This window comes from Misgurnus anguillicaudatus, chromosome 8 (genome assembly GCF_027580225.2).
Source record: "Misgurnus anguillicaudatus chromosome 8, ASM2758022v2, whole genome shotgun sequence".
Lineage (NCBI taxonomy): Eukaryota > Metazoa > Chordata > Actinopteri > Cypriniformes > Cobitidae > Misgurnus > Misgurnus anguillicaudatus.
This window is the reverse complement of record NC_073344.2, coordinates 37,997,308-38,141,486: the sequence shown is the minus strand read 5'-3', so window position 1 is coordinate 38,141,486 and position 144,179 is coordinate 37,997,308. Positions and strand designations below refer to the sequence as shown.

Genomic DNA, 144,179 nt, shown 5'->3' with positions numbered 1-144,179 from the left:
CAAACTCCATGTCTTCTGACAGCATCTGCAAATCCTGGTATTGAACCGATGCAGAGGTTTTGGTGAGATCTGATTGGTGGTCTGCCTGATTTAAATTAAGCGGTGGCTCTAGAGGATCTTTGTTGTTATCACCATTCGTCTGATCTTTCTCAGGGTTATGACATTCATCTGATTTACTTTCTGCAATGTCTTGATCACAGCAAGGGTCTGCTGAGGCTATTGAATCTAATGCAACTGAGAAAAAAAAAATATTTAAAATGTTTTATCTGACTGCTTGATCGAGTTATTTAATGGCCACTTTATGTGGTTTATAACCAACCTCATTTTGTAAATTAGTATCAGGCTAAATCCAGAACAGCATATTAGCATGAAAATTATTTATCTAGGCAGAAAATTTTTATATTTACTCACATTTTTTGTCTGAAACTACAAACTTCATGTCTTCTGACAGCATCTGCAAATCCTGGTATTGAACTGATGCAACGGTTTTGGTGAGATCTGATTGGTGGTCTGCCTGATTTAAATTAAGCGGTGACTCTACAGGATCTTTGTTGTTATCATCATTCGTCTGATCTTTCTCAGGGTTATGACAATCATCTGATTTACTTTCTGCAATGTCTTGAGCATGCAATGTTTCCTGAGAATCACAGCCAGGGGTTGCTGATGCTATTGAATCTAATGCAACTGAGAAAAAAAATATTAAAAATGTTTTATCTGACTGCTTGAAGAGTTATTTAATGGCTATTTTATGTGGTTTATAACCAACCTATCTTTGTAAATTACTATTAGACTAAATTAAGAACAGTATATTAGCATTCAAATTATTTATATAGTGAAATGAGTAGCATACTGTATAATTTAAAATGGCGCATTTCCTTTATTGAATATTTAGATATTAACTCACATTTTTTGCACAAAACTTCATCACCCTGTTCCAACACACTCTGTCTCTTCCGAGTTTTCCGAGTTTGAACCGATGCAGAGGTTTTGGTGAGATCTGCTTGGTGCTCTGCCTGATTGGAATTAAACTGTGACTCTACAGGATCTTTGTTGTTATCATGATTCATCTCATCTTTCTCAGGGTTATCACATTCAACTGATTTTCTTTCTTCAATGTCTTGTGTATGCAATGTTACCTTAGAATGACAGCTAGGGTCTGCTAAATCTGTTGCAGCTGAAAAGAAAAATAACTTAAAATGTTTTTATCGGACTGCTTGAAGAGTTATTTAATAGTATTAATGTCCACTTTATGTCTTATGATTATTCATGTGGTTTATAACCCACCTATTTTTCTAAATTTAAATTAGACATAATCAAGAATATCATATTATTATTAAAATTATTTATATAGCAAAAAAGAGTAGTATTTTTTATTCAACCTTTGTTGAACATTTTACTATTAACTTACATTTTTTGTATAAAATTAAGTATGCTTCTTCACTAGACAAGTCTTTGTCCAAATGACACTGTAAAAGAATAAAACCCATAATGCATAAGACAAGGACATAAATATTTTAGGTGAATGTATTTATCAATGTAAACATATGCACAAGGTCATAATTATGTTTGACTATCAAAACATAATGGGGTGGTTTCCCAGACAGGTATTATACTAGTCCTAGACTAAAATAAATGTAAGAGCTGTTCAAACTAAAAACAACTTGCACTGACATATCTTTAAATACATCAGTGCCATTTGTTTTGCCTCAAAATGCACACAAGTAATGTTTTTAGTAATGCATGTTTGTGAAAACTAGTTATATTTCCGAATTAAACTAAGGTCTAGTCCTGGCTTAAGCTAATCCCTGTCCGGGAAACCACCCCAATGTGCAAAATCTTAATAATACTTTATCTATATTAGTATATATCTGTATTAATGATTACCAGAAATGACCTAAAAACAACCCTAAAAAACATGGAAAATGACAGCATGCTTAATAATACTTTATGCGGCTTAATCAAAATATCAAATAATCAAAATTGTTTTACCTTTATCTCGTTTACATCACTGTCATTAAACTCATACCACTTCTGATTTTCAAATGATTTGATGTGGGCATAGTAGTGTCCACCATTGAGAGAACCAAAATGGTTGACTATAGCATACAAATCATACATGTGATTTATACCAGTCTTATCCTAAAGACACAGATAATAAAACATTTAACTGTTTGTTTAGTTAATGACCAAAAAATTACTGATCTGGATGAATAAGTTCATGAACTAATTTGTCAACTCTCAACTCTCTTCCACAATGATCAGTTCTCAGTCTAAATGCTCACTTTAACAACTTGCTCTTCAATGCATAATTGTGCAGGAATTTGGACTATGGAGTAGTTCTTTATGCAGCACATGGTGTCATAATCCAGTTCAAACCTCTCCAAGTGCAAAACCAGAACTGAAGGGATTTTCTCCAAACTGCAGCTCTGAAAGGAACAACCATTATACAAAAATTGCTTATATAGATAGCTGCAATAAACATGACCTTAGCAGTATACTGTAAAAGTGCAATTTAAACCAATTACACTTTAAATAAAAAAATTTAAAGTTTTTTAAAGCAATGCTTTTTTGTTATTTTAGTTACGACTTATATATTGATGTACTTTTAAGTGTTCATTTTTGTAATAAATTTGGTTTAAAGGTCCAGTGTGTACAATTTAATTGACGAGATTACTCGTCAATGGTGGGAAAAGAGCTAAGTTTGTTATTAGATCCTATTAAAAAGGGGTGCCCTTTCAGTCGGTCACTATGATGTCACGTCGTGACCGACGTATTGTGCTGCTTGGGACCAATCAACTTCAAGAAACTTGTAAAACCCCAATAAAATTGGCATGCAGGTATTTGCATCTGCTGGCACTGCCCTGCCGCGCGAGTGTAGAATGAGCGGCAAGTGCAATACCAAATCAGCTTTTTTGCTTCGAAAGCCAGCAGATCAACTACTGTTGAGAAGCTCTCTACCTGCTCGGAAGTACGCCACTTGCTAAAGTTGGTTGGAGAGACAGTACCACATAGTGAAGGCTTGTGGATTACCACCTCTTTCATTTCTGTGTTTGAAGTGGTGTTGCTCTCCGAGAGAGACCCCCCGAGAATGCCCGATCAGCGTCGTGCTTTATTTCCTTCAGCATCGGTTGGAGAGAAGGCTGTCCCCCTCCACCATTAAGGTAGACATTGCTGCTTTCTCCACTCACCATGCCACGATAAACATCAGGTCAGTAGAACAACGCAACCTGGTCATTAGGATTTTAAGAGAAGCAATGAGACTAAATCCTCCTCGCCCTCCCTCTATCCCTCAATAGGACCTGTCCATGGTGCTGAAAACCTTTCAGGATGCTCCCTTCGAGCCTTTACAGTCAGAAAGTATCAAGTTTCTCTCTATAAAAACTCCTTTTATATAACCTAGTTGCATTGGCCTCTGTTAAAAGGTAAGGGGACCTCCATGCATTTTCGGTCAAATATTCGTGCCTCCAGTTTGAGCTTGCTGTCTCTAGCGTTACACTAAGACCCAGGTCAGGCCCAAGGTTCCCACCACTCCTTTCAGAGTAGTGGGATCAGATGGTGAGTCTGCAAGTGCTGCCTTTGGAGAAGGCAGACCCAGCCTTAGCTTTGTTATGTTCCGTACGCGCACTGCGGTTGTACGTAGAACAAACTCAAGACTTTAGGACCTCAGACCAGCTCTGTGTCTGTTACGGTTGTCAGCAGAAAGGGAAAGCTGTCACCAAGCAGAGGATGTCTCACTGCATAGTAGACACCGTCGCCCTTGCTTATCAAATGCAGGGCATCCCGTTTAAGTTGAGAGTAGGCTCTCAACGTTTAAGCCTACTCCATGAGAAGTTTTGCATCATCTTGTGCATTAGCTTGTGGTTCTTCGTTGACAGACATCTGTAGAGCTGCTGGCTGGTCGACACCTAACATGTTTACAAGATTCTATAGTTTTCATGTTGAGCCAGTTTCCTCTCGTGTTCTCTCCTCAAACCGTGCTACACTCGTAGTACCATTATGGAGCTAAATTAGTGCCATAAATGCTTACAAAAAGCTCATTTTATACTCACGTGGCGGGGCAGTGCCAGCACATGGAAATACCTGCATGACAATTTTAATGGCATTTTACAAGTTTCTCGAAGTTCATTGGTTCCGCACGTTCCCAATACGTCGGTCACAAAGTGACATCTCCGGTCCCTTCCTTGAGGGAATGAGGGTTACATATGTAACAAGATGTTTAAGGATTTGTTTTGTGTGTTTGTGATTGAGTCAACAATCACTTCTGCACAGACTCTGGCTCCAAACTATGTCATCTATGCATTTTTGAGATATTTAAGCTTCAGTTATTTATTTATTTTTTGGAATTCCATGGAGATGCATCTTCCATATTTTTTACAGTCTATGGTTCAAACCCCTTAGCAACAGCTGATAATGCAATTTATTAAACACAGCAAAAACACTACAGCTACTGTTCACTCTGACAGATGAAATACTTTAATTACTATATTTTTATATACTGTGCCAATATCTCAACAGCAAAGTGTCATGATCCTGCCAGTCTTTCATAATAGTTCACAGTTGTTCGTGGTCATGGGGCAGGATCGTGGCAGTACCCATGTTTTGGGTGGCAGCACATGGCCTTTTGTTTGGGTAGTGTGCTGCTGTGTCTCGTTTATTTCCCCGCCCCCTTGTCTCCTCATTAATAATTAATTATTGTTAAACTCCCCTCACCTGTCCATACTTTGTTATCTTGTTTAGTTTTCCTTATTTTATTCCCTCTTGTCTTTTGTCCTGTGCTGGATCTTTTGTATTGTTCCTGCATGTCAGTTGTGAGTCAAATAAAGTGTTCTGTTTACCCCCGTCATCGTCTGCGATTGGGTTCTTCTGTCTCAAATCCTGACAGAAGATCCAGCCAAAACTGAACCCAGCGACGATGTCAATGTCAGCGGGGTCCGACCCGCATCAGAGCTTACCTCAGCCACCGAGCAGCATACAGGACCTCCCGGTCTCCCGAAGCGTGTTCACAAGCCAGGAAGTTAGGGTATCACGCGCCCTGATCGATAGGCTGCTTGCTGAGTTGGGGAGATTGCCGTTCTCCCAGGCAGCCCAGCCAGAGCCGCCAGCGCAGCCTCTGCCGGAGCCAGCACAGCCAGCGGAGCCGGAGCAGCCAGCGCAGCCTCTGCCAGAGCAGCCAACGCAGCCGCCAGAGCTGCCTACACAGCCTCTGCCGGAGTCAGCGGAGCCGCAGCAGTCTGCGCAACCACCACAGCAGTCTGCGCAGCCACCTCAGCAGTCTGCGCAGCCACCTCAGCAGTCTGCGCAGCCACCTCAGCAGTCTGCGCAGCCACCTCAGCAGTCTGCGCAGCCACCTCAGGTTGCTCCATCTCTGCCCCTGCAGTCTGTGCAGCTGCCACAGCCATCTGCGCAGCCGTCAGCCCGACTACAACCGTCTGCATGGCCACTGCGGCCACAGTCGTCTGTGGCCCACAGCCCCTGCCATCTGCTTGACCGCCACAGTTGTCTGCCGTTTGCGCGGCCACCATTGCCACAGCTGGCTGCACAGCCGCAGCATAGACCATTGCCCAACCCTCCTTGGACTTCTCTTTGAACCTTCTTTATGCTCACTTTTGAACTTTAATTTCAGTATTTATTAGTTTTGCACATCATCCGTTGGACTTTATTTTTATTGTTATTTCATGTATTTGTCATGTCATGTGTCGTCAGTCAAGTCCATTGTCTTGTGTACCCCTTTGAGGAACGCCTGGAGGCGTCCCTTTAAGGAGGGGGTACTGTCATGATCCTGCCAGTCTTTCATAATAGTTCATAGTTGTTCATGGTCATGGGGCAGGATTGTGGCAGTACCCATGTTTTGTGTGGCAGCACATGGCCTTTTGTTTGGGTAGTGTGCTGCTGTGTCTCGTTTATATCCCCGCCCCCTTGTCTCCTCGTTAATAATTAATTATTGGTTAACTCCCTTCACCTGTCCATACCTTGTTATCTTGTTTAGTTTTCCTTATTTAATTCCCTCTTGTCTTTTGTCCTGTGCTGGATCTTTTTGTATTGTTCCTGCTTGTCAGTTGTGTGCTTTCCAGTTAAATATCTAGGTCTAGTCAAAGTAGTTTGTCTTAGTTTTATGTTGTTTGCCCCCACGAGGGTTTTGTTTTCTTGTGAGTCAAATAAAGTGTTCTGTTTACCCCCGTCATCGTCTGCGATTGGGTTCTTCTGTCTCAAACCCTGACACAAAGAAATGATCTGTATTGCTGGTATTGTATTCCAGCAATCTGATCATGTACAAGTTTACATAGAAATATGCTGCATGTAAAAAATAATTAGTGTTGTTTTTAAAATTACCTGCTACTCTATATCAATATGCCATTTGTAAAGAAAAACTCACCATATCTGTGTCCATCATCATCTTACAGTCTTTACAGTAAATTTGTTGGCCTTCCCCTCTCATGGAGATTGATTTGAAATATGAATTAAAACAGCTTTGCTGAAATACAAATCAAAATTTATTTAAACAATGCGTCTATAGCCATTTTTATACAGAGATTACGGTCAATATTGGTTCATTCACACAGCCAATAATTTTACGGAATCTGTGCGTGCATTCACACACATCCCGTAAAAGACACGTGACGTATTAAAACTCCTGCTTGGTTGTTTTTTTCCATAGCGTCCGAAGTTTGCTAATTATCCGTGATTTCTCTCAAGAGAAACCACACACATGCATTTTAGTTTATGACACTACAGCACCCCCATTACCGGACTGTTTCTGTGTCTTGTTCACACAGAAGGCTTTCTGTGAATTTTAACGCAATGTTACTAGGTCCTCTTTACGGAAGCGATCCCAGAACATTTACGGGACGTGTTTGTGTTCACACAGAAGCCTCTGCCAATTTTCTAAAAAAAATTCTGGGATCAAAGTACTGTGTGAATGGGGTTTATGTTAACCTTCTGGGCTTGACCAAAGCTAAACATGAATAAACAATTATGAACTTCTGTTTACCATTTATGAACTTCTGTTCACAACTTTTGTTTAGGCCCATCATTTTAACTAAAAAACAAATAGATGGATATGAGCTAAGTGCCTTTAGTGAAGTCGCCCCACTAGGCGGCCATCTTTACAATGCAGCCGAGCAGATATTACATCCATGCAAGCCGGGAAAACATAAACAACAAATTTCAACAATTAAACCTGACATTAACTACACCATAAGTTTTATTTCTGAAGGTAAATTGAGCTTTATTCAAAATCATTTTATCTACAAGCAAGCGTCGGCAAGTGCCAGGTTGGCAAGTGCCTCACGCAACTCTGTATACAGCCCCTCCACCAAAGTTAGTCTTTAATCAGTCTTTAACCATTTTAAATACTTACCAGGTTTATATTAGTGTCTGACTCCAGGGAAATTGATAGAATGAAAAAGGATTTAACTTGCTCCAGAGGTTTATGGTAATTTGGTGGGTTTATACAAGTAGTTGTGTCCACCTTTATTCCCTGAAATATCTATGAAGTTGACATAAAATACATTATGCAGTCATTTTTAAGAGAGTATGTCTTTAAAAACAAAAGCCATGTAATATCAAACAAATGGAAATCTCAAAACTCTGCAATTAGCATGTAAAACACTTGTAATAAAGAACGTTTAAGTTATTTGTAGGTACTAAACAGATATACAGTATTGTTCAAAATAATAACAGTACAATGTGACTAACCAGAATAATCAAGGTTTTTAGTATATTTTTTATTGCTACGTGGCAAACAAGTTACCAGTAGGTTCAGTAGATTCTCAGAAAACAAACGAGACCCAGCATTCATGACATGCACGCTCTTGGGGCTGTGCAATTGGGCAACTAGTTGAATTAGTTAAAAGGGGTGTGTTCAAAAAAATAGCAGTGTGGCATTCAATCACTGAGGTCATCAATTTTGTGAAGAAACAGGTGTGAATCAGGTGGCCCCTATTTAAGGATGAAGCCAACACTTGTTGAACATGCATTTGAAAGCTGAGGGAAATGGGTCGTTCAAGACATTGTTCAGAAGAACAGCGTACTTTGATTAAAAAGTTGATTGGAGAGGGGAAAACCTATAAAGAGGTGCAAAAAATGATAGGCTGTTCAGCTAAAATGATCTCCAATGCCTTAAAATGGAGAGCAAAACCAGAGAGACGTGGAAGAAAACGGAAGACAACCATCAAAATGGATAGAAGAATAACCAGAATGGCAAAGGCTCAGCCAATGATCACCTCCAGGATGATCAAAGACAGTCTGGAGTTACCTGTAAGTACTGTGACAGTTAGAAGACGTCTGTGTGAAGCTAATCTATTTTCAAGAATCCCCCGCAAAGTCCCTCTGTTAAAAAAAAGGCATGTGCAGAAGAGGTTACAATTTGCCAAAGAACACATCAACTGGCCTAAAGAGAAATGGAGGAACATTTTGTGGACTGATGAGAGTAAAATTGTTCTTTTTGGGTCCAAGGGCCACAGGCAGTTTGTGAGACGACCCCCAAACTCTGAATTCAAGCCACAGTACACAGTGAAGACAGTGAAGCATGGAGGTGCAAGCATCATGATATGGGCATGTTTCTCCTACTATGGTGTTGGGCCTACTGTATTTATCGCATACCAGGGATCATGGATCAGTTTGCATATGTTAAAATACTTGAAGAGGTCATGTTGCCCTATGCTGAAGAGGACATGCCCTTGAAATGGTTGTTTCAACAAGACAATGACCCAAAACACACTAGTAAATGGGCAAAGTCTTGGTTCCAAACCAACAAAATTAATGTTATGGAGCGGCCAGCCCAATCTCCAGACCTTAATCCAATTGAGAACTTGTGGGGTGATATTAAAAATGCTGTTTCTGAAGCAAAACCAAGAAATATGAATGAATTGTGGAATGTTGTTAAAGAATCATGGAGTGGAATAACAGCTGAGAGGTGCCACAAGTTGGTTGACTCCATGCCACACAGATGTCAAGCAGTTTTAAAAAACTGTGGTCATACAACTAAATATTAGTTTAGTGATTCACAGGATTGCTAAATCCCAGAAAAAAAATGTTTGTACAAAATAGTTTTGAGTTTGTACAGTCAAAGGTAGACACTGCTATTTTTTTGAACACACCCCTTTTAGCTAATTGCCCAATTGCACGGCCTTGGGAGCGTGCATATCATGAGTGCTGGGTCTTGTTTGTTTTCTGGGAGTCTGCTGGGCCTACTGGTGGCTTGTTTGCCACGTAGCAATAAAAAATATACTAAAAACCTTGATTATTCTGGTTAGTCACATTGTACTGCTATTATTTTGAACAATACTATATATGCAGCATTGAGTGCCTTGATCTGCTGTGATGGGTCAGGGGAGCTGCCATATTGGGAATAGCAAGACTGGCCTATAAACACAAACAAGTAGAAGAGGGGGCTGAATTTTTCGTGGATGAAAAGCAAAATAAAGTTTACATTTCTTAAATTTCAATGGTTTATTTGGTTTAATATGGTTTGGTTTAATATGTGTCAAGTATAATAGTATGATAGTATGATAGTACAAGTATTGCATATGAGCAAGCACTCAAAAAATACATCTTGCCGATGTAAATTCTGCAGTGAGGAGAGCCTTAAGATGATGAACAAGTAAGCCTACAGCTAAAACTACATCAGTTTATCCATCAAAGAGGGTTTTGAATCATGATGGTAACAGTCATGGCCGTAGCCAGGGTTCGAAAATTAGTGAGGTCCAGGCTGGGACCTTTTTCAATGCCATGCCAGGTGAAAAAAGTGCACTAAATTATGGGCATGTTACTTAGGAATTGTGGGAAATGTAGTTAAAAAATGACTTAATGCAGCAGGGATGCAAGTTTTAATCTGCAACTACAACTACCATGTATAATAAGAGTGTGCTGTCAATATCAAACACACACACACACACAAACAAGCACAAGAAATTCAGTTCACAAACTATTAAGCGGCTGTTATGAACATGCAAAAATGTACTTTCGCACGTGTGATACAGTGTGCTGTCAATATCAAACACACACACACACACAAACAAGCACAAGAAATTCAGTTCACAAACTATTAAGCGGCTGTTATGAACATGCAAAAATGTACTTTCGCACGTGTGATACAATGGAAAATGTATTCATCGCATACTTCTTAAGATTAACATGCATCTTTTATACCAAAATTTATTTTAAATGTATACAAAAACATAAGAACAACTTAGACCACATGTACCCAATAATCATGAACAAGGAAAAAAATATAACATAACACAGATATATATTATAGGGTTCTTGTACAAGATTATTGCGCATGTGTGGTCTAAGTTGTTCTTACGTTCTTGCAAACATTTAGAAGACATTTTAGTATGAAAGTTTTTGTTGAATCATGATTTATAAGTTAAAACGTCCGTACGAACAAATTTGTGCGTACGCATACTTAGTGAAGGAAACCCAATGTAGTGTGTACTTGAAAGGGTAGTGCAAATGTACCAGATCCATAACAGATTTCCTTTTTTCTTTGCAATAGTCTATTTTGGAGTACAACTGTATGCTTAATTGCTTTAAAACATAAGAAGGAGACTGACTCTGTGTCTTTTGATATGTGTGAACGAGCTTTGTTTTGGACCACAAGAAAATCTAAAATGAAGACAGAAAAAGCAGTTTCCGAAACTAAAAGATTATGCATTTACTTATCATCACCTTGGGGACTTCTTCATAATTTTTTACCAAAAAATTATGCAAATTGCTGCTCGAAAAGCATGAATTTTCACAATCCTTTCTGTCAATGAATCATTTTCCAAGTCTAGTTATCGACATTATAAGAAACTGAAGAATAAACATGTTAAAATGACGCAAATTAATTTGTACTGTATGTGTTTAATAGGTAGATTTGCCACAGCCAATAAGGAGGTGCCATTGACACCCGATTAAGCACTCGAAGCGCTATGTACATGTCTATGGTATTAAACATACCTCAGACATCTTAGGATCAACCACATTAAGTATCTTCTGAAGACATTTTGCAGCATCTTCCTGCTTGTGAACTGATGAAGTAACATAAAATATGGATGAGGCAAATGTGTGACAAGAACTATAGAAATAAAATTAAATTTAAATGAAAATGTTTACAAAAGGCGTTTTGTTTTCATTTTTTAAGGACATCTCGCTTCAGAATGCAAATCTAAATCATACCATTAATTTTAAGTTCAGCTGTGATTCCTTCAGTGGTGACAGTGTTTCTCTCTCCAGACTTTAAACGCTCAAATAACTGCGCAATGTGATTATTTATGGTGGAATTATTCATGAGGTACCTTTCTGCTGCTTCTCTGAATTCCTTTGTCATGAAAAGTATTTGCAGTACTGTGTTCAAATAGCATGTGGCTCCCTGATTTTGTAATCCAACATATCCTTGAAAATACATAAAGGTATTCATGTTATAATGTGACAATGAAATTTCACGTTTAATAAAAATAAAGAAAAGGTTAACAGTTACTCTTAGGTGTGGAGATTTCACAGACAGTTACAGCATGGGAATCTTCCTTTTCATTCTTTTCACAGCAACTGTCTTCAACATGAATATCTTTTTCACAGACTGCAAAAAATAAATTTGCACTTGAATTTTTAGATTATTTACTGTGCAAGTCATTTAAACGTATGATTGCCCCTATTTCGGGGTGTCTATTTACACTGAGTGCAAATAGCATCCTTGTTGGCAAATGCTATTTACACTAGCTCTGCCCACCAATGTCTGATTGAAGCACAAAAGTTAAAAAAATCAGGGTTCAGTGGTGCTGGCTGCAGAGCATTTGAGTCATAGATCTGGACTTTGAAGCAATCTACCTTTTGCCAACCTCGCTCTTCTCTTTTTCTATCATACTGCATATACATTGAAAAGTTTATTTTAAAAATAAACTGCATTTATTTGTAATAAAATAAATAAAAATTTACAAAAATACTGAGGTGCAAATCAGTGCCGGCCCTACCTAATAAGCAATATAAGCAGTTGCATATGGCCCCCATGGCCACTAGAGGGCCCTCTGCCGGGCGTGAAAATAAAATGTACTTGCTAGTTGTGTCTGCCAATTATGTGCATGATAGTGTTATGGGCGCTTCACACGGTACGCGCCAATTGGCCAAATTGCTAGGGGTGGTTTCCCGGACAGGGATTATCTTAAATCAGGACTAGATCTTAGTTTAATTAGGAAATATAACTAGTTTTAACAAACAAGCCTTACTAAAAACATTACTTGTGTGCATTTTGAGGGAAAACGTCTCGGTTACGTATCTATAAGGAAGGGAACGGAGACGTCACATCATGACCGACGAATTGGGAACGTGCCTCGCGGGACCAATCTACTTCAAGAAACTTCAAACACGCCAATGAATTTGGCATGCAGATATTTGCATCTGCCGGCGCCACGCCGCCCCGCCGGTCGGGTAGTTAACGAGAGGCAGGTGCAGAAATCAAATCAGCTGTATTTGCTGAGAAAGCTGAGCACGGTGCACGGCCTAATTCAGCAATGGAACAGAACTGTGGCGATGGGACGGGATGTCTCCTTTCCCTTCCTCCAGGGAACGAGGGTTACATACGTAACCGAGACGTTCCCTTTCAGTCGGTCACTACAACGTCACATCGTGACTGACGAATTGGGAAACCCTACCAAAGCGCCACAGAAGCTGAACCCTTCCAGTGCCTGCAAAAGCCCTCCGCCCTCCACGTAGGGGGCGGATGCTAAGGTTTACGGCAGAAGGCCAATCACTACTTGTCCCTTAACCCACGATAGTGAACTAGCAAACTGGGAAGCAAACTCGTCAGGCGGAACTAAGATTGTTGCAGAATCCCTCTGAGGGGGTCTACCACTTGGGTGACATCTTGAAGACTCAAAGTCATGACGTGAACCCTTAGTAATATCTCATACTAGGGGAACGCTAGGGGAAGTGGAAAAAGAATTTTCATGCACGCATAGAGACCCACAGGGGGTGCAATGCGGGTGCCTAACCTAACCCAGGTTCACATGGAAACATCTAGTGAGAGGCTGACAGCAGAAGCTCCACAACATCAGCTGTCAAGGCAGTGGAGGAGTGAAAAACGCTATTTTATGACGTTTTTGCTATAAAGGCCTTCCATAATGGTGAGGTTGTGGAGCACCAAAATAGAGGCTGCAAGCCGACAGGAGCCGGTCTCTAGTGGTCTTTACTGATTAGAAGAAAGAACCCGAGAGGAAACCGGTTCAATACGAACACTGTAAAACCTAGTGAACGTGTTATGTGTCGCCCAGCCAGCAGCTCTGCAGATGTCTGTTAGCGAGGAACCACGAGCCAATGCCCAAGATGATGCCACACTTCTTGTAGAATGTGCACGCAGATTAAATGGGCAAGGGATACCCTGCTTTTCATACGCAAGGGTAATAGTGTTCACATACAATGGGACATCCTCTGCTTGGTGACAGCATTCCCCTTCTGCTGACCACCGTAACAAACAAAGAGCTGTTCTGAGGTTCTAAAGCTTTGCGTCCGAGTTACATACACACATAGTGCACGCACCGGACATAATAAAGCCATGGCTGGGTCTGCCTTCTCCGGGGGCAGCGCTTGCAAGTTCACCACTTGGTCTCTGAATGAAGTAGTGGGAACTTTGGGCACGTAGCTGGGCCGGGGTCTCAGTGTTACGCTGGATTCAGCGGGCACGAACTGTAGGCACGAATCGTTGACCAAAAATGCATGAAGATCCCCTATCCTTTTTATCGAAGCCAAAGCAAGGAGTGTTAAAGTTTTCAAAGTTAGAAACTTTACACTCACAGAATGCAGAGGCTCAAAGGGGGGCGTCCTGTAAAGCTTTCAGCACCACGGACAGGTCCCAAGGAGGAATAGAGGGAGGACAAGAAGGATGCAGCCTTCGTGTGCCTCTTAAAAACAACCAGGTCGTGCTGACCCACTGTCCTACCGTTTATCGGAGCGTGGTGCGCGGATATCGCAGCAATATCTACTTTAATGGTAGAGGGAGACAGCCTTCTTTCCAAGCGATGTTGGAGATAAATGTGACCAGTCACGGAAAGTAGGGACACAAGTCGGATCTGGGCCATTTTGAGTTATTCACACATTTGAGATATTCTGAAAGTGCAGTTTCTAAGCTTTCCAACGATGTGTAACACATGGAAATCTGACAAGATTTGGAGAAGTTCTGGCCATTTGAATATAGGAACTCAAAAAAACACAAACCGAGAAAATCGAGACGAAAGGGACTCTTCTTTCCAGCTGGGAGAGACAATAGGGCTCATTTACATCTCATTTAGCTAAGCCATACCCCCTGTAAAGGCATTTTGAGATACAGATGTTCTAGCATCATATGTAGTATTTTGTGACAGAAGTCCGGATGACAACATGCAAAAAAAAAAACATGACTTTTTACCTTTTGTGTTGATCACAAGTCGAATCCAGTCTGTTTCAGAGTGAATCATCCAATGACCATTTTTGTCCACAAATGCGTATTATCCGTGAAATATAGATATATAGTGAACATCTGATAATAGAATAGAATATACAATCTGAGGACTATTTACATCGTTACATGTAAGGGTATATGAGATAACACTCCGGTAATTTACGTTTCGTTAAACATATGAACCCGCCTTTAAAGTTTGTATTTAAAATAGGGAGGCAGACAGTATAATAGATAATCCAAACAGCGCCGTCGAAAACGTGATGTCCTTTAGGGATGTAACCAATCTCTCGCTCGTTCCTCCATCAGCCAATGACTTCATGGAAAATATTGATAGGCAAAACATGTAGCCAATTAGATAATGAATTCAACGATCTTTGTGTTACTTATGTGTGTTTGACTTCATGCTGCGTTGCAAGAACTGACAGAGAGATGACGTCAAAGTACAGTGAGAGCGAGTCAAAATTAAACTACTCCGTAAGATTTCTTGAAGAGCTCTCGCGGTACTTTGACATCATCCGACTGTGCCGCTGCATAAAGTCAGTGATGTGTCTGACGTACGGCACGGCTGACTGTTCTTTGTTCCGCCCCAGCTTCTTTTATTTTTCTTTTGTTTTGTGCGCCCGAGCTTCGTTTACAGTCTGGGGAGACGCACGCTGTAAGTTTGAAAAAAAGAAACTTAGCAAACATGTCTGAGGAATAGGGCAGCTGTGGCGCTACAGTCACGTGACTTCATGCTCAAGCTGGAAGAGAAGACAATGCTGAATAAAGTCGTAATTCTTGCTATTTTTGGACCAAAATGTATTTTCGATGCTTCAACACATTCTAACTGACCCACTGATGTCACATGGACTACTTTGATGATGTTTTTATTACCTTTCTGGACATGAAAGTTGATGATTTGCACGTGTTTCAAAGGCTTGCAAATGTTCACACTTAAGTGATTTTAAACAATTTAACCGCAAAAAGGCGCTAAAGTGAGCAATTTTCTGTACGCACAGACGCACATGCGGTTGAATGTGTCCGGTCCGACTCCAATCAAACGTGATTATCCCTATGCCCTTCAAAGATCAGAACTATTGATGTATAAACTTGAGAGAGAGTCTCATACTGTAGTCCATTAAAATACATTTGGCGAATAAAGCACTGAAAAACAACGTAATTTTCACTTTATGTGGAGTGACTGTTTATGCTGCATCTTCTTCCCGAAGCGCCGTTTGGAATTCCTTCTCCATCTGTGTGTGTGTGCACGTGTTTAAGTGCATTCAACAAATGTAGGCATGTCAGAATTACAGTTATGCCACTTACATAATGTAGCCTTTTTTAATGTTCGATGACAAGATAGAGAATTAAGTAAAATTATGTAGACTAATCATTTAAGTTTAATGTCCTAATGATCAGCCTACTTATTTCTATGTCCCACAGTTGACATGGAACGTTGTTAACTGGTTCAGAAACTTATTTTTTTGTTCTAACCGGTTCAGGAACGACAACTTTAGGGTTAAACCAAAAACCGGAAACGTTAAAATACTGTTTCTGTTCGGAACGAACCAATTGGGAAAAAATTCTGGTTCAAAGCCCTGCCTAGAACCTCCGCGCCCCATCCAGAGACCACACATGGAGGTTCCACAGATCGGGGCGTGGGTGCCATAATGTGCCCCCTCCTTGAGAAAGAAGATCCTTCCTCAGGGTAATCCGCCAGGGAGGGGCTGTCGCGAGGAGGGTGAGCTCTGGAAACCAATTCCTGGTTGGCCAGTACGGCGCAACTAATAGAATGTGCTCCTTGCCTCCCTGACTTTGCACAGTGTCTGCGCAATAAGGCTTACTGAGGGAAATGCGTATTTGCGCAGACCCTTCGGCCAGCTGTGTGCCAGTGCATCTACGCCGAGTGTTCCCTCGGTCAATGAATAAAACAGGCGACAATGGGTTGTCTCTGGAGATGCAAACAGATCTATCTGCGCTCTGCCGAAATGTTTCCAAATCAGCTGAACCGAATCAGCTGTGTTCAGCGACCCCGAAAAGTGAATGGCAAGAAGAGACCTCAGATTCTTCTGACTCCAGAGGAGGACATGACGGGTGAGATGCGACAGGTGACGAGAGCGCAAACCGCCTTGCCGATTGATATACGCTACAGCCGTAGTGTTGTCGGTGCGCACTAAAACATCTCCTTCGCCAGCAGGACAGCGATCTCCGCACGCAGTACGTGCGCATCGGCAGCCTTCATCGTGGTGAAGTGAACGCCTGAGAATTTGTGAGGACGCCAGGCAAATTGAATTGTATAGCCGAGACGAATTGTGCGTAAAAGCCAACCGCGGCGAGCGGAGACGGGGTGCTCGTGCTAACGTGCGCAACGGCCACATCGTGTGACGTAACACTCACCGGGTTCCGCTGATGGATGATTAGGCAGGGGCTCTTTTGTAGATGTCCCGGGATGCTCGACACATCCGCTGGCGAATGAGGAAGAGAAGATCGTAGGGTTTTTAGCCCGTCTGAAACTCCTACATGCTTCTGGAGACCTTTAGGGGGAAAAGGAATACGCTCTTTTTGTGGTTTTGTGGGTGCCGACTGTAAAGTCAGCCAAACAGAAACAAAACTAAACAAAAGATTTCCCGACCGGTCCTCCTCCGGTGGGGGGGGTGGTGCTTTCACCATCTCCCGAAGAGCGATCCTCTCTACCTCCAGGTCGCCCGTCTCAGGGCCGCTTGGACTTTTTCTTTCCACCAGGCTTAGCGGGCTGAGCAGGCGGTGCGGGCTGCTGGCGACCGGATCCTCGTTTCCTAGAAGAGCCCCGGGGAGGAACGGAGGCGGCCGCCGCTGTAGGACGCCCTCGGCAAAGAGCAGGCTGAGGTGCCGACGTCGACGGGGCAGGCATTGGTTTCTTCCGATGCGGCATGATCTTAGCGAGAGCCTCAGTCTGCTTTTGGGTTGCCGAGAACTGCTGTGCAAAATTCGCGACTGTCTCGCCGAACAGGCCGGCCTGGGACACTGGAGCATTCAGGAGCCGGATTTTATTGGCATCCCTCATGTCTGCCAGACACAGCCAGAGGTGGCGCTCCTGGACCACCAAAGTGAACATAGCACGGCTGACGGCCCGTGCGGTGATCTTGGTCGCACAAAGCGGCAGATCTGTAGCCCACAAAGTTCTTCAAACATCGCCTGGTCGTGACCTCCCTCGTGCAGATCCTTCAGAGCCTTAGCCTGATGAACCTGCAGCAAAGCCATGGCATGCATGGCAGAAGCTGCCTCCCCACAAGCCCTGTAAGCAGACTCTGAGCGAGCATGGCCGCCATCTTGGGGTCGGACACGGGAGCCCCTACCCGAAGGTGGGAGTGGGTCCGTGTCGGCGTCCGAGGATGACAGCCCCCCCTCCGATGCTACGACAGACACAGAATCCCCGGGAGGACCGACAGAGGACGGAGGTTACGTAGAACACGTACATTCCATCTCCATCGGCACCTCAACTGGTCGTTGATCAGGGTGCTGGGGGCCGCTGGACGAACCAGCTGACTTACCCAGCACCGTGATGCGAAGGTCATCTCTCCGGAGCTTCACAGCTGCCTTCTTAGGGGCGCTAGGCACTGGAGGGTGACCATCCTGGAGGAACTCCACCCGACCCCGCAGATCAGCGAGAGTCATGCCCTCACAAGTGGGGCATGTTCCTCCCACGAACGCCGCCTCTGCGTGCTGTATGCCAAGGCACGAAACGCAAGGACCCATGTATTTGCCGCATCCTGAAGTCGAACACGGCCAGAAAGACATCTTTAAAAAGATGCTCCCGACTCAGGCAAGTGAATGCTGTCTTTAAAAAGACGCAAAACACTGCACAGTCTTTTAGAGGAAATCACTCTTTTATGTGCTTGGATGTTGATGCAGCACACAGGGATAGAGCTACACACACACTCCAAAAAAAGGAAAAAAGGTACAGAGGTGAAACACTCATAGGCTTCACTGAAGTGCCTTCGCTCAACCAACAAAGCACAGAGATCTATCATGCTGAGAGTATAGAGCGCTTCTCGTGAGCAGATTGCTGCCAGCTTTCGAAGCGTAAAAAGCTGATTTGATTTCTGCACCAGCCTCCTGCCAAATACCCGAGCAGCTGGGCGTCGCCGGCAGATGCAAACATCCGCATGCCAAGTTCATTCGCGTGCCTGAAGTCTCTCGAAGTAGACCGGTCCCGCGAGGCGCGTTCCCAATTCATCGGTCACGACGTGACGTCGTGGTGACCGACTGAAAGGGAACAAAGGGTACTAATGTATTTAAAGATATGTCAGTGCATGTTGTTTTCAGTTTGGACAGCTCTTACATTTACTTTAGTCTAGGACTAGTCTAATCCCTGTCCAGAAACCGCCCCTTAGTGTTTTGAGCAGCATTAGGGAACGGGGAAGCAAGACACAACCATGACAATGAACATTTCAAAATAAAAGACATGAACATTAAAGACAGAACTTCATAATAAAAGACTACAACAAAACACAACCCTTACACCTGCAGCCATGTTACGGCAGCAGTCCTTGATTATTACGCCAAAATGAGAGTATAGTTCCTATCTGCCTAGAAAATCCCAACTTTTAATTGTCTGTCGGTCTTAGTACATAATGTAACTACAGAACAGTCAAGTTTTAAATATAAAATCTCTTTGGTTATTTGTAGGGATGCACCGAATCCAGGATTCGGTTTTGGATTCGGCCGAATACTGGGCTTTTTGGCGGGGTTCGGGTTCGGCCGAATGCTAGATTTTTTTTTCCACCGAACCGAACCCTAGGCTTGCGCTACGCTGGTCGACGTCATGCAGCCATTGATTACACACATCGGGTGCTGACGTGGAGATGAGCTTTTTCTTTCGGTCAGCTGGACACACCAAAACTTTTAAACACCGCTGAAAACGCCTTGAGGACCCCAAATGCCAGCTGTTTTTCAGCCGAGCGCTTGGTAGCTGTGATGCTTCAGCTGTGAGCCGGTTGGTTGCTGTGGTAATGTCCTGCCCCTCCTCCACTGTAATTGGACGGCCGTGTGAAGACTGACATTGACGAGCGGAGCTTCTCACTCAAAGTTAAATATAGTTTTCAGCGCGGAGCTGCTTGCTTATTGGAAAAACGAGCGTGTCGCAACGCATCGCTTTCATTATGCATAGGCTTATGGTAATTGTCAAAATAGTTTTTCCAACTTGTCATCCTGGCATAATGTACAGTTGGACGTTTTTTACTTCATTAATGTGTTTTAGTGTGTTGGAATAAGGATGCGAGTAGGATTCGGTATTCGGTTTCGGATTCGGCCGAATCTTAAACGGTGGATTCGGGATTCGGCCGAACCTAAAAAATCTGGATTCGGTGCATCCCTAGTTATTGGTTTAGGCGCGATGCTAATGGACTAATCAGATTCTATGGATTGTGCTAAGCTATGCTAAAAGTGGTAGCGTCAGACCCGGAGATCAGCTGAATGGATTCCAAAATGAGTGTCCTTTTAAGACAGCAACTAGTAATGTTGTTATATTTCTTATATTTGCTAACAGCTCATCCCACAATTTTTAATATGACCTTTATTTGCAAAGTATATAAATTCTACCTTTATCATCAGGTTTTATGTCTCGGAACTCTTCATTATTGTGTCCAAACATCTTCAGCGCTGAGCCTCCAGACATGATCAGTGATGGGCATTTAGACATCATTACTGATAACCGTCCAGACATCATCATTGATAAGCGCCAATGCACTGTCGTTAATGAGCATCCAGACATCATCAGTAATGGGCCTGTAGGCATACTCACTGAGAAGCATTTAGACTTCATAACTGATAACCATATAGACATCATCACTGATGAGTGTCTAGACATCATTAATGATGGGCATTCAGTCATCATTGATAAGCTCCCAGACATCATCATTGATGGCCGTTTAGATGATATAATTTTATCTGTGTGCTTACATACCACTGTTTGGGCCAATATACCACAAGCAAAACTGTGTATCATCTTCCAGTTACACAGAGCCACGACTGCCATGTATGAAACTGAGTCTACCATGGCATTAGCCTCTGCAAATAAAAAATGTTTAACCGATTAACTTTAAAATGTAGGGGAGAACGGGGACAGTTGCAACACTTTCTGTATTTCCATCAGTTTCTCCGAGCCTGTTTGTATTGGAACATTTTAAAGCATTAAACCTTCATCTGTCAGATACCAACTGTATTGCTGTAGCATGTTTAAATATAAAAATATATATACAATTTACAATTGGATAGACCAAGACAAATGTTGCAACAGACCCCATATGATGGGACAGTTGCAACAGTGCACAGGTATATTTGCAACACAAGTTAAAATGTAATAAAAATTATTATTTAACAATTTTGTTTAATTTCATTATTTTATTTCTGTTCAAACAGGATCAAGTTAAACTGGCTGTGTAAACACAAAAACTACACTCTTAAAATGAATGTGTTAAATTAACACATCTTGTGTCTAGTTAAGGACAACACATCACTTTGTGTTGTTTTAACACATCTTGTGTTGTCCCTTTTATTTATATGAACTCCAAATCAGCACGAAATGACACATAATGTGTTAAAATTACACTGGAACCAGTTGCCTTCAGAAGTCACCTAATAAGTTAATAGAGTCCAATTCACCTTATTCCGCCACGCCCCTTTTTAATTCTTCGCTCTTCCGCATTTTGTCAACCGACTTCCGCTGCTAATATGGCACAGTGCATTCGGTGGTTAGTTTGGTGGTTAGAAGATTGTTTGTAGTTCACTATAACTTTAGCGAAATGACAAATATCGCTACTGCTGTAAATGTTTTAAATTAGGAGCACGGTTAAAACTTCATACGACGCTCGGATAGTCTTATATTGTCCCATCAATCGTCTCGTGGTTAGACGATATGAAGCGGCCGCGGCAAGTAACCTGCCATATTTAATTACCTCGTCCTGTCAGGAGTTGATGGAGCAGCATTGAAAATTATTAAAAGTATGTCTACCAATATTTACACAGTGATTTCGTCTTTTTTAAAGCAAATGTGCACCTTAGCCAGTCCAATAACTATTTCGTTTTTATGTGGTACCATGATAGAATTCATTTGCAAACTTGCCAACACTTATTCCTTCAAATCAGGAGACTTAAATCCTTTTAAGTGGAATCTACAAAGCTCACATATGGTTTAAGAAATTCCTTACAGATAATATCTGATCACACTGTAAAGGTTTATATAACTGCATGGCAGGTTACATCTGATCACATAGTAAATGTTTAATATAACTGCATGACATGTAACGTCTGATCACATTGTAAAGGTTTAATATAAATGCACAACATCTGATCACATAAAGGTTTAATATAACTGCACAACATCTGATCACATTGTAAAGGTTTAATATAATTGCACAACATCTGATCACATTGTGAAGGTTTAGTGTAGATGCACAGCATCTGATCACATTGTAAAGGTTTAATATAATTGCACAACATCTGATTACATTGTAAAGGTTTAATGTGGATGCACAGCATCTGATCACATTGTGGAGGTTTAATATAATTGCACAACATCTGATCACATTGTAAAGGTTTAATATAAATGCACAACATCTGATCACATTGTAAAGGTTTAATATAATTGCACAACATCTGATCACATTGTAAAGGTTTAATATAAATTCACAACATCTGATCACATTGTAAAGGTTTAATATAATTGCACAACATCTGATCACATTGTAAAGGTTTAATATAATTGCACAACATCTGATCACATTGTAAAGGTTTAATATAAATGCACAACATCTGATCACATTGTAAAGGTTTAATATAACTGCACAACATCTGATCACATTGTAAAGGTTTAATATAAATGCACAACATCTGATCACATTGTAAAAGTTTAATATATATGCACAACATCTGATCACACTGTAAATGTTTAATATCACTGCATGTAATCTGATCACATATGAAGGTTTAATGTAACTTTACATCAGGTAAAGCAAGACCACCCTGCAATAAATTAAGACGCAGCTTTATCGGAGTCATCAGGAGCTGATCCCAAGTGTTTTTCTGGAAGCTGTTGGTGTATGTACTGGTAAAGTGCTTGGCGACTGTGTAATGGATGCAATATCAACCCTGTGTAAAGCTGAACCAAAGATGGTTGTTTCTCAGTAGAGATTGTACATTTGTGCCAGCTCAACACATTGAAGCAGTTTCTCGGACAGGGTTTACAGGATTAGGATTTAATTATATTAGGACATTTTAGTTTTTACAAACAAACCCTACAAAAAAAACAAGACTGGTGCGCATCTTGTGACAAAACAATGGCACTCATATATGTTGAGGTATGTCAGTAAAAGGTGTTTTTAAATTATTGTAGCTCAAATATGCATTTTAGCTTGGGACCAGGATAAGCCCTGTCCGGGAAACCGCACCATTGTTTTCCCATATCAGATGTAGGTTGCTTCAGGTTGAGTTGTGATTTTAAAGTGTAGTTGTGGTCAGAGACGGATGGATCCTCTCATTGTGTTTCTGCATCACAGTTTAGGAACATGTTGATTTGTATCATCCTCACAGTTGTTCACTGCATCACTACACATCAATGCATCCGTGAAAACAATATAACCATAAACATTTTTATGTTAGTATTTAAAATAAACTTGCATCATGAGAATTAATATATAAATGGCACCCATACTTAAACAGAACAGTGTGTAAGAGAGAGATGCATTAAAAAGAGACAGTAACATTATACACACAACCTTTAACTTCAGTGTTAAATAATACGTTGTTTAATAGGTCATTATCAATATCTGAATGAGAAATGAACTGACATTCTAGCATCTGAAATCTCAGTAACTTGTAGGAATCACGTGGGCTACTGTAAGAATGCAATGTACTATAATATCTCGTTGTACTATCGTAAATATAAAAATATAGGTGGACAATTAAAACCATTCAAATAGTTGCATTTTATAAACTAACGTTACTGATCTTAAGTGTATTTGTAGAACGGACTTCACAAATCTAACTTTAGGCGAACGAGCACAAAGTTAGCTAAGATAGCTTACCTGAAACTGGCCACCTTTTCAACACCCGGCGTGGTTTAAAGTTACCGGAACATCGTAGTCGAACCTTGGGATAAGGGTATTCCTCAGTTGGCTTAAAATTGGTAAGAAAGAAACATAAAGGCGCTCGGGTGAGCTTTTTAAGCTTTAACGCGTCGCCTTCAGTCACTGCCTCAGCTGCTCATCGTCTATGCGGCCGGAAGAACGTTGACAAAATGAGCGAAATGGCGCTGCCCTTGTTGTCGTGAAAAATAAGGTGAATAGGATGTAAGTAATTTAATCTCTGTATAAATACAGCTGTTCTGTGAAATCTGACTGAGCTTGAGCTATTTTTCAAAGAAGAATGGGCAAAAATGTCACTTTCTAGATGTGCAAAGCTGGAAGAGACAAAAGACTTGAAGCTGCAATTGCAGTATTTGAAGTATTGACCCAGGGGGGCTGAATTTAAATGCATGCCACACTTTTCAGATATTTCAAAAAAATTGTAGACACCATTTTTATTTTCCTTCCACTTCGCAATTATGTTCCACTTTGTGTTACATTTGTTGTTTGTGATTGTAATGTGCAAAATGGGGGAAAGTTTAGTGGAAATACTATGAATAAGTTTTCCATGTATACACATTTACATGCCACTTTATTAGGTACACCTATTCAATTGCTTATAAATACATAGGCTACTGCTGTGCCATAGAATGAAAAAAATGTATTTACCTACATAGATGAATAATAAGAGTTCTGTACATAATGACATATCCTGAGCCTCAAACACTATTGTTTCCTTCTTATGGAAACCCTTATGCATGCAAAAGGCCTCTGAAAAAGAGGCCAATCTCAACATAATACTGACTGTGACGTTACAGCTGGGATGTATGCCCCAACAATAAATTACACATTCAATTAATTATAATGTTGTTACAATGCTAAAAACAAAGTTAATGCAAATTAAGTGGCTGCTTAGGGCCTTGCCGCCATTTGGGGCCCCCAAACTATGGTCCAACGACCATAGACCATGGGCCCTATTTTAACGATCTAACCGCAAAGTGCACAGCGCATGGTCAAAATGGACGTGTCCGAATCCACATTTGCTATTTAACTCTTTCACCGCCATTGACGAGATATCTCGTCAATTAAGAGAAAACGCTTCCCCGCCAATGACGAGATTTTCCGTCTTTCCGCAATACCGCTATTATCCACCAGGTGGCGCCCTTCCGCAACCTTTTAAACCCGGAAGTATTGCCCTATGGCAAGCAGCTGCATGTCCATGTCTGTTTTAAAGATCGCTCTGAATGGGATCTCTATGAAAAGTCCGTCACAAAAATGGAATTATCTCTGCTTTTTGCTCAAAATGTGGTGTTTTTGCAGAAACCTACACATATTCAAAAGCTGATTACAAAAGAACCTCTAAAGGTAGGATGAAACGTTTTTTTTTTGTTTGAAAGCAGAGGGTCTGTTCTTTCATTTGGTATATTGTATGTTTATATATTTAAAGAAGAACATTTTCTGGAAGGCATTAAACTTTGGTGAAAATCATGAAAAACGCTGGCGCTGGCTGGCATCTTTTTTTAAAAAACGCTGGTGGTGAAAGAGTTAACGGCGATAAAAATGGTTTGTGCGCAGAGCGCATGGTCGAAAAGGGTTGTTCCTATTCTTTTAATGAGTAATGGGAGTGTTTTGGGCGTAACGTGGAATAAACCAGTAAGAGTCTCAGCTCTGATCCCCTTTAAAAGCCAGTTGCGCTGGCGCTATGTCTAATCCCTATTTAGACAGTGTTGTATAAAGTACCAGAAAGCAATACTTGAGTAAAAGTACAAGTATTGTACTAGCAAAGGCTTTGGTAGAAGTGAAAGTTGTCTTTTAAAATATTACTCAAGTAAAAGTCTTAAAGTATCTGATATATACTGTACTTAAGTATACTGAACAGTTTTTTTTAAAGCAAGTGGTTAGAGCTTTGATTGTGAACTTTATTGTGGCTTTCTTATAGTAAAGCATATTCAGGGTTCCCATTATCTTCTTAATCTCAATCATCAAATAATTTGTTTTTTCCAGGACTTTTCAGGCACAATTCTCTTAAGTTCAAAGAGCAAACAGTATATTTTTAGAGCTGACATCAAATAAAAAAGCAAAAATTTCACTTTTGTATAAACTTCAGGTAAAAATGAAAAATAAATAATAACTTATTTCTATCAAAACATGAGCATATTTTTGAAAAAAGTGGAGTATCCCTTTAAGTTAGCTGCTTTACTAAGAAAAAAACGCCAACTCGTGTGGCAATGAAAGCACTGTGACTTTGATCAACAATGCAAGCGTACATTCACAATGTATAACATTAGCACAATATTATCCTATAACCACTGAGTTTTGAGTTAATTAACATAAAAGGAAATCTCCAGTTTGACAAAACGTATGATGTTTTTGAAGACGTGAATACAGTCCTTAACACCTTTCTAACCTGCCACTGATTAACATAGCAGTTTTTAAAAAATATTTCTTAATCTAACATTAGCCTACCGGAGGGAATATTCGGCCGTCAGTTATGCAATAATGTTACCATAAACAGTCAAGCGTGTTTCAGTTGAGAGTTCTCTGTGAATTAAATAAATCCATGGAAAATCAGCGGTGTAACGTTGACGTTTATTAAACATTTGCGCCTGGCCATCACATTAGACAGATAATTATCTAATACGGCTTATGATAACTAATGTTGAATCACATTGACATTGTGGCTTTACTTAATAACTATTATTTTAACGGATGTGATTCTTCAGGTTGGACGGGGAGTTTTTAAATGACAAAATGTAAGTGATTTTCGGTAGCATAAGAGGCACTTTATTCGGTAATCGGGAATGTTTAATTCCAATGTACAAAAACATTTCTTACAAATACGGCAACGGGTGTATAACGTTAGCTTTCTCACCCTGTTCATCGTCGGGGTGGTCGATTACGATAACGGGAGGTCCTCCAGTAGGTGCTTTCATTGCAGTTACAGTTGTGCTTCCTCTTCCTTTGGCAACACTATGCTAAAATAGAGTGTGCGTGAAATAGAGTGTGCGGAGCGTAATGCAATCTAGAAGCACTGATTCGCCAAAACCTCCCTTATTGAGGTCGCACACATTTCTTCTGATTTTATAGTAACGAGTAACGAATATGCTTAGTGGAAATATATCGGAGTAAAAGTATACATTTTATACATTTTTGGCGTTGCTGCAGGTCCACCAGGCCAAGGCACTGAGGGATCAGCACGAGGTGGGTGGTCACGATTCTGTAGCTTTTCAAGAACTGTGTGCGGCTACAGACCTGGCACTTAGAGCAACCAAGGTCACAGCACAAGCTGTCGGACGTGCAGTGTCCACCCTGGTGGTCCAGGAGCGCCATCTCTGGCTGTGCCTTGCCGACATGCGGGAGCAGGACAAAGTAAAACTCCTTAATGCTCCAGTGTCCCAGGCCGGCCTGTTCGGCGAGACCCCCGAGAACTTTGCCCAGCAGTTCTTGCTGGCTCAAAAACAGACTGAGGCGATTGCTCAGATCATGCCGCATCACAAAAACCAACACCTGGCCCCTCAACGCCGGCCCCTCAGTCTGCGTCTCACCGAGTGCGTCCTGTTGTGACCACCTCGGTTCCTCCCCGGGTGGGGAATCCTTGGTTTCGTTTTGTTTCTGTTCCGCCGGCTTTTCAGCCGGCACTCACTATTTCACAAAAAGAGCGAATTTCCCTTACTTCTCCAGGTCTCCAGAGGAACACATGGGCTACGGTCGGGCGCAAAACCCTTTGTGCTCCTTCTCCTCTATTGCCAGCGGGTGTGTTGCAATGGCCGGGACCCAAACAGCGGAGTCTCTCCAGCTCAGCCACCCATTTGCGGAGCTTGGTGAGTGTTTCACTACACAACACTTCTGTCAGTGTGCCCGACTCCAAGTGCCGACTCCACCCAAAGTCGGTTCAGCTGATTTGGAAACGTTTCGGCAGAGCGCAGATAGATCTGTTTGCCTTTCCAGAGATGACCCATTGTCGCCTGTTTTATTCATTGACTGAGGGAACGCTCAGCATGGACGCACTGGCGCACAGCTGGCCGCAGGGTATGCGCAAATATGCGTTCCCCCCAGTGAGCCTTATCGCACAGATGCTGTGCAAAGTCAGGAGATATGAGGAGAGCCCCTCCCTGAAAGATTCCCTTGAAGAAGGACCTTCTTTCTCAAGAAGGGGGCACATTATAGCACCCTCGTCCCAAACTCTGGAACATCCACGTGTGGTCACTGGATGGAACGAGGAAGTTCTAAGTGATTTACCACAAGCGTTATCTAACACTATTTTTGCAGCACGAGCACCGTCTACGAGACAGGCTTACGCGCTTAAAGCTGTAGTCTACAATGTTGAAAATCGGTCAAGAAAGCCTGAGACGGTTGGGAAGTTTTAAAAAACTCACCCGCCCCTCCACACACACACACACACCCCTCCCCTCTGTGCTACCTGATACCTCCCACCGGGAAAAGACCTGAACAACGTCACTTAGTCGAGCTGTGATCACCGGTAGTAAACATTGGAACAGAGATTTACAGAGATTTAGCTGAAAGCAGTGAACACAGAAAGCCTTGAAGGAATGAACACTTACAATTATGACTGATGGACATTATTTACTTTCACAACAACGTTTGGCATACGTTTCCCCTCCTGAGCCTCATTTCCTTTGGTCAAAAGTGCTACCTAGTGCACATTAATTGCACAATAATTATTAGTTAGTATTGCTAAGGTTTTGAGTAATTGTTATAGCAGCACACAGCGCATCTTGTTCAAATTTCGATCAGCTCGAACCCGCTAGGCCTATTGAAATATATTCAAGCACTTCAAGAAATAAAAATTACTTTGACCCGTGATAGGCGATGCTAAACGGCTAACATTCCAATGCCGACCGGCAGCTTAAGCATGTTGTCAGACTGAGCGTCAGGTGGAGTTTCAAGTGGAGCAGGGGATTGGATGAGAGCAGTTGCCGGCCGGACAGCTTACATTGGTCAACTTCTCTGCAGCTGTACACCCAACAGAGTGAATGTTTTTTTATTTTGTTTTCTCTTCATATTGTTAGGATTTTACAGTAGAACCATAACCAGCATCTATACGTTATAATAATGAACAATCTTTGAAATCGTAGACCATAGCTTTAAATGGAACCTGTTTGTTGACTGGTGTAATTCTCAATGAGAAGACCCCCGAGAATGCTCCATCATAGTCGTGCTGTTATATCTCCAGCACCGTTTGGAGAAAAGGTTGTTACATTCTACTATTAAAGTAGATATTGTGGCGATATCCGCTCACCACACAGCGATAAACGGTAGATCAGTGGGTCAGCACAATCTGGTCATAAGGTTTTTAAAAGGTGCACGAAGACTGAATCCTTCGCGCCCTCCCTCTATTCCTACTTGGGACCTGTCCGTGGTGCTTAAAGCCTTACAGGACGCTCCCTTTGAGCATCTGCACTTAACTCTTCTCGCATTGGCTTCTGTCAAAAGGATAGGGGACCTTCATGCATTTTCAGTCAACGATTTGTGCCTTCAACAAATAGCGCTATTATCCACCAGGTGGCGCACTTCCGCAACTTATACAACCCGGAAGTAATGCCTCACTTGAAAGAGAAACCTTGTATGTTATAAGGATCGCTCTGCATCTGATCTTTATCAAAAATCCTTTACAAAAATGGAATTATCTCAGCTTTTCAGAACCTACCCATATCTGAGAGGTGATAAAAAGGTTGGATGAAACGTCTGTTCTTTCATTTGATATATTGTATGTTTAGATATTTAAATTTTCTGGAACGCATTAAACTTTTGTGAAAATCATGAAAAATACTGGTGCTGGCTGGCAACTTTTTTTTAAAAAATGCTGGCGGGGAAAGAGTTAAAGATGCTCTGCCCCTGCAGGTTATTTATACTATTAATAATATATTAATCTCCTGTGATATGGAAGTCGTTGCATACTGTCAGCACTAAAAAAACCTTTTAACCAATTTACCAGTGCAGTAAATGTCTTGGCCTAAATCCAACTTGGTGGCCTATTTCACCACATTGCTAATGTCCATTACTGTTATGCATGCTGCTTTATTTGGATTGTGCTTTTTACAGAAACTGCAAAATGCTGTCATGTGTAACCTATTGATAAACAACACCATCCATGTAAAAATAAAATATCTGGATTATTTTTTAACTACAACAAGATGTATAAAGTTTTATTATCAAACATACCTGCAAATAAACAGGTAAATGTAGGAACCTCCATGTCCTCCCACTTGTCCTCTACAGGGTCACATGGGACTGGCGCCTATCCCAGCATCCTGAGCCACAAAATCTAGAAAAACAAACAATATAATTGTGACAACAATTAAAAACTCTACATAAAAATATTGTAAACAATAGCATTTCAATAAAAAAGGCTACGACAGTAAAAGGTAAAACACTATGAGAATCCAACAAATATGTCACTGACCCTTAAAGTACAGTACTGACAGTATTCCTTGCTTTAAGTAAACTGCAGTGTGTATAAAAACTAAAACAACGTAAGTTAATAATTATATTCTGCTTAAGAGTGATCAACGTACGACTATAAAACTGACATTAGTTAACAAGTGCAGGACATGCAAGGTTGTTTCTGTTCGACTGAATTCGTTTTTTTGCACGGTAACAGTTTAACAGGATTATTCTAATGCAAAATCGAATTATAGCACCAACCATGACAACGATGGTCGAATCCAGCTCCATTTCGCACCGAACGCTCGGAGACTTTATTGTAACTATCCCCAGAAGCCTTGTGATCATACAGCAATGTGAAAACTTCCGTGTATTGTGTCACTCTCGCGTACCGAAAGTGTAAGTGGATGGGACATCTGAGGCAAGCAAACGACCGGTTGACGCCGGTGAAAAAACGTCAGCAGGGAACTGATGAGGCTCGTGATTACAATTGTACGAAATTGACGTAGTTTAAAATGTCTGAAGCCATGAAGAAATTCACTCCATTCGATAAAGGCGTAAAACTGGTGTCAAAACCAAGCGATATCGGTAAGTTATATATCAATATTTGTGTTATGTATTTTTAGTTCATATACTTCCTTATAGCATAAAACAAAGCACTAGGTTTAATTGTGAAGGGCGGTGCGCTGTGTTTCCATAAAGCCATATGGCTATTGCAAGAAGAGCATTTAAGAAAAACTTCTTTATTAGCCCAACTGACACAATTGTAGGTACCATTTACGTTTACACTGTTGTTGTTTTTATGTATACATATCATGGTTTTGTTTAATGTTCTATAGTAAACAGGCTTTAATGCAAAGTGAAAGTGAATGTAAAACTAAAGAATAACAACACCCTGTACATACTGTATTATACTTTGAAAGTAAAGTCTAAATACATATAAAATTCTTTAAATTAAAGATTCAATTTTCGATTGGACTTCATGATAGAGAGGTGATACAGTAAAATTCACAATGCTTGCTCTTTTAGATGAATATGATAATGATCCGGGTGTTTTAAGGGCTCAGCTGTCCTGCGGACATGTCATCGATCCAGAGACACTGACTGATTGTTGCAGAGCTCAACTGGAAAATGTGAGACAGTGCAAATATTACTTTAATTTTTACTTAAACCTTAAAGTAGGCTAATTCTAATATCAGCGTTATATGCAATGCTGGATGCAATAAATACTTAGACTTCTGGTATGCAATTTTAGGGACAGACTAAATTCAGATGTCCTTTGTGCGAGAAAGAATGGCCATATGATGAAGTGCGTAAACTGGCTAAGCTTACAATTGATGAACAATTCAGTTTTGAGGAAAAGCTTGGGACAAACACCGTTAAGAAGTTACTGGACTTCAGGGATGTAAGTATATTTTTTGGATGTTGTATCAACCCTAAAAGTACAGTATCGGAAAAAAGATTTATTTAGATTTAAAGACTGGATGGAAGAGATCATGCAGATATTTAATAGACAAAGATTCAGAGAGTACTCAAAGTCTAGAGATGCTAGTGTGGCTAGACATTTTAAAACAATAATTATACGTTTTAATTTATAAGTTATATAAGTTAATGTTAGAGCTAATGTTAGAGATGGATCATGTGTGACACCTAGGACTCTGCATTTCTGTTTTTTATCCTTCCATATTTAGTGTCCTGGATGTGGTACTTTAATTGAAAGATCAGATGATTCCAATCTCTGCGTGCTGTGCTCAGTTTGCACAGTGAATACTGGACAAATCTTTGAATTCTGCTGGCAGTGTGAGAGAGAGTGGAAAGGGCCTCGACCTCATACTGATCATTGTGGTAACGTGGGATGTAAAAGTGCTGACCAGGATCTGCTGAGGACCTGTCCAATAATTACTTTAACATCAGTTGTATATAAGGGGTCCAATGCTCATGTCCAGTGTCCAGCAATTCGTGCCTGCCCATTTTGTGGTGTATTAATAGAACATAACAAGGGATGTAAAATTATGTCATGTCGTGAATGTATGAAGCAGTTTTGCTTTGCTTGTTTAAAATCTGCCAGTGACTGCCTTAAAACTTCTACTCATTTCATTGCATGCTCAGCAGGTGTGGCATCAAGACAAATTAAGTAAGATGTCCAACAAAGTTGACATTTAAAGCAGTGGTGTTTGCCTTGAGTCTACATTCGATTTGCCTTAAATATAATAAAAAACCTGTCAATGGGATATTGCAAATACATCTTTACCATTTCACTATATTAATTTAGCAGACATATCCAAAGCAACTTACAAAAATTAAAGAATTTATTAATAAAAATAATTTAAAAAAATGTGTCTTTGTTTATGTGGACTTGTTAAAGTGTTTGCGAAGTGTATGTTTTCAGCTGTTTTTGGTAGTTTTTCATAAGGTGAGAAATTGAGGTTCATCATAAAGAACGCATTTATATTTTCTGACATTATAAAGTACAATCTAAGTTTATATCATTTATTTACTTTTTATTCATTTTTGTATTTACACATCAACATAATATATATATAAAAAAACATAAAATACAATTGTTTTGTGATGTCCACACACTCGGTACAAGTTAAAATGTTGCTGTTGCAAATAAAGGTAAGAATTGGTGATTTTCGCTTAAAAAAAAAAAAATCCCATGCAATTTTTTTTTCCATTCAATTTTCATTCTCCCTCTCACTCTACCATAAAAGATTATGTGTAAGCGCCATGTTTAGGTACAATGCAGGAACCAGCCTGCTAATTTCTGTACATATTTTTTTATTTCTACAGCTTGTACATTACCTTTTTCCGTAGCACAATTGTTCCCAAACGATTTGAAGCAGGGCTATTCAAATCTTACCCTGGAGGGTCAGAGCACTGCAGAGTTTAGCTCCAACCCTGAATAGAATACTTTCATACTTTAATTAAAAGTACTTCATATTATCATTTTATATCATTTATATTTATGGCCAGATTTTTCTAAACGGGGCAAATTGGCGTGAGAGTGCATTTCCAAACAAGCGCTGGTGGGAGTGGAAATATCTGCGGGTGAATTACTACAAAGGCGCAAATAAATAAATAAAAAACACTGGCACAATAATGACACTGGCACATTTCCATAATGACCAACGCAAAATTAAAAGCGCGTAAAATACAGGGTCCAAATAAGCAGAGCTGATAATTATGAGTTGCAGATGATCTTCTAATGCCTGATGCGCTCCAGTTCAGCAACACGGACATCGCAGATCGCAGAACCGGAAGACAAAAGATGAAGGATTAGGCTACAAGAAGTTTTGAAACACCTGATGTGACTTCTTCTCGCGACTCCTCTTTTCTTCAGCAAATAAACAGCATGACTTTAAAAACTATATATATTTTTAATATATGTTCCTCTGCAAAATAAATGTAAATACTCTCCCCCCATTAATGTTGCGTCTGAAAGGAATACTACTACAAATGCATATGAAATAAGGTCAGTCGCAAAAATAAGCTAATTATCTACTGCGTCATTAGAAAGTCCCGTCGCTATTTAACTCCAAAATGATGCTTTACGCAGGCGTAAGCTGTTAGTAAATCTGACACTTAATGTTTTGATAGTGTGACAAGTTTTAGTGATAAAAGATTTGCTTATTTGCAGATCAATGTATATAAATGTCTGAATCCACTAATCTTTTCAAATGACAATTCATAATAATGAGCTCTGTTTTCAACCTCAAGATGCTTCATCAGTCAGTGCTTTTTACTTGTTTAATGTTTAATTAATGAATTAATTAATTCATATTTCTAATTATTGTCTTAAAAAGTTTAAAACACAACTCTAGTTTAGTTTCGATGAAGGTGTAGCCTACAGGGCTGTGAGGGTGGCTAAAAAGGTTGGGAATCACTGCCATGTCATGTCCTCTGTTTTGCATACATGTTTTGCATTCAATAAAAATATGTTTAAAATGCCTATGCATATTTGTGTTTACGTCCATGGACGTCATAGATTTCTTTAGTAGCTTTGCTTGACTTTTAGACGTTTTGTTATAGGTTCCGGTACTTGTGAATCCTGTATTGTACAGTATGGCTAATTCCCTTAAAAAATAGCCACCGATATGAAAAGAAGAAAGTCGACGCCCTTGTTAGTTTTAGTATTAAAGTGAAAGAGAAAGTTTATGAGCGCAATGTATTTCCTTGTTTGATCACTTAAGCTTTGCAGTCAGACAATAGGCCTACTTCTTGATCAGAATGGCTTTTCAGGTCCGTATCAGAATTAACAAGAATACAATTCAAGTATTGTCCGTGGCATCATCGAGTGAAGAATTTGAGAATTTCACCATTGGAAAGCTCAAGGAAAAAGTGTTAGGATTGTTTCCTGGAGTGAATGGTAAATTTAAGCTTTCATACAGATTATTTAAATTAGAGAATATAAAGGCTACTGTAACAAATAGGCAATTTTATCCTGTTAATTTCTTGTCTGGTCAGGTCCAGAAGACTTGAGGGTGATTTTTGGTCAAAATGATCTTGAAGACGATGAAACATTCCAATCTTGTAGCATTGAACATCTGTCTCTTCTTATTGTCGTGATTAGAATGGAAGGAGGAGGTATTTCATGTATAATGTACTCAATCTAAACCATTATATTTAAACCTGAAAATGTCTAGTTACAGTACACTGTATTTTCTTGTGATGTTCTTCTAAGTTCATTTGGATAAAAGCACCTGTTTAATGAATTACAGTAAACATTGATGAACCATTGACAAAATATTTAATATTATAGAGACATACTGATAAATCACATTCCACACAAACTTTTGTTGTTGTCAACTTGTTTTTCTTATTTCTGTTACAGTCTTGTAGTTGGAACGATATTGTTGATAATACTGCAGCACTTTGGACAACTACTTTCCAGATTCTGATTTCTGTTGGATCTCTCACTTTAAACTGCCCGGTCTGATAATGTCAAAAATGCTATAACAGATGTACTGTCTCAATGCAAAAAAATGACACTGTCAACTCATTTTATTTTAAAGAGTTTTAAAAATTTTATCAACCCATTCCAATCCTAGGAATATAAATGAGTATAGAAAACAATGTTCCAATTAAGGAGACCACAGATGTCTACCAAATGTTTGGAATAGTAACTTGTATTATTTTAGATTTTTTTGGTTTTGTATTTATGTATAAATTGTAATGTATTGTATAATATTAAGGGGAAAAAACTGTGATTAAAGTTATTTTGAGTTTCATCTTTTTTTGTTTATTACTGCCTCATGAATATGAACTCTTTAAGTGCTATTATGATAGCTTTCTAATTACATTCTGTTTTCTTGATAAGATGGAGGTAATCCAGAGTGACATATATGCATATATTATTCAGGCTACATCTATTTTAGAATAAGCATTTAATTTAATCGTTTAGACAAAAGCTTAAAATGTTTTACTGGAATAATACATGATTATTTATAATAAATTATTTATAAATGACATGGTTTCAGTCAATTTTAATCATAAAACTGGCTTTAAGATTTTGCTAAAAATATAAACTTTCACTGTTGCTAAATGCTTAATCTTAAACATGTTATATATTTGTGGTCATAATTATTGGCAATATGTTCAATGGAGAATGTGAATATATTGTGTTGATAATTCTTTTGATCTTTCATCTTTCATTCCAGTCTGGTCTCACTGCTTTAAAAGACACAAAATGTATTTTTTGTACATTTAACATATATTCGGAAGCGTACAATGTAGACATATTTGCAACATTTAATCGTAGCATGTTTTGTGTGGCAGCACATGGCCTTTGTTTTGGGCTGTTTGCTTCCTTTTCTCATCTCCTGACCCCGCCCCCTCGTCTTCTCGTTAATTATTCTATTATTGTTTCATGATTGTCACCTGTTCCCCTCTTGAATTCCTTATTTAATTCCCTTGTGTTTGCTGCCTTGTGCTGATTCGTTTTGTACTTACCCATGTAAACTCTCGCACCTCGGTCCCCGAAAGCCCTGCTCCGCCTATCAACCTCAGAGGGTAGCATGAGAGGCTCATGGAAGTCTGAGTCAGATGCGTCCTCACCCGCTATGACAACCCTGATTTCTCTGCCTATGGCCATGAGCTCGGCGCCTCTCCCCAGGAGGAAGATGGGAGCCTCTGCTCCCCAACCTGAGCTCTCCCTGGGGTTGTTTCCTAGACTTGTTCCTGTCTTAGTTAAGTGTAGTTCTGTATATGTCCAGCTTCCTCCCACCCCGGAGGACCGTGTCTTGGTGGTCATCACACGGGAGGATCCAGCTCTCACCACCTCGGTCCCCGAGAGACCTGCTCTGCCTTTTGTTTTCTAGTCTTGTTCCTGTCTTAGTTAAGTGTAGTTCTAAATATGTCCAGCTTCCTCTCACCCCGGAGGACCATGTCTTGGCAGTCATCACACAGGAGGATCCAGCTCTCACTACCTCGGTCCCCAAGAGCCCTGCTCTGCCTACCGACCTCCGAAGGAAGCATGGGAGGAGGCTCCCGTGGAAGTCTGAGTTGTATGCGTCCTCACCCGCAATGACAACCCTGATTCCTCTGCCTATGGCCATGAGCTCGGCGTCTCTCCCCAGGAGGAAGAAGAAGAAGGGAGCTTTGGCTCCCCAACCTGAGCTCTGCCTGGGGTCCTCTCCTGTTTCGGCTCCCCAGCCCCGGCTACACCTCCACGTCTTGTTCCCTGTCTTGCCTCTGCTGCCAGCTGCAGCGTCTTCTGTCTTGGTCCCTGTCCCACCTCCACTGTCAGCTGGAGTGCCCCCTGTCTTGGCCCCGGTTTCGCCCTCGCTGTCAGCTGCAGCACTCCCTGTCTCGCCATCTACCTCTGTCTCCATGTCTCCATTGTCTGTTGCAGCATCCCCTGCACCCTCGTCACCTGCCCCTCTACCTGGTCCTCAGCCTTTATGTCTTCCCTATGAGTCCTTGCTCGCCCCACAGTCTCCTGTGTCAGCCTCTTTCACGCCCTGGAACCCTGCCTTGTCCCCTTATGTGCCCACTTTCATCCATGCCTTAGCCCTGCCATAGTTTGCCCCTTCTGGATCTGCCTCTCCCAATTAGCCCTGCTCTGTCTGCACCACCCCCAATGTTTGTTCCCTGTCTAGTGTTCCCCTGAGGAATGTCTGCAGGTGTTAAGTTTAGTCCTGTATATCATCTGTTTTTGTCACTGCTTTGTTTTACCCTCTCGTGGGTGTTTGTTTTCTGTTTAAATAAAAGTCCTTTGTGTACCCGGTAAGCCTGCATTTGAGGTCCTGAGATGGGCGTGGTGGCGCAGCACTAAAAATGTTCATGTCACATCAGTGATTAAAGGGCAAAGATGTGCTAGTCTGCACAAACAGAACTGCGACTGTGGTGTACATCAACCAGCAAGATGGTCTACACCCCATTGCATGTCGCAGCTCGCCTGCTATCTTCTTCTGTGTAGTCAGAGGCATCTAAGGAACCATTCACATCCCAGTGGTACTGAATTGCGCAGCAGATGAGCTCTCACAAGCATCACTCCCTGTTGATTGGCAACTTCACCCCCAGACAGTCCAGCTGATTTGGAGTCAATTCAGAACCACACAGGTAGAAACTGCTCACTGCCAGCTGTTTACTCCCTGACCAAGGAAACACTCAGCATGGATGCACTGGCATGTTCAAATATGATTTTCCCCCAGTGAGCCTTATCACACAGACATTGTGCAAAGTCAGGGAAAATGAGTAGCAGGTTTTGCTGGTAGCACCATACTGGCCCAACCAAAACTGGTTCCTGGAACTAGTACTTCTTGCGACAGACTCTCCAAAGCGCATTCCTCTGAGAAGAGACCTCCTCTCTCAGAGAAGAGGCATCCTGTGGCACGCAGACCTCTGGAAAACCCATGTGTGGCCCCTGGATGCAACTTGGAAGTTCTAAGTGGCCTACCCCAGCATGTTGTGTACACCATCACCTAAGTACAAACACTGTCAGAGACATATGAGGCATGCTTATGCTTTGAGGTGGAACCTGTTCATCGATTGGTGTTCTCCTCAAGAAGAAGACCCCTGAAAATGCTTGGACAGTGTTGTGCGCTTTTTTCAGCATAGCCTGGAGCAATGGCTATCTCCTTCGACCCTTAAAGTGTATGTTGCTGTCATCTCCGCTCACCACAATCCCATAGCAGGTAAGACAGTAGGTATGCACAACCTGGTCGTCAGGTTCCTTAAGAGCACTCGACCAGAAGTTTTGCTTCATCATGCGCACTAGCGTTCATTTTGGTTCAATAGCACCTCACAACAGACAACATACAGTCCAACAGCTTGAATTTTCTTTAAACACAGTAGCATTCTCTGAGTGTCCTTGGAAACTTCATCAAGGGAAGCAATACGACCATGCCACGAAATATACTGGATTATCTGAGTTCCTGCTCTTATCATGTCCATGCAAATCCAGCTCAAATGCGCCACATAATTTTAAGCAGCCTATCACACAAACTTTGAAACAGCAAACAGGGAAAACAATAAAATGCATTACTTACATCGCATCCAGCCAGCCAACTCTTTTTGCCATAAGTGCTAGAAAAGCCCACAGTGTAAGCTCGACCTTTACAAATGCTTTGCTGCATACCTCGGTTTTGACGAGTGGTTATTTCATTCAAAGTTGCTCTTCTATTTGAATCAGTCGGCCCATTCTCCTCTGACCTCTAGCATCAAAAAGGCATTTTCGCCCACAGGACTGCCGCATACTGGATGTCTATCCTTTTTCACACCATTCTTTGTAAACCATAGAAATGGTTGTGCATGAAAATCTCAGTAACTGAGCAGATTGTGAAATACTCAGACCGGCCCGTCTGGCACCAACAACCATGCCACGCTCAAAATTGCTTAAATCATCTTTCTTTCTCATTCCGTCATTCAGTTTGGAGTTTAGGAGATTGTCTTGTCCAGGACCACACCCCTAAATGCATTGAAGCAACTGCAATGTGATTGGTTGATTAGATAATTGCATTAATGAGAAATTGAACAGATGTTCCTAATAATCCTTTAGGTGAGTGTATTTAACTTTTTGGTAATATGTTAAAGTAGCTTTCTTCTTTGGCCAACTTTAAGGGAGCCGCGCCCCAACTTCCCCTATTGACCTGTCGCTCCTGTTTGTGATGTATGCAGCCTACAAATGCGACCCCGAAGGATGCAGCCTTCATTTGAAAAAGCTAAAGCCTATATTGCCTGGAAACCTATTAAAATGAACTGAAACACTCAGGGCCAGCCCAAGCCTTTATGGGGCTGAGCTCAGTTTAAAACACCGGCTGAGTCTAAATATTTGGTGTTCCATAGTAAGATTTCATTACTGTTCAATATAGAAATTTTCACAAGTTCACATTTACAAATATTTCGGAACAGGGTTATTAATACGCTTTTTTGGCATGCTGTCCGAGGAGAGGGCTCTTAGCTTGTTAATTACCTGAGTCCGGAGCACTTCCTGGGGGGGATGGTTCCGTGCTTGGCCTTGGGCCCGCAACCACAGAACAACCCCCCCCCCATTCTGGTTAGTTAGGTGACCATGCAATCGTGCGGAGAAAGGGAGGTGGAGGGATGCTAAAACTATCGAGGAATGAGGGTGAGTTGATTTCCAGTCTATATAAGTTTCTGTTGATGCCGATCAGGTGGACACCTGATTGCTGACTATTATTTGAATGTGTTCCTCACAAACTTTGTTAATAAAACATCATATATCAAACATTATAACCTAACCCCATGCTGTTTGCTCTTTGTCCTAACACAGCCAAATGTCAATAAGAAGACACAAGGGTTTAATTAAGCAAACTGGATAATGACTCCAAGCTGGACTCCTTTCTACTCAAAAAAAAAAAAAAATGCAACCCATCTCAGACCCACACATTAATGTATATCACATATTGTTGGAAAGCTAAGATTCTTGTGTTTCGTGATGTAAACCCTTTTAAGATACAATCAGCACAGCATTGTCATTTTAATGCTAAGAGGTTAAATACCTAATTCGTAATCCACAAATATATAAAAAATGTTTAAAAAATAAAATAATAATAATATAATAAAAATAAAATAATAATAATAACACAAAATAAACCCCATAGTGGATTAAAATCAAATTATGTTCACCATCAAGTTTTGAAATTAAAATAATAATTTATAAAAGTATATAAAGTTATAATATTGAAATAATTATTTTTAGTCAATATAAAGTGTGAGCAAATAAGGTCACAGTTTTTACACTTTCACTTTCATCTTACACACTGGAAATGACGTGCAACATGTACGAAGCAGCTAAAAGTTGACAACACGAAAGAAATCAAACGTTTAATATGAGTGAAGTTAACAACCCAAAAAGATTCACTCCATTCGACAAAGGCATCAAACTGGTGTCAAAACCAAACGAATTTGGTAAGTGCGCGCACTTAAATAATATATTATTTAGCATTCGAGTAAATGAAACTAATTAGTCCTATAAATGAATAATGTCAAGGAAGTGTAATATATCAGCCCAGGCTCACGAAATTTCGTTATTCACGTTATTTTTCAAATTCTTTTTTCGTCATATTATCACGAATTTCCGCGTTTTTTCGTAATCGTATAACGAATACCTGTTTTCGTGTGATTAATTATCACGTATTGGTTACTGTTTTGTCCTATTTTCTTACCATTGTCGCTTCGGTTTAGGGTTAGATTTACATAAAATGATCCCTACCCAAACCCAACCTTTTTGTGAGCAAGGGCTACCACAATGGATACAACAACCTGTGGGGCTACTTTGGTATTTATCTACTCAAAACGTTTTTGTTTTACTTTTTGATTCTATTTTATTTTACTTGTTCATATGTTTTATCATTGTTTAAAATGTTAAAATACATAAAAGAAGCTAAGCTAATGTAAAAGAAATATGCAATAAATAAATATTACAATTGTAAAATGTGCTTTGGCGAGCACCGACTCTGTGCGGGCATCTAGTCTATATATCATTCTTAACTATTTATTTTTTAATTTACAGTTGTACTTTCATGTGTTTTATATATTGCTGCTTACACTACAAACAGTAGTTTGTTTTAATGTGTATTGATCTAACATTATCCGACTAACCGATCCGATCAGAGCATCCCTACTTAGCCTATAGCACATTTTAGTGAAATTTACAAATCTTTGTAAACCTTTCAGATATATATGATGATGATCCAGATGTTTTAAGAGCTGAATTATCTTGTGGCCACGTCACAGATCCAGAGACACTGACTGATTGTTGCAAAGCTCAACTGGATAAAGTGAGATGATGTGAATTTCATGTGTCATTACATAAAAATAATTATAATGCTATAATAATCCTATGTAGACTAACCAGAAGCTTGGTATGTACTTTCAGGGACAGACTGAATTCAGATGTCCCCTGTGCGAGGCAGAATGGCCATATGATGAAGTGCGAAAACTGGCAAAACTTACAGTTGATGAGCAATCCAGTTTTGAGGAAAAGCTTGGGACAAACACTGTTAAGAAGTTAATGGACTTCAGGGATGTAAGTACATTCCTACATTTCATATAAAACGTAGAATTAGTACTAATAAAAGAAAGGTTTTAATTGAGAAATCATGCTGAAAATTATTCAGTCACCTATAATGAATAAAGAAAGAATAGACGATTGTTTCCACATCAGTGACTTTCAACATTTTTATGTGTAGGTGGGTGGGTGATATGACTAAAATCTTATATCATGATATGGGTATTTTTATATAATAAACACAATATATCACAACAGTATTTTTTTCTTTCATTGACTTTATATGCTATTACAAAATATTAGCATAGAATTTTCATAATGTCCAAAAAAAAAAAACTTAAAATAAACATGTATCAAAGCCGGAGCTGGCTGATCTCGCAAAGGCTTACATTCAGGGCGGGATGTAAATATAAATTGCTCTTAATAAAAATAATAAGGTAATAAAAATAATACTAATAAATACTTTATGCATACCTACAAAACAGTGTTTCCAAACATTTAGCAGCTTTGCTACTCATATGTTTTGAAATTGGACTGTCTGGACATGTAAAGATGATGAACATACACAATTGATTCGTTTTCTGAAAACAGAAGCAGATATACAAACAAACAAAAAACTTTTTAGGCATTCGGAGTCAAAGGTTATTAAAAAATATAACTATAATATAAATTATATTAATTATAATTATTAAAATATAATAATAATTTCTTGCTTGCCTTTTTATAGTAAAAAAAACTCTTCTCACTAGAAATAAGCTTTTGTGAAACTGGAAGTTATTTTCAGATGCTAATGGTTCTTTATAGAATGATACAGCCAAAAAATGGTTCAGTTATGTCATTGTGTAGCATCTTTATTTTTAAGAGTGTATAAGCAGACTTTTAATGAACAGACTAGAATAATCATAGATGATAGTAAGACATGCAAACATTAAAGAAAACTTGATACAAGAACAACTTACTTCTTGAGCTATACTAAAACATTTTGTGAAATACTCTTACAGCAAAAATGTAGGAGTCCTAAAATTAAAAGTCTGACCCATTTTCTTAAGAGTTTCTCCTAAATTAGCAAGTTAGGAGCTATACTTTTAGCAAATATGGGCCCTGTTGTTTGTGTTTCAACGGCTTAAAATCACTCGTTTAAAAACTGTGGTGCTTAAAAACGTGGGCAAACGTTATGTTTTTCGTGACCACACGCACAGCAACGTGACGTGAGAGCATAACCTTAAAAAAGAGAATAGTCCAAAATCCCAGTCTCCTGAAGATGCGTATAAATAGCACGAAGTGTAAAACTCGTGTAATACATACGCCAAATTCCACTTTGGCATGCATATGATACGCCAGTCCTTCCCATTCACTTAAACGGTGCATCTTTTTTGTCGTTTTATTTATTGGTTTCTCAATTTTTTGCTATTTTTTTTACAATTTTCGCTTGGGTTTAGGGTTAGAACAACTTTGTGTTATATAAAAATGACATCCAAACCTCAACTCTAACCCCAACTCCAAGCGACCATGGCTTAAATATGGACAAAAACATGGAGAAACCTGTATATTAAATAACCTCATTAAGCAAATCTAAAATCTAACCCTAAACCCAAGCGAAACTGGTTTAAAAAACAGAAAAAAATTGAGAAACTAATAAATAAAACGACAAAAAAGATGCACCGTTTCAGTGAATGGGAAGGACTGGTGTGTCGTATGAACGCCAAAGTGGAATTTGGCGTATGTATTGCACGAGTTTTACACTTCGTGCTATTTATACGCATCCTCAGGAGACTGGGTAGAAAATCTCTAGCTACCGTTTGACACATTTCTACTGGTTTAATTTTACTGTACCTACCGGTTCGCCTATATGTGTGGGGATGTGCAGTGTAGTGGAAGTAAAAATCCCTCTTGAGAGATGAGTCAATCACCCAATCTTAAAGATGGGTCAGATTTATGACAGATTTTAGAATATTGCATATCTTCATCTTTTTTGTGTGTGTCTTTCTTTTTCCACATGCAGTGTCCTGGTTGTGACACCTTAATTGAAAGATCAGATGGTTCCAATCTCTGTGTGCTGTGCTCAGTTTGCACAGCGAAGAACAAAAAACCTTTTGAATTCTGCTGGAATTGTATGAGAGCGTGGAAAGGACATCAACTTAGTACTAATCAGTGTGGTAATGAGGGATGTTCCATTCACCAGAAATTGCTGAAGGAGTGTCCAATGATTACTTTAGAATATTTTGAAAATAAAGCAGAGGTGCAGTGTCCAAAACTGCGTAAATGTCCACATTGTGACACAATGATTGAACATACGAATAGGGGATGTAATAACATGACGTGCCCTAACTGTAACATGGAGTTTTGCTTTGTTTGTTTAAATCCTGGACATGACTATGATGATGACAATCCATGCACAGTCGCACCACGGCAACACTGATTCTTAACGAAGACAATATGTTTTAGATATTGGTTTTTATTTATTTTTAATTCTATGTCATATGGATATATTTCAGACAAAGTGAGGTTTGCTGTCCAATATGTAAGTTTTTCAATACTTTTTTTTCTAAAAATTGACATTTATTCACTTTATAACTTAAAAAGTAGTAACTCTGTCAGACACAATTTGAAACTTGTTTTAATTTGAACCATTCAGCAATAGTGTAAAGTTATCTATTATCTAATAATGGTGTTCAGTAAAGACAAATGCAGTGAAAAAATGCAATATCTCCTCTTCTGTTTTCACACTATGTTAAAAGTCAAATTCCCAACTTTCTGGAGTAAATTACTGTAAAAGCATCATAAAGAGACTCATTGTAGTGGTTTTAGGGCTGGCCTACACATAGTTCCAGACTAAAATGTGTGTTTGAACTGTCTTAACGAAAAATAACTTGCACTGCCATATCATAAAATATAGTGTCATTGTTTTGTCTCAAGATGCACACCACTAATGTTTTTGGAAGGTATGTTTGTTGAAACTACTAACTAAGGCCTAGTCTTGGCTTAAACTAAACCCTGTCTGGGGAATCCACCCCATAATGTTACCTGCTGAATAACCACAAAATAGTTGTTTATTACATTATTTAAATATTGATATAGGTTTCAGCAGTAACAACATAAACAAACAGAACCGATTCCAAAATGACTTAATATGACTTAATATAAAATATTCCTTAATGGTCTGTCATGGACCCTGCACCCCATATGAGATACTGCTTGAACGCTTAGAATCTCTACTTTCTGCAGATATGCATCACTTCAACATATATTTTACTGTAAGAAAGTTATTTACACTTAATTTACACTGTTATCCCCCCCCAAATTTGTATATTATTTAATATTTATATATTTCATAGTTTTCAAATATGACCAACATGTGCAAGTCTTATATCAAATGAAAGCTCTCATTCCCATGAATAAGGTTAATTTTTTTTGTTTTGTTCTATTATCATCCAACCTGTATCTTGTTTTAAAGTGGTTAGTATACACTGTTAGTGGCGTAACATGTCTTTACGTGTAAACAACATGTTAAGTGCACGTTAAGTACGTGTAAAATACGCGTAAACAACACGATTCAGACACCAGTTTCCCATTTAAATGGGACTGTATAATTGGCTGCTGAAGAATTGAGTCTAACCATTTCTGTAAACCTGAAGGGGGTGTCTTTTACTGTCTTTAACAAATTATATAATATATATATATATATATATAAATAATTAAATATTCATATATGGCCTGTTGTTTAATGAAAAAAATGGAAAAAAATAAAATTGCGTCATTCTGTCCATATTAAAACCACAAATATTTGTATTGTAAATACAGCAGAGGTACTTAATTACCTGTGTAGGTTTAGGATAAAGAGATTCATAATAAACATCTGTCTTTGAATCAATGTAAGCCTTTTGTACTTTAATTTATGGCCAGCAGGTGGTGCTAGTTTGTTATACTTTCAGGATTAGCTTGTACCCATACTTATTAAACATTACTTGTGAAACATTACATGCTAATTTGTTAAAGAACATCGAAATGTTTAAGTAATTAAAGTAAAGAAGCTTATTGCTTTTAGAACCACACATGGCTTAAGGCTAGTCCTAGACTAAAACACATGTTTGAGCTGTTTAAACTGAAAATAACTTGTACTGACAGATCCTAAAATAAGGCCTATTCAAAACAGCAGGAAGTAAATTGAATTTTATGGCTTTTGTGAGTTTTAAAAAGAGGACATATAACTAATTGTGTTGCAAACTGCCCAGATGTCTGTACCATGAAGGTAGTTTTACAAATTAAAAGTTATTTTAATTAATTATTTGTCACAACATTATAAGGTTGAAGCTAATAATGAAGAGGTAAATGCATTGGACTATTTTTTATAGCCTACATTTGAATATGAACATAAACTGTCACATATCGTCGCTGTCCGATGAAACTCACGTATGTTCATTTTGCCGATTTTGAGATTTTTCGACAGATTGAATGTCCAGGTTCATTTCCATATACAGTATGCGTCACATACCTAAATAGCCAATGAAAACTTGTGAAATCATGTCATCTGATTTTCACGTACCCGTTTGGTGTCAAAGCTGTCAATCACGCCGCATATCTTCCGCCTGTGAAGCATCTCGCCGGTCTCGTAAAGTTTCATCGAACCTCAGCACTGGATATAGCCGAATAAACATGACAATGACTTTCCTTCGAGGTAAACGTTTCCCCCGGACGCCAGACTAACATCTAGGAGTTACTTAATTACGCATTAGCATTAGCATTGGTGATATTTACGTTGGGGATTTCCCCACCACTTTTTGAAAGCATTTGGTTAAAATGTTCTGAAAAATCAAGCGATGCTTAAGACTGGTTTTGTGGTCCAGGGTCATATATGTTGCGTTGTATGCTTATGGTGTGTTTTCTTGTACATATGTAATGAAATTCATTGTAATCATTTATTAAACGCGCTGCTGTTTTCTACGGTATGGTGCTTTGGCATTGTTAGGTTGAGCTGGTGTTGCAGGGACTGTTACATGTGTGATGTGTGCATTCGACATTGTTGAGGGTTTATAAATTTATGCCGAGTATTTTCTTGTTGTTGACTGGCCTACGCTATGCCCATTTTTTGATGCGCGTTATTCAATATTTTTCCCGTCCTGCAGTAATGTTTTTATCTGATCTTTTGTCCCCACCACTTTTCAACACAAACTGACGCCCCTGTTGTGTAGCATTACCATGTCAGTGTATTGATTCATTGTCCCTTAATGGTTTGCAAGAGACATTTAATACAGTTATAATTAATATTAAATAAAGTAAGCGTATTTAACCAAGACGTAGGCTATTTAATAAACTGAGCGTATTCATCTGTCAATACGAAACGCGACTTGGCCATTCTAATTAATGATCGGAAGAACGCGTATCGATCAAAGTTACTGTAAAATATGCACGCATGTCCATTTAAACTCAATTTTGGTCAAATGTGGATTATATCATTACACTGGCAAGAATATGGTTACATGTAAATATGCCGTACCAAGTATGACAACGCTACATTCAACTGCTTTTGATATACGGTGTTTTTTTCACTTTCTGAAAAGTTACCGTTTTGGACATACGTGAGTTTCATCAGGCAGCGACGATATGCTTTTGTCTCTTTTACTGTGAGATTTTCACAACCTGTCCCAGAAACTGAAGCCTCTACTACATCCAGTAGTTCTTAGATCTGCTCTGTTTTGTTTCATACTTATTTTACTTTCCTCAAGCACTGACAGAATAGAGATTTATGCACCAAGCCATGCCAGTTCATCCAAGCTTGTAATACATTCATACTATACATTTCACAATTGCATTATGAAACATACTTTTATGTCTGTGTCTTTCCTGTTTTTAGTGTGCCTCGTCTTGTTCCTGTGTTGCTCAGTCCCCTTGATAATTACCTTGTCTCTTTTAAACCACACCTTGTTTGTATACATAATTCATTGGCTCATTAGAAGATTAACTGAAAAGATAAACACAAAAACCATAGACAAACACTTTAAAATATTTATTAACAACAGCAGCAGTAAATACGGTCAAGACATGTACTGTACATTAAATTAAATGATATTAAACCAATGATTTACTCACCCCCAAGCTGTCCAAGATGCATATGTCCATCGTTTTTCAGACAAACACATTTTCAGTTATTTTAGAAAATGTTTTAGATCTTTCAGTTAATTAAATGTGAAATTACAGGGTCCACGACCTTCAAGTCCAAAAAATGTGCATCCATCCTTCACAAAATAAATCCAAACGGCTCCAGGATGATAAATAAAGGTCTTCTGAGGGTAATCCGCGCGGTGCTGTTGTAGAAATATCCATATTTAAAACTCTATAAACGAAAATTGCAACCATGTTAGCTGACCTACAGGACACAGGAAACACAGCAGTAAACATCTCGGCCTTTACAGGAAACTCAGGAGACTCACATCTTGTGAAACAGATGAACAGAATACAGACCACACACACCACAGAGCCATGGCAAATACAGGAAGCACAGAAGTCAAAGGACATACCCCAGGCACCATAGAGACCACGGAACTGGACACAACCGAACTTGGGATCCCTGCCGTCTGTACAGACATCATATGGGAATCCTCCAGACTAGACATTAACCTCTGGGTCCTAGCATGAACTGGAGAGGCTGGCAAGGTGACCATCTTGTAAAGTGGCTAAGGTGAGGCGGCCATCATGTAAAGTGGCTCGGGTGTTACAGCCATCTTGTGAAGTGGCTCGGGTCCCAGATAGCAGTCAGTTCTGGGCCGATTCTGGCTTTTTTCCGCCAGTGTCGGCTGAAAGCCGGACAGATTTTTAGTGTATGCGCCAGAACTGGCCCAGATGAGGAAATAGTATACCAGTAGTAAACACTATTTATAGCTGTTGGCCCGAGTGTAAGCATACTCAGCTGAAGTCCGGGTCTACTAAAGTAGCGTCTCAGTGTAATCGGGCCAAATCTGGCATTGTGTAGTCGGACCGACTACGTTGCATTGTGCCTGGACCGATTATGGTTTGATATGATACTGCCAAGATGTGTATGATGTCAGAAATTCAGTTTGTGGCCCGATACCAGTGGAACTGACACATGCCGGTTGTAACGCTGTTTGGCGGCAATTTAAAAATGTTTATGCTTCAGACGGACAGTATACAGTACACGGCCCGATTCCGTGATGCGGCAATCAGCCCTCTAGCTGTTGAAAGGCAACATCACGACTGCTGTTATGATTTGAATCAAGCAGAGCAAAAAGCTGAGCTCCCGTTCGACACAGACACCATCATCAATAACTGGTAAGTCACTGATTTAGTTTTTATATGTTAAAAATGCATGATAACAATGAAAAGGAATTGTTTGCTACATATTCAAAACCGTGAATTTTCCTGCATGTTTAGCCAGCTATCACGTTAGCTTAAATATTGTTGTTAGTAAACTGAATCCATTTAGAAAGATGTAAATAACCAGTCGTCGTTCACATGCAGGTTAACAGGTTTTTAATAATCAAGCAGAGAATTCAGACACACGTTTGTATCTTCATAAAAAGGAGCAGTACACACAACCTTATTTGAGCTAAAGTAGTTAAGAAGTTAAAGAGCACCCTGCTGAAAAATCCAGCATCAAACCAGCATGGGAATTATGATGGTCTTTGCTGGTGGTCACCAGCATAACAGCACCAAAACACAACATATGCTGTGGCTTGCTGGTATGACCAGCATGGGATGCTGGTGCTAATGCTGGTTTGGTGATGGTCCTGGTTTGAGGCTGTTTAGCTGGTGTTCACTAGCAAACCAGCACCAAAACACAACATATGCTGGTCTTGCTGGTATGCTGTTTTTTTCAGAAGGGCACATTTTTCAGATTCACGAATTTACACACCCTTTGATGTGTAAGTGTTAAAGACATGTGAATGATGTGCAAATGTACAAAACCCTACACTGTAAAAAATTTGCTGTAATTATGCAGCTGGTTGCCAGTAACTTACTGTAGAAGTTAAAGACTGAAAATGTTTCATGTTAATTTAACTTTGAACAAACTGTTGCCAGTAAATAACATAAATGTAAAATCTACAGTAAGTTACTGGCAGCTAGTTGGCAGTAACACCCAGTAATACTGTAATTTCTACAGAAATTTTTTACAGTGCAAGTAAACAATGACGCCAGTTATCTTCTTCAACTTAAATCTCTTTTCTTGGACTACAACAAACACACAACAGTTTACTTCTATGGATTGCACACAACTTTTCTTAAATTAGCACACAAAAAATAGCATGCATCACCTCTTTGATATAAGCAATCAACTACTGTATGACCTGTGTCCTGTATGAAACTATGACCAACTATTAAGACTATAAATCTGTTTCAGGTTAACTGGTTGGGGCTTATTGGCGGGACAGATGTACGAGACTGCACATGGCATATATTGAAGAGGGCGACCGACAACTCCCTGGCTTAAAACCTCAACTGGATGGAAAAGACTTTATTTGCCACCCTCTAACTCAGAGAGGTAGTGATTGGTAAATATATCTGTTAATTATTTGTTAATAAAAATTAGACATTTCTTTTTAATATGCTCATTAAATGTTAAAGATTTCACAATGACAATATGGATTATTTATTTTAAAGATGCAGTTCGGAGAAGGTCCCTTACAGTTGTGGAGGGGACAATGAAGAGGTGGCTCGATCGAGAGGGTGGGTGCAAGAGACAACTTTTGCAAAAGAAAAGCAGTTAGTGTTAGCGCCTGTGTATGAGTCTGCAAAGAAGAATGTTTTGTGCTGTAAAAATAGTGGTGGTGTTTTGGTTAAATGTGTTTAACTTGTTTTAATTACTTGGCTTGTGTGTGAGAGGTGTGTGTGCATGTGGGTTGGTATATGTGGTTTATGGGGAATAGTGTATAATGACATGTTTAATATGCTATAAACATGCTTTACAGGGACACAATACTAAGTGGTACTTTATCAGATTAAAGACTTCCAACAGATTTTGGTTATGGTTGGGCTTAGGGACTGGGGTAAGTTAAGGCAATAGAATATACAGTTTGTACAGAATAAAATGCATTGTGTTTATGGAATTGTCCCGGTAAACCACATATGCCAATGTGTGTGTGTGTGGTGTGTGTATGAGAGAGAATTTTTTTCTTTAAATGTTAATTAATTTGTTTTACATGTTGTCTCGCTGTAATTGCTTAAGGGGATAATTCACCCCAAAGTTGCAATTTTGTCATGGGTCACTTCCCCTCTGTTGTTCTAGACCAACAGGTGCTTGGATTGTCTTTAGAACACGTTTTTGGATATTTTTGATGAGGGCTGGGAGGCTTCTGTCCGTCCCATTGATTTCGGTGGGTTTTACAGTCCGTTTCACAGGGGGGAGTGGGGGACATTGCCAAAGAGTTCAGTGTTCCATCAGTATTTCAATGAAAATTTTTTTTCAACAGTTTGTTCTTCTCCTTGGTCGTTCAAAGCCTGTTAACGACCAGACTATGACTGCTGCTGACGTCACCTGCTGCTGACGTCACCTGCTGACGTAGTTCCCAGCGTACAGACAGAATAGGCTGCCAAGTAATTTGTACATTTATTTGGGCTGTTTAAGTATTGTTACAATGTTTGCATTATGCTTTAAAAAAAAGCGTAGAAAAACAAACAAAAAAAAACATTGGTAACCACATCAGCAAGTGACGTGAGCTGCAGGTGATGTCAGCAGCATCGCTGTAGTCTGGTCTTGAATACACTTTCAACAACTAAGGAGGAGAACAAATTGTTGAAATCGTTCGTTTTATTTTCTTTGTGCACAAAGTGTTCTTGTCACTTCATAATATATTTATTAAACTACTAATGGAAAATTTACCTTTTTGCCGATGTCTTTCATTCTTTTCTGGGAAACGGACTGCGAGACCAACCTAAGTCAATGGGACAGACAAAAGCCTCCCGGCTTTCATAAAAAATTCCAAAAACGTATTCCGAAGACAATCAGAGCAATTGGTGGTTTAGAACGACACAGGGGTAAGTGATTTATGAGAAAATTATAATTTTAAGGGTGAACTATCCCTTTAAAATTGTTTATAAAGTGGGGTATGTGCTTGTAAAATGTGTTGTGTAAGAGATATATGTCTGTTTGTATTTGTTGGGTTTTTGTGAAGTGTACTGAATTTGTTAAGAATTAATATGTTCAAAATTACGGTTAATTGTTGGTACATGTTAAAACATGTTCATATTTATGTATTTGTTAACTATTAATTCACATTAATGTGATGTGTGTATTTTTTTAATAAAAGGCTCTTAATCTTCTTAAATGGGTGTATTTTTCTTGAAAAATAAAAAATATACAATATTTACCAGTTTCTGGGCCACATCTGGCCCAGGGACCATGCAGGTGTTGTCAGCCACATAAAACAAAGGGTCTGGGCCAGACTTGGGCTAAATAAGCAATGTAAGTCACTTTACAGTGTGCTAGCCAGACCTGGGCCAAATAAGCAATTTAAGTCACTTTACAGTGTGCTAGCCAGACCTGGGCCAAATAAACAATTTAGGTCACTTTACAGTGTGCTGACCAAATCTGGGCCAAGTCAGTATGTAAGATCTATTTTACTGGGTGTGGGCCACAACTGGCCCAGATTTAATAGTTTGATCCAATTTTTAGTGTGTGGGCCAGTTTTGGGCCGGGGACCCAGCCAGAACTGGGCCAGAACTCAAGCAAATATGTGGCCCAGTGGTGGGCCAGCCAGATTTTGCTATCTGGGGTGTGACAGCCATCTTAAGAACAGGAGCAGGTATGGTAACAATCTTTTGTGGAACCGATGCAGGAATGGCAACGGCCCTCCTTAGAACAGGTGCATGCACGGCAGCGGCCATTTTGGGAACTGGTGCAGGCCTGGTGGCCTTCTTACCCTACTGAAAAATCCAGCTAAGACCAGCATAAGCTGGTGAGCTGGTTTTAGCTGGTCCCCAGCTTGGTTTTAGCTGGTTTTGCTGGTGTAGGAAACTGGTTTTGCTGGTGTAGCAAGCTGGTCTAGCTGTGTTTTGGTCACATTTTAAGCTGGTCTAGCTGGACTTAGCTGGTCATGCTGGAATACCAGCTGGCCCACCAGCATGACCAGCTTTGTCAGGCTGGGAGGACCAGCGTAAACCACCTTAAACCAGCTAAACCGAGCTAAAACCAGCTACCAGCTTATGCTGGTTTCAGCTGGATTTTTCAGTAGGGTAGAGAAGGGTGTTCTTCTGATTGTCATCCTGGACATAGATACAGGCATGGTGCCTTCCATTTTAGGAACAGAGACAGGAATGGTGGCAGCCATTTTAGGAACGGAGGCAGGCATGGCTTTTGCTGGCTTTGGTCTGACTGCCCAGCCCACGGAGCCTGATGCCTACTGCCCTCTCCTAAAAATGTTTAGGAGGGAAGTCCACCTCCACTTCACCCACAGTGAAGGAGGACCCGCTCAACAACAATGCGAAGTCAATAAAGTCCTGAAAAAAACAAATTTCCCGACTGTTGGACATGAGGTAGCGTAAATGGTCATTTAAGCCAAAACGGAAAATGTCTTTCAGAGCTAAATCGCCAAAGTTCACCCGATAGCTTCGATTTCGGAATTCCTCCATATAATCCTTTATCGGGGGGTTTCTTTCGCGTAGGTCTAGCAACAAACTTCCTGGGTCCATATTGGGTGTGTAATTCTGAAATGGGTTATGGCAAATACCTGTAGAGTTGAGTTTGAATTTGGCTGATTGTTCCATGGCTGGTGTAGAGAAATCGAGTGGATGAAGTAAACCGCTGGATCTGGTGTGGCGAAGTATTCTGTCATGCACTGTGAAACGGGTTAGATCCAAATGCAGGTTTATTGAAGAGTAATCCACAAACAGGCTAAGGTCAACAACCAGGCAAACCAACACAGCGTAGGTAATCCAAAAAACAGTAGTCAATATATCCAGGCAAAGGCAGCAAACAATCATAAACAATTAACAGGCACGGGTCAAAAACCGATAGATACAGAATGACAGGTAAGCGCTTAATAATGCAGACAAACAAACAACACTTCACAAAGTAAGTGAGTTCTGAGTGAGCTTACATAGTCCAGGTGATTACAAAACAGGATGCAGGTGTGATGAACCGGTTAGTGCAAGGGATCATCATGGGTATTGCAGTCCAGAAGCATATGTGAATGTACAACCTCTGACAGACAGCAGAGGGAGCCATGATGACTGTGACAGGTGCACACTGTCTTCTTTTATACAAGCAAGTGTGGGTGGAGACTGGGATACAAAGCACTGGCATGCATCCTGGCAGGATATTTGTATAAGCTTTCAAGTCTTTGAAACATTGTTGTGTTACTCAAATGCCTGCACTTACGTTTCTTTGTTTTGTTCAGAAGGATTATAGTACCGTACTAAACGTGTCCTGTTTCACAGATTATATTTTCACACTTATTCAATTAATGTGGGCCAAAAGATAAAGTACATATTGCCATCATGATTTGTTATGAACATGTAGGTTCTGAATGAATGAACTCAAAAAGTGCTGTTGCTTTCCATATATAAAAACTGCAGAAATGTGTGGTGATAAGTGTAATATAATAAGGAAAATTATAAGCAAAAATTAACAAATTTGCCAAATCCTGTTGGAAAAAGAAATCTGCATCTCCATAAAGTTAATCCTTGTGTCAAGCCACTCTTGAACAACAGACGTCGCCTGGGCTACAGACAAAAAGGACTGGACTGCTGCTGAGTGGTCCAAAGTTATGTTCTCTGATTAAAGTAAATGTTGCATTTCCTTTGGAAATCAGTGAGTCTGGAGGAAGAGTGGACAGGCACACAATTCACGTTGCTTGAGGTCCAGTGTAAAGTTTCCACAGTCAGTGATGGTTTGGGGTGCCATGTCATCTACTGGTGTTGGCCCACATTGTTTTTCTGAGGTCCACGCAGTCGTATACTAGGACGGTTTAGAGCACTTCATGCTTCCTGCTACTAACCAACTTTATGGAGATGCAGATTTTATTTTCCAACAGGACTTGGCACCTGCACATAGTGCCAAAGCTACCAGTACTTGGTTTAAGGACCACAAGATTTCTAAAAATCCTTTCTTTGTATTGGTCTTAAGTAATATTCTAATTTTATGAGATACTGAATTTGGGATTTTCCTTAGCTGTCATTTATAACCATCAAAATTAAAAGAAATAAACTTTTGATATATATCAGTCTGTGTGTAATGAATTAAATAATATACAAGTTTCACTTTTTGAATGGAATTAGTGAAATAAGCCAACTTTTTGATGATATTCTAACTATATGACCAGCACCTGTATTTGTACAGTAATCTGTAATCTGAGTCTTGCTTTTGAAACATGCTGTCAATACAAAACAGTGATGGGAGTGCAGCTGGTTTTTGAAGCTGATTGTTAGATGGTGTATTATTAATCTCAATGCATTTGGGGTTTATAGAAATGAAATTTATTCTTTTTTAAGATAAAAGTAATCAGATGGAATAGTACCGCAGTAGTATCGTTTTTTTTTTGTGTTTTTTTTGTAATTGACCATTGATCATTTATTACACAAAAGTTAATAGACCCTTACAAAACAGCTATAAATTTGATTATGTCATTATGTTATCTGTTTGCTAATTGTATCTGTTCCCAGGGTTATGCAACCATGGGAAACAAAGCACAAGCATGTTCACACAGAATTTTGGAGAAGAGACAAGACAGATAAATTATGTTCTTATTACTGCATTACCGCAAAGACATAAATAAAGTCACTCAATAACACTGACATATGGTTGTTATTTATCTATTATTTCAAGTTTACTGTCAGGGGCTAATAATCAGGAATTACATAATTAATAATACAATATAAAATATCCCTATATGCAAAACAGAAACAAGGTAAAGTAAGTATTTAAAATAAGAAATATGAAATAATGTAATATATACTCTTAAACAGCAGAGGGCAGCAATTTTTTTTGCGCTGGTAAATCACTTTTAACTTATGTCTGGTGTTGGGGCAAAGTAAAGTATATATCAAGCTCATGATTGGCCTTCCTGGGGAAATTTTTTAAATATTTTACCATATTTTATCCAACCACACATTTTCATTATCACATTTTCATAAACTTTGTGTATTAGGGGGAACAAAGGTAAAACAATAGTGAAACAACATTGATCAGCCACTAATCAAAATATTGAGGGCATGTTTTTTGTGCCCTGGTTCCTCTAATTTTCTGGCTCCCACAAGTTTACACTGCTATTGATCACTTTGCAAATCTTGTCATCATTACGATGTTTATTTTGCTGATAACTTCATTAAAAGTCTGGAAGAAAGTGTCAGGAAACTCAGAAACATCATCCTCAGTCATAATCATTGATATGCTCTGAGTGAGTTGTCTACCTGTATGCAAAACAAATATGGAAATAAGAAAAGCGATAACAAAAGAGACCGATGGCTGGCGTAACAATGCTGGCAATATACAGATGAGCAAATTGAAAATTTCTTTACACACCACTAGAAAAACAGCAAAGCGGCTCAATAGGTTTATAGAGTGATAACAAACCACAAATAAATATGAAATAAATTAATCGGTTAAGCTCAAGTGTGACGCACAAACCCTGAAAAGTGAAGCCAAAACGTCTCGATCCCCCCCCCCCCATTGACTGGTCGCCGTATAGGTCCAAAACCCCGCCATGTTATTTAATGGGACTTGAGACCAACTAAACAATTTAATTACACTTCAATTATCTTTTTCCGAAGCTGGTTTCTGTCATTTATAGTAGTTTTTATCACGCTGTTGTAAATTCAAGTGTTTGTTTTTAAAATAAGTTGGTTTTTAGTATTTTATTTAATGCTATTAAAGCGGTGGTGACACGTCATGATTGACAGCTTTGATATGCGCATTCTGCGAGAGCGAGGGCGGGGCCTTGATTTCGTGGCTTTATTTCCTGCTCACTACTGCGCAGGACTGGTCCTGAAATCGCTACTGTGCAAACTCAAGACCCAAGATTTCAGCGCCGTATCGGGACACTGGTGGGTTCACTTTTCACCAATGGAAACGGGCGTCATCCATCTTTTTTTACAGTCTATGGTTAAACCTAATGTAGTTTAAAGAGAGTGTGTCAGTATCCCTTACAAAAACTATAACTATAATATTTTCACAAAACAGAGATGTGATTTATGAAGTATGAGTAAAAAATTTAAATCCAAGGGGCCTCATTTATAAAATGTTCCAGAGAGACCATCCTAAATTTGATCTTGTGAACATTTCTTAAAAGCCCATACGGCCAAGCAGAAAGGGCGCCCCCTTTTGGGAGACAGACAGCATCTGCTGTCGGGGTTGGCTGTCCTGGAGAACCCTTAAGAAATTATTACATTAGCCTTTATCACGCCATAGGACATGTTAATTTTTAATTTGCGGGTTCATCAGTCTCTACCCATAAAGGCTTTAGAACTGACGAGTCAGCTAAAAACACTGTAAAGTAGTCGTTCATGCCAAGCTGTCTAGTTATTCCTAAGGGATTTGTTTCCTAAGTTGCACCTCGTGGATGAGGCCTCTTACTCAAGTAAAAGTTCCGGCTTGGGACCTTACTGTGGTCTTAGAAGAGATTACTATGGCACCCTTTGAACCCATTGAATCTTGTACAGATAAACATCTGTCCCTTAAACTATTGTTTATTTTGACCATCACCTCTCTGAGGAGAGTGGGTGACCTTCAAGCACTAGCTGCTTCTCCTTTAGTCTGTAGTTCGCTCCAGGCAGAATTTAAGGTCACGTTCTTCTTGATTCCATTTTTTCAAACTTTAGTGTGTAATGTTGTTGTTAGAGCATAAATAATATCTGCAAAATGATAAAGCTCAAAGTTCACTGCCAGGCAATGTTTTTTCTTTAACAGAATTCCACTTTCAGCTATTCTACACCCAAGACCATGGTATATTCCTAAGGTTCCTAGCCATGTGGCTAAATCTTAATTTTTCATTTCATCCTCCACCTCACGAGTCAATGGATCACTGTTATGCCCTGTTAGAGCATTAGAAGAATATGCGAGAACGTCTTATTTATAGAGAAGATCTGACCAACTTTTGGTTTGCTTTGGAGCCCTAAATAGGAGTCAACCCGCCTCCAAACAGATAATTAGTAAATGGATCGTGGAAGCTATCTCTTTAGCTTATGAGGTGCGCGGATCGCTTTCACCTTTGCTAATTAAGGCACATTCTACGAGGAGTATGGCATCCTCTCAGGCCTTCTATCTGTGATGCTGCACAATGGTTCACCCTGCATACTTTTATGAGGTACTATAGTTAAGCCTTCTCATCCTTACCTGGCAATCAGGTTATTATGTATTGATCTGATCTGTGCATGACACCTTCACAACAGGACAGGCACAACTCTTATGGCATAATGGGCATTCGTTCATTTCATGACGCACCGGTGAGTTCCCTCAAAAGGGAATTGTCATAACTCCTTGCGCCTCACTTTTTCCAAAAGCTGACAGACGCTGTTTGCACATCCCTTTTATATACCTTCCGGTATCTGTCGCACTTGTAACGTCATCTCTCACCTCCTATAAGACGGATTAGTTTGACAAGTTTATTCTGATGTGCGAACACTGCATGCACGTTCCCCAAGTGCCGTTTCATTGACCTTATATATCAGTGGTTAGTTTCTTAGCTAACCTTATTGTATGGAATGTATTTTGGGACTTTTTAAAATTAATTAATTAAATGCTAAAATAAAAAATAAAATTGCAAAATATGTTGCAAATTTGAAAATTAAATGCTAAAATAAAAATTAAAACATTAAATTAAATTATTTCATTTTCAAAGTGATGAAGCATCATTCCGGACAAATTGAAAAATAAAATTAAATTGATGATTTGACATTTCATTTTCCATATAATCTTGAGTCAAGACTGACAATATTAAAATAAAAAGGCAAACTTGAAAAGGAATCTGTAAATACATTTTTAAAAGGTTTTTTATTCATGTCCAAGCAATAATAGGGACAAAATTAAAAAGTTTTTATTTTTTTACATTTTATGTTCTCTTTTATTTATTGGTTTTCATTTTCTTTTTCTTTTTCATTTTCATTTTCAACTTGTATGCAAATGTAATGTTAATCAGTGGGTGGGGTTTACTTGCTCAAAAAAAGGGGATTGGCTAAAGCAGTGTTGCCAACTCACCGACTGTTTTGCCAACTTTGCGACTTTATTGCTACATCTAGCGACTTTTACATCCATTTAGACAAACTTAGCGACTGTTTAGCTTCATATCTGTACATATAGGCTACTGTGTCGATTGTACTCGCCCACAAGTGCCGGGTGGCGCTGTCATGAACACACAAGCAAAACTTTGCTGCTACCCCGGATAATAAATTATATCCATTGTTTTCATAAGGCTGGCTTTCTTCTCCGTACAACCACAAAACACACATCTTCTTTCGTGCCATTGTTGAGTTTTGAAATTAAACAAAGCTGTGTCGCGTGATATGATGTTTGCAATTTGTAGCATCTCCCACTGATTGACGTGTGAGCGGGGTTTTCCGGGGGAAGTGCCCATATAAAGAAGTGATACGTAAACCCCTGAAACATCAGCTGGACCTGTAATCGAAAAAAACTTTCCGAAACTTGTACGAGCCCTGGCAAAGTGCATTCGGCACAGAAATACTCTGTAACACGCCCAAATGCTGTTTTGACACTTTGTGTACGTTGCCTACAACTCTATAACTGTGTTAATAAGTTAAAATGCTTGAAATACCATTGAACCACCCCTTTAAGCTTTTCCAGGTCAGTATGTCCTGGAAAATGTTGAAATCCATATGGCAAAAAAAATCCTGGCCAAAATATAGAAGTTTATAAAGTATATTTTTATAGTTAAATGTTCAAACATTTTATGTTTACAGGTTTGTAACATAAGCAAGATATGTTGATCATAACACTATGTAACTTCTTCATTCACTGTAACTCTTCATTCACTGTAACTTGATCATTCACTGTTTGTTATTATTTAATGAAACAGTTAAACATTCACCTTTACAGTAAAATCTCTTGGGGTGGTTTAAGGAGAGGAAAAAAGGTCAAGGTCAAAATTAGCCAATTACATCCAAAGCGTAATCCAGACAACCAGGAAAGAGTCAGACTTAAGACAGACAGAATAACAATATGTACAACTGAGTCCGTTTAAAACCTGTTAAACCTGTTCATTATCACATGTCATTATTTACCCAAGATAAGAAACTATTATTCACCAACAAATGATTCATTTTACATGTAGACCTAATAAGTCAGTCAGAGGAAGTGAGACAGACAGAGGAAAAATGTCAACACATACTCGTGAGTCGTGTTTATTTCAAAACATCAAAATCCAACCCAAACATAACCCAATAAATACTTTAACTTATAAAACCTTTCATTTTTTTCAAATGAGGATGTCTCAAAATGTCCTAGAGAGAAAGGAATGTGGTCAGGTTCTGTAAAGGGACTCAATTGCAGAAGGTTAATACAAAAAACTTTACTGATCAGTTAAAAACAGAAAACGCTCCTAGAGTGAAATCCAGCATGCATGGTAAAAATAAACACTTCTGACAGAGATTAATACCAAGGGCCTGTACCGTGATGCTAGCTGTACAAATAACAGAATTAGTTTTGACTTGACAAAATCAATGCAAACTGGTTTTACTGCATGGTGTAACGTGAAAAAATTGTCAACTTTGTAAGTATCGTGCCGAATCCATCTGAGTGACAGCCCTGTTCATACATTTCCTGCTGTAAAAATACTTTTAAACTAGTTTTTATGTTTCACATAACTTGGATATGCAGTTATCTTGGACTATCTTAGATGTGACATCTAATGACTCGTCTCGCTGAGTAGTTAGAGCCACCACAAACTCACATGTAAGATGTCTGATGTCAAACCCATTTGAAGTTATTATTTTCAAGTACGATGTGGAAAAACTCCAGGTTGCAAGTTGTCTAAAACACTGCAATAGAACAGTGGTGCTCCTTGTGATCAGCTATGAGGAAATGCACAAGGAAAGATGCAATAAAAGTAGAAATAAAAACAATTCCACACTCAGTGTCATGGATCAATAATTATCATCAAACCAAATCAACCAGTGAAATTACAATGTGATCTTTTACTCTTATCAGTGGTCGGTAACATATTACCCCAAACTTAAAATATTTTTCCCTTATAACTACAAGTACGTACTGTAGAGGTACTCTGTTGTTACAAATAGGTACGCTGTAAATTCGGGTTAATTACGCGGTACTTTGCGGGTCGTAAAATAAAGTGTTACCAACTATATTCTCAGAAGGCGAAGCACTGCTACTGGGCAGAGTGATTTGCTCGCAGCACCCGAGAAGCCCCTGGTGAGGAGTAGAGAGTTCAGTCAGAGTTGTACAAATCACTCCGCCCAAGCAGCAGTGTTTCGCCTTCTGAGAATATAGTTCCCAGTATGTATTTTAAGGGCCAAAGCTGTACTTTTTGAAAGGGTGCCACCCCAGTGAAAGCTCCAAAAACACCTCAGAACAAATAAAAATACATGAAAACTCAAACATAGGATGGCACGTACACAGATCAGTGCTTAACTCATTCCCCGCCATTGACAAGTTATCTCGTCAATTAAGAGAAAACATTTGCCTGATAAATGTGTTTCTGATGCGCTTTTATGGTAATCTGTCATATCGCTCTCTTACCCAATTTATAAAAAAACTGAAGCAAAACATTATTTATTATTTGTACACTCTGTTTATGTTTTGATAATACTTCTGAATTTGATCTCTAACTAAATTTCTTCAGAAAAATGCAATTATTTTAGCTTTTTGCTCAAAATTTTGTATTTTTGAAGAAAAATACCTAAACAGAGACAAAAATAATGATAGGAATAGATGATGGGATTTTTCCCTTTTTGTTTCTTTGTATATTCTTTGTTTGAAAGCAGAGGGTCTTTACTTTCATTTGATATATTTGTATGTTTATATATTTTTAGAAGAAAATTTTCCTGGAAGGCATTTTGTGAAACTTTTGTGAAAACCGCAAAAAAAATGCTGATGGGCAACTTTTCAAAAACATTTTAACTTTTCCACTCATGCTTCATTTTAGCATAATTTTATACACTACTTAGTGAGATAACACCAGAGACGAGACACCTTTCTTATGTAACATGATTTTGCATTAGTTTTTATTACATATTCATACACTTTTAAAAATACATTTAATATGTGCCACTTATATGTACCAATATGGTACCAATATGTATATGTGAGGTACTAATATGCACACTTTATGTACAAGGTGTACGCTCTGAATGGGTACCGCCCCAGTGACAGCTTTTGTGCCTTTTATCTGTGTAGAGACGAAAGACCAATCCTCTATAGGCGCTTTCAGCAGTAACAAAAAACAAAACAAACAGCTGTCATGGAACACACATAACTTCTGGTAAAATTACACAAACAATCAATAACAATTACTTTTAGAGTACTTTATTTCTGATAACAAGCAAAATAAATAACAACTAGATTGCCTCAGTTCAAATCATAGCTAAAGGTATCAGCAACTACACTGAGCTAACGTTATACTGTGTAAAATTAATGTATACAGTGTTAACTACAGATTGGCTGTGAAACCTCTCTTTACATAGCGTTGATGCATGATCACCGTCTCCCTTTGTCTTTAAGAAACCAAAACATTTGTTATTTTCAACAAGGTATTTGTTCCAGAGTTCAGTTTATTCACTAGCCAGACCATTAAACAGAAACTGGAAGTTCCATCCAGACACGTAACAGCGACAACACGCATGTTTCTGATGAAACCGTCTTTAATGGTATAAATATTCCACATATGTTGACGTAGACAGAACACACATAGATTGCAAAATGTCCCCTTTGGTAAGTTATACTATTTAAACAAGCCAACACTATGTGTTTGACATTGAAAAACAGGTCATCTATTATACAATTGTTTGAGAACCACTTACATTTAATCCTGCCCGTCAAGAAAATCCTAAACAAACAGACCTTTAAAATGTACACTGTCAGAAAAATGGTCAGAAACTGGTCTCTGTCACGGGTATATATATATTGCTACGTGGCAAACAAGTTACCAGTAGGTTCAGTAGATTCTCAGAAAACAAACAAGACCCAGCATTCATGATATGCACGCTCTTAAGGCTGTGCAATTGGGCAATTAGTTGAAAGGGGTGTGTTCAAAAAAATAGCAGTGTCTACCTTTGACTGTACAAACAACTATTTTGTACAAACATTTTTTTGGGGGGGGATTTAGCAATCCTGTGAATCACTAAACTAATATTTAGTTGTATGACCACAGTTTTTTTTAAACTGCTTGACATCTGTGTGGCATGGAGTCAACCAACTTGTGGCACCTCTCAGCTGTTATTCCACTCCATGATTCTTTAACAACATTCCACAATTCATTCACATTTCTTGGTTTTGCTTCAGAAACAGCATTTTTGATATCACCCACAAGTTCTCAATTGGATTAAGGTCTGGAGATTGGGCTGGCCACTCCATAACATTAATTTTGTTGGTTTGGAACCAAGACTTTGCCCGTTTACTAGTGTGTTTTGGGTCATTGTCTTAACGAAACAACCATTTCAAGGGCATGTCCTCTTCAGCATAGGGCAACATGACCTCTTCAAGTATTTTAACATATGCAAACTGATCCATGATCCCTGGTATGCGATAAATAGGCCCAACACCATAGTAGGAGAAACATGCCCATATCATGATGCTTGCACCTCCATGCTTCACTGTCTTCACTGTGTACTGTGGCTTGAATTCAGAGTTTGGGGGTCATCTCACAAACTGCCTGTGGCCCTTGGACCCAAAAAGAACAATTTTACTCTCATCAGTCCACAAAATGTTCCTCCATTTCTCTTTAGGCCAGTTGATGTGTTCTTTGGCAAATTGTAACCTCTTCTGCACATGCCTTTTTTTTAACAGAGGGACTTTGCGGGGGATTCTTGAAAATAGATTAGCTTCACACAGATGTCTTCTAACTGTCACAGTACTTACAGGTAACTCCAGACTGTCTTTGATCATCCTGGAGGTGATCATTGGCTGAGCCTTTGCCATTCTGGTTATTCCTCTATCCATTTTGAAGGTTGTCTTCCGTTTTCTTCCACGTCTCTCTGGTTTTGCTCTCCAATTTAAGGCATTGGAGATCATTTTAGCTGAACAGCCTATCATTTTTTGCACCTCTTTATAGGTTTTCCCCTCTCCAATCAACTTTTTAATCAAAGTACGCTGTTCTTCTGAACAATGTCTTGAACAACCCATCTTCCTCAGCTTTCAAATGAATGTTCAACAAGTGTTGGCTTCATCCTTAAATAGGGTGTCACGGTAGGAAAATCCATTGTTTTCCTCCGTGTCATGTTTGTGTGTGTGTGTTGTTCACTTACCCATGCCATGTGCTCCTTAGAGCAATCCCATTCACCTGTGTGTTGATTGTCTCGCTCCAGCTGTGTTTCAGTTGGATGTTTATTGTCGTCGTCGTCTTCGTGTGGATGTTCCGTGTCAGCCTGAATTTCACCACTGCTCACCACTCCACCAACGTCGCACTCAAAGCATCAACTTCCACCGTAGTCATCGTCACCATTGCCCACCACAACACCGGACTGGATTACTTCCGCATTGACTCTGAATACTCTCTCTTTGTTTACATTTAATAAACATTGTTTATATTTCACTTGCAATTGCTTCCGCCTCATACATGTCATTACAGAAGAATCTGGCCAACATGGAAGCAGCAGGAGAGCAACCAAGGTCCGCTTTGGAGGAGTTTCTCCAGCGATCTCTGGCCCGTTTGGATCATCAGGATATAGCCATTGAAGACATGCAGAAGGCCATCCAGGCAATGGTGGCGAAGGTTTCCGAACTCTCTCAGCGATCTCATAACATCACGCCTCTCACTGCGCCACCCATACCGCCCACATCATCATCACCTCCAGGGGGTAGTTTCAACCCGGAACCGAGACTTCCTATCCCGGAGAAGTATTCTGGTGAGCCCAATATTGCCGTACTTTTCTCTCTCATTGTTCCTTGCATTTCGCCCAACAGCCCCAGTCATTTCTCCTCGAAGAGACGAAAGTGGCCTTCACTCTCTCCCTACTCACAAGCAAGGCTGCCCTCTGGGGGACGGCGGTATGGGAAAACAAGGACAACTGTTGCTCCTCGTTCGCCTCGCTTTCCGAAGAGATGAAGAGGGTTTTCGATCGCTCCGTCGCCGGGAAGGAGGCCGCCCGTCTCCTCACAGAACTCAGGCAGGAGGAGCGGTCGGTCTCGGACTATGCCATCGACTTCCGGACCCTGGCGGCGGAGTGCAGGTGGAACGAGGAGGCGCAGTGGGATCATTTTCTGCATGGGTTGGCGGATCGGATCCAGCGAGAGATCGTTACGGCGGAGTTACCTACCTCTCTTAATGGGCTGGTGGATTTGGCGATCCGGGTTGACGCACGCCTGTCCATTTCAGCCAGAAGAAGGACTCACGCCACATCCCTGTTGAGAGGGGAAGATGCAGGTCCATCCAGTGAAGTGTCCGCCGGCGGTCTCTCAGATCCGGAGCCCATGCAGGTGGGTCGAGCTCGGTTACCCCGGGAGGAGAGAATGCGGCAGAGATCCCTGGGACTTTGCATGTACTGTGGCGAGCCGGGTAACCAATGTCAGCGGTGCCCGGTAAAAGGACCACGCCCGATAGCAAGGCAGAGGCTACTATTGGGCGGGATCTTCGCACAGAAGACCTCTATGACATCTACCTTCCTCCCGGTGAGACTACGGTGGTCCACGAAGTCACACACTGGGCACGCACTTCTGGATTCGGGGGCGGAGGGCAACTTCATCGATAGCTCTCTGGCACGTAAACTTCAGCTACAGTTCATTCCACTCACCCACCAGATTGAGCCCTTCGCCCTCAATGGAGATCCGTTACCCACTATCAAGCACACCACAGCACCCATTACACTCATCACATCTGGGAATCACACTGAGACAATTTCATTTTTTATTACTGACACTGCTCTCGCCCCCATAGTTCTTGGACATCCTTGGCTTCATCTCCATAATCCCAGGATCGACTGGAAATTGGGTTCCGTTATCAGCTGGAGCGAGGAGTGTCATAAGTCCTGTCTTGTCTCTGCTTGTGTTTCTGTGTCTGAGTCTGTGTTTCAGGGGAAAGCAGTGGATTTAACTAACGTGCCCGCGGAGTACCATGACCTGAAGGAGGTGTTCAGTAAGTCGCGGGCTGATTCTCTTCCTCCTCATCGTCCCTATGACTGTGCGATAGACTTATTGCCAGGTACGTTTCCGCCTAAGGGCAAGTTATACTCTCTGTCCGTTCCGGAGATGGAGGCCATGGAGAAATATATTTCTGATTCTCTGGCAACGGGGTTCATTCGTCCTTCCTCTTCTCCAGCGGGGGCGGGGTTCTTTTTTGTGGGGAAGAAGGATGGTTTCTTGCGACCTTGTATTGACTACCGAGGGTTGAACAACATCACGGTAAAGAATACATATCCTTTGCCGTTGATGTCTTCTGCCTTCGAGAGGTTGCAGGGAGCGTCAATCTTCACTAAATTGGACTTACGTAATGCATATCATTTGGTTCGCATCAGGAAGAGGGATGAATGGAAGACTGCATTTAACACCCCTAGAGGCCATTTTGAGTATTGCGTGATGCCTTTCGGTCTCACGAACTCGCCGGCAGTCTTCCAAGCACTCGTTAATGACGTGTTGCGAGACATGGTAGATCAGTTCATATATGTTTACCTGGATGACATATTGATTTTTTCTTTGTCTCTCCAGGAACATTTGCAACACGTACGACGAGTGCTTCTGCGGTTGCTAGAGAATGGGCTATTTGTCAAGGCGGAGAAATGCGTTTTTCATGCACAGTCTGTTTCTTTTTTAGGACACATCATTTCGACTGAGGGTGTTCGCATGGATCCTGAGAAAGTTAAGGCTGTGGTAGATTGGCCATCCCCAGAGTCTCGCAAGGCCCTGCAGAGATTTCTGGGGTTCGCCAATTTTTACTGGCGTTTTATTCGCAATTTCAGCCAACTAGCCGCTTCTCTGACTGCTTTGACGTCCCCTGGTTTGACGTTCAGGTGGTCAGACGCAGCTGAGGCTGCGTTTGCCAAACTGAAAAGCTGCTTTGTTTCAGCTCCCATTCTCGTTACCCCTGATCGTTCACGTCAATTCATAGTGGAGGTCGACGCGTCAGAGGTGGGGGTAGGAGCAGTGTTGTCCCAGCGCGCATCCTCAGACGGAAAGGTGCATCCTTGCGCGTATTATTCTCATCGTTTATCTCCTGCGGAAGTTAACTATGACATTGGCAATCGAGAGTTGTTGACAGTCAAGCTAGCACTGGAAGAATGGCGTCACTGGCTTGAAGGGTCGGGTGTACCTTTCATTGTATGGACGGACCATAAAAATCTCGAATACATTAGAACCGCCAAAAGACTTAACTCCAGGCAGGCTCTGTGGGCATTGTTTTTCGGTCGTTTCGATTTTACACTTTCTTACCGGCCGGGTTCCAAACACATCAAACCCGATGCTTTATCCCGTCTTTTTGAGCGTTCCGATCGTACTGCTACTCCCGAGCCCATTTTACCGGAGAAAATCATTATCTCCGCGCTCAGATGGGAGGTCGAATCGAAGGTGTTAACAGCCTTAGAAGGGGTAACGCCCCCGGCTCGTTGCCCACCAACCGTTTGTTTGTGCCGGAAGGGTTACGGTCAGACGTCCTCCAGTGGGGTCATGGTTCCAGTGTTGCTTGTCACCCAGGGGTTAGTAGAACTAGGTTTCTAGTCAAGCAACGATTTTGGTGGCCTGGTATGGCTCGTGACGTCCACGACTTCATCTTGGCTTGTTCGGTTTGCGCTGTTGGTAAGACTTCCAATCGTCCTCCAGATGGGTTACTTTTACCGCTGTCTGTCCCTTCGAGACCCTGGTCCCACATATCGCTAGATTTCATTACCGCCCTCCCACCCTCTAAGGGTAATACGGTGATTTTGACCGTAGTGGACCGGTTCTCGAAGGCGACTCATTTCATTCCCTTGCCCAAATTACCATCAGCCAAGGAAACAGCGGTAGCTGTCATTGACCACGTCTTCCGAATACATGGCCTCCCGACAGACGTGGTCTCTGACAGGGGTCCCCAGTTTGTGTCCAAATTTTAACGAGAATTCTGCAAATTGCTAGGGGCGACTGTTAGCCTTTCGTCCGGGTTTCATCCCCAGAGCAACGGTCAAACCGAGCGAGCCAATCAGGACGTCGAAAGGGTGTTGCGATGTCTGGTTTCCAAGAATCCTTCGTCCTGGTGTCAGCAACTCTCAATTGTGGAGTACGCACACAATTCTCTGCCAGTGTCATCTACGGGCATGTCTCCATTTAAGTGTAGTTTAGGTAACCAACCACCTAATTTTGTCAGTACTGAGTCCGAGGTGTCGGTCCCCTCCGCACACGCACTAGTCCAGAGGTGTCACCGCACCTGGACCAGGGCTCACAGAGCCTTGCTCCAGGCGAGGTCGCGCACCAAGGCTAAGGCAGATCGCCACCAGTCGAAGCCTCCCCGATACGTCGTCGGTCAAAGAGTGTGGCTTTCAACCCAGAACATTCCGATGCGTTCCGTTTCGAATAAGCTTGCTCCCAAATTTATTGGCCCGTTTTCTGTTACCAAAATCATTAATCCGGTAACAGTGCGTCTTAGCCTTCCTCCTGCGTACAGGAGGGTTCACCCTGTCTTTCATGTTTCCAAAATTAAACCGGTGATTTTTTCCCGTCTTAATCCGCCTGTCCCGGTTCCCCCTCCGCCTCGTATCGTTAATGGGGAGACCACATATTCGGTTAACCGTATTCTGGACTCCAGACGGAGGGGACGCGGATTTCAGTACTTGGTGGATTGGGAATGTTACGGTCCGGAGGAGAGAAGGTGGGTTCCTGCTCGGGACATACTGGATCACCGCCTTATTGATGATTACAATCAACAGGTAAAGCAGGCTGGGAACGTCGAGGGGCGTTCCTAGGGGAGGGGGTACTGTCACGGTAGGAAAATCCATTGTTTTCCTCCGTGTCATGTTTGTGTGTGTGTGTTGTTCACTTACCCCTGCCATGTGCTCGTTAGAGCAATCCCATTCACCTGTGTGTTGATTGTCTTGCTCCAGCTGTTCATCATTACATCATCTCCATATATACTCACCTGACTTTCTGTTCCCTGCCAGATTCTTATGTTTGCTCAGTCCCCGTGTTGCTTGGTTGTTTCGTGTGCTTTGGATTACGTGTTTCAGTTGGATGTTTATTGTCGTCGTCGTCTTCGTGTGGATGTTCCGTGTCAGCCTGGATTTCACCACTGCTCACCACTCCACCAACGTCGCACTCAAAGCATCAACTTCCACCGTAGTCATCGTCACCATTGCCCACCACAACACCGGACTGGATTACTTCCGCATTGACTCTGAATACTCTCTCTTTGTTTACATTTAATAAACATTGTTTATATTTCACCTGCAATTGCTTCCGCCTCATACATGTCATTACATAGGGGCCACCTCATTCACACCTGTTTCTTCACAAAATTGATGACCTCAGTGATTGAATGCCACACTGCTGTTTTTTTGAACACACCCCTTTCAACTAATTCAACTAGTTGCCCGGTTGCGCGGCCTTGGGAGCGTGCGTGTCGTGGGTGCTGGGTCTCGTTTGTTTTCTGGGGGTCTGCTGAACCTACTGGTGGCTTGTTTGCCACGTAGCAATAAAAGGATATACTGGGGGCCTTGATTGTTCTGGTTGGTCACATTGTGCTGCTATTGTTTTGAACAATACTGTACGTATATATATATATATATATATATATATATATGGTACTTTTTTTGACAGTGTAAGAAAGGAAATACTGTTGTGAAATAGTAATGCATATAGAATTGTACATTTTGAGAAAAAAATATTTTTAAAAGTGTTTAGACTGAAATGACAGCCAAAAGCTATGTGGATAGATTGTAGGTAGAATGGTACCAACTCTAAGTAAAGCATTTGCAAAAATTTGCAGAAATTACGAATCTGTAACCATCCATCATATGATTTCTGACTGCCCAAAATCTGTTGAATTACTCAATTTTATTTAAAAATTACAAATCATTTTAATGTTCATGTTATAACTGCTAATATTGTAATTAAAGGACAAGTTCGGTATTTTGCACTTAAAGCCCTGTTTTCAGGTTTTATTGTAGTTTTTGTCCAACTCCATTGACTTATATTAGATGTGCTGTGAGGTATGGTATTACTCTGCGTCGGGAACCTTGTTTGTATTCTTGCAATTGGCAAAGATGGATTATCACCACCAACTGGCTGGGGTGTCTATTATTCAAGCTCTGAACGGAAGAATGTACGAGTGTAAGGCGTTTGGAAAAATAGGTCCACAAGTTTATGACGAATGGTAAAACACCTGTTGGAAAGCATCTTTTGCAGCGATTTTTTTGTGAGCATATCACTGAACACCCCTGACCACTCGGTGACTTTCATGTTTTTGTAAACGAAAGTTTAATGCATTTTAGGAAGGATTGTTCCAGTGCACCTATGCAGCCATTGTGGGGGTGGAGGTGTGATACCACAGAATCGTGAAGGGTGCCCCCATGCGTCACTATATCGACGAAATGGGAACTCCGTTGCTTTCATGCTAATCCCTCAGCGTCGGATATAGACGAAAGGGAATCCCGGAAGGTGATGCCGTCACGTTATGCTATACGATCGGCAGGATCATGCCGCTTCTGGACGGCAATTTTTGTTCCAAATTTTTTACCATTCAATTGAATTGAATTTATAAATACTTTCATAGATTCTGTAACACTTTACTTGAAGGGGTGTGCATAAGACTGACATGACATCTTCATAATCATGACATGACACGTTTCACGAAAACGAAGGAGATTTTATGCACATCCATGACAACTGTCATTAAGCGTCACCCGTCCAATCATGTCATGTTATGCAACGATGACATTGTTTGAGATGTCCCCGTTATGACAACCTGACATAAACCAAAAGTAATTAGTCTCTGGTAAAACTGATTAAGTTACAACAACAGGACAAACTAACAAAAACACAAAAACAATGAGAGAGCTCCATACAAGGCAGCCATCTGCAGCACCATCTTTACAAAAGAACTATAAATAAGTTCAATATAAATACAATTTTATTGATTTAAATAAAGTACTACAACACTGAAAACAAATTAAGGTAAGTAAATTTTTTAAGGTCAGTGGTGGTAATCAATTTATTTATAGCTTTAATGTAGCTTAAAAAATTGATTGGAACCACTTAAATTAAATTGAATGAATTCAGTGAACTACATTGAATTCCCCCACCAAATATTAATGAAATCATCTCCATTTGTGTTCCAAAAAAAGAATAAATTAGCGAAATAAAGGCAATTGATAAAGAATGTAAATTTGTGGGTGAGCTTTTCCTTTAATGCCGAATATGTACTGTGAGTGATTACACTACCATTACATAAACGACAAACCATCTTTAACATTCGTACAATTTCAATATCTGTGAATTGTTTTTATACACTCTAAAAATGACTGGGCTATTTTTAACTTATGGGTAAATATTGGACAGAACACGTGCTGGGTTTAAAATTACCCAATGTTGTTGAGTCTGTAGCCTCAAATGTCATGCCAATAGCTAAACAGTATAAGGCAGACAAAATTATGCACATAACAATTTAGTATTTCTGCAAGACTTCATCCCCATTATAATGCCCCTAAACATGAAGCTGAACTAAACTAACAAGAATTGAATGCTTTACATATTAATCAGATGACCTATAGGCGGTCCTTGGCCTGTAAACCTGCTGAGCGGACTAGCTACATGACACCATGCAGTCTGAACCAAGCATACTTACTGTATGAAACACATTTATGCTTGTGCTCAATGTTTTAAAGAGGCTACCAAGTAATATTGGAGAGCGAATTTTAACCTGTCTCCAGTCTGGAGTCCATAACAGCTGTGCTGTTTAATTTAAAGAGTGTTGGCAATGTCAGCACTGCTTACAGAGAGATCTGAGGTGAGTTCAAGAATGTTGTGCTGAATCAGGCATGTTTCTGCTAGCTTCAAATGACAACATGATGAATACGACAGCATTGAGCTTCTACAGGTTAGCTATCTCAGAAGATATGTTTGCCTGCCACCCAAAATAACGTTGTCAGCCATGTAAACAACGCTACCTTTAAATCTTTAGCTCAATCATGAAAGTCTCAAATGTGGCAAAATCTTTGTTAGTTATATTTTATTAATTCATAATATTTGTGTTGAATCTACTTAAAAAAATTATTATTATAAAAAAAGTTTTGTCAACTTAAAAGTGAAAAAAATCTGTACTTGGTAACCCCTAAAAAATGTAAATGTAATGTTCTCTTAAAGTTAGAAATGTAAAGGTGTTTTTAGTTGAAGTAATTTAAATTAATCCAACTTTAACTTTTTACAGTGTGTACAGTATATAGTATATTGAGAGATGATATATTTAGCTATGATTTGAGACATGATTATTAAATGTTTTTATTTTATTTGGTTGTTTATTAAAGAAATTATTAAGCTACTCATATCGGCATGCCCTATTACCCCATCCTTAGTACAGTATAGTATCTTAATTAAAATCTAGAAATCTGTTCCACCTGGCACCTGTCCCTGGAGGTATGGTGTAAAATGACTGTACTGGCTTTTAACCAGTAGATTGCTGCTCTCATGTTTTAATAGCACAATAAACCTGTGTTTGAGCACCAGCAATCTTATTGCCACAGTGACATTAAGTGTTCTCAGATCCAAATGCTTTTGCATTGGATATCTCTACATACAGTAGCTGCAGAGATTTGAGATCAGATTTCTTCATCTCTTTGCTAAGACTGCATCTGGTAAGGGACCTTTTTGTCATCTCTTGTGATATGCTGGTCTCCATGTGGTATACAATTGTGGTATTTATAATGGCTTATTCTCCTGAAATAGATGTTGAAACCAGTTTGTTTATACATTTAACACATATATTATAATATAATATAATATAATATAATATAATATAATATAATATAATATAATATAATATAATATAATATAATATAATATAATATAATATAATATATAAATCATGTTTCTAAATGAACAAGGTTCATTTGATGTTGCCACATGAAGCACATTTAGGGAACAAACATTTTAAAGTTTATAAGGAAACAATACAAACTTCAGAACTTTTATAATAAATAAACACACTTTTCCTATGACGGAAAATAATAGTTGACAGCATGGTCATTAACTCTGTGACATTGACTTAAAATATTGAATAAAAGCACGGGGAAGCGCACTCTCTTCTACCATGCATTACCAACATAACAACAGGAGTGTGCGTCTGACAGGACCAGGACAGGACACGTGTGAGGTCGCGCGCTTTGTCGTTGACGACTCAGTATTATGTGCAGTAGACATGTCGTGGGAAAACAAAATAAAGGCGGGCTGATTCCGATGGTAAATTAACACAATGCCTCGGCTCAGACAGCGATTTAATCGTCTCTATTTCGTAAGAACCCTTCCACAGTTTAACAAGCGCACCTGGACCAACAATACGTCATCCTGGTTGTGTTGATAAACTTCCGAAGATGAATGTCAGAGAAGGAAAGACTCGGATCCAGTTTGGTTACGGAACTACAAAATGGATGTTTGTTTTCGTGCAGTGTTCATACAAGGATATTCCAAGCAGTTACATTTAAGCTTCGTGCATGTGGCCACGCGACGCAAACTGTCTGCTTCAGTTGCAGTAAGTGAGTGACAGTACTAACTCCTGCTCATTAAAGAATCTGCTCCTGTACGTTTCAATATATTTCATGTATAATGGTAATGACTTGAATCTGGTGGAAGTTAGATGTGTTTCACATTGTTTCACTGTTCAAATCATCCAAATTCGCCGTGGTTCAGTTTAGCTATGTTGTTGAGGCATTGTAGTCTAATTTGTCTGTGTAGTCTAATGAAATAAATTAGGAGAGAGACTGCCTATAAAATCATTATCCATATTGTTGATTCATAAAGTAAACATAGTATTGAGAATAACGAACAAGCTATACAAATAACTGTTTAATAGTTATTTTCATAATATTTTCCTGCTGCTTCATGATACATGATGCATTCACGAGCAAAATGGCTTATGTTGGCTGATTGGTCATTGAAAATGTAAAAGTCAATACAGAGAATTTGGACAGCAGAAGTTGATGCGATATGTCACATCAAAACCAATGGAGACACTAGGTAAGTAATTCATCCATTTCATTATAATTCATTTGTATATTACAGTTTGTTTGAGTTTAGTTAAGCGAAACAGTTGTTGGGGCCCCTGTGGATCTTTAAAGTCCACATTAAAATCAAAACAATTCTTTTTTATATTGCAGTGTTTATTATAAACAATTTATCTGTCTTTTTTAAATTCATGTCCCTTCATAAACTAGTCAAAATCAGAAAATGTACTTCTACCCTTGTTATGGCCATGCTGCCATATTTTTATTGTGGTGCTGATACGTAGGTGTAAACTCTTGCCATGGATATGTAATGTAGTAATCAGTAAATAAGCTGATAATAATGATTTATCTCACAAAATTGCTTTAATAGACTTATTAGGGGTGGGCGATAAACCGGTAGGTATGATAAACCGGTAAAAAATTTGTCAACCCGTAGAGATTTTGGACTGTCGTTTATACATGCCCACGTCATGCTGCTGTACACTTGACAGGAAAACTTATAACATTTGTACACGTATTTAAGCACTGCAGTTTTCAATCAAGTGATGTTAAAGGAAAACACCACCGTTTTTCAATATTTTACTATGTTCTTACCTCAACAGACAAATTAATACATACCTATCTTTTTTCAATGCATGCAGTTTTAATCTTTTTACAGCGCATCGTGAATGTGTTAGCATTTAGCCTAGCCCCATTCATTCCTATGGTTCCAAACAGGGATGAATTTAGAAGCCACCAAACACTTCTATGTTTTCCCTATTTAAAGACTGTTACAGTAGTTACACAAGTAATTATGGTGGCACAAAATAAAACTTTTGTTTGTAGCCATAGGAATGAATGGGGCTAGGCTACAGGTGAACTCCGCAATTCTCTTTGATATAAAAGGATTTTTAAAACTATGAGGCCCTTTACACCTATGTGATCTGATCAGAGTGAAATGGTCTTATGAGCTCTACTACAGAGAAATGATTCACTGTTAATCCGTTAATCACATAACATATCGTAACTCTTTCTTGTTCTGTCTTCAGGCATAACCATCAGATACAGTAGAAACAGGAAATGTATGATTTAGCATAAGCTGGTTTTGCATTTAGCCTAATATAGAAATCCACAAGTAATGTTTTTCTTTTTATATTATCAAAATGTAAATGATTATTACAAACACTTAATGGAGTCATGTGTAGCTTAATGCTAATTGTTGATATAATGCACCTGTTGCGATTGTATGATTTATTACTTATGTGTCATTATTATTATAATCTGGGAGGACAGTATGTGTACACTTTTTTTTCAACAACCAAACTTTCATTTTTTTCTGTCATTACAGCTCCTGTCAAAAACAGATTTGCAAGGCCACTTATCCTGAAATCTACCATAAAAATGCCTGGAAGATCTGGAGGTGAAAGCTATACCTGCAACCCAAAATAACTTTATTGTCTGTTTGTTTTCAGCTAGTAAAGTTCATCAGGGATCTGTGGCATGTGAGCTCAGAAGTGTTTATTTTTACATGACAGATGTGTTAATAAATGTTTCATTACTATTTTTTTGTCTGTTGTTTTGTTGTTCTATTTAGTTATTCTAAATATGATAATTTACTGAATATAAATTATTATGAATTCATAGTTGAAATTAGGTTAAATTTAAGTTTTTGAAACCTGACGTCCTTTCACATTTTAAACAAATCTTAATGCTGTTTAGTTTGACAAAGTTGGTTTTACAAGAGGTTTTTGTTGGGTGGGTTAGTATGCTGACATGGTAAGTTTGGGAAAAAGAAGAACCGAATAAACCCATGTCAACATTACAATATTCATCTCTATCAAGATGTACCATAGCTCCATCTCTTTGTTCATCATTTATTTGTTTCTCATTTGCATAACTTTTGTTCCATTTTAACCACCAAAATACTGACCTTATTCTGTCTCCATCATCAACATTGTTAATACGTTTTCTTCTTAATAATTATTTTGGCAAAGATCTGTCTCACAAACGTTTTTGATTGCTTTTGTTCTTGGCAGGTTTACTTTAGTGTGTTTAAAAGCTTTGCTGTTTTAAAATTCTCCTCTATAGTGGCTTGGCTTTGCTGGCGTTGGTGTTTGTTTCTCTTAGTGGTATTGGGCACAGGCCAGATATGAAGAACTAAGAGACAGCAGGTGAAATTATTTATATCCTCTGATTTCTGATTATGGTAGCTAGATGGTTCCCGGCTCTAAAATACGAAGCTCTCCTTTGTCACCTTTATGCCTTTCAACACGTCGCTAAACAGGTTGTTACAGAAGTTCTTCCTCTGCAGAATTAGCAGGTATTGCATATTTTGGTATCGCTGTACTGGCTCACCCTGTGATTTTATCAGCCCGAATAATTATAAGTGTGTGTGTGTGTTTGTAGCATGTGTGTAGGTAAATTTTCACATGATCTTGGGCAGGGGCGGAAAACCACAGCACAACAAATTTTGTTGTGACGGTGAGATTTTAACTCCTGCCACCTGAGATTAGACAAAAGGCCCTATTTTAACGATCTAAGCGCATGGTCTAAAGCGCACGGTCTAAACGGGCATGTCCGATTCCACTTTTGCTGATTTAACGACGGGAAAAATGGTTTGTGCGCCAAGCTGTGACCTAAAAGGGTTGTTTCTATTCTCCTAAAGAGTAATGGGTGTGTTTTGGGCGTAACGTGCAATAAACCAATGAGAGTCTCAGATCTCATTCCCTTTAAAAGCCAGTTGCGCCTGGCACCATCCCTAATCCCTATTTAAAAAGCGGACTTTGTAAACTGAAAAACTAAGCAGAGGAAGAAGACCCCCAGTTAAATATTAATGTTTAATAATTGTGTTGTTTTCATTTTTATTGAAATTGTTATTTTTTGGATTAAAACCTTTAAAAGCCGTTTTCTATGGTTATGCATAAGCCACACGCCGCCTCTCCGCCCATTTATGTAATTCTGAGGTACTGAGATAAATGTTTTACATCTTTTCTGACCTCTAGCATGAACACACAGTGTACAGCGCTATTTTTAGCCTTTCATTGATAAAAATAAAGCAGCCTAAAGTCTCATAATCTAATTATGAGATTAGGAGCATCATTTGATTTTACTCACTTCATATTTTTTAATCTTTGACATGGACTTACTCAGTCAATATTAAATTATATTATGTTGAAAAAAGTACAAGTACAGGCAAGGTCAAAAATATGTCTGTATTTAAAAAGAAAGCATGTAATGTGGCATACATTTTTATTTTCTCTGCTACAATTACTTTTTTATTGCCATTTATAACAATTTTTACTTTACTAAATGCACTTTCACACACGGTTTTCTCCCCCTGTACTATCAAAGATTGTGTTTAACTCTTTTGCCACCATTGACAAGTTATCTCAATAAGAGAAGACATTTGCATAAAAAGTGTTCCTGATTTATTTTTATGTTAATCTGCAATACCGCGATTATCCACTACGAAACATTTATGAAAAAACTGAAGCCAAAACGTTATTTACTAATTTTAAACAAATTTTCTGAATCTGATCTCTAACAAAATTCCTTCACAAAATGCAATTATTTCAGCTTTTTCCGGGTAGATCATCAAGACCATTGGTCCTCCTAGTTGTCATTCAGGAGTATTGCGCAATTGCATTTTTTTAAAAGTGGAGAAGGCGGTTCTTTTCTAAAATTCGAGAAAATTCTCCGCTACACCTTTAAGAGTTCATAAGCAGAGAAAAAATCTTGATAGGATAAAAAGTTTTTTTCCCTGTTTTGTTTGTTTGTTTATTGTTTGTTTGAAAGCAGAGGGTCTGTTCTTTTATTTGATATATTTGTATGTTTATATATTTATAGAAGAACATTTTCCTCGAAGGCAGTTTTTCCGTTCTCAGCGCTGAGAGTTAAAGCAACACCAAAGAGTTTTTTTTACCTTAAAATAACGTTTCCAAAAAAGTTTCAGACTTTCATCCACTCAAAACAGATTGAATGGCACTTTCACACTGCCTTGCAGCCCTCTATCAGCCAAAACCGCACTAAAGAAGTTTCCAATCGTCGGGTCGCGGTCCTGGTCCTGTAGTTTGAGTACAAAAACTTGCTTTACGGCAGACCTACAACTCAATCAGAGCCAGCTTTGCTGCAATAGGCTTAATTATTTACGACAGTGGTAATGGGCAATTTCGCTTCCAACCTGTAGGGGGAGCAAAGAGCAAAAACTCTTTAGTTTTGCTTTAAAAATATTCAACTTTGGGTGAAAGTTCAGCTCGTTTTTGTTCTCACATGGCTGTCCAATCACAGTGGAGGAGGGGCGGGATAAACATCACAACAACCATCCGGCGCATCGTTCAACAACTGATAAACAAAGCACAAGTATCAGCAATCAAAGCGCTCAGCTGAAAAAAGCTGGCAGTTGGCGTACGTCTGGCATTTTCAACCGCGTTTAAAGGCTTTGGTTTAAAAAGCATTCTTTCTGTCGACTCCATCTCTTTCACTTTTGTACCTGAACTATTCGGTCTCATTTTTTGAAAGTATATACATCTTTGAAAAACAGGTTTTTCCAGTGAGTAAGGGTTTGTTCGAAACCTTTAAATCATTGTTCATAAATGTACTCTAAATATAGCAAGCAAAGTGTGCTAGCAGACTAAAGCTGCATTCAGACTAGAAGCGACTTTCTCGCTGTGTGTCGCCCTTCTCTTTTAATGAGGCCGATGGTTATAGTTGAAAACCATCATTAGAACTCTATAACCGCCAAAACCGTGTTATTAAAATATTTTTAAAAACATTTTTTATCATAAAGAATGTTTAAATACTAATTAAAAACAATTAACAGTCTGTGTTACACGCCCCACCATGTTCTCACGCAATGAAAAATACAGAGCGGAGCAGACACTGACATACAGGACAGACCAGGTTACTTTTTGGTTACTTTTGAGATTAAACATATTAAACAAAGTCTCACTTTTCAAATCATCTCTTGTATCTAGTTAATTTATAGCATTAAATAAACATGAATGGCCATAAGAAGGAATGTTGTTTTAACCGTGGAAAGGCGTCAGTATACTCCGCTTTTAAGTTCAAATCCTCCCATGCTAACTGGGAGCTCTACTAACTCTCCTGAAAGCACATTCACTGCTAGTTGTCTTGCTGTTTATTTTAAATAAACGTAGAGCAAGTAGCTAATCAGTGTCTAGTTTATTCAAACAATGGTTTCACATCGCAAGCGTGAGCACTGAGCAGCACGTATGCAGAGAGCATTTGCCGGCTGCGTTTGCAGCGCATACTGTGCAGTTTAATAACTGTATAAAAATCTCAAGTTCACATTACTTTATTTTACATGCATTAATGAGCAAAACCTCTTCAAGACGCTTTTTAAGACACAATTATAGACATAAAAATCTGTTTCTCTGAAGATTATTAAGATATATGATAGATAGAGGAATTTATTCTGGGCAGAGAGTGACAGCACAGTCTTCTGGCAACAATGTGTTTTTTTTAATATTTCATTGCTTTCTGATAAATTGCCCAAGTTGTTACTGTTTAAAACAGACTTGGCATCAAATTCATGATTTTATGGTAAAATGAAACTTTCGCGTCAATCCACGAGCATTTAAATGAGCAAAACGAGCCCCCAACCCCACCCGACGGTTATGTTGTGAACCCTCACATTTGACTCACGTCATCACCAATTCTAAAACCGGCACACCCCTAACTGCAAGAGTGATTTGAATCTTGCTGTACTGTGATGTCACTGTGAGTTAATTGTTTTGCTTAAAAAATAATTTAACTTTTCAGCTCTTTTTGATGTAGCCAGTATTCGCTGGGCAAATGGTAAAATAAAGAACCCTTGTCATCCTCTCAATTCATAATTTATTCTACTACCTTTGGGTCACAAATACAGACAGTTACCACAATTAATGTACTGAGGAATGCTTGGTAGAGAATGTGAGTTTCATGTGAACTTTTGTGTTGTATACTAAAAAACCCACACAGTAATCCCACAAAGATTATTGATACTGTCTGTCATAAGAAATTACTTTTCTGCTTAGCGGAGTTCGGCATATTAAGCACTGCACTATCCTGGTTTTCCTCTTATTGTCACGGTAGGAAAATCCATTGTTTTCCTCCGTGTCATGTTTGTATGTGTGTGTTGTTCACTTACCCTGCCATGTGCTCGTTAGAGCGATCCCTTTCACCTGTGTGTTAATTGTCTCGCTCCAGCTGTTCATCATTACATCATCTCCATAAAAACTCACCTGACTTTCTGTTCCCTGCCAGATTCTATTGTTTGCTCAGTCTCCGTGTTGCTTGGTTGTTCCCTGTGCTTTGGATTACGTGTTTCAGTTTGGATGTGTATTGTCGTCGTCGTCTTCGTGTGGATGTTCCGTGTCAGTCTGGATTTCACCACTGCTCACCACTCCACCAACGTCGCACTCAAAGCACCAACTTCCTCCGTAGTCATCGTCACCATTGCCATCAACAACACCGGACTGGATTACTTCCGCATTGACATTGAATACTCTCTCTTTGTTTATATTTAATAAACATTGTTCTATTTTACACCTGCGCTTGCTTCCGTCTCTTACAAGTCATTACAGAAGAATCTGGCCAACATGGAAGCAGCAGGTGGTCAGCCGATCTCCGCGTTGGAGGAGTTTCTCCAGCGATCTCTGGCTCGTATGGATCATCAGGATCAAACCATCGAAGACATGCGGAAGGCCGTCCAGGCAATGGTGGCGAAGGTTTCCGAGCTCTCTCAGCGATCTCCGAACATCACGCCTCCCACTGCGCCACCCATGCCGCCCGCACCATCTTCACCTCCAGGGGGTAGTTTCATCCAGGAACCGAGACTGCCGATCCCGGAGAAATACGCCGGTGAGCCCAACTACTGTCGTACTTTTCTCTCTCATTGTTCTTTACATTTCGCACAACAGCCTCGGACATTCTTCCTCGATGAGACCAAGGTAGCGTTCACGCTCTCGCTACTCTCGGGCAAGGCTGCCCTCTGGGGGACGGCGGTATGGGAAAACAAGGACAGCTGTTGTTCCTCGTTCGCCTCGCTTTCTGACGAGATGAAGAGGGTTTTCAATCGCTCCGTCGCCGGGAGGGAGGCCGCCCGGCTCCTCACGGATCTCCAGCAGGGGGAGCGGTCGGTCTCGGACTACGCCATCGAGTTCCGTACCCTGGCGGCGAAGTCCAGGTGGAACGAGGAAGCGCAGTGGGACCATTTCCTGCATGGGTTGGCGGATCGGATCCATCGAGAGATCATCACGGCGGAATTACCGAAGTCGCTCAACGGTTTGGTGGACTTGGCGATCCGGGTTGACGCACGCCTTTCCACCGTTGCCCGAAGGAAGACTCAAGGTCCGTCCCGATGTCAAGCGGAATCCACGGATCCACTCATCAAAGTTTCCGCCGGTGGTCTCTCAGATCCGGAACCCATGCAGGTGGGTCGAGCTCGGTTACCCTGGGAGGAGAGGAAGCGGCGGAGATCCTTGGGTCTGTGTAAGTACTGTGGCGAGTCGGGTCACCAATGCCAGAGGTGCCCGGTAAAAGACCAAGCCCGATAGTAAGACAGAGGCTACTATCGGGCAGGATCTCCGCACAGAAGACCTCTACAACATCCACTCTCCTTCCGGTGAGACTACGGTGGTCCACTATGTCACACTCAGGGCACGCACTTCTGGATTCGGGGGCGGAGGGCAACTTCATCGACAGCGCACTTGCAAGTAAGCTCAAGTTACCTTTCATTCCACTCACCCACCAGATTGCGCCCTTCGCCCTCAACGGACATCAGTTACCCACTATCAAGTACACCACTGCACCAATCACACTCATTACTTCCGGAAACCACACAGAGACTATTTCATTTTTTATTACTGACACTACTCTCTCCCCCATAGTTCTTGGACATCCTTGGCTTCATTCCCATAACCCAAGAATTGACTGGAAACTGGGTTCTGTTACCAGCTGGAGCGAGGAGTGTCATAAGTCCTGTCTTGTCTCTGCTTGTGTTTCTGTGTCTGAGTCTGTGTTTCAGGGGAAAGCAGTGGATTTGTCTACCGTGCCCGCGGAGTACCACGACCTGAAGGAGGTGTTCAGTAAGTCGCGAGCTGATTCTCTTCCTCCTCATCGTCCCTATGACTGTGCGATAGACTTATTGCCAGGTACGTTTCCGCCTAAGGGCAAGTTATACTCTCTGTCCGTTCCGGAGATGGAGGCCATGGAGAAATATATTTCTGATTCTCTGGCAACGGGGTTCATTCGCCCTTCCTCATCTCCAGCGGGGGCGGGGTTCTTTTTTGTGGGGAAGAAGGACGGATCCTTGCGACCTTGTATTGACTACCGAGGGTTGAACAACATCACGGTAAAGAATACTTATCCTTTGCCGTTGATGTCTTCAGCTTTCGAGAGGTTGCAGGGAGCGTCCGTTTTCACTAAATTGGACTTACGTAATGCATATCATTTGGTTCGCATCAGGAAGGGGGATGAATGGAAGACTGTGTTTAACACCCCTCGTGGCCATTTTGAGTACTGCGTGATGCCTTTCGGTCTCACGAACTCGCCGGCAGTCTTCCAAGCACTCGTTAATGACGTGTTGCGAGACATGGTAGACCAGTTCATATATGTTTACCTGGATGACATATTGATTTTTTCTTCGTCTCTCCAGGAACATTTGCAACACGTACGACGAGTGCTTCTGCGGTTGTTAGAGAATGGGCTTTTTGTCAAGGCGGAAAAATGCATTTTTCATGCACAGTCTGTTTCTTTTTTAGGACACATCATTTCGACTGAGGGTGTTCGCATGGATCCTGAGAAAGTTAAGGCTGTGGTAGATTGGCCATCCCCAGAGTCTCGCAAGGCCCTGCAGAGATTTCTGGGGTTCGCCAATTTTTACCGGCGTTTCATTCGCAATTTCAGCCAACTAGCCGCACCTCTGACCGCTTTGACTTCCCCTGGTTTGACGTTCAGGTGGTCAGACGCAGCTGAGGCTGCGTTTGCCAAACTGAAAAGCTGCTTTGTTTCAGCTCCCATTCTCGTTACCCCTGATCGTTCACGTCAATTCATAGTGGAGGTCGACGCGTCAGAGGTGGGGGTAGGAGCAGTGTTGTCCCAGCGCGCATCCTCAGACGGAAAGGTTCATCCTTGCGCGTATTATTCCCATCGTTTATCTCCTGCGGAAGTTAATTATGACATTGGCAATCGAGAGTTGTTGGCGGTCAAGCTAGCACTGGAAGAATGGCGTCACTGGCTTGAGGGGTCGGGTGTACCTTTCATTGTATGGACGGACCATAAGAATCTCGAATACATTAGAACTGCCAAAAGACTTAACTCCAGGCAGGCTCGGTGGGCATTGTTTTTCGGTCGTTTCGATTTTACACTTTCTTACCAGCCGGGTTCCAAAAACATCAAACCCGATGCTTTATCCCGTCTTTTTAAGCGTTCCGATCGTACTGCTACTCCCGAGCCCATTTTACCAGAGAAAATCATTATCTCTGCGCTCAGATGGGAGGTCGAATCGAAGGTTTTGACAGCCTTAGAAGGGGTAACGCCCCCGGCTCGCTGCCCACCAAACCGTTTATTTGTGCCGGAAGGGTTACGGTCAGACGTCCTCCAGTGGGGTCATGGTTCCAGTGTTGCTTGTCACCCAGGGGTTAGTAGAACTAGGTTTCTAGTCAAGCAACGATTTTGGTGGCCTGGTATGGCTCGTGACGTCCACGACTTCGTCTTGGCTTGTTCGGTTTGTGCCGTTGGTAAGACTTCCAATCGTCCTCCAGATGGGTTACTTTTACCGCTGTCTGTCCCTTCGAGACCCTGGTCCCACATATCGCTAGATTTTATTACCGCCCTCCCACCCTCTAAGGGTAATACGGTGATTTTGACCGTAGTGGACCGGTTCTCGAAGGCGACCCATTTCATTCCCTTGCCCAAATTACCATCAGCCAAGGAAACAGCGGTAGCTGTCATTGACCACGTCTTCCGAATACATGGCCTCCCGACAGACATGGTCTCTGGCAGGGGTCCCCAGTTTGTGTCCAAATTTTGGCGAGAGTTCTGCAAATTGCTAGGGGCGACTGTTAGTCTTTCGTCCGGGTTTCATCCCCAGAGCAACGGTCAAACCGAGCGTGCCAATCAGGACGTCGAAAGGGTGTTGCGATGTCTGGTTTCCAAGAATCCTTCGTCCTGGTGTCAGCAACTCTCAATTGTGGAGTACGCACACAATTCTCTGCCGGTGTCATCTACGGGCATGTCTCCATTTAAGTGTAGTTTAGGGTACCAACCACCTAATTTTGTCAGTACTGAATCCGAGGTGTCGGTTCCCTCCGCAAACGCACTAGTCCAGAGGTGCCACCGCACCTGGAACAGAGCTCGCAGAGCTCTGCTCCAGGCAAGGTCACGTACCAAGGCCAAGGCCGATCGCCACCGGTCAAAGCCTCCCCGATACGTCGTCGGTCAAAGAGTGTGGCTTTCAACCCAGAATATTCCGATGCGTTCCGTCTCGAATAAACTTGCTCCCAAATTTATTGGCCCGTTTTCTGTTACCAAAATCATTAATCCGGTAACAGTGCGTCTTAGCCTTCCTCCTGCGTACAGGAGGGTTCACCCCGTCTTTCATGTTTCCAAAATTAAACCGGTGATTTCTTCCCGTCTTAATCCGCCTGTCCCGGTTCCCCCTCCGCCTCGTATCGTTAATGGGGAGACCACATATTCGGTTAACCGTATTCTGGACTCCAGACGGAGGGGACGCGGATTTCAGTACTTGGTGGATTGGGAAGGTTACGGTCCGGAGGAGAGAAGGTGGGTTCCTGCTCGGGACATACTGGATCACCGCCTTATTGATGAGTTCAATCAACAGGTAAAGCAGGCTGGGAACGCCGAGGGGCGTTCCTAGGGGAGGGGGTACTGTCACGGTAGGAAAATCCATTGTTTTCCTCCGTGTCATGTTTGTATGTGTGTGTTGTTCACTTACCCTGCCATGTGCTCGTTAGAGCGATCCCTTTCACCTGTGTGTTAATTGTCTCGCTCCAGCTGTTCATCATTACATCATCTCCATAAAAACTCACCTGACTTTCTGTTCCCTGCCAGATTCTATTGTTTGCTCAGTCTCCGTGTTGCTTGGTTGTTCCCTGTGCTTTGGATTACGTGTTTCAGTTTGGATGTGTATTGTCGTCGTCGTCTTCGTGTGGATGTTCCGTGTCAGTCTGGATTTCACCACTGCTCACCACTCCACCAACGTCGCACTCAAAGCACCAACTTCCTCCGTAGTCATCGTCACCATTGCCATCAACAACACCGGACTGGATTACTTCCGCATTGACATTGAATACTCTCTCTTTGTTTATATTTAATAAACATTGTTCTATTTTACACCTGCGCTTGCTTCCGTCTCTTACAAGTCATTACACTTATCTCATGGGCGCAGGCAATATCACATCTTTTTACACAATTACAAAATCTACTGTCTTAAATGGTGTCCCACAGGGCTTTGTTCTTGGCCCACTACTATTCATTCTGTATATTCAGCCGCTTGGCAACATCATTTGTCGACGTGGTTTTAGCTATTACTGTTATGCTGATAATATTCAGTTATATACTGCTTGTCACCAGATTCCGTTCACGTAAAATCCTTACTCTCCTATTGTGTTAGTGAGTTAAATCTATGGTAACACAAATTTTCTTAGTCTGAATCTTGGTAAAACCGACATTCTGATAACTGGTCCCCCCATCTCTAATCAAAAACAACTCTGTGGATCATAATCAACCCCTCACTATCCTTTGACGGCCATATTCACAGCCTCTCCAAAACGTCTTTTTTCATTTACAACGTATTGTAAAACAGCGCCCTTTTTTCTGTGGAAATGATGTCGAAACATTATGCACTGATTAAGGCCTGGCACGATTTCTCCAATGCACTCTTATCAGCTCATTCAATTCACGTTTACAGTACATGCAAAAATCTACTACCAGAATGTTAACCTTCAATAAGAAATCTGCCTACATTACCCCTATCTTATATGATCTACACTGGCTGCCAGTTTCATAGGATAAAGTATAAAATCATACTGCTCACTTTAATATGCTTTACTCCCCATCTTTTCGATCTTTTCTCCTTCGATATACCTTCACAATCACTTCGGTCTTCAAATTCTGAACTTCTACATGTTCATAGGTACCTTTTATCCTCTATGGGCTCTATAAATCAAACATATTATTATTATTATTATTATTACTACTCATATAGGTACATCATATCACGTCTGTAACACATATGTAACAAAACATTTTGGTTAGATCAGTACCTGTGTAACCAACTCAGCCTGTTAAATATTTGTAACAGGTTCCGTCTATTACTCATACATAATTACTCATACATAATTACAGTCTTTAAGTACTTTTAGGCATTTCTGGTGTACGTATGTTTTTATAAATCTGAAAACGTTTGTGTGCTGTTTTATCATTTAGTTACATATGAAGTACATTTTTTTAAATGTTATTACAACATCTATTTATTACGTAGTACTTGATTAGGTAAGTACTCTGTATCGTGGACATTGTAAAATAAAGCATTACCCTGAATTCTTAAAAAATTTAATGTCCTTTTGAATGAGATTTTTATCTACTGTAAAATCACTTTCTAATCAAATTTAAGTGCCAACTTTTTTCTGCGTGGCTAATTGGTTATGATAAGCTGGCAGCACAGCCAATTGATCTTTCCTTTCTATCAACGTGACCTATTTACTTCCATTCTTTTCTGGTTCATCTCAACACAGCGTGCCATGGGTCTTTTTCTAGCCCCCTTCCTCCCCCAAGCACCACCTGCCTAGATCTGCTACGGGGTCCCTATTTCCTTGCATGTTTTCCGACGTTCTGTAATTATGTGCATGTTTCAGCAAAACAGCAGCAGCAGCAGTGTAGCAGATTTAGATCGCCAAGATAAAGTTTAAGTAAATTCCTTGCTCTACTCCTGCGATAATGTATTAGTGTTTTTTTATTTTAGTTGTAGTTCAGCTTTTGTTGTATGATAGACATTGCTATGCTTTATAAGGTATGTACTGTAATGTAATTTGGTATTTTAATATTGCAGTCTTAATGCACTAAGCTACATTTAGTGTTTTATAATGTTTTGATACGCTTACCGCCTTAGATGCACTCGTTGTAATGACAGACATGGCCCAAATCTCCACCATCCGTTGGTCAAAACAGTTTATCTCTCTGTGAGCTTGATATTGGTAAAAATGTAATAATATAATGAATTATTAAATAAGTTTAAGTGTCTGGTCATATTTAAAGCTACAATATCAACTTTGACAAACCCAGTGTTTAAGTGTTTAATAAAAAAAGAAACTTGTAATTTATGAAAAGTAGCGGTTTATTATGCATTTCTGGTGTACGTATGTTTTTATAAATCTGAAAACGTTTGCGCATACACACAGTGTAAGGATGAAATTCACGCAAAGTATAAAATGAGTTAAATAAAAGTTATAAAAGAGACCACTTGTCATAGTTATTGGCACCCTTAGTTAAAATGAGCAAATAAGGCTGTAAATCTTTTGATTTATTTAAAAAATAAATCGCACAAATACAATATTGTTATTGAGATAAAACAACCAGATGATTGATTAAATCATAACAACTACATGGCGCAGCAGGCACAGTCCAAAGTGAGATGGACATCAGACCATAGACTAAGGCTGGGCAAAAAAAATTTTTTTTTTTCGATTAATTGGTTTCTGTTTATGTGGTCGATTCAAAATCATGGCCATGAATCGATTTTTTTTCCATATGTATTTCCGCAAACATTAAACGTAAGATTAACCTTCTCCACTAGACTGTTCTGACTTTTTTTCAGCATACATTTTTCATTTGCATCAAAATTGTATTGTATTTAACATAATTGTATGCATTTGAAAATTAGAGATGGGTTCTAATGTACCCAAGTGTACGTAAAATACAAGAGTTTAATATACATTTTTGTGGCTATTAATTTCTTTTTATTGATTACCCTTGAAAACTTATGTTCACTGTTCTTTTTTATAAATATAGTATTTGTATTAAATCTATATTCATTAAGTTGAATCGAGTATAAAAATCTATCAGAGAATTGGAATCAAAAATCGAATCGAGATTCGAAATCTAATCGATAGCTTGTGATTCGAAATCGAATCGATCTGGAACATCTGAATCGATACCCAGCCATACCATAGAATGTTAAAAAATATGGACGTAGTGTCCGTGACGTCACCCATTGGTTTGTGAAGATTTTGAAGCTTAAAGTAGGCATTGCCTGCTGTTGCCATCTTGGCCACGCGTCACCCCAAATCACTCGCGGATAATTGAAAATGGGTAAAGAGGCGGGAGATAGATAAGTAAGTAAGTAAGTACATTTTATTTATCCAGCGCCTTTCACAGACAAGGTCACAAAGCGTTTTACAATAAAAAATTTACAACATAATAAAAAATAAGCTATAAAAGAAAATAAATCAATAAAACACATAAAATGATAAATATTAAATGAACATAGATTACTCAAAAGCTAACCTGAACAAATGAGTCTTCACTTGTCCCTTAAAAATGTCCACATTCTCAGCAAACCTGATACTGGTTGGCAAAGCATTCCAGAGTCTGGGTGCCATAGCGGCAAAAGCTCTATCCCCACATGTCTTTAAACGAGTATGTGGCATAGATAGCAGATTTTGGTTATTAGACCTGAGAGACCGGAGCAGGGTATGATGAAGATGAAATGAAAGCATGAATAAACATCTCCAGTTCTGACTTGGAGACCACAGACCTCAATTTACTGATATTACGTAAATGGAAAAACTGGATTTTGTCAGTGATTTTATGTGGGTTTCAAAAGATAGGGACTTACAACCCCTAGGTTCCTTAAACTAGGCCGGACCGCAGATGACAAAGGTCCAATTTCCTGCATAATCAGAGGAATAGCACTGTCTGGTGCTACAATTAAGACCTCTGTTTTTTCTGGGTTCAGCTGCAAAAAAAACTTTTAGCCATCCAGCTGTTTATAGCATCTATACAATCTAAGAGCCTTGTAAGTTTGGATGAATCATTTTGTCGAAAGGTAAAGTAAAGCTGAATGTCATCTGCGTAAAAATGATAAGAAATGTTAAAATCTTGAATAATCTGACCCAGAGGCAACAAGTATGAAATGAACAATATTGGACCTAACACTGAGCCCTGCAGAACACCACAAGACAAGGGTGCCGAAGCCGAGTGGAAATCACCAATAGATACATCAAAACTTCTATCTGAAAGATATGAGGTAAACCATTCTATAGGCCACTCCTGATACACCCACCCATTCACGTAATCTCCTAATCATAAAATGGTGATCCACACTATCAAAAGCAGAACTAAGATCCAGAAGTACCAACACTGAACATAGACCTGCATCCAAGCTGATTCTGGATGGACAGGATTTACCGCAAGTTTTCAAAATCACGGTAATCAAACACGGTTATAATGATAATTACATTTTAAACGATAATACTAACCGTCAGGACATTTTATCATGGTTAATCGTGAAACCGGTAATCGTCCCATCCCTACTTTAATCCAGTGTTCCTCAACCTTTTTTCTGTCACGGCACAGTTTTATTAAGTAAAAAAATCATACGGCACACCACTATACCAAAAAGCATTAAAAGAAATGCAAAAAAACTCTATTGCAATGCTTAAATGACTTGTTTAACTGGTATATTTTACTATATTAAATGTAGAACTCACATTCAATGCAAGTACACTTGTTTTGATGAACACAAAGATTATATTCTGGCTGGAATTGATGACATTGACATACGCAGTTGTGATTTTTAATTTTTCCAAGGCACACCAAACAAGCTGTCACGGCACACTAGTGTGCCACGGCACAGTGGTTGGGAAAAAATTCCTTTTATGCATTTAAGTAAAGAGATTAAGTTAATCTGTTTACTTAAATGCATAAAAGGAATTGCAGAGAGAAAGTGACACAGGGATGTTTACCAAGCGTAATATAAACAGCGGACATCCTCTTTACAGAATTTAGTCCTTTTGCTTCAGGTAGTTAGTAAGGGAGAATGTATTGGATTACAATATACAGTATATTTTTATGCACAGTATACAGATAGACAGAACTATTCTAAATAGCAAGTAGAAGCTCTGCCCTCAGATACAGAACATATCTCCACCTGAACATACAGTAATGGTAAGCACTTCTCATTCTTGATGCTGTTGCTGTGAAAGACAAATTATGTTTTTTTTAACACAATACTATTGTTCCGAATTTTGGCATGATTTTATTGAAAGAGCATAATTGTTTTACAAATAAATACAAAAAAGCATGTATTTTACATATTTTAAAACCATGTATTACTTAAATATTGATTTGAAATGAAGTTATTAGTTGTGTGACAAAAAGCAACTGTTACACAATTAGTGATTATTATTATAAAATGACTGTAGGTTGACCTTATCATGTATCTGAGAAAGATGTGTAATAAAAAGGCCTATTTGACTATGATTTGAGTAATTAAAGAATAGGATATATGTGACACTTATTGTTTACAGTCAACTAAAAAAAACCATTTCAAATCAATAGTCTGCTAAAAGCAAAAAGTGCATTTAACAGTGAACACATGCAAGTGAAGTTAAGGTGTCTTGTTTAAGGGCACCAAAGCCTAACTCTCTAACCACTAGACTATGAATAAATACCCTCCTAACCCTGACCTATGAGATCGGGCACTCGGTCAGGTAGTGAGGAGCTAAACCATTCCGGGCCTTATAGGTCATTAGCATATTTAAAACAAGGTTTACTAGGCAACCAATGCAGAGTTGACAGAACCGTGCTAATTTGGTCATACTTTTTCATTTTTGTGAGAACTCTGGCTGATGAATTTTAAACTATAGCTGGAGTTTCTGTATTAAACCTGTAGGACTGCCACCCAATAGGGCATTGCAATAATCTACTTTAAATGTCTAGGCATATAATTTGCAATATGTAAATCACATTTTATTTGTTTAACCGTTCTTCTTTTTTACGCAATTATTTATTTATTGATGATGTCATAGACATTTATAAATATCATGTCATGGTCACCACTTCCATGTTAAAAAGGGCAAAAGAGAAAACTGTTACAATTTGTTTTCTTCAGTCTGGCTCAATACCTGAAATGACATACAAAAAAGAAAGGTCACTTTGATGTTGTCAAACAGGTTTGGAAGTGCTAGTTCCGTGTTGCTCTGAGAAAAGCTGTTTGCTGCTGTTGTAAATATCTAATCCTTAGTCGAGTTTCAGGTACCCCAGGATATGCAATACGTGTCAAATAATTTTTAAAATTTCCAGAATGCATTGTGTGGCACAAACCCTCATTTGCTTAAAGGGGGGGTTCAATGGTATTTCAAGCATTCTGACTTATTAACACAGTTATAGAGTTGTTTCCTCATGCTAAACGTAGGCAAAGTGTCAAAAAAGCAGTTGGACATGTTCCGGAGTATTTCTGTGCCGAATTCACTTCGCCAGGGTTCGTACAAGTTTCGGAAAGTTTTTTCGATTACAGGTCCAACTGACATTTCAGGGGTTTTCTATACGTATCACTTCTTTATATGGGCACTTCCCCCGGAAATCCCCGCCCACCCGTCAATCAGCGGGAGACGTTAGAACTTACATACATCAGATCACGCACACAGCTTTGTTTAATTTCAAAACTCAACAATGGCATGAAAGATGAAGTGTGTTTTTGGATGCAGCGGAGTTTTGCGTGTGTGTTTGATGCGGTGGATTTTCCCAACCGGGTCATGACGAGTTGCACGCGGTAAGTAAGACTTCTGTCTTATGTTGGAAATAGTCACGTGCATATTATATAAATGACACAAACATAGTGAATCATAAGTTAAAATAGTGTTGTATAGTGTTGCATGACTCGTACTCGCTCCTCCCGGGGTATAACTCCTCCTTCATTTTTTCGTACGTTATCAGAAAAATTCGGTAAAGCTAATCTTTCTTTTATAAATCTGATTAAACTAAAGACTCTTCAGAGATATAAAGGATGTCATACTACTCTATAGGTACTCCAGATTAACATCAGCAATGCAGAAACAGGGTGTGTTACGTGAGCTTTAAATCAACATGAATGGATGCACAAGCATTCCCAGTAGGTTTATCTCACCTATACATCATGCATGTCATAAGATCATGAAAGCTAACCAGATTTCTAACCAAGCTAACCAACAGGTTTCATCGTAGTTTTTGTCCAACTCCATTGACTTGTATTAGATGTGCTGTGAGGTACGGTATTACTCCGTGCCAGGAACGTTGTTTGTATTCTTGCAATTGGCAAAGGTGGATTATCGCCACCAACTGGGCTGGAGTGTCTATTATTCAAGCTCTCAACAGAAGAATGTTCGAGTGTGAGGCGTTTGGAAAAATAGGTCCACAACTTTAAAACGAATTCTAAAACAGCTGTTGGAAATAATCTTCTGCAGCAATTATTGTTTGAGCATATCAGTGAAAACCCCTCACCACTCGGTGTGTTTCACATCTTTGTAAATGAAAGTTTAATGCATTTTAGGAAGTATTGTTCCAGTGCACCTATACACACATTATAGAGGTGGGAGGTGATAGAACATACACTCGAATCATATTTCCAAATTTCAGTCAAAAACGTTCTATTTCTTCATAAACAATCTTAAAACCGGGCTTTAAGTGTAAAATACCGAACTTGTCCTTAAGTCACTCATGATGAACTTGATCAGCCGTCTTCTCTGTCAGTAACATCCGTGACTGTTGACGTTTACACGAAAAAGAAAGTACATGGAGGAACGAACTGCGGTACTTTTCTCTTATGTGAAAGAGACGCACTTCACGCAACATGACATGAGAGAGAGTGGATGGGGCACGCACTGTTACGCACAGAATAGATATGCTGAAATAATTATAAGATAAATATACAGTAGCTACCCTAGTTTAGCACATATCCAAAGTAGGCTACACATCCCTGATGATAACACCTGCATATATTAGTTTGTACAGCACTTCTGTTAAAGGAGGGGCACCTGAAGGGCAGGAACAGGTGGGGCAGGTTACAGGAACAGGTGGAGCAGTAAAATTTTTTCCAACCTGTGTTTTTTTCTGACTGAAGTTGTAAAAATGTTGAATTCTGTGGGGTGGTTTCCCGGACACCGTTTAGATTAGTCCAGGACTAGGCCTTAGTTTTATTAGAACATTTAAGGAGTTTTTACAGACAAACCTTGCAAAAAACAATACTGGTGTGACTCTTGAAACAAACCAATGGTCCTGATATATGTTAAGATATGTCAGTACAAAGTGTTTTTATATTAAGGCAGCTCAAACATGGATTTTAGTCTGGGACGAGGATAAGCCCTATCTGGGAACTTGTTTTCTCCCTGCGTTTGCCTCCTTCCTGAATAAGGCTATCAATTTAGTAATGGTAACAATACAAATATCATTGTACAAAATCTGTTGGTGCAAAATCTGCCTTTTTTGGTCACTATAAAAAAGAGCGGTGCGGCTTTTTATATTGTTAGGCATCCACAGAGGCAGCTGTCCTGTATATTGAAACGTGAGTGTATTTTGCTGTTAACTGTCATATTAGCAGAAACTTTAAAAAGAGGGCGCTTACTCTGAACTTGATTGATGGTGAGAGGTGTACAAACACGCAGGAGACAGTGAGTGAGTGCTGTCTCCGGTTGTTTCAAGCAACTGTAAGCTTCTGTCACCACAACAAAAGGCTTGCCTTTCCCATTATTTGATTGGACATTGGAAAATGTGCATGATGTCGGGCGCTTTTCCGCTCAGAGCACTCCTGTAAAAATGCATGACGAGGGAGGCAGCCAAAGCACAAGGCGTTCGGCGCGCATAAACAGCGCACATAATGCTCACTGCCCATAGAAAATAATTTAAAAAAGGCACTTCTCACTGCCAAAAACACGTTCTGTTGTATTGTGTCATTGTTAACGATCACATTCGTCTAGGCAAATTACAAATTACTGTCCCAGTACTTGTATTCTTTTTTGATATGCACTAAAAATGTACATACTTTTTTAATAACAAAAACAGTACCTACTTTTAGGGCATAGTAAAAGTAGGCCAGTTGGGATGCAGCAACAGAATCAACACTATTGAGCAATCAGAATTAAGGCCTGGAACTAACCATTTTATAAGTATCTATTGAGTACATTTTATTTAATTTGTTGAGGTACATGTACTGTTAAATACAGTATTATGGATGAAGTGCAAAAATGTTCACAGAAAGTTGAGGCTGTTTTTACTTAAACTGATATACTGAGGATAGTTGGATGTATTGATTTTATAAAGACAACTAGTTCACGCTGCTAAGACATTAAAGATGTTCTTTCTATCTAAGTGTTCGTCTTTAGCACTATTCGGACGGGATTAGTTTACCAAATGACGTTTGAGTTTCAGTGTGTCCCCCAGGACGTCTGTGATTTTATGCACCAATTCGGACGGGATTAAAATGATGCAGGCTATTCCAGAGATGGGAGTGTCTGTTTCATGCATTTGGGCGTTGCAGTAGCACGTGCTCTGGATACGCGTGTTTGTAATGTTAAATATTTTGCTTTAAATGTAAAATCATGACAGAACATGTAATTTATTAATTTAATTTTGACAAATCAAAATAAATTATACAAATCCTACTAAAGTAAGGTTAGCCTACGTGTTTTATATAACTGTCTGCTTATAACAAACACAAAGTAATGAAGAAATAATGATTAATAAAATTTAATATCTTTATTAATTAACATAACCATTCCGGAGTTGAACAACTTTGAACTGAGTTTCTTATAACGTTAATGATATTACAGTGGCCAGTCTTAACAGTGTATGATATTCAGCTTGTCTTGATTTAATTACTTTTTTTTGCAGAATGCGAAAAAACATTCATATCTGAATGAATGGGACTCAGGAAATACAATATACGCGCATTAGTAAGACCTTACGGCAGATCACGTTGGCCAAAACACGAAATGAACCGCGTTTTCGAAAGATATTGCGGGCAAACACAGACATTTGCATCTGGATGGGATTACATTTCTCAGAGGACCATGATTCGGCCATGATTCGGACGGGATTAAAAACACAGAGGACCTCTGAGAAGCACAATTTTCTCAGAGGTCCCCCTTTAAAACTAATCCCGTCCGAATAGGGCTTTTGACTGTGATTAGATACGAACAAGAACAATTTGCGTCTATAAGCAGCATATCACATTGATTTCTGTAAGAATAAAAGGGGTGGCATGATAGAAAATCTATGTTAAGTGCTGAGCGAAATTGCTTTGTCAAACAGAAAAATCAATGTGGAATGGCCTGCTGCACGTTTTGTACACTTCACTTGAATTGTGTGGAGGTTTGTGTCTTATATATTTAACCCATCCCTCCTTTACCTCAGGGCAAAGCTAAGGAATTTCACCTGTGTTGCTATTATTGCCTTCTACCTCAAAGGCCAGAGACTTGGAATGTTGGGTTACTGTTGTTGTCTTTATGAAAGGCAGACTAAGAATTTTTTCAGCGCACAAGCCGTAAACCCAGAACAATGAGTGTCTGTTGAAAAGGTACTTTTATCTCTTTCAGATAAGGAGATGACATTTTGGTTCCTTCCTGTATCTGGACTTTGATTGGCTGTTGATGACAGAGTATGGCTTAAATTTGCATTACAACATTAAAGCTGTGACTTGAGAGTTTCATTTGTGGATTTTCACTACCCACTTCCAAACTACCTTTGGCAGTGCTATGAAATAACACAACAGTAAAATACTACACTGTCATACACTCACCTAAAGGATTATTAGGTACACCATACCAATACTGTGTTTGACCCCCTTGCGCCTTCAGAACTGTCTTAATTCTACATGGCATTGATTCAACAAGGTGCTGAAAGCATTCTTTAGAAATGTTGGCCCATATTGATCATATCGATAGGATAGCATCTTGCAGTTGATGGAGATTTGTGGGATGCACATCCAGGGCCCGAAGCTCCCGTACCACCACATCCCAAAGATGCTCTATTGTGTTGAGACCTGGTGACTGTGGGCCATTTTAGTACAGTGAACTCATTGTCATGTTCAAGAAACCAATTTGAAATGATTCGAGCTTTGTGACATGGTGCTTTATCCTGCTGGAAGTAGCCATCAGAGGATGGGTACATGGTGGTCATAAAGGGATGTATATGGTCAGAAACAATGCTCAGGTAGGCCGTGGCATTTAAACGATGCCCAATTGGCACTAAGGGGCCTAAAGTGTGCCAAGAAAACATCCCCCACACCATTACCCCACCACCACCAGCCTGCACAGTGGTAATAAGGCATGATAGATCCATGTTCTCATTCTGTTTACGCCAAATTCTGACTCTACCATCTGAATGTCTCAACAGAAATCGAGACTAATACGACCAGGCAACATTTTCCCAGTCTTCAGCTGTCCAATTTTGGTGAGCTCATGCAAATTGTAGCCTCTTTTTCCTATTTGTATTGGAGATGAGTGGTACCCGGTGGGGTCTTCTGCTGTTGTAGCCCATCCACCTCAAGGTTGTGCATGTATTGGCTTCACAAATGCTTTGGTGCATACCTCGGTTGTAACGAGTAATTATTTCAGTCAAAGTTGCTCTTCTCTTCGGACCATTCTCCTCTGACTTCTAGCATCAACAAGGCATTTTTGCCCACAGGACTGCCACATTCTGGATATTTGTACCTTTTCACACCATTCTTTGTAAACCCTAGAAATGGTGGTGCTTGAAAATCCCAGTAACTGAGCAGATTGTGAAATACTCAGACCGCCCTTCTGGCACCAAAAACCATGCCACGCTCAAAATTGCTTAAATCGCCTTTTTTTCCCATTCTGACATTCAGTTTGTAGTGTTTGAAGATGTGTTCAGGAGATTGTCTTGACAAGGACCCCACCCCTAAATACATTGAAGCAACTGCCATGTGATTGGTTGATTAGATAATTGCATTAATGAGAAATTAAACAGGTGTTCCTAATAATCCTTTAGATGAGTCATGAACTGTCATATATCATAGATGCAATTGAGCTTATGTCTCTAAACAAGCATGTGTTAAAATTGAGATTACATTTTGTGTATGTAAGAAGGTAGGGATTTGTCCTCATTTATTTTAGTTAACTTTAGCTTGTTGTCAGTTTTTAAACAAGCCAAATCTGAATGTTCAACTGATTTTTTAATTGCCCTGGCCTGAAACCAGGATTTGGTGATAAGAAGGAATCATGTGGACCAATGGCAAGTCCTTTCGTTACTATCTTGTCTTACCTAAGCTGTGTCCCAATTTAGGGGCTGCGACCTTCTAAGCATGCGACCTTAAATATGAGCACTCGGTCTTTCAAGGTGGCAGCCTCAGAAATCCGCGAAGAGAACTGAAATGAGACGGTCTAGCCTTCGGACGACCCATAATTGGCAACACCTGCTGCGCCTGTCAGCAGGACATAGCGGAAACGTTTCTGACTTATTAAAATAAATATGAAATCAGAAAAATATTAATTTAGTTTAGAAAATATGACACGTTGATGTAGATTTAACTATTCAACAGTATATTAAATTAAATTAATCAACCTTAGAAATATATGCATCATAAAAATAATACTATTAACACAAAACATAACTTATAATACTAAAACAGTGACAAACTTTTTTTGATAAATACACACTTTTATTTAATGAAGGTTTTTATTGTTTATTTTAGAATATTCAGCCGCCGTTTCAGGCGCGCAATGAATCTTGGGATATCCTCGGCTGTTAAGGATCCATTCGTTCTATCCTTAACAGCGCGGAGAAATGAGGACGCATTTTGAGGCTTCATTCTAAGCATCCTTCGAATTGGGACGGCCTTACCAGCCTGAAGTCGAGCTGCTGTGACGCAATCTGTCTTAAAATACGTCCTTAGAAGGTCGCAGCCCCTGAATTGGGACACAGCTCTAATGACACTTGGCATTTGTTTATGTGAGCCCACCAAAATCCAATTCTAATGTAGTACTGTTTCAACTTTTTGTGCATTATGGCTGATCATTTATGTGACAATGGCATTTTCTAAAAATTGCAAACGTTTGAAGATGGATTTCAGTGCAAATTCAAATTTTTGATAACATTCTGTGAAAATGGTGACGTCATGCAACTACTGGCCTGGCACGCATAATACAGCGCTTTTCTTGGATTTGTGAAAACATTGTCATGCATACGTGATTTAAAAAAAAAAGAGATAGAAAAAGCTTTCAGTTTATTAACTAAATTAATGGCATATAAACATAGCCTAAATATAACTTTAGTTTATGTACCATACATGAGATTCAAATCTTTCAACACTGATCAAAACTTATATTACAGAGTGAAAAGATCTATGTTGACTGTTGTTTCATTACTCATAACTGATCCTTTATTTAAAAAAACTTTGCATCGTACATTTAGACAAAATAGATAAGCTGACTCTTCTAATAGAAGGTGTAAAGCTGGTGAATTGAATATTAAGAAGCTTGAGGTGATGAAACAGCCACGTGAGAACTTCTGTCAAGAACATACATGTACTGCTCAGCACATACCAAGCGGCCAAGTCTTAGCATGAATTTCAGTAGGTTTAGTGTAGTTTGTTATCAATCCAATCACAGTATATTAAGGAGCCTGACGGCTTGAGAATAAAACTATTGCGCAGTCTGACCTTGAGGGCTTGAAGGCTCCTGTACCTTCTGCCAGGCTGCAAGAGGTTGAAGATTTGATGTATGAGGTGTGTGAGTTCTTCCACAATACTGGTGGATGCAAAGTGAGTTGATTCAAATGTAAACAAGTCTTGAAACACATACATTTTGTACATGCAAAGCTCATTTAGGTTGTCAGCTCCGTCTGATCTAAGACTTACTTGGTCTGACAGTAGAATAATAATGTTTTGTTGGTTATTGCTATCAAACAGTCCACAAAATTACCTGGGAACTGGAGAGCATGGGAGTTCATGCTGATATAAGGGGGTCTGGTCAAAAGAGCAACACTAGCACTCACGAAATCTTAAATCTTTGTCTTCCTCCAGGCTGAGATATGTGGAACGGGGTGATGACAGCCTTTGGACAGAGTCCTGGACATGTCATGAAGCAGTCGGCTCAATTTTTGCTGGTGATGCTGCTGGTCTGGATGTTGCTCTTCTTTGCTTTCTTCACCTACTTTTCAGACTCTCAGGTTAACCAGCCACACAAGCCAGTTTCCATCTCGGCCCTCGATCTTCAACAATCAATCTCGGACAGTAAGCATAGTTCCAGAGACATCAAAGAATTCAGCAAAACCCGCGTGCTTCGGTTCGCAGAGAGGAGGGGTTCTTTCCAGAGCAGACAAGTATTTCGAGCTCCTGTCAAGCTGGATGATTGGCTATATTTCAGAAATAAAGGGATTAGGAAACGCAAGATCAGAACTAATACTGACAATTCTTGGTCGCTAATCCAAGGTCTGTGGAATGAACAGGTGTCGTCCAATATGTTAAGTCAACGGCTACGACAAGCCATGAAAGATAACGTTCGTCGCAATAAGCACAAAGTTCTCTACAAAGGCCAACGAAACACAAGAAGGGGAAAGGAGGAGTTACTGTGTCAGTTAAAACAGCAAGCCCAGATCAAGATTCTGGATGGCTCTGAACAGCCATTTACTCGCCTAGGCTTTCAAAAGCTGGTTCCAACACAACCCCTGGAGAAGGTGTACAGGACATGTGCTGTGGTAATGTCAGCGGGCTCAATCCTTAACTCATCTTTAGGACAAGAAATTGGTGAGTTGTGCAGGTATAATATTTAAAACTATACAAGGTTTGTGAACAAACTTAAAGGTCCCATTCTTTCTGTGTTTTTGAAGCTTTGACTGTGTTTACAGTGTGCAATATAACATGTGTTCATGTTTCACATGTAAAATTTACAATTTACATATCTCTATAGCGCTGTTTTCAATGTCCCCAAAACGGGCTGATGTCTTCCTTGTTCTATATGCTGTGTCGTTTGGAATTTGCCATCTGTCTCTGTGTGCGCCCGTGTTTAAGTGCACTCAGTAGTGCATACCAGTGATGCGCGGGTTGATCTGAAATGAGCGGTTACGAGTCATCCAAAAATATTTTAAATGATATTCGGGTCGTGGTCGGCTATTTTAAACAATTACTACTTTTAAAAATGCGGGGAAGGGAGTGAGTTGGGTACAATATATATATATATATATTTTGCTTTCGAGTTGCGGGCAGGTTAGTTGAAAACGTCGGTCGGGTGCGGGCTGTTTATACATTGACCCGCGCATCACTAGTGCATACACGAAGAGACGTATTTCAAAAAGCCATCGAACATAAAATCTTTCTGTTCTTGACAGGGCACATACAAACAAAATGATCTCCACAGTATTATTTTTCTAATAAACAAATTTTTTATGTCTACTCTTATGCATAGATTACAGTCAGAAACCAGTCTGTGGTTATTTGGTCTTAAAGAGACGGTAACCTGTTAGGCAGAGAAACACCCAGAGAGATCCCAGTGCAGATGAACAGAAAGGTTTATTGAAATAATAATGAAGTTAAAGTCAGTAGCACGTCTGGGCGCAAAGGCCACTCCGAGGCAGACGGCAAAAGGCGGAGAGCACACACACACTGGGCTGAGAGAGAACCTCACTCCTCCAGGCTCCGGCCACACTTAAACAGACGGTGGGAGAGAGTATGGAGCCCTGCTGGACAGCGGAAAAGCCGCGGCGTGAATCCTCTGCTCGTAGATGGAGATAAGCAGTCTTTAATGCGATGGATAAAGCAGAGGACAGCAGATGATGCGTGAGGCGATAATCCAATTCTTCCGGGTAGCAGAGAGCACAGATTAACTGGGGAAATAACTACAAACAGACTAGATAAACTACTTAAACAAGACAAGACAGGACAGGACAGGACAGGACAAGAATCTAGACGAGCTAGAAACAGGCGAGCACATACAAAGACGGACTTGCAATGAGACACAAAACACGCAGGGATTAAATAGCAAACCGATTTCACGAACAAAATGAGGGGCAGCTGTGGAGTGACGCAGGTGAAAGAAATAACACTAATGACACCCGTGAGAGAGACGCGCACGTGTGAAGCTGTCAAAACAGGACACAAACACAAAACACAGGGAAACCAAAACATAGCAGCCGGTAAAACCGAAATCATGACATAACCTCAATTAACCTACTTAAGTCTGTGTCATTAATGTTAATCAAACAACCAAAGACAAAGAGAAAATCATTTCTGTAGCTCTAAAATAATAATAATGATATTTAATTTATACAATAAAGACATTGTTATGATTCAGTTAATTCAATTTCTGTATGCTAATTTCAGACCTTACTTAATGTGCAACTTTGTTCTTTTTTTTATAAATTTTTGGATTTTTTTATACCGCGAGTTTTATGATCTGTCACACCCCTAAAGTTAGTACACAGTGATAGCCATAAATGGTAAAACGCAATGGTATGAATAATTGCCATAATAATTTCTTTCGGTGTTTCGGCCTTGGTTTCCTCTTTTTCGGTTTCGGACAAGAATTTTCATTTCGGTGCACCACTAATGTCTATGGTATTTTTTTGGGGTGTTTGATTTGTCGGTTTAGGAGACCTGTAAGTATGATCCCTTAGAAAAGATATAGGAACCAAATTCAGATCAGTTTGCAGATTTGTGCAAAGTTTAATTGTTGTAGCTTAAAAGCTCTAGGATGAGTTAAGGGGGTCGCACACCGGCCGCGCAGCTCAGCGTCGCGCCGCGCCGCGTTGAGTCGCGTCTAGGACAACTCGGAGGTATCCGGAAAAGTATCCGGAGGTAAAACCGGAAGTGCACATTAAATAGCGCGAGCATCATCAGATAGCGTCTACTTCAAAATGCAAAATATACGTTAGCAGCCAATGTTAATCGTTAATGATTTGGGACAAATATGATGTTATTTAATGTTAAACTATGTGAGTGGCACTCTGTGGCGCGACAGGGATTTGAGCAACTTCCTGAGTTGTAGCTGGGCGGCGCGGACATGTGCCACCAGGTGTGTATACTCATAGAAAGCAATGTTTTCGAGTTTTTTTGAACGGCGCGGCGCTGAGCTGCGTGGCCAGTGTGCGACCCCCTTAGATTAGATCATGTTACTCCCGAAAGAATAATTATAACAATTTTAACAGAAACAACGTGTTAGCTTTCTCGAACCAACATAATAATCCCAATAAAGTAAATTCATTAAGTTGCAGATACTATAGATGCATTATACATGATAGTTAAAACAGAGGTTGACATACCTTCTAGTATTTTGTGCAAATGTCATGGGTTTGATTTACAGGGTACATACACACTGATAAAATGTATTGAATGTACTGCACTGTATGTTGCTTTGTAATAATAATAAATATTAAATAATACTATGTACATTATGTGAAGGCTAATTGTACCCAAATACACAAACACACACGCATGCACATTGATGTATGGAGCAGTTAAACCTGCATGGTGGAATTTTTCTTACAAAATGTTGCTAGGTGTTATGTTATTCTGGTATATGTTGTATGGTTACACCAATAAACCTCACTTTGACATGAATGAATGAATGGGGCTAGGCTAAATGCTAATACATTCACGAGGCGCTGTACAAAGATTAAAAGTGCACGCATTGAAAAAAGATAGGTATGTATTAATTCGTCTAAGTTGAGGTAAGAACATAGTAAAATATTGAAAAACTGTGGTGTTTTCCTTTAAGTACAGTACTCACAAGGGACCCAAGTTAGTGGTCCACATTCGTTTCACAATTGTTTACCGTGCACTTTAAAGGGATAGTTCACTTTAAAATGAAAATTCTGTCATCATTTACTCATCCTCATGTTGTTTTAAACATGTAGCATTTTTTTCTAATGAACACATAAAAAGATATTTTAAGAAATTATGGTAAACACACAGCAGTAAGTGACCATTGACTTCCATAATAGGAATTTTTTTTGGAGTATTGTGATAAAAGACTAAGAAAATATTTTGATAAATGATGGTAAGCACACAGTTGACGGTACCCATTAAATTCCATCATATTTTTTTATTCCTACTATGGAAGTCTATGGTCACTTACTGCTGTGTGTTTACCAGGTGGAATGAAAAAAATTGCAGGTGATAGAACAATAAAACATTCAAGATAAATATATGAGAGTGTAAGAAAACAAAAACAAGATGATGACGGTGAAAACATTGGCAGCTAAAAAAATCAGAGAAGTATGCGCAAGAACTACATCCACTCTTTCTGTGAAATCTGAAAGCAATACCTAGAAATCTTGGTATATTACAGGAGTAGTCTGGCCAAATATAGACATTCTCATAGTTTATTCAAGGCTCATTTGTTTCCCTTAGCTTTCAGTACATATGAATGTTGTTTATGTACCTTTAATGTGCTTGTGCTTTTGAAATTTATATTTATGCATTTGGCAGACACTTCTGTACAAATTGACTTACAATGCATTTAGGCAATACAGTACATTTCATCAGTATGTGTGTGCTCAGGAAATCAAACCCATGACCTTTGTGCTGCCAACACAATAATTTTTCAATTGGGTGTGTTTATACAAACCTTTAGCCTTGCATATAATCATATACTCCAGGTGAGAAATTAGGCAAAACTTATTGAGAACTAAAAATAGATCAATTGCTAGATAGATAAGAGGGAAGCCCACACATAAACCATGTACAATATTACTGTGTATTGTCTTTGCTGCCCACTAGGGATCACTGAATGCAAGTGAAATTGACTGAACACAGTCATAGACCTACATTATTTATAAAGCATTATGTTCTTCATACTAAACAGCAGATTCAGGTCAGCGAATAAAAATTACTCTAAATAAGTTAAAGAAAAGGCTAAATATAAGGTACATTAGGCTTTAAGTTTAATACAGTAACATTTTTCCTTCTTAAACATTAGACAGGGTTCTCAAAGTATGCAGGTACTTTTAAATGACCATAACTTGCTTAATATTCTACCAATTTTCAAACGGTTTGTTATAAACGTCAAAGATGTACCTATGACACTGCATACTTATACAAAAAAAAAAATCATGAAACATTTTAAAGCATCCAGAATTGAAGAGTTTGGTTCCAAAACGCGATAAACGCCATTTTTGAAAAAAATGAGTTACTGCCAAAATCAGTATTATATCAGGTCAGTAGTTAAAAGTAAATTCTTAATTTTACGCAAAATCCAATATCCGCCGTGTTATTCTGTCATCTTTTCTCCCTTTTTTCCCAAAATGCGACAAACGCCACTGCTCCTTTTTTACAGAACGCAATAAATCCATTTCTGATATTACAGCCCACCAGTCACGCAATGTAAACAAACAATGGCGGACGCGCTGAGTCCACGGAGTCCTAGTTTTCCTCATCTACTTTGTACTTCGTGATCAACAAACAAAACAAAATAATACTTTAATTGCATCGCTAAACCTGTGATGGTTTTCTGTGATGGGAAAGAAACGTAAGCCATCAGCATCTAATATTTTCCCCGAGAGGCACTCGGGAGACGGGTGCTTGTTCTCCCGACAGCATCAAGCTTCTCATGCTAACACATTGACCCCAGAGGATCTTATGGAAAACTGTCCATAATTTTACTCAAAGTCAACGAAAATCGAGCAGGACCAAAAACATTTTACAGCTGATCTCTGTGAAAGACGTTAAGCGAGGACGTCAAGTAACCGCAATGACAGTGATCTTAATATGACAAAGTAGTGTTTTGATTAATGACATTAATGTTTATATTTTTAATTAGTGTGTACAACTAGTCAACTAAATGAATATAACATGGCAAAGATGAATGCACATTTATATAGGCTATTGATTCAATAGATTTATAGCATTTTGAATAAAAACTTGTCATGGATTTATTGCATTTTGTGGAAAAAATTATCCGTTTTTATAATAAATCTTTGAAAATCAACTTATGGATTTGAATTTTTTATGTTTTTATAACCTAAAGATGCTATGTGAAAGTTTGTAACAGAAAATAGTTGTTTTCATCTTGTCACTTTCTTGGTATAGAAAACACGTTTTTACCAAAATTTGTCAAAATGGATTGATTGCGTTTTGGAACCAAACTCTTCAATTATAGCCACGTTAATGTTTGTTAAAAAAAAAAAAACCATTTGAAAATTGGTAGAAATTTGAGCAAGTTATGGTCATTTAAAAGTACCTGCACCATTTAAACTCAATGCTACTAGTGAGCGAGCTGCCTGTGGTAGGATGGCCGCCAGGTGATGACGTTAGAGACTCCGCCGTAACACATCTAGCCTTTATACATATCTATGGAAGCCACCAAACCCAGATATTATGCACAGCTATTTGAAGAATTATGGCTTGTGATCAGTAAGTCCTTATCAATCTGAAATCACTGTTGGTTTGAGTCGTTTAAAGGCACACAGCTGAACTTTTTGGCCACTAGGGGGCGCTAGACGTGTATTTTTCATGCCTAGCGCCCCTAGAGGCCACAAGCGCCGCAGCACTGTCGCAAAGGAAAGAACTGGCCAACCTTAAAACTAAACTAAAAACTAAACCTTTAAAACGCTAAACCATCAACATTTTAAGGCATCAAGGAGAAACACAGTCATGTTACAACTTTCTGATGAGGAACTCGTGGCAGAAGCCATTTCTCAATCTGAAAGTTGCAGCCTTCGGATGTCGTATTTCTAAGCTGCACACGTCATCAAGACTGTCTTATTTCAGAATATTAACAATTATAAAGTTGACTAGTATGCTTATGACTTGCGAATGTAATGCTCATTTTACCTTAATAAACCAGGCTTGATGACGTATGCAGCCTGCATATTTGACCTCCGGAGGCTGCCGCCTTCCAATTGAGAAACGACCAGAAGTATTTCCTTGCCTTTTTCGAAACAAATATTGTTGCATCATCTCTCTCTCCCTCGCCACCTTCCTCTCTTTTGTGTGAAAATTGGCGCTCCAATTCCAAGTAAACCGATGTGTTTAGGTCTGCCGCTTTGTAATACGTCACGCGAGTGACAGCGGAACGCAGCAAATGAGGAAGAGAGAAGAGAGAAACGCTCGGATCTGAGTTTATATAAAAAATTGCCTTAAAGGGGAATCGAACCCGGGTCGTACATGTCATAGGTCCGTGACACATAATAGAAGTTGCTCTCTACACTACTTAAGTAGCCTCCAGCAAAATTCACGTTAAAAAAATTGTGTGGAGGAAGTGACGTATGCTGTAAAGCAGTCGAATTTTGTAGTTTTTTATGTGCTCTGGTTACTAAGTTTTAAAGTACGAGTAAATACAGACCCCGTCAGGCTATGGTAGACATGTCATTTAACCTATTTAAAGTCGATGTACTATCACAAGGGTCTTGAAAATTTATTATGAAGGTTGAAAAACTACATGGTGTCGCTTTAACACATGCAATTGAAAAAGCAACACTCGTCAAACATAATCATTATACATATTCTTTATTATCATGAAAATACTTGAAAGGGTTTGAAGAACAACAATATAAATATATCCTTAAGCCATTTCCTGGAGCTGCGTGTTTATGGTTCTTCATCTGCAGCGCATTTGAGTTTCTGCATGAGAGCGCCCTCTCTGGGTTTTGGATGTAGCTGCATTTCATCGTAATTCATTGAGAAGCATAGCAAGCATCATCGACCAATTTATAGGTGCACCCCTAATTAGTGCTGCACAATTAATCGCATCGCAATCGCAATGTCAGCCTGTGCAATTATATGACAGCAAAATTTTGCAATTATATTAAATAAATAAATGTGTGGACTTGTTAACACAAACTTTCTGATAACAGTTTGATGATTTTCCTTGCTGTTTAAAAAAAGAAAGAAAACGAACAAAATAGGCAGTGCACGTGTGGTGTGCGTCGTCACTTATACCAGAGCGAAGATGGATGCAGAGGAGATTGACAGTGATCTGGTAGCTAAAAAAAAACTATGTCTGTTGTATGGCGGTATTTTGGATTTAGGATTACTGACACTGAGCAGTTGCTACATCACGTGGCAATACGAAAACATTTCTAGTTTTACAAATACACATTTTAGTTTTAACTGTGTGTGGATTTTCCTTAAAACCCATCAAGTTGACTCATGATACCATTTAGTATAATCGCAATTGCACATCGCAATATTAGCAGCAATAACCGCAATGGGAAAAATTACCCAAATCGTGCAGCCCTACCCCTAATGCTGCGTTTACACCAACCACGTTTCAGGCGTCAAAATCGCATCTACTGCGCCTAGTTTGCCGCTTGAACAGTTTGAATGCATTCGCTGTAGACACGCGTCAAATGCTTGAGGCAAAATCCGCTTCTTGTGGGAGGGACAAGTGCTATGCCGTTGTCTGTTTGCAGGATGACTGATGTTGATTGCGCATTTACCAGGTTGCCCAATCTCCTCACTGACACTCTTCCAAGGAAGGTCCTTTTTATTCCTGTCTCTATAGAAATAAGAACTTGTGTCGTATAGCTCCGGGTGACTGCTCACGGGCAATAACATGCTGAATGAGTGACTCCGGGCAGGGCTGCTGCCACAGCACCAAGCAGGCTCCTGATTGGTTAACGTGGCGTTCAAATTTTTCAACTCGGGCGTCAGCCACAAATTTGCGTCTGACGCAAAATGCACAATAAGCACCATTTGCGTGTACCCCGCATACCGCGGCATACACTACATACGTATAAACGACATATGTATAATCATAATACGCCATTCGTGCGAACTAGATGCGCGATTGAGGCGGAATTGCGTCTACCGCACCGTGCCAAACGCCTCATCTGTGCCGCGAGACCTCCAGATGCGCGTCAATGCGTCTTCACATTGACTTAACGTTGAAATCACATGTGCTTGACGCTTCTACCACAGCTAGTGTAAACGTAGCATCAGGGGTTGTGCACACCAAAACTTTAAACGCAACTGAAAACGGACAACGCCAAATGCCAGCTGTTTAGTATGTGATATTATACTGTAGTTGTGAGCCGGTTGGTTGCTGTGGTAATGTCTCGCCCCTCCTCCACTGTGATTGGACAGCCGCGTGAGAACTGACATTGACAAGCGGAGCTTTTCACCTAAAGTTGAATATTTTTCAACTCTTGGCGCTCAGTGCTGGCGTAAAAGCTTTGGTGTGCACGCCCCCTAATTTAGGCCAGTGTCTACCAACCACACCTTTTTTGCCACGGTTTATGCATCTGATGGAAGACAAACTGTGCAATTTCTCTAATAAGGTTGCTCTTTATTTTGCACCTGTTGCTTTTGGCATTCTTCTTGTGTTTCATGTTTATTTATTTTTTTACTTTAACTGCAAAATACTGTACAGTTGTTATGAATGTACTTTAATAGAAAGTACTTGTGTTGATTCGTCATATAAACAAATTATTTACATAAAATGATTACCATGCTTGACAATTTTTGTAATAACCAGATTTTCCGGACCTATGAAAATGATGAGAATTTAGATTTGGACCTTTGAATGTAAACTTTGAGAACCCCTGCATTAGAGGGAGCAATAGTGATTTTTTGTGATTTACTGTTTTCAACAAAATCATCTCAAATAATGTAAAGAATATTTTATGAAAATATAACCTTGATGTCTTTAAAGTCGCCATGAAACAGAAGACACAATTGTCTTATTTTCCCTTTGGTGACATATACACTAGTATTACGGCTTCTGAAATGAAAAACTTAGGGCTGGACTTGAATTCGTCCATAAAGAACTGATTGTATAATTTGAATCTGGGTCATGTTACTATTTGCTAATCGCTGCAATTTTTCCCGGACCCTGCCTACTTGCAATAACATAAGACTGGAAGTAAAGAGAGATCGTTTTGAGGAGGAGAGAAGATTTGTGTTTTTGATTAAAGATTATGAGGATCACATGAATTTTTAAAGAATGAAGCTCACAGATAAGTCATTTGTAAAAAATACAAAATTGTTTTTCATTTAATTGCAACTTTAGTAAGATCATGTCAAAGATTGAAATTAAAGGGTGTAATTAAACTTTTTTGCACCTAATCTCATAATTGGGGTCACAATTTGTTTTTACCCAGCATATAACTAATATAAAATTATACATTTAAATATATACATTTAGATTTTGTTTTTTTTTCTCAATCATTGACATTCTAGATTCCCATGATGGAGTGTTGCGTTTTAACTCTGCACCCTGTACAGGCTATGAAAAAGATGTGGGCAACAAAACAACCATTCGCATCATGAACTCTCAGGTAAGAGTCATCTGCAATAAAGGGATAGTTTACTTTAAAATGAAAATTCTGTCATCATTTACTCATCCTCATGTTGTTCTAAAGCTGTATGAATTTCTTTTTTCTGATAAACACAAAAGAAGATATGTTGAGGAATGATGGTAAACATACAGCAGACTTCCATAGTAGGAATAAAAAAATATGATGGAATTTAATGGGTACCGTCAACTGTGTGCTTACCATCATTTAGCAAAATATTTTTTTAATCATTTATCACAATACTTCCAAAATATTTTTTTCCTACTATGGAAATAAATGGTCACTTACTGCTGTGTGTTTACCATCATTTTTCAAAATATATTTTTTGTGTTCATCAGAAAAAATACAGGTTTAGAACAACATGAAGATGAGTAAATGATGAATTTTCATTTTAAGGTGAACTATCCCTTTAATACACAAATACACAGTCCAAGTTAACACGTATCAAGTGTCAAATGGTTTTTAAACTAGAACTGTAAGTGATACGAATCAAACCCTTTGTAACAGATTCTTGCAAACCCCGTGCACAAATTCAACAACAGTTCTAACTACAAGAACATGACTCTGGTAGCCTGGGATCCTGCTCCTTATAAATTTGACTTGCAAAAGGTAAGATAAACAGTTTCTTTAGTCCATTCAGTATTAATAAATGTTTGTTTTGTACAGTTCTGTCATCATTTGTAAAGAGTTACAGGTTTATTTCTAGTCTATGACAGAATCTTTTGATGGGCTGTGCTTTGTATCCATGGCCACTAGGTGTCACTGTGTTCTTGCTGTACCTGTTCATGTTACTCTGCTGCAAAACAAAGGTGTATGAACATGAAGTGTGTGAGACTGAAACACATCTAGTTAAGATTGCATTATGTTTTTTAATATAACTTCAGCTGAGTGATCATTGCACAAAATACATTTACTGATTTTCCAGTTCAGCTGTTATTGCTGTCGACTTTACGTGGTTAAATGTAAAGTCTAGCGTTATTTGTTGGAAGTCTTTGGCCCTATAGTTTAAAGCCCTGTTTTCAGATTGTTCAGAATGGTTTTTACTGAAATTTGGACATATGATGCTGGCCCTAGAATTTTTGGGTGTTTGTTCTATCACCCCCCACCTCTACAATGGGTTTATAGGTGCACTGGAACAATCCTTCCTAAAACGGAATAAACTTTCGTTTACAAAGACGTGAAACTTATCGAGTGGTCAGGGGTGTTCACTGATATGCTCACACAAAAATCGCAGCAAAAGATGCTTTCCAACAGGTGTTTTACCATTCGTTGTAAACTTGTGGACCTATTTTTCCAAACGCCTCACACCCGAACATTCTTCTGTTGAGAGCTTGAATAATAGACACTCCAGCCCAGTTGGTGGCAATAATCCACCTTTGCCAATTGCAAGAATACAAACAATGTTCCCGACGCGGAGTAATACCGTACCTCACAGCACATCTAATACAAGTTCATGGAGTTGGACAAAAACTACAATAAAACCTGTTGGAAAGCATCTTTTGCTCCGATTTTTGTGTGAGCATATCAGTGAACACCCCTGACCACTCGGTGAGTTTCGCGTCTTTTTAAACGAAAGTTTGATGCATATTGGGAAGGATTGTTCCAGTGCACCTGTGCTGCCATTGTGGAGGTGAAGGGTGATAAAACAAACACCCGAAAATTCTCAGGCCAGCATCATATGTCCAAATTTCGGTCAAAACCGTTCTATTTCATCATAAACAATCTGAAAACAAGGCTTTAAGTGTAAAATACCGAACTTGTCCTTTAAATTAACTATCTGATCCGCTTCTGTGGATGTTGTCTTTTGAAAACTGATTTGAGAATTACCTGCTACTTAATTACCCCTAGTACTGTATGCATGAGATTAGCATAACTGTTTTCTGTTTTCACCATAGTGGTACCAGAATCCAGATTTTGAACTCTTCAAACCATACATTACTCACAGAAAGAACTTTCCAGAGCAGCCTTTTTACATCCTGCATCCTTCTTTTATTTGGAATCTCTGGGATTTCGTGCAAAGCAACACAAAGGAGGACATTCAACCCAACCCTCCTTCCTCGGGATTTATAGGTAAGTCTCTCTGCATCCCAAATACATGAACATCTGTTCAATTGTCAAGAAATATGCTGCACCACATGCTCAGACATTTGCATCACAAAGATTGAGGGTTTGATTTCCAGAGAACACATATTGATCAAATGCACAAGCTTGAATGCACAAGTGTCTTCCAAATGCATTTATTACATGTTTCATTGGGATTCTTGATTCTGATTGGACAGTCGTGACATTTGCAAATTTGTTATTCCTAGATAACAACAGCTCAATACTAATAACACACGGTAACCCGGATAATCATTTACAGGTACAACACAAAAATGAAATATAAATATGTATTTTAATAACATTTATGACATTATATTAACAAGTGATTAAACCAAATAGCGTGTCCGTAACATTTGAAGTCTTATCTTAAATATCTGAAAATAAACTTGTTTTCACAGAAGGTCTGCATTCGCTAAAAATGAGCTTATAAAATATTTCAAATGTTCCTTACCTTAGTTATGAGGTAAATCACATTAATTACACTGTCAAGGCTTATTTCTGCAATAGCAACCGGCTACCTATACTGAACATTATCCCTTACATCAGTGGTTCTCAAACTTTTTTAGCATGCGGCCCCCTTTGTGTATGGTGCATTCCTTCACGGCCCCCCCAAAGACAATTTATGACAAAAACAGTTCTAAAACTTCACATTTTAATTAAACAAAACATTAAATTATACAAAGTAGTGCTGCCTTATTTTTTTTAGGTTTAATTTCACAAAATTCATGATAAATGAATGTATTTTATAAAAATGTCATAAAACTGGGGCCCCCCTGGCACCATCTCGCGGCCCCCCTGGGGGCCCCGGACCCCAGTTTGAGAACCACTGCCTTACATAATTCATGCTATTCATTGTTCTTGTTGAAATTATAAATTAAGCATAGACAATATTAGAGGATTATATTGATCCTCAAATCATTGATCTAGTCATGCACACAATAGCAAAATCTTACTGGTTCTTGTATTATAACGTTTTGTTACTGATGTGTTGCTATTTGTGCAGACTAAATTTAGTATGTTTATATAAAGTGAGATGTTATCTATTTGTGCTTTACATACTTAAGTTGAAAAATTATTTGATTTTGAATAATGTCTTAGTTTAGTCTGATTATATACAGTAGGATGTTTTCGCTTAAGTAGACTTGGCACCTACTGCACCACTTTTGTCATAACTTTATGTGTTGCGCCAAATAACGTCATGCGTACTTCAGAAAGGCATGGGATGATAGCATGATTACAGATTTTTCATTTTGGTGTAAACCTTTTCTTTAAAAAATGATGAAAGGTCACTTTATAAGTCAAGATCTCTCACAGAGACGCCCAAGTAAAATGACAAATACTGAGGACTTACTACTTGCATTTCGGGTAGTTGGTTTATTTGTGTATTTGATTCACATATCAGAGCCTGTGGGAAGCATCCATCCAGGGTTCCCACGGGTCCTTGAAATCCTTGAAAGTTTGTGAATCTGGGGGGAAATAAAATCTGGGGCCCTGGGAAGTTTTTTTTTTTAAATCCATATTATTCCCTGTGTAGTGTAGGACAGTGGTTCTCAAACTGGGGGGCGGGGCCCCCAGGGGTGCCGCGAGATGGTGCCAGGGGGCCCCAGTTTTAAGACATATTTAAAATACATTAATTTATCATGAATTCTGTGAAATTAAACCTAAAAAAATAAGGCTATTAACCAACAGCACTACTTTGTATAATTTAATATGTTTTGTTTAATTAAAATGTTACGTTTTAGAACAAATTTGTCATAAATTTTCTTTGGGCAGGCCGTGAAGGAATGCACCATACACAAAGGGGGCCGCATGCTGAAAAAGTTTGAGAACCACTGGTGTAGGATAATATCAAAAATGTTAGACTTTCTAAGCACACGTGCTAACCTGTCGCTTTAAATGCTTATATCTTCTGTATGCAAATGTTGATTCATACCAAAATGCTTTTTTGCATAGTTGTGTTTGACACATGAAAACATCTCGGGTATGTAACTGTTTTTCCCTGAGAAGGGAACGAGACGTTGCGTCTCCATTGCCATATTCTTGCGTCTCTGTTACGCCGTCTTTCGCAATATTTCAGATAGCGATATACTTCCCTCGAAGGGAACTGTAACAATGTATCTTTAAAGGTAACATGATGTAACCATACTCTCACTTGAAATGTGTCCCCACATTTAGTCCTTGAATTTGAGGGTATTGGACCTGGAAAGTTAACTAAGGTGTGGGAACCCTGATACATCTTTATTTAGGTCTTTCAGTGGTTTTGAGTGGGGTTATTTGAGCAACTGTGCACTACACTTAACGCCCCATTACAGCTTTGGTAACCATTTTTAGAGGTACTGTCCCGGATCACTGGACCACTTTGACATCAGATTACTTTGAAGCAAGACATTTGTGATGTGATTGATGATACACTTTACCATCCGTCATTCCCAGCAGCCAAGGGGAGGAGATTAATAACAAGGGTGAAAGAAAACACAAAACAGGATTTTACTATTCTTGAGCACAATGTCTTAAACAGTTTTTTTCTATAATGCACACTTACAGTATCATTCAAACGTGGCTTAAGTCTTTAATGGTTTGTAAGCACACCAAGAAACATTCACGTCATGCACCTGCACATAATCCTGAAATATCCATATTTACAAGCTACCAGTGACTTTTTGCACTATGCACTTATATCAACAAGGATGCACACATTCAGGAACCACTAGGATCACGCAAATACTGACTAATAATGGGCTAGACGTGTATCACAATTTAGGCTACAGTTAGTCATCACATAATGTTACAGTTCACAGATGGATTTTTACACATTATAATTTGGGAAATTACTTTATGACGTCACGGGAACATCAAGGTGTGATTTCGGGTGGAATGGTTCAGTCTGAAACAGAGTTGCTGCATTCATTTTGGTTGAGGCGAACAGAGGAGGGTGCGTTGCCAGCCACTGTGTTGCTATAAACCCTACGGTTGAGCTGGATGACGGTAGTTTTTGAAGGCATAGAGGTCTGTCCATTCTCTAGAAAGCCGTGTTTGCAGTGAAACAGGATGAGGAAACACTTGTAAAACTGCAAAACAACACATGAAATTAGCTTTTTTTTTATTTCTCAAAGGTAAAACAAAACCAAAGGCATTAATCATTTCTTTTAAAGACCACAGTGTATTATATATGGTCCTCTTAAAGGGGACATATCATGAAATTCAAATTTTTTCATGCAGTGCTATAATTGTGTCCCCAGTACTTCTATCAACCTAGATAATGTGGAAAAGAACAACCCAGTAACTTATTTTTGATAAACCATTTTCTGCAAGCATGTGAAAAAATAGGTCATTAAAATTAAGCTTCCCTTGTGATGTCAGAAGGGGATAATACCGCCCCTTAATCTGCACGATCCAACTACAGCACTGCCATTTAGTGCAGAGATCAGCTCATTTGCATTTAAAGGACACACCCAAAACATCACATTTTTGCTCACACCTACAAAGTGGCAGTTTTAATTAGGGCTGCAACAACGAATCGATTAAATCGATAAAAATCGATTACTAAAGGAGTTGGCAACGAATTTCATTATCAATTCGTTGTGTCGCGTGGCGCAGAGATGTTTAATTTTTTTTTTTTAAGAAAAACTTCAGTTAAGCGCGGAGCGGAGTGAACACACTCAGTCTCTCTCACGCACTGTTGCATGCAGAGTTCGGCGCCTCATAGACAGGGCGGAGAAAAAATAAAAAAAAACAGCAGGGGTAGAGGAAATCCACATGTCAGTGTTTTACTCCTCCCAAACGTAAGCGTGTCACCTGGAAGTTAGCCATCAAAGATGTAAACAAAAAAAGATGACACGCTTATGCTTTATGGAGCGACGAGAGCGGGTAAAAAGTTTCTAGAACCAATACAAAAACTCCAATGTCAAACTCCAATGATATTACAAAAAGAAATAAAACTTTGAGAGAGAGTTGTATGAACGCTTTTCCCCGTCATGGGCCTGTACGTTAAATCATTGCGACGTCACTCTCCTGCTGCTCTGTACTGTGCGCTCCAGCTCATGGCGAGCAAGGAGACACACGTGCCCGGCCCAACATACAGTACAACAAACAGTAAGTGCTGCCTTTCTTGCATAAACTTATCATCTTAAATTTTTAAGGCGAAGTAATGGTGTAGAATGGTGTATTTGCATTTTGCGCGGGAGTAGTAGACACATTTTCGGTTTTCACAAGACGCATTTATGTGGCCAAATGTAAATGGAACAGTTTTAACAAATGAGATTGTTAAAGCTATCCGATCAGAGAGAACACATGAAGTCAAATATAAAGCTGTCACTGGGAAGTATATAAAAGGTCCTAATATGTACCATTTAGGTACAAATATGTATCTTTGAACTGCCAATATGTACTTTTGAAGTCCTAATATGCATCATAAAAAGTCTATATATTTGGCAGATGTAAAGCATACATGTGTATTTTTTGTGTTAGTCCATTTTTATTTTATTTTATTATTATTGTAACAGCTCAGGTATGTTCAAGCAGCAATTTTTAACTGAATGGCGTATGCGGTCAACAAATAGGACTTCCGGATGTACACACCATAAGTTGCCATTTATGGGACGACTGTGAATAAGTCTTTAATTATATTTTCCTTAATGCTTTTAATGGCTTTTAAAGTCGTGATGTTTGTACATTTTGTTGGCACTTTAGCCACTTGATTGGTCTTCACACTTGCGTGCTAGCACCACCAGCCCTTTGATGTGTGTGTCCCCTGCATGTGGGCATGTATGCTGTGAGGCAATTTCTATTTGATCTTGGCAGGGTGCTGTTAGGCTCTGTATGTTGACAGCCTGCGGGCAGAAGTCTCAGTCTTCTACAAAAATACAACACTTCACAGAAGTAGCCAACTTTGACGGCAGTACCCACAGCTGGCCAAGCGTGGATCCTTGCAATGTCAAATCGGATCAGCACTGAACAGATCTGTTTTGATTGTGTATGTCTGTGTTTGACAGGTATTGCTGTGATGATGAATCTATGTGAACAAGTCGATGTGTACGAGTACATCCCCTCTATAAGACGAACGGATCGGTGCCATTATCATGAGCCCGTCATCGAATCGGCCTGCACCTTTGGGGCGTACCACCCTCTGCTTTACGAGAAACTGCTCACCAAGCGCATGAGCACAGCTTCTGAAAACGACCTCAGGATAAAGGGAAAGGTCACATTGACAGGTTTCTCTGAGATCACCTGTCCAACGTGATTTACACTATTCTTAAATACAGTAGGGATGTGTCCAAAACTGAATATTTTATTTGGAATGTTATGGATAATGGTTTTAAACAAATAACGAATTCTACCAAATATATTTGGCAGACACGGTCACTCCTCGCGTTTGCCCTGATGAGAAGGGGGCCTGGCAGGGGCCTTTACATTTTCCTATGGTTTTAAGCTATTAAGAATCAGCAATAATGACTGTTGACTGCCTCAAACTATACCGAATGTGTGTGTCCCAAGACGCTCATAGTTTATTTCTCCAGGTAAGTATGAGAAAGGTGTTATCTGATTTGTATGTGATTTATTTGAATCAGTCTCAATGACTACGTTTACATGCACCCTAACAATGCAATTATAATGAGATTTTGGAAATCTTGTCAATCATCTTGTGTAAACACAATACTTTGGTTAAAATAATGCAATTTACATGAAAATTCCACTGTGGTAAAAAAGTTTTTATTGTTGTTTATATTTCTATGTAGTGTATTCATCATTCACCACCATTGCTGAATATTTGAAGAGTTTGGTCCCAAAACGCAATAAATCCATTTTTAACAATTTCGGTAAAAACGTGTTTTCTATACCAAGAAAGTGACAAGATGAAAACCACTATTTTCTGTTACAAACTTTCACATTGCATCTTTAAATTATAAAAAATGAAAAATTCAAATCCATAACTTGATTTTCAAAGATTTATTATAAAAACGAAAAAAAATTTCTCAAAATGCTATAAATCTATTGGATCAATATATAAATGTGCATTCATCTTTGCCATGTTATATTCATTTAGTTGACTAGTGGTATACACTGATTAAAAAATAAACATTAATGGCATTAATCAAAACACTTACTTTGTCATATTAAGAACACTGTCTTTGCTGCGGTTGTACTTGGGACGTCGTCGTTTAACATTTTTCACAGTGATCAGCTGTAAAATGTTTTGGTCCTGCTCGATTTTTGTTGACTTTGAGTAAAATAATGTAAAGTTTTTCATAAGATCCCCTGGGGTCAATGTGTTAGCATGACAGAAGCTTGATGCTGTCGGGAGAACAAGCAACCAGCTCCCGAGTGCCTCTCGCGTAAATTATTAGATGTCGATGGCTTACGTTTCTTTCCCGTCACAGAAAACAAAGTGAATGCGGAAAACTAGGATTCTGTGTACTCAACGCGCCGCCATTGTTTGTTTACAATGCGTGAAATGGTGCGCTGTAATTTGTGGAGCGGATTTATTGCATTCTGCAGAAAAGGAGGAGTGGCGTTCATTGTTTTGGGAAAAGGGGAGAAAAGATAACAGAATAACACGGGAAGATTGGATTTTGCTTTTAAATATTGACCTGATACAATACTGATTTTGGCAGTAACTCATTTTTTTTAAATGCCGTTTATCGCGTTTTGGAATCAAACTCTTCATTTTATCCATAATATTTGAGTTTTCCAAAGACATCTCGTTCCTGCGGTTTTAAATCGCCTTGGTGTGTTATGTAACCAATCACATCATCACATTTGAACTCACATGTGCTGAACTCATGTGAAGTGTGTAACAGCAGTTAGTGCTGCAAAGGCGCAGTTTACGTATGCAATGTGAAACCAGACTTGGCAGTTATGTGTTTGAAACTACCAAAATTAGCATTTATTTAAGTGTACAAAAGGGTGGAGGTGGGGACTAATTTGCATATTCATATCTATGGTCCAAACTGTGCCTTTGAGTAGAGCCAGAGACTAAATCGCATATTCATAGATCCACGTACTGTAAGGGAATTACATTCAAGCAGTTTTAAAGCATGTCGAAATTATTGTCACATGAAAAACTTTTACATATCCTATTATGGTGCTTAAAGATAAGTTTTAAGTGATAAAATGATCAGCTACAGCATGACAGCAGTGTATAAACCGTTACAGGCATTGTCATAATATTTTGCCTTCATCACGTCTGTCTTTAATACGTCCATAGGAACGTGTGTGTCATTTAACTTAAATGAAAACAGTGGCCAGTAACACACCTATACTGCCCTACAAAACCAAAGGGCAGTAACTACGCATTTGGGCAAAATTGAGTTAAGGGTTAAAATGGGCTTTGTGAGATCTGTTGTGTCTTGTGACAAAGTCTCCTGGTTCAATTTTGTCCCATTTCAGAGAAACTTGTGTGCTAAAATTGCAGTAAAATGTTTGACTGGCTGGTGTAAAAAACTTTAAGGACATGTTTCTCGTTTTCAGTGTTTACGTAGTTACTGCACTTAGCCTTTGTAGGGCGGTATATGTGAGTTCACCTACTGTATATGTGGGCTTTGTGAATAACAACCACAATTATTAGCGGATAATAGCATGTTGGCAGGAGTAAAGAGGATTGCTGGAGTCATGTAAACATTTTACTGCGATTAAGTTTATTGGAAATAATCACATTATTGATATACACATCTATACGTAGTTAGTGATTTAATTACGAATAGGACTGATTTGTATTGTTTTTTTGTGTTGAGCTCACTGATTCAGTGATTCCGTTACTGTTTAGCTCTTTAATATTTGTATTATTAATTCAGTGAATAATAATAATAATAATAACAAAAGTGGTTAATAAATCCATAATTTAAACATTTAGTAAATATGCTTAATAAACCCACTGTTTTAATATAAGTATTTTTATCTGATGTTGATTATTATTTTCTTATTGTATTATTGGTTTAATTTTAAAAAAATATTTAAAAATAGAAAATTTTATAAATTTAATAAAATTAATTATTTTATTCAAGACATATTTTGTTAAATTAAAACGGGACAGGATTACATTTAAAATGGTTTATAATGATACACATACAAATCATTGGGATTGCTGCTTGCAAGATATCAATCTTTGCTGTTTTCATAATGTGATAAAATGTTTGCACTTCTTATTGATAAGATTGAAAATATTTTGCCTAGTGCCTATAACCCTAGTGGTATTTTAACTGTATCAACAATGTAATTCAAAAAGTTAGTGCATTAGAATATTACATTTGTTTTACATGTTTAGACTAGATATTTTATAAATGTATAAAAGGTTTAATCTTTTAAGGATTTTTTTTATTTATGTTAGTTTTTTGTATTGTGCATTGTCAGACCTGTTTTATCTGCTTCCTGTTATTTAAGCACAAAATGTGGCACATGTTTTTTAAAAACTACAATCTTTTTTATTGATGAACTTGATAAAGTGCTGTTTTAAGCGGTGGCAATAAAATCTGCTATTATTATATATCAAATGCAGTTTAGTGTTATTTTTTATCATTTCTTACAATCAATTTTGTACCTGACCATTTTATTTCTATTTGCTGGTGAATTGTTTTTCATGTTATCTGTGGAAGCAATGTTCCTTTTTTTGCATCAGTGTGGTTATTAATTCTTAGTGTTTGTGTGCAGTAATTCATAATATTACATATCTCATAATTCAGTGCTAATGAAGAAGTTGATATCTAACCTGTTTGTTCATAAGAATGTAAATGAGAGGGTTGATGACTGTGCTGCTTTTTGCAAGAAGGGAAGGCACCACGCTTGCGATGGGTGTGATGATACCAGGACGTCCAAACGTAGCCATCATAGCAACTACCCCATAAGGCATCCAACACAAGAGGTAGCACACAACTGTGGTGATGACCATAAATAAAATGTGGTACTCCCTCCGCCGTGCTGCCGTCTTCCTGATGCGCCCAACCTGTGGAGAACATTCACATTAAGATATACAGCGAGGAAAAAAAGTATTTGACAGATCATCATTTTTATCAGTAAGATTTCTAAGTGAGCTATTTACACAAAATTTCCCCCAGATGTAGCCTTCATGCCAAATATTGAATTCATACAAAGAAATCAGAACATTTAAGTATACAAGTTGAGTCATAATAAATCAAGTGAAATGACAGGGAATAAGTATTGAACACATAAAGAGAACAAGGTGCAAAATTGCATTAAAAAGCCAGGAGTTCACCTGCAATCTGTCAGTATTTAAAGAGAGACCCTGTCCCCTATCAGTACTAATTGATATCAGCTGCTTTAGTCCTAATTGATTGCCTATAAAAGCTTCTCATTACACATGAGGCACACAGGAAAGACTTCATGATGGGTACAAGCAAAGAACTCTCTCAAGATCTTCGTAATCTTATTGTTGACAAGCATTTTGATGGGAATGGTTATAGGCGCATTTCCAGAATGCTGAATGTTCCTGTGAGCACTGTGGGGGTCATTATCAGGAAATGGAAAGAGCATCACTTCACCATAAACCGGCCACAATCAGGTGCTCCACGTAAGATCCCTGGAGTCCAAAGAATAATCAGGAGAGTTCTCCAAGAGCCAAGAACCACTCGGGCAGAACTTCAGGAAGACCTTGCATCAGCAGGTACTGTTGTTTCAAAGAAAACTATAAGCAATGCACTGAACTGCCATGGCATCCATGCACACTCACCACGCAAGACTCCACTGCTGAACAAAAAGCATGTTGAGGCTTGGTTAAAGTTTGCAAAAGACCATTTGGAGAAGCCTGTGGATTATTGGGAGACTATAGTATGGTCAGATGAATGCAAAATTTACCAAAAGTACACACCATGTTGGTGAAGAAATGGCACTGCCCACCACCCCAAGAACACCATACCAACAGTTAAAGGAATAGTCCACTTTCTTAAAAGAAAAATCCAGATAATTTACTCACCACCATGTCATCCAAAATGTTGATGTCTTTCTTTGTTCAGTCGAGAAGAAATATGTTTTTTGAGGAAAACAGTCCAGGATTTTTCTCATTTTAATGGACTTTAATGGACACCAACACTTAACACTTAACTCAACACATAACATGTTTTTTCAACGGAGTTTCAAAGGACCACAAACAATCCCAAACGAGGCACAAGGGTCTTATCTAGCAAAACAATTGTCATTTTTGACAAGAAAAACAACAAATATACACCCACAAAGCACAACTTCTCGTCTAGATCAAGTCCAGCGAGACCTAAAGTTAATTCGTAGTGACGTAGGGAGGTCACGTGTTACATATATAAAACGCACATTTGCGGACCATTGTAAACAATGAACTGACACAAAGACATTAATTAGTATTAGTTGACATACAACAACGTAGGAATGGTCCTCTTTCAACACACTTGTAAACACTGGGGCGGAGTTTCAAGTTCGTCATCTGTGACCCTTGACGTCATGACGTATTGCGTGGGGTCACGCTGGCGTATCACGACAGGATCTAGACGAGAAGTTGTGCTTTAAAAGTGTATATTTGTTATTTTTATTGTCAAAAATGACAATCTTTCGCTAGATAAGTATTAATTGTTGGTGTCTATTAAAGTCCATTAAAATAAGAAAAATCCTGCAATGTTTTCCTCAAAAAACATAATTTCTTCTCGACTGAACAAAGAAAGACATCAACATTTTGGATGACATGGTGGTGAGTAAATTATCTGGATTTTTCTTTTAAGAAAATTGAATATTCCTTTAAGTTTGGGGGTGGAAGCATCATGGTTTGGGGCTGCTTTTCAGCAAGGGGTACTGGCAGACTTCATATTATTGAAGGCAGGATGAATGGAGAAATGAACCTGGACATTCTGGATAAAAATCTGCTGCCATCTGCCTGAAAGCTGAAAATGAATAGAGGGTGGACATTTCAGCCAGACAATGATCCCAAACACAAGGCCAAGGAAACAATGAAGTGGTTCCAAAAAAAAAAGAAAATCAAGTTGCTTGACTGGCTCAGTATATTCTGTTTACACCAGTAGATGACTTGAAAACAGTCTACACAAATCCCAAAAGACTTCTGATTCACTTAAGAGGAACTCTGTCATTTGGATAAGATGACTAATCAGGTTTAGTGATATAATTTGTTCCTGGGCATACTGGCAGATTGCATGAAATTTCTAATTTTGCATTTTTGTGAAAAAATGGCCAAAAAATTTTCCCTACCTGTCACTGGGGGCGTACCCTTTCAAAAAGTACAGCTACCTAAAGAGTTCATATTAGTACCTCAAAGGTATTGGTACATATTGGTAACAAATGTATACATTTTTATTTTGATCTCTAACATCTTTCCTTTTTGTGACCCGTGTACTGTCAAGTACAATATAACTGTTTTTCTTATTTTTAGCATCTTAGAAATTGCATTCCAGAAAAAAAAGTTTCCACTTTCCATTTAAAACTTGCATCTAATTAGATTTTTTTAAGAGGATTGGAAAAGCACTTCAGTCAAATACAAAGAGATCTTACTTTAGGACTGGCTCACCAATTAATCCTTATCCTCTTGTTGTGTCATTCTATAAACCCAAGATTAAAGTTGAATAGATATCATTACTGTGATTTGAGATTTTGTGGCTGATTTACCTGTTTGACAGCACACATGAGCCGACTGTAACAGTACACCATGACCAGCACAGGGATTCCCAAACAGAAAATGAAGAGACAGATGATATAGGAACGCGATTGTGGTGTGTTAGCTGTCCATGTGACCGAACAGCTGGTGCCTGCACCTTCGAGTCCATAGCTACTCCATCCCAACAGGGGAGGAACTGTCCAAAACAGAGAGTAGAGCCAGGAGCCTCCAACAGCCAACAATGGTTTACTGTAATCTGGAGCCGCCTTGTTGTAAACCGTTAAAGTACTGTAGCGATCGTACGAAAGGATCGCCAGAGAGATCAACGATACAATACCTGTGAAGAAATGGAGAGAGAGATTAATGTGTGTGGGTTCATATGGTTAAACAACAGAGCTATGATTAAATGAGAGTTAGGAGTATATTTTGTATCTGTGTTTTCATTGTGCAATGTTCTTCTAAACTTGAAAAATTATATTAAAAATGGCTTATTGAAGTGCTCTATCATACACTCAGCGAAATGCAGCACAATGCACGACGCATGTGTCTTTTGCTACTTTCAACCTGGCACAATGATCATTTTCACATTTAGCGTCACATTGTTTAAATAGCAAATGCATTTGCACCCAATTTTGCGCCCATAGGCATTATGGTCTGAAAACGAGGTGTGTTCAGGCGCATTGTTGGCGCGTTGCTATTTTGAGGCAACTAAAATAGACTACGCCATTGACCAACTAAAACCTGGTCAAAAATCCAAAGTCAATGGCACAGTATTGTTTTTGTTATTTTATACGTGCGTTAGTAATATGCGCCTATAAACGGGACGACAATGCGCCTTGCTTATCACATGGATGGGCAGCAGCAAACGCTTTAAAAGGATTAAAATGTAAAAGATTATGTCCAAGAGTTTCTTGGACATAAATGAGGACCAATTATGAGACAATAGAGGGCTTAAAGAGCTGCATCACCTGTAGCCTGGTAAGCAAATTAAATGTATATATTAAAAAATATATATATGCTACCCCATGGATTTATTGTATATGATGACTTTGTACGTTTGAATTAGAGTCCTGCACGGGCCAAAAACTCCAGCCCTAACCCAGCCCTGGCCTGTGGTGTTCAAGCCCTACCCGACCCCAGCCCAACAATGCCTGCAATTTTTTCAGCCCGAACCCGACCCGAGACCAATATCAATCACTTTTAAGCTGTCTCTGATGCGCGTGCCCTTTGATGCGTGCTCTCTCTCTCGGATGCACGCTCTCAACGCAAACACACACACACAATGAGGAGAGACGCTAAATAAGCCCGAGCCCGGCCCAAATGGGCTTAGCCTGTCGGGCCCCAACGGGCTTGCAGGGCTCTACTGTGGATATGATGAGATGAGAACTGTTTTTAAGTAATGCTTTTCAAAGCACTCACTGCTCTGTCCGAGTGCTGAAAAGGCTCTCCACACGTTTCTAAATTCTTTATCTCTTGTTTGTTACAAATAAAGTATTTTTAGAGTACAAACCTTTTCTGGCATATTTGTAAATTATTTTTTGAGATAACACATATCATGTAGGCTATCCATTCATTTACAGCAATTAGAAGCCTGCTAATTTTACTTCCATGTCTGAAAGAAAACTGCTTTTAAATGTTTTAATACAAAAAATAACAGCTTCAAGGCAAATGAAAACAATACAATTATTCTTAAACTGGGTGGTCTTCTTCCTGTTATGTGAGGGGAGGACAGAACCCAAATGCAGACAGCTCTTGAACAAAAGACTTTTATTTTATAACAGAAACACCCTCGAGGGGGTAAACAAAGACATGAATCAAAACATAAACTAAACAGGGTAAGACAAGACATGACTCACACGACAGTGTCAAAAGACACAAAACGATCCGGCATGAGACATCAGACACAATGGCATTAAATAGGGGAGAGCTAAACTAGGGAACGAGGACACACAGGTGAAGGGTGTAAACTAATGAATCATTAACAAGGGGGCGGGGTCAAGACTTAAGACAGGAGAGCACGAGATCATGACACTTGCTCCACTTAAGCCCGGAATACACTGCACGATTTTTGTCCTCTTATAAGATCATTACCTTATCACACTGTGCGACATGTATTGTTTAAACTCAGATACGAGAGGCATGTAGACTGTACGATGATGACACGGAAGCTTCGGCGGCAGCGTCACACGTTGCGCAACGTCACCAGCATGCGCTCGTGGTAAACAAATACCGGCGCGCATGTCGTAGCAGCAAACACACTGTGCGGTGATCATGTCGAATTTCTGACACTGCCAGAAAACTATCGTAGACTATCTTTGGACGCAAGACCGGGAAAACGGCCGTCTTTGAACCTCTCTCACTGTACGACATAGGACCACAGATGGAGAGCCACGATCACAGAAATCGCGACGATAGTTTCACGATGGCAATCTTTCGTCTGGGACAGCCAATTATCGTGCAGTGTATCCCGGGCTTTAGTTTTTCAGTTTACAAATTCCACCATCTAAATAGGAAATAGGCATGGCGCAAGCGCAACTAGCTTTTAGGGGATGAGAGCTGAGACTCTCATTGGTTTATTACATGTTACGCCCAAAACACACCCATTACTCATTACAAGAATAACCCTTTTAGGCCGTGCGCTTGGCGCACAAACAATTTTTCCCGTCAAATTAGCAAAAGTGGAATCGGACATGCTCGTTTAGTCCGTGCGCTTTAGACAATGCGCTTAAAATATGGCCCTAATTCTTATTCTTATTTCTTATTAATTCATAAATTACTTTGAAAGTAATGTGCAGCAAATAAGCAATCACCTGATTAGAGATTTAGTTTATAATTTATTTATCTTCACAATAATGGCAATGTACATCAAGTAAATAAATAAAAAAAACATACATTTGTTAACATGTTAAGAGCCAGGGAATAAAATGTAATCAGATTTTTTTTGCATTGGATCCCCAGAGAACCAATTAATGTCTAAGCAATGGTATGATTTAAGAAACAACAAATAAGAAAGGACTATATCAAGAAACAGCACAGTTTAAAAAAGCAGGGGTAACCACAGCCCAATTTGTAGCTAAAATTATATATCAATAAAAATGCCTATACACTCCCTGACAAAAGTCTTGTCGCTTGTGTACAAATTGACCTGAAATGCCGCTAAAATATATTTCTAATCAAGACTTCTTTTCAAGAAATGGCTCATTTTAATCCCAACAGCTTTTGTAATAATGTTTTAGTGCAAAACGAAACTGTCAAAAAGTATTCTAATATTCACAGCTTGGTAAAGCCCAATGAGTCAATTTTTGCAAAGTGTTGTTGCATTGTCATATGAGCTTCATCTGTGACTAATAATGGATCAATTAGGTCTCCGGTGTGTATAAAAAGAACCCCAGTACACTAGACCTTCACATCAACTGCAACTAGACCTCTGCAAACATGCCTAAGATTCACCCTGAGACTAGTTTTGATTATTGAAGTTTTGAGACTGGAGACGTTTTTGACAAGCCCAGGTCAGGCAGACCCCGCAAGACAACTGCTCGAGAGGACCGTTTGTTGCCTTGAAAATCCAAGGCCAGCCCATTTTCCACTGCAGCAGAGTGCCACGAGACCTGGTCACCTGAAGTCCCCGACCCATGTCATTCAGAACAGTTTGTCGAATTTTGTTTCGAAATGGCCTCCATGTGATGTCAGTGCCCAGAAGTTTAGTGCAGAAGCCTGCACTAAACAAAAGACAATCGAAAAACCGTATGGCATTTGCCAAGGCCCACAGCCTGCTAAAACGATGGACGTTGGAAAAGCAGAAGGTTGATTTTTCAGATGAATTACACCACAGTTGCCTCAAATATTGCAGGAGACCTACTTGAGCCCGTATGGATCCGAGATTCACCCAGAAAACAGTGAAATTTGATGGTGGAAAAATCATGGTCTGGTTACATCCAGTATGGGGGTGTGCGAGAGATCTGCAGGGTGGAAGGCAACATCAACATCCTAAAATACCAAGAAATCTTAGCTACCTCTTATATTCCCAACCATAAAAGAGGCCAAATTCTGCAGCAGGATGGTACTTCCATCTCCACATCAAAGTTCCTCAAGGCGAAGAAGATCAAGATGCTCCAGGATTGGCCAGCCCAGTCACCAGACATGAACATCATTGAGCATATGTTGGGTAGGATGAAAGAGGAAGCATGGAAGACGAAACCAAAGAATATTGATGAAGTCTGGGAGGCATGCAAGTTCCTGATGACTTCATCAATACATTGTATGAATCCTTGCCAAACCGCATGGATGCAGTCCTTGAATCTCATGGAAGTCATACAAGATATTAAATTTGGATCCCACAGAACCACTACTTAATTTGCTGACATATTTTTGTATTTGCAGTAAATTTGTTCAATTTCTGTGTCGGCGAAAAAAATTTTGTATTGCCAAAATTTGACCTTTCTGTCTTGATTAAAGGATAAAAAAATTCAGTAAAACTAATTTATTTCAGTGAATTAAACATCATTTGGGAGGGTTTTAGCTTTTCATATGAGCTATTTCTAACACCAATATTTATTAAAAGTCAGGTTAATAGCAGGTGTTTCTACAAAATAGATAAGCGACAAGACTTTTATCAGGGAGTGTAGTTGTTTTCTCTCTAATGCTATTTAAAGGGAGCATGTGGGAATATTTTGACCAAGGCCATTTCAAGAGGTAGTTTGCAATCACGTCAAAACAGATTTTTCTACATTTAGAAATTCAAATGCATTTATAAATGCAGGCTTGTGGTTATAAAGAATCTGGGAAAATATGTCAATCTTTGAGTTTGTTGACATAATCTTGTACTGTCTAACTTGCCACTGTGTATAAAAAAATGCTATGTATGAGAAGGGCTGACAAATATTGTTACATTGAATGTATTCTTGAGCAAAGTGAGATGCTAAAGAGTATCCTTCAGCTCCACATAATCGCCCAATAGAAACAGAATCACAATGATGTTGTACTTAACAGAAAAAGAAGGCACAACTTCAACAGTGTCATTTGAAAGGGGGCACTTTATGCATTGTTACAGTATATTGAATTTTCCACTTTACAAAGCTTTGTGTACTGTTCAAAGCAATGTGACAGGGTCTTATTTCAACCATGCTAAAATGTATCTACACAAACTGTTCTGTATAATCAAAATACAGTAATTGAGTCTGTAAAAAAGAACTTCACTCAGTCCTTAAAATTGGGATGCTTCAAAACAACATGCAGATGCTCAGCTAAAATTCCCAACTTTTTAAACCAGTGCCAAAATCACATCTAAAAGTGGAGAATGACACCAGACTGAAGCACTTTCCCCACTCGTTTAATTCATGTCATGGAGTGAAATGCAACCTATGCCTTTCCATAGTATTGAACCGTATTTAGGGTGAATAAAGCAGGGCTTCTTTGGATTGACTTAGTGTACAAAATATAGTATATGTAACTTTGGCTAATTTAAAGGTCTCCTATTGACCCAGTTAACAAGATGTAAAATAAGTCTTCCGTGTCCCCAGAGTGTGAAAGTTAAGTTTTAGCTCAAAATATAGCATGTTAAAATTGCCACTTTTTATGTGTTTACAAAATGTGCCATTGTGTGCACTGTAAAAAATTTCTGTAGAAATTACAGTATTACTGGGTATTACTGGCAACTAGCTGCCAGTAACTTACTGTAGATTTTACATGTATGTTATTTACTGGCAACAGTTTGTTCAAAGTTAAATGAACATGAAACATTTTTAGTCTTTATCTTCTACAGTAAGTTACTGGCAACCAGCTGCATAATTACAGCAAATTTTTTACAGTGAAAGGAGCAGTCCATTTTCCCAAAAGAAAAATCCAGACAACTCACCGCCATGTCATCCAAAATGTTGATGTCTTTCCTTGTTCAGTCGAGAAGAAATTATGTTTTTTGATGAAAACATTGCAGGATTTTTCTCATTTTAATGGACTTTAATGGACATCAACACTTAACACTTAACTCAACACGTAACAGTTTTTTTCAACGGAATATCAAAGGACTATAAACGATCCCAAACGAGGCATAAGGGTCTTATCTAGGGAAACGATTGTCATTTTTGAAAAGAAAAATAAAAAATATGCACTTTTAAACCACAACTTTTCGGTCCAGTGCGACCTAACGTAAATGCGTAGTGACGTAGGGAGTTCACGTGTTACATATATAAAACGCACATTTGCGGACCATTGTAAACAATAAACTGACACAAAGATCATTCCACATAGGATCAAAGATCATGACGTATTGCGTGAGGTTACGCTGACTAGGGCTGAAACGATTCATCGAGTTACTCGATTAACTCGATTAAAAAAATTCCTTGAGACAAAAATTCTGCCTCAAAGCCTCGTTAAATTCCTATGACGCGCACTATGCGAGTATGCGCGTGATCTGATTCACACGTACCGTTGTTCAATTTTCAGGAAGCACATCATAGCACGTGATACATTTTGAATTTAGTTGGCGCGATGGCGGAGAGCAAAGATGTCCATAAACGGCAGAGAATGTCTAAAGTTTGGGATCATTAAATTACATTCAGCATCTGAACCGAAAACATCCACTGCTGTTTCAACAAACATCGATGAAACAAGGTAACGTAGCTTTCACTGATTTTAATCCCATACTGTATTTGTAGCGATGTTGTTATGCGGTTTGACTAGATATGATGTTTAGCTTTGATGTTTTTAAGTAGTAAACTTATTCACGTTGAACTGCAAGAGAGTATAGCTTAAAAGAACCCCTTCACACACACACACACGCATGTGCCATGCAACAATAATTTCAGCTGCATGCATTCACTGTATACAGCGGGACGTAATGTTGTGATTTTTCGAACGGATTCTTCACCTAAAATGTACCGCAATGCAAGTGCTGCAAACCAAATGCAGCGTTCTATTGAAAATGAATGTGTGTATTTCTGCCGTACCAAACTGCAATGAAGCAACTGAAAGTCTGACTGGGGTGTCACTCTTCCTCACGCACAGAACACGTGCACACACACAAACACAGGTGCACGTGCGCGCACACACACAGGTTGTTACCATAGCAAATAGGCTCACCCCAGAAAGTAGATATTATTTGTTAGTAGCCTAATAGTAAATGCTGCAGGTGAAGAAATGTACATAAACCAGATATTTACTTTGATGTCAGGGCTAGATTACAGCATGAAACCTGTTGTGCATATTAATAAATTAAAGTGCTTGTTGGCACTGCCACACTAATAGGTAAAAATTTAAATAAATAGGCTTATTTTTTGGAGCCAAATGTCAATACCTCTGTTTTTTTTTTAGAAATAAAAGCCAAATGCTTGAACCAGCCATGTCATTTTCGTTATGCACTATTTATTTTGGTTGTTTAAAAACACACAATTTTTATCCGATTAATCGATCGATTCAGTGCTAGATTAATCGATTAAAAAATAATCGATAGCTGCAGCCCTAACGCTGCCGCTTTCAGGGCCGGACCTAGATGAGAAATTGTGGTTTAAAAGTGTATATTTATTTTTATTGTCAAAAATGACAATCGTTTTGCTGGGTGGGACCCTTGTGCCTCGTTTGGGATTGTTTGTGGTCCTTTGAAGCTCCGTTGAAAAAAACTGTTATCTGTTGAGTTAAGTGTTAAGTGTTGGTGTCCATTAAAGTCCATTAAAATGAGAAAAATCCTGCAATGTTTACCTCAAAAAACACAATTTCTTCTGGACCAACCCAGTATCACGACAAGACATGAAATACTCATGTTGGTCCATGTTTGAAAACCTGTAGATGTCACAGTTTAACATCCTCACAAAGAAAGACATCAACATTTTGGGTGACATGGTGCTGAGTAGATTATCTGGATTTTTCTTTTAAGAAAATGGACTACTCCTTTAAATGCAAATGAGCTGTAAATAAAATCCTGAAAGTTATTAAGTTATATAAAAGGTACAAAATAAAAAAAACTTGAAAAATCGATTAACATAACAAACTATTCATCTCTTCCGCCATGCCTGCTGCCATATTTGTGTCCGTCTTGGCAGTGAACACAGCATATCTAATGCACTAAATGGTCACATTTATTAGTTTACGAGGGCTTACCAAAGACAAAATACTGATTTTACAATGTGGAGTTAGATGTTGCCTGCCAGTCAGTCCCTCCAGTTGTTCGCGATAGCAGAAGAGTGCAAAATAAAAAAAAATCTAATTTTGCATTATTTGTCATATTTTGTATTACATATTTCCAGAAATTAAAAATGCCTCATAAAAATACATTAAATGTAATATCTCTGTCATTATAAATAGAGTAGACAACTTGATGAATATTTTTTGGCTTTAATTTACTAAAGTGAATAAACAATCCCTCTCATAGCACGGGGTATCCTATTATCATAACAGCCATGCACCCCACATTAACAGTGAATCACATCTTCTGAGTATGCTTAAAACCATTATCTATATATAAGTTTAATGGTAAGTTATAATGTTAAGTTATTAAGTCAATATATTTTCCTTAATTGGTGCAAAGAGTAATTTACTGTAGTTTAAATGAATAGTCTATCTACCCTTTTGCCATATTAAACAATGTTATTACCTCAACCCACGAATCAATACATATCTATCTTTTTTCAATGCGTGCACTGTACAGCGCGTCGTGAATGTGTTAGCATTTAGCCCAGCCCCATTCATTCCTATGGTACCAAACAGGGAAGCCACCAAACACTTCCGTGTTTTCCCTATTTAAAGACTGTTACATCAGGAGTTATACCAGTAAGTATGGTGCCACAAAATAAAACTTTTTTTTGGTACCATAGGAATGAATGGGGCTAGGCTAAATGCTAACACATTCACAACGCGCTGTACAGTGCACGCATTGAAAAAAGATAGGTATGTATTAATTTGTCTAGGTTGAGGTAATAACATAGTTTAAAATGGCAAAAGGGTTGACTATTCCTTTAATATTAGTGCAGCATAACTGCACCTCATTTCACAGTAAAATACCTTTCACCGGTGTTAAAGCTAAATAAATATATTACTTGTAGTTTGAATTGATAATTCAACTTAACATTATTTAAATTGCTGTTGCCACTGGTTTATAAAAAAATGGGGTGTGTGACTTAGTTGTGGAAGCTCTGCACAGTGAGTCTGAAGATTTGAGATCAAACACTGGCATTTCTCCCATTTCTAATTATCATCGTCAGGGGCGTCATGCAACAATTTTTTTAAGGGGGCACAGTGTCAACAGCTCACAGAAATTTGTGCATACACAGACATCAAACGAAATATTATAGAGCTTTCAGTCTTTTCCATGGCACTTACATTTCTAACAATCTGAAAACCCCTGCTTTCATGCAAAAATCTCCAAAATAAAAGTGATGACTAACTTTAATATCAAATACTATTCAATCGGAATAATGACACATTTGCATCATATTTACATCTGAAACGGCATGTTTTATTTATTTAAGTCTTAATGGCTTGTTTAATTGTGTCATTAATGCATTTTGCACAACAACTGCATTATCATATAAAATTAATGTAATTTTAAACCCATAAAGTATATAAACAACGAAAATGATATAAGCTATAGCCACGTGATTGATTTTAATGTTCAATAATGATTTTAAAAAATATGTTTAGATAAAATTATTAGAGGAACGGATTTTTGCATTAAATTTTACCTCATATGTGAGCATGTGAGATTCCGCCCCCGCGTGAACTCTGGCGAACTTTGGCGTTGTGCCAAGAAGATGAATCTCTACTAATATAACCGGTCACATTTAAAACCATACATTTTCTACACAGAGGAGGTTAACTGCACATTACCGTACTGGGGTTTGGAAATGTTGTGAGCGTTTCTTGGACGTTTTAATTGTTCAGATAGCAAAATACAGCAGCAAGCCAGCAACAGCAGAGAGCTCGTGAGCGCGCCCAGACGCTGATGACGTCTGCGACTATGCTGACTGCAGCACCAGCTGCCGCCAGAATAAAAGTAATGTAACATGATCAAAACACTATCAAAACGGCAAAAATCTCCGAAAAGTGACAAGGATGCAGCACAGGATGTAGTTTAAAAGTCTATAACCTCCGTCAAATGAGATAATGATATTAACCGACTGCTCTTGGCACATATTATACGCTTCAAATCCGCTTAATACCGGCCCTTAGGCAATTTAGAAATACACGTTTGTTGGCATAATCCATTAAGGGTCTTATAAAAAGAAATGCTCATTTATAAGAAAACTTCTTCAGCTGACTTGAAAGAGGCTTTACAATACTGCTTTTCTGGTTATAACATTATGCACTCAGAACAGCATACTTGGTATATATAACATGTCCAATATAGATCGTTTTCTGACATCCCTCCACCACCCCAACTCCGCCCTCTAAACAGTTTTTATCCCACTTTAGGGATGGGGAGTGTAGGCTTCACTCTGGATCTGGAGCCCTCCCCCAGGACAGCGCGCCAAAATATGCTTACTTTCGCAATCAGATTAGATGTAAATTCGAACTTGTGAACAACACTGTGGAAGGAGAGTGCACTGCACACCAAAACCTCATCCTACAAGCACGGTGGAAGGTGCATTATGATTTGAGTTTGCTTTGTGGCCTGGATGCCTTGGGAAAAATACATTCAAAAATGTTTCAAATTATTTAGAGGAGAATGTCAGGGCAGCAGTCCATAACCTTTAACTTTAGAGAGGTTGAGCAACAATACTCAGACTCAAAGAGTGAAAATTTAACCAAAAAAGAATTATAATGCAAGACCTTTTAAAATGTCAAATGTCAATATCTGTTGTGGAATTACTGTGGATTGTACCTAAACATGCCACACTGGCCTTTTAAACTGTATTAACAAAGTAAGTCTGTCACTATCAGTTATTTTCATTATCGAGTAATCTAATGTTTTTTAAAGTAAATGTTTGTTAATGTAAATGTAAAATTAAGTAATTTTTAAATGTACAATAAAAACAGACTTAAACAAGTGAAAAATTGAGGACTGCTTAAAGATCATGCCAATCCATGCAAGGGCTTCTCTCAATCAACATACAACAACTCTGATTCAACATACAAAACTACCGTGCTGACAGGGTGATTTTTGTGAAATAATCAAGTAAAATGCTAATGAAGTAAACAATAAAGATAAAAGGCTACAAGCATTCTGATTTTAAATGTGTTTGTGTCAAAACAGCAATATATTTAACCAATCAGAAATAATAACATATATTATTTCTGATTGGTACAAAATAGAAAGTGTTTGAGTTATGTTTGTCGAAATTAGTTTCTGGCCAGGAACTTTTTTTACAGGACTGGAAAAATTTGCCAAGTGTCTTTGTGACAGGAGAACATTCAAACTTTCCACCAGAAGGAGAAAATAATTACACCGTTCTGGAAATCAAATAGATCTTCTGTGCTCTGTCACTATTATTATTATAAAATGGAAGTCCTGGTAAGCAATGTATAATACAAATGGGTGTTGTGCTGAGAAACTGTAATTATTATCATTCTAAAGTGGAAATGAAGAGTTTGGTTCCAACGTGATAAAAGCCATTTGTGAAAAAAATGAGTTACTGCCAAAAGCAGTATTATATCAGGTCAGTATTTAAAAGGAAATTCTTAATTTTACACAAAGTCCAATATCCGGCGTGTTATTCTGTCATCTTTTCTCCCTTTTTTTCCCAAAATGCGATAAACGCCACTCCTCCTTTTTTACAGAACGCAATAAATCCACTCCAGAAATTACAGCCCACCATTCCACGCAATGTAAACAAACAATAGCGCCGCGTTGAGTACATGGAATCCTAGATTTCCTCATCTACTTTGTACTTCGTGATCAACAAACAAAACAAAACAATACTTTAATGGCATTGATAAACCTGTGATGGTTTTCTGTGACGGGAAAGAAACGGCATCAGCATCTAATAATTTACGTTAAGCACTCGGGAGACTGGTGCTTATCTCCCGAAAGCATCAAGTTTCTCATGCGAACACATTGACCCCAGGGGATCTTATAAAAAACTTTCCATTATTTTACTCAAAGTCAACGAAAATCAAGCAGGACCAAAACATTTTCCAGCTGATCGCTGTGAAAAATGCTAACCATGACGTCGAGTATAACCGCAGCAATGACAGTGTTCTTAATATGACAAAATAAGTGTTTTGATTAATGCCATTAATGTTTATTTTTTTAGTCAGTGTGTACAACTGTTCAACTTAATGAATATAAAATGGCAAAGATGAATGCACATTTATACATTAATTTAATAGATTTCTAGCATTTTGAAACAAAAACTGTTATGGATTTATTGCATTTTGTGGAAAAAATAATTTGTTTTTATAATAAATCTTTGAAAATCAAGTTATGGATTTGAATTCATCTTGTCACTTTCTTGGTATAGAAAACATGTTTTTACCAAAATTTGTCAAAATGGATTTATTGCGTTTGGGAACCAAACTCTTCAAATATTCTCAGAGAATCACTTATGTGGGGATGGGGTTTCCTGAAAAATGAAACAAAAAATAGTTTTTCTTTCAAATGATTTGTGAAAATAACCATACTGTATCTGAACCTTTTTGGCTGTATAGACGGTTTCAGCAGTAACAACATAAACAAACGGCTTTTGTGGAACACATGTTACTTCAGGGGCCTATACCATGAAGCCGGTTTAAGTGGATAGCCAGGCAAGTTTAAGAACAGTTTGCGCCACCCCTGGGTTTTAGGTACCATGAAAGTAGCACGGCTTTAATCAGTGTTCGTCGCCATGGTATCTTACGCTGCACGGCTAACCTGCCCCGGGGCAGGTTATGTTCTGTATTCGAGATCTGAGACTGCAGTTTGACCAATCAGCTGCTAGCAACAAAATATATAGGTGACGTAACTACTAGCGTCTCCGCGCAAATTTTATTTATTTGTATTTTTTTATTGAACATATTAGGGCTGCACGATTTGGGTAATTTTTCCCATTGCGGTTATTCATGCTAATATTGCGATGTGCGATAACGATTATAATAAATGGTATCATGAGTCAACTTGATGGGTTTTAAGGAAAATCCACACACAGTTTAGTGACAATGCTAAAATGTGTATTTGTAAAACTAGAAATGTTTTCGTATTGCCACATGATGTAGCAACTGCTCAGTGTCAGTAATCCTAAATCCAAAATACTGCCATACAACAGACGTAGAGTTTTTTTTAGCTACCAGATCACTGTCAATCTCCTCTGCATCCATCTTCGCTCTGGTATTTCCGCGCTGCGCACACACAAGTGACGACGCACGCCACACACGTGCATGCCACATTTGCACTGCCTTTTTTGTTCGTTTTTCTTTCTTTTTTTAAACAGCAAGGAAAATCATCAAAGTGTTATCAGAAAGTTTGTGTTAACAAGTCCACACATGTATTTATTTAATATAATTGCAACATTTTGCTGTCATATAATTGCACAGGCTGACATCGCGATTGCGATGCGATTAATTGTGCAGCACTAGAACATATTAAAATACAAACATTAAGGCATATTCAACAATCACTGTTTCCGTGTACCACATTTAGAAAAAAAAGAAAAGGAGGGTGAGGGTCTTAATCTTAAACATCCAAAGCAGAAAGAAGTCTCAGGGGTCTCCGCTAAATTGTTAGAAGAGCACTTCGTAGAGAGAGTTTTTAGTTTTCCCTTGCCCAGTCATTTGTTTGAAATATCTAGATTTCCCACGGAAGGAATCTATTATCTTTGCAAACGTCTTGCCTCACATAAGAAATGTATCACATTAAATCCGTGCCCTTACTGTACCGTAAATGATGTGTATTGCGTTTCGCTTTTTTGCAAGTGTTACATACTTGTATGCGGTCGGTGGGGAAAACACGGTTTGTTGAACCATGCGCAAGGTGGTCCTCGCACCTGTAAGAAAGCCTACATTAACAGCTTCATAGGGTTCCACGGACATTTCCTGACCATGTCTTTAAAAGAGGGCTTTTATAAAATTCCCTGTAAGAGTATTAACAAATTTAACAATGTAAATTAACTTAAAAAAGCATGTTTCACTTTGGGTAGCCTACCTAAATAAATTATACAATAAAGTACATGTTAATGTACATGTTATATTAAAAAGAGCAGAGGCAGTATTATTTCACTCTTGAAATACATTTTTATAATCTTCATAATTTTGTATAATTAGCTCATGCTCCTCCGCTAAAAAAAAATACACTGCTCGTACATGCTCTCTCTATTTTCTATTCCGATTGGTTGTTCGGTACCGACGTCACTCTTTTATGTGCACGCACGGGTGGAGTAATCATAGCCTATAGCGCAAAGCCTGAGTTGACAGAGAAAGTTGATAAGCCGCTTCATGGGACCACTAAAGCCTGATTGCATCGGTTTGGTTTTGTCAACTCAAAACCAATCCTGTAACCCCAAGTTTGTTCAGCTACCTTCATGGTATAGGCCCCAGGTATACTCCGCTAAGAATCAATAATAACAAAGTCCTTTTAGAGTTTATTTCTGATAACAACCAATTAACAAACAATATGTAGATTACTTTAGTTCAAATCATAGCTAAAGCGTATCAAAAACTACACTTAGCTAATGTTACTGTGTAAAATGTGTCCTATATAATGTCAGGGTTTGTCTGTGTGTTATTTTGTATTTTTTCTGGGTTGGATTATGTCTTGTTTATTGGTTAGTGTATTGTTATTTCATTACTTGTCTTTGCACTGTCGGTTTCATCTTTGTTTACATTGTTTCATTAGTGTCATTGTTTCCCTGTGTTTGACCATGTTTCCACCCCCTCATCTGTTACAATGGTTTCATCAATTAGTTCATTCATTTCCTTATGTGTCTTGTTTTCTCTCTGCAATTTGATTGGTCATTGTTTACATATATTCACTTTCTGTTTTACCCCTTGTTACGGTTCATTGTGTTTTTGTTACGATGTCTTGTGTCCGGAGTGTTTTCGTGTTTTGTTTGTTTACTAACCTGTTTAATTAAATTCACTAACTGCATTTGGATCCGTTTTTCGTCTTGTCTCTGTGCCCATTGTGACATATAATGCATACAATCTTAACTACAGATTGGCTGCCAAACCTTCCGTCAAAGAGCAGTAATCAATGATCGCATTCTTTCCTCGTCTTTACGAAACCAATACATTTGTTATTTTCCACAAGGTATTTGTTCAAGAGTTCAGTTTAGCAACTAGTCAAACTATTAAACAGAGACCGAAAGAAGCGTAATCACGTCACCGCACGTGCTTCCGATAAAACTGTCTAAACATCCCATCTATACATCTTCTCACATCCCGATTTGAATGGATTGACATACATTGACATTAATTAATTGACATTAATACATTTACATAAACTTGGGTTAGACTGACTAAAAAGTTTTTTTTTTATCTAATATATGGTATAATTATAAGTTATTTTCAACTGAGAGACATTTACTCTTTCCTGTCACTACTTTTCAACATGCACTGGACCATGAATAATAGGTTTTATTATTTGACGTACCCAGTCTCATGAAATTACGTGTCAGTTTAATCTACACTGTTGTTATTGATTCTGTTGTCACATTTACTGACTTGTCTTATGATGTCAGGATGTATGTCCCTCAAAAAACGTTACTTTTGTTGTACATTGTGAAACTGATTTAATCTTTTAATGAATCATTTTGCTTTTACTTATTATAAGTAGGCCTAATATGTAATTCTGAAGTATTTAATTTGTAATCTTCCTGTAATTTATTTCAGTAGCATATGTAATGTGTTTTATACACCATGTGTGCTACTTGGTTGGGTCCACTTTCTAAACTCATAAAGTGACACAATTAAAACAGCCAATGTAATGGCACAATATCTTATTATTAAAAATATTTATATTAAAACTTGACAAATTACTGTAAAATTTTACACGATGGCAAATAACATTTAGGATAACACCTTTACTTATAGACATACATTTATCTAGGTACATCTAACTAATTCAATGTGAAATGTTTAAGTATCCTACAGTACAATGTGTTGATGAAGATTACACAATAAGCACTTTGTAGCCTGTAATCTCTAGGCTACTGTACTTTATAGGATTCAAGTGGGACCCCGTATAAAACAATCATTTGGTCAAATTTCAATTGGCATGTCCTACCTGTGCATCCTTGTTGTTTGTCTTGCTTTACTCACCGAAGCAGGAGTTGACGAAGCCGTACCACATGCACCCGTGTCTCCCCACCAGCCACCGGCCGCGGACACTGGCCGCGAAGCTCAGCGTCGTGCCGAACAGACACACGAGCATGTCACTCACACTAATGTTGAGCAGAAGCATGTTCACGGGAGTTCGCAGAGTTTTGAATTTACAAAAGAGAACGAGAACGATAAAGTTGTTCAGGATACCGAAAACCATTATAGATCCCAAAAAGACGGCGACCACATTGTGCCCCGTCCGTGACAAACGCTCAGCTGGTGTGTCGCTCCACTCTTGATCCTCATCGGTCCCGTTATAACTTAAATTAGCCTCTTTAGAAAACATCTTTGCTTAGCATTAGTAATAACATGTTAGTCTGCGTGAGTAATGCATGAGATAAATAATTTTTTTCTAAGCTTTTTCACACCTGAGTCACAGAATCGCGTCTAGCCACAGGACCCTCATGCCCCAAGTTCCGCAATGAATTAGCGTAAAGAAAATCACATCGTTTCATCGACTGGAGTCAAGCATCTTCAATAATCCACGTCTCATAGCTGCAGGTCTCAAATGTCCAAAGAAAAAGGCGCAGGTGCTCCAAAGTCACAAAACTATTAAAGCATAGGCTAAAAAAAGAGTTTTTGTTGAAAATGTGCACTGCAAACCACAAACTCTCTTAAAAAAATAAGTAATGTTGACTACAAACTGAAATAAAGTAACGTTTATCAAAACAACGTTCACATTGATGCAGCCGCGCACGCTATCCGCGGTTCGTGGTGCTGACTGGCGTGCCTCAAGCATCTCTCCTTTACCGCTTTTTCAGGTCAAAGCGAGCATGCGTGTGAAAAAAGCCTGATGGCGATGACGTATAATCTATGACACTTCAGTAAACGGGACATGTCACGAAAGCACGTCATAAAAACAATATAACAATATCCGTGCAGCTACGCGCTGTTTTACAACAAAACTATTAAAGTTTTTGCAGTTTGTTACATAGAGCATGTTGTCATTTAAATTTGTTAATCATGTGTAGACGTTTTTAAAACCTAACATCAATAGGCCTACTACAGTATATTAAAGCACAGATTTTATATTCATACATTATCGTATTGCAGCATTTTGTAATAGGCTTGGGCTATATTACATACAGGGCTAATTACATTAGATTATTAACTAATTAATGGAATGTTTGCCCAGTAAATATATATAAGATATATTTTTTTGCAATTTGAAGAGAACTGCAGAACATTTAAAAAGTCTGTGGAAAATCTGGGTAACATGATTTAACTACAAAGTGTAAACATGGAGTGTTTAAAATGCTTTTCTATATACATACTGAAACACAAACACTGTAAAAAGTGGTAACATGCAGCTGGATACACTGGTAACAACCTTTATACATTTAAGTGTGTAACCCTCCACCTTGGTATATGAGGTCTAACAATTTTGTGTCCTTGTTTAGGCATTTCAGTGACAAAATTCTGTTATTCATAGATTTATGGTCAGCCTGATTTATTGTCCAAAATTTTCCAAGTAAAATTATAATGCATTCTTGAATTGTTAGTCTTCCATGCCTTCCAGCCATCTGATGTCAACAGAAGACAAAATATAATACAGTTCTTAGTAAGTGCATCACCACACAGCACATTACATACTGCATATTACCTGCAGATGACTCATGTTAATATAAGCGATAAGGTTGTGATTATAAATGATAAGGTTGTAGTCCACCAGGAGCCACCAAATCAGAGCTGTTTATCGAGTTATTTACCTAACCACACATATTCAATTATTAATATTGAAACAGCTCAATGCTCTGAAATTGAAGGAATAGTTTACACACACATTACATTTTCTGACGTGATTCTGATGCAAAGTGAATTACATGAGAGCAAACTAGGTTTTTGGTTTAGTGTGTGTCATATTAAAGTAACACAAGACTTGTAACATTCCAGTTAATTAATTTGTATTACTTTTTTGCTACGTTTATGATCTTTATATGTAAAGTATTAAACAGATAAGTCCATACTGTAAATAAATATGATTGCTGAAACCGAGTACCTCTGGCTTTACAGATTGCACAAAATAACATTATAAACTATTTTGGGAGAGCTTAACACAAACCACAGAAGAATATTTTTGTTTATTTACCATTTTAAGTTCGGTTTGATGAGGAAAGAGAAACATTTGAAATGTTTTCGATTAGTGTTACAACACATTTTTTGTTTGGGTATAACTGCAGAAAGGTAGCCTGGACATCTCCAAATGGGGGGAGGACACTTCAAAACAACGTGGAAGCTCCAAAATAGGATAGCTTTCTCTTAATGACAGATAGCAGGACATGACTAATCCCCCACCCAACCCTTTAACCATTTAAAATTCAATACATTTTATACAAAGTTATTATTAAGTGTGTAATACAAGCAAATAAATAGTATTTGTTAACAGTACACATTTATTATAGCCACATAATTATGCTGCAATAAATCTTTTATAAGAGATAAGACAAAAATGGCTCTGCTTCCTACACACCTGAGCAAATAGTTTTCTTTATTTTCTTGAATACTGAATATTGTCATTTTTAAATAAATCTGAAAATATTTATTGCGGATCTGGCTGAGATCCACGTTATTTACTGAATAAATCCCTGCTGCATGGTGAAAAAAGTCTTGCTGTTATTTGAGTGATGGCAGAAATCTAAGTTATGCCAAAACAAAGGATTAAAAAGCATAAAGAAAGAGCAGCTGAGACAAGCTAGTTCAGCCGGATAAACATCACTGTGATTCTGTAGCAAAAAAAGTTGAATGTGCTGCCATTTCAACCATTGAAGAGCAACAGCTCTATAACAACATTCCAGTTAGAAAATGCATGTCTGCCTCTATGTGCCAACTGAAAGTTAGCAGCTTGTCAAGTTGACCTGTCCAAACAAGAAAAATGCATTATTATGGCTTACAGGTTGCTATTCTTTCATGCTCTATCTGTCTCAAGAAGTCTACAGACACAATTAATAGACAAAGACTAGCAGACTTATATACTGAGTTGCACTGAAGCTATGAAATTGAAGGCAGTTGCGATATTGGCTTTGGAGGATTGTTTCTTAAATAACGGCAGAGGAGGTGGCTTGTCATTCTTTTGTTTAGACAGAATTGTTTTTAAGGGGGTTATTTAACATCTCTTTTTTTCAGTGATAATTCAGAATTCATAATAGACACCGACCGTATCAAAGTCAGAGTCAAAGTACTATATATGAAGAGTTTCGTTGCAAAACGAGATAACCACCGCTTTTTTAATTGTTCAAAAAACTCGTTTTTTGGTTGTGCATTCCAATTAATTTCAATGCAACTGCAGTTGGTTTGTTTTGATTTAAACCTTCATAAATTAAAAAATACAGCTAAGTAGCAGCATAAAACAAAATAATAACATGATAACATAATAATAAACATGTTTTGACAAAAATGTAAAAAAATGGATTTATCTCGTTTTGCAACAAAACTCCTCATACAGATGTACAGATCTGCTCATGAATAATTTCTCTTCTTTATAACTTCTTTTCAATGTGTTAACATTTCATCATGGAGCTCTGTCAAAGACTGAAAAGGTAACAAAATCTCATGGAAGAACAAAGTGCTTTTAGAGATCCAGGTTATGTCTACAACAAACAAACACATTCACACCACAAAGACACGAGTCTATAGAGTCTTAATGTATAGAGAAAGGTTATATAAGAAACTATTCAAGCAGCATTACATAGTAAAAATAAATTTTCAACACAATATTTTACATTTTAATTGACTTTTTTATGTCTGATAGTCAGTAGTGCATCCTGGGTGAAATGTGAAGTTGCTCTGTGGTCTAGGGTTCGTCTATCAATATAAACAATGGGATGGCACTCTTTTCCATTAAACAGCATCAAAATAACTTATTTTTTTACCTTTTTGTAAGTATTCATGGGACAATACAAGCTTTTAATGAATGAGCGTTCAGTGGTGAAACATAATGGTGTTATTAAAAAAGTAATGCAAAATGTTGTGCTTATGAATTATTGAAAGTGCATAATTTACTTTTCATAAAAGAAAGGTCTTCTAAATTAAGTGGTTATTTTCAAGAAAAAAAATACTTTAACATTTAATATTACATTATATTGAACTAAATCAACCTGGCTACTTTGGGTTATTCCATGAAATGTACTTTTAAGTAGTAGTAGAAATAGGGTGTTTCTTTGTCCTTGGTAGAGCATTGCATTTATAGTGCAACGGGTTTAATTCTCAGGACACACATACTGAAAAATTGTATACATTAAAAGCACTGTAAGTTGCTTTGGATAAAAGCGTCTGCCAAATGGATAAATAGAAATAGATCCTTTTTAGAGGTGGGTTTGTAGCCTATTTATCTTTAAGTGCTCTTGTGTAACAGATGCTTCAGGAAAAACTTATCTTACAGTATATTTTTAGAATGTTTACTTACTAAGCTACTAACATAGTTTGCCTTTCTGTTTGAACTGTAGGTTTTACTTGAATAATTCATAATAGACAAAGTAAACTTACAACTAAAATAAACTTACAACTTTAATAAAAACATCTAAAGGTGTTTCTTTAAATAGCACATTGATTTTGGCAAATAAATACCCTTGTCAGTCAACAAATGCATATTGCATATTTTTCACATGCTAACTCAATGCTGTTGATAAACACACACACACACACACACACACACACACACACACACACACACACACACACACACACACACACACACACACACACACACACACACACACACATGCATCAGTACCTCTAACTGTTGCCAGACACAGTGAATCACAAAAATGCACCCCACAGTGTGAAAGTGACAGATTTGTGGATGTGTATGTCATCAGAGAATCCTTGTGATTGAATTCCAAAAATACAATTTATTGCTTTCATGAAGTAACATCATAATGTCTTTTGATTTTTTTCACCACAAACTCATGGATGGTGTTAGGAAGCATCTCTTTTACAGTGATGATAGGCCTCGTTTTTTTAAAGCGTGCGTACATACTGATTTGATTGTAGAGTGTGCGTATACAGAAAAATCCACAGGAATGTTTATATTTAAAAAAATTGGTTTTCGACGTAGAAAAGTGCTTTGTGCTACAGCAAGGTCTGAGCAGACATGTGCTTTGATTTATTGGTCTACCTAAAATCATGCATTTGGAGAACCTGAGCTTGGAATTAATCTTGGATAAGAAAGGAAGATGCAAATATCTTGAAGTGGTAACAGGAAATGAACAGTATAGTTAATTAAAAAATGAGTAGTTTCTTACTTTTGTTCTTCCCTTATTAAAATACACTGAACAAAATTATGAACGCAACACTTTGCTTTGCCCCAATTTTTTAAGCTGAACTCATAGATCTAAGACGTTTGCTACACAAAAGGCTTATTTCTCTCAAATATTGTTTACAAATCTGTCTAAATCTGTGTAGGTAAGTGCTTCTCCTTTGCTGAGATAATCCATCCACCTT

The 144,179-nt window shown here is 39.0% G+C and overlaps 5 protein-coding genes and 1 long non-coding RNA gene across 17 annotated transcripts in view; 4 read left to right on the top strand and 2 right to left on the bottom strand.

The window, feature by feature from the left end:
- The window catches only part of LOC129451017 (uncharacterized), a 33,405-nt gene extending 3,096 nt beyond the window's left edge, over positions 1 to 30,309 (bottom strand). The window contains exons 1-15 of one of the 7 annotated variants that reach the window (XM_073870874.1): positions 30,160 to 30,309; positions 29,677 to 29,779; positions 19,973 to 20,440; positions 11,465 to 11,563; positions 11,164 to 11,379; positions 10,945 to 11,015; positions 7,358 to 7,486; positions 6,374 to 6,472; positions 2,283 to 2,426; positions 1,990 to 2,139; positions 1,409 to 1,466; positions 1,137 to 1,174; positions 905 to 1,013; positions 412 to 684; positions 1 to 234 (exon numbers count right to left, since the gene is read on the bottom strand). The exon at positions 1 to 234 is cut by the window's left edge and continues 18 nt beyond it. In XM_073870874.1, the coding sequence (XP_073726975.1) occupies positions 1 to 234; positions 412 to 684; positions 905 to 1,013; positions 1,137 to 1,174; positions 1,409 to 1,466; positions 1,990 to 2,139; positions 2,283 to 2,426; positions 6,374 to 6,472; positions 7,358 to 7,486; positions 10,945 to 11,015; positions 11,164 to 11,379; positions 11,465 to 11,563; positions 19,973 to 20,440; positions 29,677 to 29,710 (2,122 nt within the window). In that variant the 5' untranslated portion in view covers positions 29,711 to 29,779; positions 30,160 to 30,309. Of the gene's footprint in view, positions 235 to 411; positions 685 to 904; positions 1,175 to 1,408; positions 1,467 to 1,989; positions 2,140 to 2,282; positions 2,427 to 6,373; positions 6,473 to 7,357; positions 7,487 to 10,944; positions 11,016 to 11,163; positions 11,380 to 11,464; positions 11,564 to 19,972; positions 20,441 to 29,676; positions 29,780 to 30,159 lie in introns of all 7 variants that reach the window. The other 6 variants (XM_073870873.1, XM_073870877.1, XM_073870878.1 and 3 more) reach the window with 6 other exon arrangements.
- A 37-nt stretch (positions 30,310 to 30,346) lies between these two features.
- Positions 30,347 to 32,235, top strand: LOC129451019 (E3 ubiquitin-protein ligase DDB_G0292642). Its single transcript, XM_055214067.2, has 4 exons — positions 30,347 to 30,486; positions 30,928 to 31,031; positions 31,154 to 31,303; positions 31,590 to 32,235. The coding sequence occupies exons 1-4, from the start codon at positions 30,414 to 30,416 to the stop codon at positions 32,034 to 32,036; spliced, it is 774 nt and encodes a 257-aa protein (XP_055070042.2). The 5' UTR covers positions 30,347 to 30,413; the 3' UTR covers positions 32,037 to 32,235.
- A 966-nt stretch (positions 32,236 to 33,201) lies between these two features.
- On the top strand, positions 33,202 to 35,129 carry LOC141365592 (uncharacterized). Of its 2 annotated transcripts, XR_012370661.1 has the most exons (4): positions 33,202 to 33,373; positions 34,092 to 34,267; positions 34,366 to 34,485; positions 34,733 to 35,129. It is a non-coding gene; the product is annotated as an uncharacterized lncRNA (long non-coding RNA). The 2 variants fall into 2 exon arrangements; XR_012370660.1 differs by lacking the exon at positions 33,202 to 33,373 and having other exon boundaries at positions 34,058 to 34,267.
- A 5,001-nt stretch (positions 35,130 to 40,130) lies between these two features.
- Positions 40,131 to 45,024, top strand: LOC129450855 (E3 ubiquitin-protein ligase DDB_G0292642). Its single transcript, XM_055213862.2, has 4 exons — positions 40,131 to 40,272; positions 41,041 to 41,144; positions 41,243 to 41,392; positions 43,377 to 45,024. Exons 1-4 carry the CDS (start codon positions 40,194 to 40,196, stop codon positions 43,791 to 43,793), a joined length of 750 nt encoding a protein of 249 aa, XP_055069837.2. The 5' UTR covers positions 40,131 to 40,193; the 3' UTR covers positions 43,794 to 45,024.
- Positions 45,025 to 71,284: 26,260 nt separating this feature from the next.
- On the top strand, positions 71,285 to 119,587 carry st6gal2b (ST6 beta-galactosamide alpha-2,6-sialyltranferase 2b). Of its 5 annotated transcripts, none has more exons than XM_055214225.2 (6): positions 71,285 to 71,406; positions 98,634 to 99,356; positions 108,726 to 108,823; positions 109,349 to 109,450; positions 110,737 to 110,911; positions 115,936 to 119,587. In XM_055214225.2, the coding sequence occupies exons 2-6, from the start codon at positions 98,642 to 98,644 to the stop codon at positions 116,181 to 116,183; spliced, it is 1,338 nt and encodes a 445-aa protein (XP_055070200.2). In that variant the 5' UTR covers positions 71,285 to 71,406; positions 98,634 to 98,641; the 3' UTR covers positions 116,184 to 119,587. The 5 variants fall into 5 exon arrangements, with proteins under 5 accessions (XP_055070200.2, XP_055070198.2, XP_055070197.2 ...); XM_055214223.2 differs by lacking the exon at positions 71,285 to 71,406 and adding an exon at positions 72,104 to 72,250 and having other exon boundaries at positions 115,936 to 119,585; XM_055214222.2 differs by lacking the exon at positions 71,285 to 71,406 and adding an exon at positions 73,005 to 73,143 and having other exon boundaries at positions 115,936 to 119,585.
- tmtops2a (teleost multiple tissue opsin 2a) lies at positions 113,453 to 139,549 on the bottom strand. The gene is made up of 4 exons (XM_055214228.2): positions 138,681 to 139,549; positions 122,534 to 122,859; positions 119,646 to 119,879; positions 113,453 to 114,012 (listed from the first exon to the last, which is right to left on the bottom strand). Exons 1-4 carry the CDS (start codon positions 139,024 to 139,026, stop codon positions 113,824 to 113,826), a joined length of 1,095 nt encoding a protein of 364 aa, XP_055070203.2. The 5' UTR covers positions 139,027 to 139,549; the 3' UTR covers positions 113,453 to 113,823.
- Between the last annotated feature and the right edge of the window lie 4,630 nt (positions 139,550 to 144,179).

Excerpts from the sequence above, each read along its gene's own strand:
- LOC129451019 (XM_055214067.2), top strand. The coding sequence starts at position 30,414 with ATGTCTGAAGCCATGAAGAAATTCACTCCATTCGATAAAGGCGTAAAA. Across the intron at positions 31,032-31,153 it reads GCAGAGCTCAACTGGAAAAT|GGACAGACTAAATTCAGATG; the intron begins GTGAGACAGTGC and ends ATGCAATTTTAG. Across the intron at positions 31,304-31,589 it reads AGTTACTGGACTTCAGGGAT|TGTCCTGGATGTGGTACTTT; the intron begins GTAAGTATATTT and ends TTCCATATTTAG.
- LOC129450855 (XM_055213862.2), top strand. The coding sequence starts at position 40,194 with ATGAGTGAAGTTAACAACCCAAAAAGATTCACTCCATTCGACAAAGGC. Across the intron at positions 40,273-41,040 it reads GTCAAAACCAAACGAATTTG|ATATATATGATGATGATCCA; the intron begins GTAAGTGCGCGC and ends TAAACCTTTCAG. Across the intron at positions 41,145-41,242 it reads GCAAAGCTCAACTGGATAAA|GGACAGACTGAATTCAGATG; the intron begins GTGAGATGATGT and ends ATGTACTTTCAG.
- st6gal2b (XM_055214225.2), top strand. The coding sequence starts at position 98,642 with ATGTGGAACGGGGTGATGACAGCCTTTGGACAGAGTCCTGGACATGTC. Across the intron at positions 99,357-108,725 it reads ATCTTTAGGACAAGAAATTG|ATTCCCATGATGGAGTGTTG; the intron begins GTGAGTTGTGCA and ends TTGACATTCTAG. Across the intron at positions 108,824-109,348 it reads TTCGCATCATGAACTCTCAG|ATTCTTGCAAACCCCGTGCA; the intron begins GTAAGAGTCATC and ends CCTTTGTAACAG.
- tmtops2a (XM_055214228.2), bottom strand. The coding sequence starts at position 139,026 with ATGTTTTCTAAAGAGGCTAATTTAAGTTATAACGGGACCGATGAGGAT. Across the intron at positions 119,880-122,533 it reads TCATGTGTGCTGTCAAACAG|GTTGGGCGCATCAGGAAGAC; the intron begins GTAAATCAGCCA and ends TGTTCTCCACAG. Across the intron at positions 114,013-119,645 it reads ACATTCTTATGAACAAACAG|TTTTACAAGTGTTTCCTCAT; the intron begins GTTAGATATCAA and ends GTTGTTTTGCAG.